At 43.8% G+C, this 144,179-nt stretch overlaps 1 protein-coding gene across 3 annotated transcripts; it reads left to right on the forward strand.

The window, feature by feature from the left end:
* Positions 1 to 31,662: 31,662 nt before the first annotated feature.
* CDC42EP3 (CDC42 effector protein 3) lies at positions 31,663 to 114,745 on the forward strand. Of its 3 annotated transcripts, XM_030198121.1 has the most exons (3): positions 31,663 to 32,281; positions 71,362 to 71,609; positions 112,886 to 114,745. In XM_030198121.1, exon 3 carries the CDS (start codon positions 113,145 to 113,147, stop codon positions 113,907 to 113,909), a length of 765 nt encoding a protein of 254 aa, XP_030053981.1. In that variant the 5' UTR covers positions 31,663 to 32,281; positions 71,362 to 71,609; positions 112,886 to 113,144; the 3' UTR covers positions 113,910 to 114,745. The 3 variants fall into 3 exon arrangements, with proteins under 3 accessions (XP_030053981.1, XP_030053980.1, XP_030053982.1); XM_030198120.1 differs by lacking the exon at positions 71,362 to 71,609; XM_030198122.1 differs by lacking the exons at positions 31,663 to 32,281; positions 71,362 to 71,609 and adding an exon at positions 112,547 to 112,634.
* Positions 114,746 to 144,179: the final 29,434 nt, after the last annotated feature.

Below are 144,179 nucleotides of genomic sequence, written 5' to 3' on the forward strand. Positions count from 1 at the left end.
TCCAGCCAAGCCTGTTCAGCAAAAACTGTGCACATACGGTCAATATTCAAATGCCTTCGTCAGATTTTTTTTTTTAATGCCAGCTGTAGCATGGAATTATTTTCTGAAAAATACATATACAATAGCGCACACTGCTACTGTATGGATAGCTGGCAATATCCTGTTCATATAAAGGGGGTAAAGGATTATGGATTTAATATACCGCCTTTCTGTGTGTACAACTAAAGTGGTTTACATAATTATACACTTTTTCTGTCCCTAGTGGGCTCACAATTTGAACCTGGGGCAATGGAGGGTTAAGAGGCCCTTTTACAAAGGCGCACTGAAAAGTGGCCTGCAGTAGTGTAGACGCATGTTTTGGGCAAGCGTAGAATCATTTTTCAGTGTACCTGTAAAAAAAAAATGCCTTTTTAAAATTTTTGCCAAAAATAGACATGAGGCAAAATGAAAATTGCTGAACATCCATTTTGGGTCTGAGACTGTACCACCAGCCATTGACCTAGTGGTAAGGTCTCATGCGGTAACCGGGCAGTAATGGTCTATGTGCATAAAATGCGATTACCACCTGATTACTGCCCGCGCACCAGAAAATAAAAATATTTTCCAGCATGTGTAGCGGACATGCGTCAAAAAGGAAATTACCACAAGGGCCATGCAGTTGTCATAAAAGTCAGGAATCGTGAGCCCTTGGGCCACTGCCAGCGACCGGCAGCAGCAGTCGAACCACCCAAACAAGGATCGCGGCTGAAAATGGACAGGACTGGTACAAGCAGGACTGGAATTGAAGCGGAAGACAGGCAGGACTGGAACAAGCCAGACTGGAGCTGAAGGCAGGCAGGGCTGGAACAGCAGGAATGGAACAAGCATGACTGGAGCTGAAGCTGAAGGCAGGCAGGGCTGGAACAGCAGGACTCGAACAAGCAGAACTGGAACTGAAGCTGAAGACAGACAGGGCTGAAACAAGCAGTGGTGGAACTGAAACTGAAGACAGACAGGGCTGGAACTGAAGCTGAAGACTTACAGACTGGAATAAGCAGGGTTGGGACTGAAGTTGAAGACTGGCTGGACAGGAACAAGCAGGGCTGGAACTGCAACAAACACACACAAACAAACGAAAACACCTCTGTTGCAAAGGCAAAGCAGGAAGGTTTCTAAGCACTTTATAAAGGCATTTACTGATGATGCCATGAGTGAGAATGAGGCTTGGCAGCAGGAACACCAGAGCAAGGCTTGGCTGCAGGAACACCAAAGCGAGGCTTGACTGCAGGAACACCAGGGCGAGGCTTGGCCGCAAGAATACCAAAGCGAGGCATGGCCACATGAACACCAAAGCAAGGCTGGAATGCTGGAAAATCAGAACAGGACTGGAATGAACTCTGGAACATGATTGGGAAACAGGGAGGAAGCAGGCCACAGCAGCCACAGGGTCTGGTCACTGGAAAGAGAGGTGAGTGTAGACCTGGGGCACGGCACGGCCACAACCATGACAGCAGTTAGTAGCTGGCCAGTAACTCAAAATTGACCCACATTGGGCATGGTAGGTGTCTACATGGTTTAGTAAAAGGGTCCCTAAGTGACTTGTCCAGGGTCACAAGAAGTTGCAGTGTGGGAATCAAATCCAGTTCACCAGATTATCAGTCCACTGCTCTAACCATATCCATATAGCTATATTGATAAATTTAGCACAGTCTTTTTGCTGACCTAATTCTATCTATTTAGCTATATGGGTAGAATTATGTGCAACACCCATGCTCCCCCCTCACTCCATCTCACACTATCTGGATAGTGCTGGGACTGTCTAATTTTCAGAGGTGCTATCCATGTGAAGGGCACTCATGGGTACATGCCCCTTTGCGTGTGTAAATGCAGAGAACAGTAGCACTTACCCTAAGCACTATTGTCTAAGAGGCACTTAAGTGCTATAGAGTGCAGCTGTAAGGGGGGCACACATGTGGGTGGAGCATGGGCGGGACTCCCAGTCACACCTTACAGAGGCCCCAATGTTCAAATCTACTGCAAGTGTAAGCATGCGGTTAACTCTGGGTATGCACGCATGCAGAAGCGTAGCTAGGTTTTGATGTCACTAGAAGCAGACCTTTTGTAAAATAGACGTCCGTGTGATGCAGCTAATCCATAAAGGAGCCATTTTATTCAAAATCTATTTGAGGGAGAAGCCGCTCCCCTTGCACCCCACCTAGCTACACCTCTGCACTCATGTTATTGTGTGCCAAATGTTCAGAGGGCTCGAGTGCAGGTATTAACATGCGCAGTACAGATAGCTGTAAACTGTATTGAAATGTATTTATAGAGTTTTTATTATGTGTTTTATGTAAGCTGCCTAGGTTTTAGGTGGACTATAAGGGCCTGATATTCAGCGCTATTTAACCAGCACAAGATAGCTGGTTATCTCTGCTGAATATTAGTGTTTAGTGCATACCCACAGATTCTATATAGAGTGGCTAGAGGTCTGTGCCAAAATCCAGGTGTATTCTATAACAATGTGCATTACTTAATTGGCTTAACAAGCTAATTGGCATTGATAACAGCTCTAAATAAACAATAATGAGCATGAATTGGTTCTAATTAGAATTTGCACACACAACTCGCTAAGCGTATTCTGTAATGCAGTACACCTAACTTCTAATGCACTCAGGCAAAAAGGGGCATGGTTATTGGTATTTTGTAGGCATTCTGAAATTTATGCATGTAGTTATAGAATATGGCCTATTGCACCTAAATCTATGTGCCGGGATTTATACCATGCTTTTGATGGTGTAAATGAATGTGCATAGTTTTAGGTGCTAGAATGCCAATTAAGCATATTCTATATACCACGTCTAATTCTAGGTACCACTTATAGAATATAGTTAGTTGGCACTGATTTCTGCGCCGATTTTTAGGCACTATATATAGAATTTCCCCCATAGTGGTTAACCAGCTGCATAACATGATATAGCTGGCTATCCACGAATATTCAAGCGCTGTCCAGCTAAGTTTAGCAGGCAAATCATCTTTGCCTGCTATTAACTTAACTGGTCAGTACTGAATATTCACATAGCTGGTTAAATTTAAAAACCGGGATATTCAATGCTGGTCACAGGAAATGGCCTAATATTGAATATCTGGGTTGAGCACCGGTGGCAGCAGCTAACTGCACTGCCTTCCACCGGCTGAATATCGGAGGGGTGTGTGTGTGTGAATATTAAAAATAAATAAATAAATGGATATTAATGAGGTTGTTAAGTATTCTTTTGCAATGCACAGACAGGAGAGCTGCAATGTGCAAATGATGGGCCATAACACCGAAACGTTTTCACCAGGTCAGTGGCAGCATAGAAGGTTTTGAGGAGAGAATTTCTTGTCAGTTTTTCATCTTGAATTGCCAGTTTTGTCTTCTTTTAAATGCGGAAGGAGACACCTGCATGTGTTAGAGACGGACGGGAAGGAACAAACGCGCGTGTGTCAGACCAAAACTGAAAGCAAAAGCACATCGTGCCTGTTCTGCACCTAAATATGAGCCTTGAAAACATTCCATGTATTAGTAATATTTGCGAGGTTCATATTTAAGTGCTAAAAAATAACTGCTGACATGTGCAGGCACTTCCATTTTTGTTTGGGCATGCGCACAAGAGCTATGCTTACCACAAACCTTTGTGCAAATGTCAGGCATATTCCTCTCCCCATTAGGGGGAAGGGGAAAATGGGACTTGATATACTGTCTTTCTGAGGTTTTTGCAACTACATTCAAAGCGGTTTACATGTATTCAGGTACTTATTTTGTACCAGGGGCAATGGAGGTTTAAGTGACTTGCCCAGAGTCACAAGGAGCTGCAGTGGGAATTGAACGCAGTTCCCCAGGATCAAAGTCCACTGCACTAACCACTAGGCTACTCCTCCACTTCACTCCATTACCTGCAAGTTTCCTGTTTTAATAGTGTAATTTAACCATATATAAAATTTAAACATGATTGCACTAATTTTAAACGTTGCTGATGCATTGTGGGCTCATCTGCACATAAGTTTTGCACATGGCTTTGAGCATTGGCTCCAGAATACTGTAAGTTACACGTACTCCTGCTGCATTCAGGTGCCTTCAATTACATCAGGTCTATCACTGGTGTAACCTTGGGCACCTAAATATTAGATGTATCCATACCAGGTCATATTTGTTTTCTATAATGGTATTTGGGTGCTCATAAGCCATTATAGAATAGGCTCTTAGTGTGTGGCATCAGAGCACCTAAAAGGAAGTGGCCACTTAACAAAGCTGCTACCATAGTTTTCCTTAACATTCACACAAATATATTCCATTGTGCAGAGCGTCACAGGCCTATTTAATAGAAATTTCCAAGCACACCTTCATGAGATATCCAAATATATTACATCCTACAAGCTCCAGAAGGCAGCTCTCTGTGGCAAAACGTACATATTTAGGCAAGCCCTAGTAGTAAATTTGAGAAATTGCGATCATACCCAACATACCCTGGTTAGTTTTGCACATACAGTCATGGTATGCACAAAATTTATCAATTTGGAGACACTGCTTCCATGAGAAACTGGGAGTGGCTAAGCAGAAGGATGTCTTAACAAAATATAAACACTATTACCTCAGAAATGAAATAAGAAACCTGATACGAACATCTTTGTGATTTGTTTTGTGTTACTTGCTGATTAAATTACCCTGCTTAAAGCTTGTTAAAGAAGTCAGGATAAGGCCCTTGGCACTAAATATTTATTTATTCTAATCTATATGTGCCACCCATAGAATAAGTTCACTTTGGGCAGTGTACAAAATTGAAACCACAAAACTATACAACAAATAGATGACATACAGGCCCCCAGTCAGACCATACACACACCTTTACTAGCAACATATGTGTACAAACAGTGCAGCCGCAGAGAGTGCAAATATGGAGGGGTGAAAAAATTGCCCCCAGCTCACCTCCTCCTTTTAATGGTGATGGCAAAATTGGCAGGTTGTGCCAGGACGGGGCCGGGAGTACCGGTGGTTGAGTCACACAGGGCACAACTATAGCTTGGTATGGTCCTGACCTGTACAATAATCAAATATCTATACATTCTTCAAACATCCATGCTAACATTCGCATTTCTAAACAACACCTCTCCTCAAAACTGAAAAAAAAAATAAATGGAAAAGACACGTCTTATTCCAAATACAACCCTTAGTTCCCCAACTTTCAACACAGTGAATCAAAATCTCTCTCTACCCAAAAGCAAGCATAAAAAAATCACATAAGAACATAAACATTGCCATCAAGCCCAGTATCCTGTTTTCAACAGTGGCCAATCCAGGTCACAAGTCCCTGACAAGATCCCAGAATAGTAAAACAGATTTTATTCTACTTATCCTAGAATATACAGTGGATTTTCCAAACCTTTTTAAATCCTGCTAAGCTAACTGCTTTTACCACAATCTCTGGCAATGAATTCCAGAGTTTAATTCATCATTGAGTGAAGAAATGTTTTCTCTGATTCATTTAAAATTTACTACTTAGTACCTTCTTTTTATGCCCCCTAGTCCTAATATTTTTGGAAAGAGTAAACAAGCGATTCACATCTATCTATCCACTCCACTCAGTATTTTATATATCTCTATCATATCTCCCTCAGCTGTCTCTTCTCCAAGATGAAGAGCCCCATCTACTTTAGCTTTTCCTCATTGGAAAGTTGTCCCATCCCCTTTATCATTTTCATTGCCCTTCTCTGTACCTTTTCTAATTCCACTATATATTTTTTGAGATGCGGTGACCAGAACTGCACACAGTATTCAAGGTGCAGTTGCACCATGGAGCAATACAAAGGCATTATTATGTTCTCAATTTTGTTTTCCATTCCTTTCCTAATAATATCTAACTTTCTATTTGCTTTCTTACCCGCCACTATACATTGAGCAGAGGGTTCAACGTATCATCAACAATGACACCTAGATCATTTTGCTAGGCAGGGACTCCTGATGTGGAACATTGCATCATGTAACTGTGGTTCCTCTTTCTCACATGCATCACTATGCAGTTGCTTACATTAAAAGTCATTTGCCATTTGGATGCCCAGTCTGCCAATCTCGTAAAGTCCTCTTGCAATTTTTCACAATCCTCTTCTAAGTTAATAACTTTGTGTCATCAACAAATTTAATTACCTCACTAATTATTCCCAACTCTGGATCATTTATAAATATGTTAAAAAGCAGTGGCCCCAGCACAGACCCCTGGGGAACCCCACTATCTATCCTTCTCCATTGAGAATACTGACCATTTAAACCTACTCTCTGTTTGCTATCATTTAATCAGTTTTTAATTCACATTGGTGCAGTTTTCTGAAAGTTCAGTATTCCTTTTCTTGTTTTCCAATATGCTAGATGCCATGCAAGAAAATGTCCCTTTCCTACTTCACATCTTACCTCAAATAACTAACTAAAAAAGTAACTAACTTGTTAGTCTTACTCACACACACGAGTGATTCGGGTTGCACATACTACAGCAGGGCATGTTTATCCACTCCTACCCTAGCTGAGATAATATTTGACCATCTCTATGACCTCATGTGCAACTTTCTTTAAATCAGTCAGCTTACTTTCTAACTCTTCTTACTCTCTTACCTATCTATATGTTACATCTTTGCTTTACCCTTCACTATCAATTAAAATGTTCTATTACTTATTGTTTTGACAATGTGAGTAGTATACTATGTCATACTTTGTATTATTTGAATATTTTTACTGCTGTAATTGTCTATTGCTCATGTTTGAACTATTCTTACTGTACACCGCCTTGAGTGAATTCCTTCAAAAAGGCGATAAATAAATCCTAATAAATAACTAAATAAATACCAACAGAATAATCAATAATTCATCCTGAGATGAGTAGAAGACCCTAACTGGCATACAAACACTGGACTACCATGAACAAAAGCTTAAATATATTAAACTCTAGATAATAATTACATAATCATAGATATTCAGCCAGTGGCCCTAACCATTTTGCTGACCACTGCTGGTGTTATGTCCAGAAATTCAATGCCAGGCCATGTCCGGACTTCAACATTGAATATTCGGATTTGCAGAGCTGGCTAAAGCATAGCCAGTTAAGGGCCCCTTTTACAAAGGTGCACTTGCATTTTTAGTGCTCACTAAAAATTAGTATGCGCTAAATGCTAAGATGCCCATTATATTCCTATGGGCATCTTAGTGTTTAGCGTACGTGAATTTTTAGTGCATGCTAAAAATGCTTGTGAATTAGTGCATGCTAACAACATTATGCAGCCTGACTGGTTAGGTTTCTAAGTTTAGTAAAATTTGATATACTGCTTAAAGTTCTAGGCAGTTTACAGCAATTAAATTTTTTTTTAAAAGCTAATAAAGAATGCCAATGATAACAGGAAAGAAAAGGAAAGAGAGTAAAACAAAACAGCAAACTGTTTTATATACATTTATACACAGCAAATCCTTGAGACTCCGGAGAGAAAGATCCCAAGAATAACAGTCAAAAGGAGAAAAAAAGACCAAAGTTAAGAGCCAAAAGCCACAGTAAACAAAAAAGCTTTCAACTGACCTTTAAAAGATGGAATAGACACCTCTTGCCAAGTATTCAAAGACAAGGTGTTCCAGAGTTTAGGTCCGGCAACCATAAACAACCTTCCCCTAAGTGCTGAATATCCTCACTTAACCTGCCAAGTGCTGACTTTGCCCCCAGAATACCCCCAAAATAGCTGGTTTGCAGTTCCATTTTCAGCAGCTCTAACCAGTTAAGTGTCACTCAAAATGACCAGTTAGCCCTGAACAAGTGATTTAACTGGCCAAGAGCCATTTCTGACCAGTTAAATCACATCGAGCCGGTTACGAGTAGCAAATGCAATTGTCTAGAATTGGGATAATATGACTGCCTTACTTCAACTCCAACAACATTCGGGTTGCTATATATACTTCAGCCTCACAACTTGCTTCTTTAGAATCCCTACCAACAGAGGATTTGCATAATCAACAGAGGATTTGCATAATGAAGTCTAACCACCACAGAGCCAATTCTATAAAGTGAGCGTGTTTGGCATAGGGGTTAGGGCTATACCCCTGAATGAAGGGGATGTGGGTTTGATTCCCACTGTGGGTGTTTGTGGTTACTGTTTCAGCCCAGGAACAAGGGAGCATAGGATGAAGGGAATAGACTCAGAAGTAATCTGAGGAAATACTTCTTCGTGGGAAGGTTAGTGAATTTGATGAACAGTGTCCTTGTGGTGGAGATGAAAACAGTATCCAAATTCAAGAGAGCTTTGGACAAGTACATAGGATCTCTAAGGGAGTGATAGGGAGAGTAGATTGCATGGATGGGCAAACTGGATAGGCCCATATGGTCTTTATCTGCTTACATGTTTCTATTTAACATTACCTGCTGAATATGCGTGTAAATGATTAGAATAATTGCATATATGCATGCCTGTGCTCATATACACATGTACTGCCAGAATTATGCATAAGCACTATTCTAGAATTTAGGCACCCAAATGCAAGAGTGCATAGTTGGATGGTGAAGTACACATGGGCAGTGTTTGGGTGAAGCATGGGCCGGGCACACATTTATGCACATAAATTATATAATACTATACTTTATGTGTATGTTTCAGCAATTTAACTGCGAGCACTTGCACCATGTAACACAGCAATTTAGTAAATGACAGCAGATAATGCCTGCACAGTCCATCCAGTCTGCCCAACATCTTGCACTGTGCACAGGTTCCACTACTTCATGGTTAAACACTGGCATTATAAACAGGGCAGTTGGCAACTTACTTTGCCAACCTCTTATGGGCAGTTATTTGATGCAGTCTTGGAAAGTAATACCACGATCCTATTGCTCTCAACTCTATGAATGTCTCCCCTTCCCCCACCATTGACTAGCATCATTTATTTGCTAATATCAACTTTATGATTCTACCCCTCCCTGCATAGAGATACAGTATGCAGCACCTGCAATCATACCTTATGCTTTGAATATGATATAATTTACACATATTTATTCTCTATGCCTCCCTGCCAATTTGGGGGCACAGACCATAGAGGTCTGCCCAGCATTGGTTCTACTTCTCAGCTATTGGAGTTGCCATCAAAGCCCACTCCAGCCTTGATCCTGATCTGACTTTACTATTTACGGTACCCAGACCGTAGAAGTCTGCCTGGCACTGGTTTTATTTGCCAATCTCTGGTCTTACTTGCCAACCTCTGTGTTATAGAATTGCCCCCTACAAGTGCATAAAAGGGGTTACACATATAAAGGTATGCATGGTGCCATGAATGCACATACTTTTATGTGACCGTGTGTAGGTATGTTCAGAAGTGGAGTGGAATCATGATTTACGCATATGCAGCCTGATATTCCAAAGACACTTAACTGGGTACCAGCACCCTTACCCATATAAAGGCTGTTAACTGAGGCTATCTCTTATCCTGCTTATCTTGCTTCTGTGGTGATCCTTTATACACCTTCCCATACTCTACGCTCTTTAAATGACAATAGATTGGTTCTCCCCCACCCATCTAAAGCAAGATGGGAAATTACTAGATCAAGTGCAGTTTATTTTTTGTCTACAGCACTTTGGAATTCCCTACCACAGCACTTTCATCTTGAAAGATCTTACACTTCTTTCGGTGCCCTTTTGAAAACTCACCTTTTTCAACAGGCTTTTTCTGTATGATTCAGTTAATTTTGTGATGGGAGACCAGAAATGATGGATAGGAATGTATGAATGTTGATTCCACTGATATTAATTTATGTATTTTTTATTTACATGTATTCTCTCTTATGTCTTGCATGACTGATCAGTAGTTAGTTCTTTCCCATCATATATTGGCATTCCTTTTTGTTTTTAATTGTATTTTGCTTTTAGTGTAAACCACTTTAATTTGTTTTAAGCGGTACAGTAAATTTAGGGCTCTTTTTACAAGCGGCGGTAAGCCCAACGCGGGCTTATTGCTTGCTAAAAAGGAAGTACTGCCAGGCTACCGCAGCAGCCTGGCAGTACACACTCCAGAATGTGTCATATCTGGCAATACAAAAATATTTGTATTTTTGTAGCACTGGTGTTTACCCAGAAGTAATCAGGCAGTGCTGTGTGCTACTCAGTTACCGCCAAATTGGTGTGGGAGCCCTTACCGCCACCTCAATGGGTGGTTGTAAAGACTCCCCCCCCAAAAAAATGGCTGCATGGCAAGTGCTTCACTTGGTGCACGGCCATTTCCTGAAAAAAGAAAAACCTGCCTTTTACCTGCTGCAGTAAAAGGGGGCCTCGGCACGCATCAAAAACATGCTGATTCCAGCACAGACCCCTTTTTGCCGCAGCTTTGTAAAAGGGGCCCTATATAAATGATAATGATCATTGCAGGTTGTGGATGGCAGTCGGTGGGCTTAGAGAGGGCTCTGTCTGATAAATGGAGAGTGGGTCCTTACTGGATAGCCATCCAGATAAAGTCAGGACAGCAAAAGGCTGTCCTCACTCTGTCTGGTTAGCTCTATGATTTAGTTGGCTGAATAGCACCACAATCCTGATAGTGCCAGTAGCCACCATTGAATATGACTGTTCACCACCTGCCACTATCCATCTACTGCTGCTGAATATCCAGATTTATTTTAGCTGTGGTGTCCGATGCTTAGAAAATAGAACGCTGACTGCTCTGGCTGAATATTGACCCAACTGTCTATAAAATATGTATGGATGTGTAATTTACATGCAAACATATGTGCTTGCTCCTGAGCAAGTGTGAATGTCCACAGCTTCAATCTAGGCATGATTTCCGCCACTTCAGCCCTCGTATTTTATATAGACACATAGGGATCTGTGGTGATTATTTTATAAGCTCTCATCTTGTTTTGGACATTTGAAAACTGGCATTTAGATGTCTACCACCACCACTGCCTCAGAGAATGAAACATCAGAGAAATAGATGGGTCACAGTAGGCTCTGGTAGACTAAGACATGTGACACAACACTCGCCCTTCCAAGCTTTGCCCCTGTCAAATTTGTTTGCAGTGTTGCGTCATTATGATAGCGAAAAAAGAAGTATTGTGGTAGAACCAGAGGCAATGAAAATAGCACAACCCCAGAAACATCCCCCAACTAATGACAGAATTGTGAAAAGCAGAAAATTCTTACTGCTCGGAGACTCCATTATCAGAGGCATTAACTTAGGAGCACAGTTCAGGGGTTCCAACGTAGTGAAATGTCTTCCAGGATCTTCAGCGATAAGATGTACAGAACAAATACTGAAAGTGATCCAAGAAGAGAGCGAGGCTTCTAACGCTGATGTTATAATTTATCTGGGGACAAATGACCTGGGCAACAATAGCAAGTTTACAGCACAGAGAGTGTTCCAGAAGTTTGGGAAGGGACTGAAATCTTTGGTTCGGACTGTGGCTTTTTCTGAAGTAATTCCTACGTTGGGGAGGGGAGAGGAAAGACTACGCAAAACAGAAGAATTCAATAAGTGGCTTGAGTCTTGGTGTAAAGAAGAAGGTTTTAGATACATAGGAGAATGGGGTAATACGTGGAAAAATAACAGGCTGTACTGTAATGATGGGCTACATCTTTCTGTGATGGGAAAAAGGTTCCTTGGGGAGAAATTCAGACAGTATGTTTCTAGACATTTAAACTAGAGGGTGGGGTGACAAAAGGAAACAGGGGATTTCGGAAAGTCACCCCCAGAATAAACATGATGGCAGAGGGAAAGGTCATGTAAATATAAAAAACCACCCAAACTCACTAAGCACATGGAATGCTATGTGCACAAATGCTCGTAGTCTAAGTAAAAAGGTTCAAGACTTGCAAGCCCTGATGTTTGAAGAAAACTTGGATATTGCTGCTATTATGGAGACGTGGTTCAACGATTCTCATAAATGGGATGTGACCGTACCAGGCTATAATCTTTTTAGGAAGGATAGAGAGGGCCGAAGAGGTGGAGGAGTGGCTCTGTATGTGAGAGAGAATATCAGAGCGGCTGAAATGCAGGGAACCTGGGGAAAAGAAGAAGCTTTATGGATCGTCCTGGAAAGAGAAGACGGAACCTGTATCCACACGGGAGTTATCTACAGAGCTCCTGCGCAAATGGAGAAGTTAGACAAGAATCTGATAGAAGATATTCAAAAGATTGGTATGAAAGGGGAGGTGCTACTGTTGGGAGATTTCAATTTGTCTGACATGGATTGGAACGTCCCATCTGCGGAATCGGAAAGAAGTAGGGAGATTATGGATGCCTGTCAAAGTGCCTTGTTCAGACAAATGGTGATGGAACCCACGAGGGAGGGGTCGATGCTGGATCTAGTGCTCACTAATAGAGGTAGTGTTTCCAATATCTGGGTGGGTGCCCACCTATGTAATAGTGATCATCACACCGATATAAGGGTGAAGGCGGAGTGCGGACACACAAAACTCAAAGTACTGGATTTCAGACGTACTGATTTTGATAAAATGGGGGAATACCTGAAGAAGGAGCTGTTGGCATGGGAAGGAATAGGAGAAATGGAAAATCAGTGGTCAAAGCTAAAGGCTGCTATAAATATGGCGACTGATCTTTTTGTGAGGAAAGTAAACAAAACAAGAGAAGCAGGAAGCCTATATGGTTCTCCAAACAAGTAGCTGAAAAAATAAGAGCAAAAGAGGCTTTGTTCAAGAAATACAAAAGAACGCAATGAGAGGATCACGGAAAAGTTTATTGGATTAAACTGAAAGAAGCAAAGAGGGAAATACGGCTAGCGAAAGCGCAAGTGGAAGAAAAAATGACTAAAGATGTAAAGAGAGGTGACAAGACTTTTTTCAGATATATTGGAGAAAGGAGAAGAGATAGGAATGGAATTGCGAGACTGAAAGATAATGAGAATTGCTATGTGGAGAGTGATGAAGATAAAGCGAACGTGCTAAACAATTATTTATCTTTGGTGTTCACGGAGGAAAATCCTGGAGAAAGACCACGGTTGGCTGCCGAGGGAACATCTGGGAATAGAGTGGATACTGTGCCATTTACGGAAGAAATAGTTTATAAACAACTGGAGAATCTGAAGGTGAACAAAGCTATGGGGCCGGATGGGATACATCCCAGGGTACTGAAGGAGCTCTGAGAGGTCCTGGCGGGATCTCTTAAAGATTTATTTAATAGATCTTTAGAGATGGGAGAGGTTCTGCGAAATTGCAGATGAGTGGATGTGGTCCCTCTTCACAAAAGTGGAGACAGGGAAGAATGGGAAACTACAGACCGGTAAGTCTCACGTCAGTGGTAGGAAAAATAATGGAGTCGCTGCTGGAAGAAAGGATAGTTAACTTTCTAGAAGCCCGATGGGTTACAGGACCCGAGGCAACATGGCTTTACCAAAGGAAAATTCTGCCAAACGAATCTTATTTGTCCGTATAAAATAGGCACCTACTTAGCCTTCATACATCGTCGACCTGTTATAAAATCATCATACAATAATATTCACATGTCTTATCAACAGGCACATTTTTTGTCTGAATTTCCAGCATCAAAAGTTTTGTTTATTGTACATATCTGAAACTAAAAGGAAACAATTATCTGTATTAATAACACTGCTGTTTTCTTTGGACTCTCTCTTTAGTCTGAAAGATTGATTTTCTTGTAGTAAGGAATTAAACTGACAGTTTTCACTGGCCCCCTGTATCTACAATTTCAGTGTTTTGAGAAGAATCATTTTTTCTGTGTTTTATTTGAACACGTGTTATCTGAGGATATCTTAGATTTCTTTAGCCCTACAGAGGACAAAGGCTAAATTTTCATTTTGTTTTGCAAGTAGTTGACTGTTGAAATTTGACCTCAAACATCAACAGTATTTTGTCAAAGTAAGAAACCTTATGTTTACCTAAAAGGGAAAGAAAATAAGGGTCTTCAAAGTCTAAGAAAATTCTGAATGAAGAGTTCAAAGACCAGATGTTTTTAACATTTTAGCAGAAACATAAAAGTAATGTCTCACTATCACTAGCCCTTAAAGTTCTGAATGATCTGTACACATGCAGGGTAATTCTATAACTGGGCACATGCAGTTACATGCAACTTGCGTGCGTAAGTGGTCTCTCAATTGGCACTTATATGCACAAGTTAACTAAACACTATTCTATAAAGGAGCACGAAAGTGCAATAGCACGTAACTGCTAGGGGTGGAACTGTGGACGGAGCATGGGTGGGACATGGTTGTGTCTCCTACTTAAGTTGCCCAGAACACAGGTGGGTGTATACTGTAGAGTGTGCATAGTGAAAGCCACAATAAACAGAGATCCCCTGATGAAGCTACTGGTGAAACGGGTGCCTTGTCATGGTCCTGGATGCAAGATAAGTGTTATCTTGTTGCTCCACTTTGCTGTTTTTACTGTGGTTTTGAATAGAGACTGTTTTCAATGACTTTAGCCAAGGTGGCACTATTGAGGTGTTAAACAGGGCATACTTGAATTATTATATATGGAGGTTTTTGATCAATGATTAAATTTGTCAATACACAGTGAACAGTTAATCCGCTGTTTTTGTTTTGTGACGAGTGGTCCGTGTGACATCTGAGGCCTTTTCCTCCATTTTTTTTGGTAGAAGAGGTGAATCAATCTGGTCCACTTTGCTGTTGGGTCTGCTATTTGTGTGTACATTATAGAACACTGTAAGTTGCAAGCACTGCATGGTATGCTTAGGCACACACCATTTTACGAGAGCCATAGATCTGGCATAAGTGGGTGCATCGATGCTGAGTTACTTTAGTATTCTATAATGGAATCTTGGTGCTAAGATGTCACTATAGAACTGATGCTCAGCATGTGGCACTTAACTTGAAGCGCCAAATTATAGGATTGGCCCTGAGGCTTTTTGACCACTGAATTTCACAGTAGTCTGAGGAAACATAAAGCTCGATATTCTCATTTTCTGGAGTGAGTGAAAACATTTGTAGAGGAGATCTCCAATTTTTGTTAGAGGTCTATGCTTCTTCACTGGGTAGCAGGGAAAATAGAGAGGATAGGCAGTGTAGGAGGGAATAAACCATTTGCCATGCTGCACACTCATTGGTGTAAACAGACGAATGGAAGAGTCTATGGGATTGGTCATAGTTCCATGGGGGGGGGGGAGTCTCAAGAGGAGCTTTAGAGAGGAGAGAAGGAGCAGGGGGTGTTTCCTGTATCTCTGTCTGGAGTTGGTGGTTCTAGAGGAGGCAGCAACCTACTGGTCTGCTCCCAGGAGTTTCAATTTTCCAGTTTAATAGCACTTGATAACTGCCCATCTGTTACTTTTCTGTGCGATTTACAATGATTAAGCAATAAGAAAAACATATCAACAGAAAGGAAAGCAATAGGTAGAGAGAATATAGCATTTTCTGAACTGTCCTCTAAAGGGCATGAAGGTAGGATATTACAGATAGTACGCATCCTTAAATAGAAAAGTTATAAGTCCAGATTTAAATTTTATGAAAGATTCTTCTAAGTGTAGGACATAAGGAAAAGTGTTCCAGAGAGTGAAATCTGTTACACTAAAAATTCTGGTATGAATAAACTCATAGCAGATGGTATGAAATGAGGGACTAGTGAGACTATTACCTTATGAGGAACAGTGTCCTAGAGGAGGAGTAGGGTATAAGAGAGATATGAGGGAATACCAGAATGATGTGTTTTATGTACTAAAGAAAGAATTTTGAAAGTAATTATTTGGGAAATTGGTAACGAGTGAGTCACTGGTAAGGTCACCAATGGAGTCCGAGAAGGAAGTGTCTTTTCTTTTGGAACACCACACCTGTGTCTGGAGGGTCTTGTTCAACTAAAAATAGTGCACATTGGGTTCTCAACTGGATAATTCCTTCCTCCTCTGGAGAACCTAGGCCAGGTTTTTCCTTCTGTACTGTGTGAGACCTGGAAATATGTGAGCATCTCCTTCATTTTGAGTACCCAGAAGAGGGTAGAATAAAAGATATTACTGTATACTATTGGTGAGTGAACAAGCAAAGAGATGTGGAGAAGTGTCTGGCCTATAACACAGTGGAATTTCTCGATGTAAGAGGGAAGATATAAAGAAAGTTATACAGCCTAAATTTATATAGAACATCTAAGTCAGAAAATGGACACGTAGGCTATACATATAAAACTCCAATACTATTTTATAAAAGGCTCACTAAATGAAGAGCTTTTTATAAAATTTGTGTGGAGCCACAAAACACACTTGCATGATGCATATCAGAAGCCATTTTGCAAAACAAAACATGCAAAAAAAAAAACATCAGGTGAAACTGTTTGTGTAAGTAGAGCCATTTACAGCTATTTTTTTCTGCCTACATTTGTAAGCCATAGATGTCCCAAAAGTGCAAATTCCGAGGAAGGGGGAGAGGGGATCCAATTAAGGATCCAAACTCTGAAACTCATAATTGTTTTGCATTTTGAGATGGATTTCAACCGAGAGAAGTAAGCCCCAAGCTCTGTCCAAACTCCAGGTCCAAACAACACATTTACTGGCAGTTATGTGGGACTCAAAAAAAGGCTTCTGTGTGTGTGTGTGGGGGGAGGGGGGGGGGAGGGGGTCCAGCCCCTTGTGTCGAGGGGGGGTGTCAGGGGTCAGTCCCTTGAGTCAAGGATGTCGGGGGGGGGGGGGTCTGCAGGTCCACTGGACCTCCAGTCCCTGTTCTAGCCCAGGCCAGACCTGTCAAACAACTTCTGTGGGAGGATTGTGCCTTGGGTGCATGCCCAGGCACAATCCTCCTGCAGAAGTACCCCGATGATCGAAGCTAATAGCATGCATAAATTTTGCATGCTATTAGCTTTGATCATAGGGACATTATTTCTCCATGCTATTCTGGCAGTAATTCGGAACAGCAGGGGGAAATTGGTCATCAGCCCCAAGTGAGCCTGGAGAAGATTTCTGACCATTGCTGCTAAGAAGATCCTGAAGGGGAAGTGGTGAAGAGTAGTATTATGATGAAGAGAAGAAAAAGAAATTTACAGGTTCTCCATCTATTTTGTCTTTTTGGTTTTTGTCTGTGAAGGTAACAGCTGATCTGTTTTTTTAAATCATCTGATAAAGACTTCTTTGGTGGGAATTTTCAGTGCCCACAGTCAGCAGGGACATATTTATAAAAATACACATATTTGGCGCTACTATGGATTGTCATTAGTGCCAAAAACACATATTTGCCACCAGCCATCAGCCATTATCTGGATAGATGTAATATTCAGCCACACTCCAGATATTGTTTGTCCCACCCACATTCAGCCCCAGCCCCAGCCCCATCTTATACAGATAGAATGAGGTTGTTCAATTACACACATATACTCATCATACAAATAATCATCAGCACTGAATACACATACTTTACACTACGAACCAACCTTTATCCATATAGCTGTGACATTCAGCTGCTAACCTATAACTTAAGGGATCAATATTCAAAGCGATTTAACCAGCCCGGTTAAATTGCCTGTTCAGGGCTATCTGTTGTCAGTGGCACAACTGGTTATTGCCACTGAACATTAGTGGTTAGCGCCTAAGTGAATACTTGTTATTTTGGGGACGTTCCAGGGGCAGAGTTGGCAGTTGGCTGGTTAAGTGCTGATATTCAGAACTTAATTGGCCAGGTTAATTGCATAACAAGACAGTATAAAATTCAGTTTTATCTACGTGGTAACTCATAGCTGATTAAGTGTTGAATATCAGACATAACCGGCTATGTGTTAGCCGACTCCGCAAAACTGAATATTCAATGGTGAAACCTGGACAGGGCCCGGCATTGAATTTCCGGGTTTCACACCTTTGATGGTCAGCAAAACGCTGATTGCTGCTAGCTGAATATCAATCCCTATCTCCCCGATATTGAAAACCATTTAACCAGCCAGGAACGACAACTGACCGCTTAAATAGCACTTAACTGGCTATCCAGCAATATTGAGCCCCCCTCTGAATATTTCCAGTTAGCGGCTAGGAGATAACTGGCTATATCACACGATATAGCCGGCTACCCTTGAATATTCACCGGCCGCTTAAATAACTGGAATATCTTTGGCAAGTTTAAACTTAACCGGCTATCTCCAAATATCAACTTAGCTGGTTAAGTTGAAAGTGGACAAAATTAAGCCCCAGTGTGTTTGCTTTAAGCCTGCTGTTCAGGCATGCACCAATTTAAAGGATGTACAATCTGGGTATGGTTTGGGCAGTCTTTGAAAGAATATGTATATTCAGCACTTTACAATGACAGTACATGTATGCTTGGGAAAATTCCCATGTCAGCATGTACTTCAATCACTCATAACTGTCAGTTAACTTTTTTTCTCTGGACATAGAGTGTGGAGAAAGTTTGAAAGGGATATTATGCTTACTTTCCTTGGATTGAAATCCACCTCAAAATGCAAAAAGAAAATTAGGCTGAAAGTTAATGCATAGGTTATCTGGATGATGACTGAAAATCCAGATTCTGTTTAGTCCCACCCTTGCTGTGCACCTTATAAGGCTAGTATGGGGCCTCCCAGTTACATATTCAGTCCCATACTGTCTGTACAAATTTAGAAAATCAATGGATAGAGTTCACTACTTATCCTGAAATGAGTGGAGAACCCTAAGTGCCATATAAGCACACATCTCCCTTGAATTCATCTGATTACTCATGAACAAAACCTTCAGTTTTGAGTGGGCAGCCACTCAGAACTCAGTCCTGGATTTCAAAAGTACTGTCTTTAATAAAATGGGGAAGTACCTGAAGAAAGAGCTGATGGGATGGGAGGACATATGAGAAGTGGCTGAAAGGTGCTATAAATATGGCTACTGACCTTTATGTAAGGAGAGCAAATAAAAGCAACAGAAAAGGGAAACCAGTATGTTTCTCCAAGCAAATGGCTGAGAAAATAAAGGCAAAACAGTTGGCGTTCATGAAATGAAGAAGACAAGAGAGATATACATCTTGTGAAAGTGCAAGCGGAAGAACAAATGGCTAGAAATGTAAGGAGGGGAGACAAGAATTTTTTCAGGTATATTAGTGAAAGGAGGAAGACTAAAAATGGAATTGTGAGACTGAAAGATGCTGCGAACCGCTATGTGGATAATGATGAGGAACAAGCAAACATGCTAAACAAAAACTTCTGTTCTGTGTTAATGGAAGAAAATCATGGAGAAAGACCACGATTGACCAGCAAAGGTAAATATGAGAATGGGGTGGATGTAGCACTTTTCACAGAAGAGTTTATGAACAACTTGAAAACTTGAAGATGGACAAAGCAATGGAACCGGAAGGGATCCACCCCAGGATATTGAGGGAGCTCAGAGAGGTTCTGGTGGGTCCTCTTAAAGATTTATTTAATAAGTCCTTGGAGACAGGGGAGGTTCTGTGGGATTGGTGAAGAGCAGATATAGTCCCTCTTCATAAAAGTGGTGACAGAGAAGAAGCTGGAAACTACAGGCTGGTAAGCCTCACTTTGGTTATTAGAAAAGTAATGGAAGCATTGCTGAAGGTAAGAATAGTGAATTCCCTGGGATCCAATAGGTTACAAGATCCAAGACAACATGGTTTTACCAAAGGTAAATCACGCCAAACAAATCTGATTGAATTCTTTGATTGGGTGACCAGAGAATTGGATCAAGGATGTGCGCTAGATGAAATCTACTTAGATTTCAGCAAAACCTCTGACACGGTTCTTCAACGGAGGCTCTTGAATAAACTTGACAGGCTGAAGTTGGGATCCAAAGTGGTGAACTAGATTAGGAACTGGTTGACAGACAGATGCCAGAGGGTGGTGGTTAATGGAATTGACTCAGAGGAAGGAAAGGTGAGTATTGGAGTGCCTCAAGGATCAGTGCTGAGGTCGATTCTGTTTAATATATTTGTGAGCAACATTGCCAAAGGGTTAGAAGGTAAGATTTGCATTTTTGCAGATGATAAGCAAGATTTTTAAGAGTGGACACCCCAAAGGGAGTGGAAAACATGGAAAAGGATCTGCAAAAGTTAGAAGAATGGTCTAAGGTTTGGCATTAAAATTCAATGCAAAGAACTGCAGAGTGATGCACTTCGGGAGTAGAAATCCAAGGGAGTCATATGTGCTAGGCAGTGAGAGGCTGATATGCACAGACAGGGAGAGGGACCTTGGGGTAATAGTATATGAGGATCTGAAGGTGACAAAACCATGTGACAGGGTAGTGGCTATAGCCAGAAGGATCCTAGGCTGTATAGAGAGTGGCATAACCAGCAGAAGGAGGTGTTGATGCCTCTGTACAAGTTATTGATCAGCCCCCACTTGGAATACTGTGTTCAGTTTTGGAGGCCATATCTTGCTAAGGATGTAAAAAAAAACTTGAAGCGGTCCAGAGGAAGGCGACAAAAATGGTATGGGGCTTGCACCAAAAGATGTAAGAGAAGAAAGTGGAAGACCTGAATATGTATGTCCTAGAGGAGAGGTTGGACAGTGGAGATAGGATACAGATATTTAAATACTTGAAAGGTATTAATATAGAAACATTTTCCAGAGAAGGGACATGGTATAGCTAGAGGACATGAATTGAGGTTTACAGAGTGGTAGACTTAGGAGTAAAGTCAGGAAATTCTTTTTCACAGAGAGGGTGGTTGATGCCTGGAATGCCCTCCCGAGGGAGGTGGTGGGGAAACAAAATGGTGATGGAATTTAAAAAGGTGTGGGATGAACATAGAGGATCTCTAATTAGAAAATTAATAGTATATATATTAAAAAAAACCTTAAATGGTTACACGTGTGTTTGCATGTCAAGTGGTGCTTGGATGACAACTCCAGCTGTGAAGAACTAAGGCCTGTGCTGGGCAAGCTTGTACGGTCTGTGTCCCGTATATTTTGATACTATCCAGTTTAGGATGGGCTGGAGAGGGCTTCAATGGAAATTCCATTAATTTTGAATGTGAGTACAGTGCTGGGCAAACTTTTACAGTTTGTGTCCTGCAAATGACAAGACAGATTTGGATAGGCTGGAGTGGCCTATGACAGCAACGTCTGTAGTTGGAACCTAAGGACAGGGCTGGGTGGACTTCTGCAGTCTATGTCCCAGAAATGCCAAAGAAAGACCATGATCAAGTATTTTATATCACATTCATTGTTGCTTTAATCATGACTTGATAATGTGTGTGACTGTTGGGCAGACTGAATGTACCATTCAGGTTTTTATCTGCCATCATTTACTACGTTACTATGTTGAAGGTGATCAGTAATATATTATACTCCAGGTTACACCTAATCAGTAGCCAATGTAGTTGGCCCCAGTGGCCTAGCTACGTGGGGCCTGAGGGGGCCTGGGCCCCCGTAGATTTCCTCCTGGACCCCCCTCCCAATGACCCTCTCTACCCCCCCATGAACCCTCCCCCGCCATCGCCTACCTTTGGTTTTGCTGGCGGGGGACCCCAATCCCCGCCAGCCGACGTCCTCTTCGTCCTGCAGTCAAAAAAGTCTTTGTTCTGTTGCATGCTGACGTCCTGCACGTTGTACGTGCAGGACGTCAGCATGCAACAGAATGAAGACTTTGACTGCAGGACGAAGAAGACGTCGGCTGGCAGGGATTGGGGTCCCCTGCCAGCAAAACTGAAGGTAGGCGACAGCGGGGGAGGGTTCGCGGGGGGGGGGGGTCGAGAGGGCGGGAGGTTGTGAAAAGTGGCGGCAGGTTGGCAATGGGGGAGTCGGCAATGGCAGGGGGGGGGTTGGCGGCGCCGGGGGGGTGGCTAAAATGTGCCCCCTCACCTCGGGCTCTGGACCCCCTCCCACCGAAGTCTGGTTATGCCCCTGGTTGGCCCACAGTTGGACTAAGATGATTGCTTAACATCAACTCCAATAATACCCATCTGCTGTATTCTTTATATACTTCAACCTCATAATTTACTTCTTTTGAACCCCTTCTAACAAAGCATTTACCTAATCAAGTCTACCCCTTATCCCCGGGATTATATGTATGGCGCCTTAATTTCCGCATGGAAATCAGCACATTCTATAACAGTGCATATAACCTAATTGGTTAACTAGCTAATCAGTGCTGTCAATTGGATGTTAACAAGCAATTACCAGCACTAATTGGCATTAAGATTTACACGCAGAACTTGCTAAGTGTATTCTGTAATGTGGTGCGCTTAAATTCTATATCGCATAGTTGAAAAGAGGGCGTGGCCAGGGGAGTGGTACAGGCATTTCTAAAATCTATGTGCTTTGTTACAGAATACACTCGCTCTTCACCTAATTTAGGTGTCGGGATTTAAGCTAAGTAAAACATGGCGTAAATGGCCATGACTAAATTTGGTTGTATGGAATGGCACTTGGCATATTCTGTATACCGCATGGAAATTTAAGTTTATTCTATAAAGTATAGGTGTGCTTTAGAGAATACACTTAGGCATACTTTTTTCTGCTCCATATATATTTTTTCAGGCGCCATATATAGAATCTAGCTCTATGTGCTTAAAAGGACTTTTATAAAAATGTACCTGGGTTATATGTCTAAAAATATGATCGGTGCTATGAATACATGCATTTTTATGTGACCTATGTGCAGACATGTTCAGAGGTACAGTTTGATGGCATGCAGGTGAAATTGTGATTTATGTATGATTGGTCTGATATTCCAAATCCATTTATCCAGATAGCAGCACAGTTACCCATACAAGGTCTGCTAACTAGGGCCATCCCTTGATTGAATAATGCTGCTGAAAATCACTGCAGAGTGCAGGGAGCACCAGGGCGGTGCATGGGCGGTGCATGGGCTGAGAGAGTGCGCTATCCACTAACCAGAGAGAGGCCATTCAGTCTCCAATCAGATAATCATTGAGATAAAGTTAGAAAAGCAAAAAGGCTTTTATCCAGACACAGGTGCTAAATATCCAGGAAGTCAAAATTCAGCCAGCGGCAATCAGCATTTTGCTGACCGCCAATGGCATTATCCCTGGAAATTCAATGCTGGGCCATGTCTGGGCTCTGGCATTGAATTTCTAGGTATATGAAGCTGGTGAAAGCATAGCTGGTTGAGGAGCCCTTTTACAATGCTGTGGTAGAACAACCGTGGCACTGGCACGTGCCAATCCAGCACTACCACCGGCACACTGTGGGAGTTGGCAGTAGTGCCACCCCCACTACGTGCCACTTCCAGCGTGACCGGAAATATTTTTTATTTTTACTGATGGAGCCTTACCCGGTGGTAATCAGGCAGCACCGTGCCCTGCCCGGTTACCGCAGAGCTCCCCCAGGAAATGGCCATGTGGCAAGTTTGTATTTACCACACAGTCCTTTCATTTATATATAAAAAAAAAACTACTGCAACAAATGGGTCCTTGACATGTAGCAAATCCACACACCAATGTCACTGCAGGGTCCCTTTTACCACAGCTTGGCAAAAGGGTGCCTAAGTGAGATATTCAGCACCTAACCAGCTATAGTTAACCGCATATAACACTGGCTTTTCTGCAATCCTATATATGCAGTTACCTTGGCTGGTGAAGTGCCAATATGCCAATGAACATGATTGGTTAGCCTAAAACAAGCCATTTAACCGGCCAGGAGCCATTTCTGCCAGTTAAATCATTTTGAATAATTGACCAGATTTATTTCAGTCTTGGTGTTCGAAATTTTAAAACAATGCTGATAGCACTGGTTGAATATTGACCTAGTTGTTTATACAAGGTGTGTTCAATCCAGTTCACGGGACACACCTAGTCAGATTTTCAGAATATCAACAATGAATATGCATGAGATAAATTTGCATGTACTACCTCTATCGCATGCAAATCTATTTCATGCATATTTATTTGGGGTATCCTGAAAAGGACTGGCTGGGTGTGTCCTGATGATTAGGTTAACATCTGGTTTCTACATGACATATCTATGCGCGTACTTTATATGCAAACGTTTATGCTGTTCCCCTATAGGCATAAATGTTCACAGCTTCAATCTAGCAATGATTTCTGCCTTTTCGGCTATAGTATTTTATACAGACACATAAGATGTCTATGGGTTTCATTTTCAAAGCACTTAGACTTACAAAGTTATAGACACGTGTCTTTAAAAAAAAAAAAGTTTGGAAATAGGCCTGGAGCTGGCCTTCACACATCGACAACCTGCTATAAAATTACCCACCACAGAAATCATAATAATAATCACAAATCACTAAGGGGCATGTTTACTAAGGTGCGCTAGTGCTTTTAACGTGCCTGCAAATTTAAGGCGCATTAAACACTAACAAACCTATATATTTCTATGGGCACGTTAGCATTTAACGTGCAAACACCATTTACACACATTAAAAACACTAACGTGCTCATCGTGCCACTTAGTAAATCTAGCCCTAAGAAAAGTGAAAAAAAAACTGTTATAAAATTACCCACCACAGAAATCACAATAATAACCATAAATCACTAAGAAAAATTTTAAAAAATTATTTAATTTCTAGTATCAAAAGTTTTTTTTAATTGTACATATCTGAAACTAAAAGGAAACAATTATCTGTATTAAAAACAAGACTGTTTACTTTGGACTCATTCTCTAGCCTGAAAGATTAGTTTTCTCATGGTAATGAATTAAGGTGACATCTTTCATTGGCACCTTGTAAAATGATTTCATTGTTTTCAGATACTGATTTTAAATAGCCACATTTATTTTAGCTATGGCAACCAGCATTAAAAAACAAAACAAAACGCACACATACACTGATAGGCCTGGCTGAATATTATTGACCTGGTTGTTTATAAAATGTACGTTTGCATATACCAGTGGCTGGTATCTATATAAACCCTTCTGAAATTGACTCTCTTGTGTTTATCATACAGCCAAGGCTTGAATTAGACCTAATATCATTTTGAGTGAGTGAGAAGAGAGAGAGAGAGAGAGACACTGCTTTTACACAAACCCCTGGATTCAGTATGGGTCACCCAAATTTGGCAAAGATCCCAAACCCAGAAGTAAACTAGCCAATTAGGAGCTAACAATCAATCAGTGGAGTTAACAAGCACATAATTGGCAGTAATTAGGAGTTACACGCTGATCTACTCTACTCTCTATTTTATAACGTGTGCACCTAAGTGCACACCTCAAAAGGTGCATGACCATGGGAGGGGCATGGGCAGGTCAAAGGACTTCTCAGAAATTAGGCACAAAGTTATAGAATACCTGCATTTACATTCCTATCTGCCATTAGTTGGGGCAAAGTCCCGTATGGTGGAAACTTTTGAAATATCTGAAGATCCCCGGATATTAAAATAATTTAAGTTTATTTGTCCATTGATGATGATAGATATTGAGAAGCTGGTTTGAATATATTATGTGTTTGGGAGATTGATCATTTCCACCCAAGAAAAGCACCTTGTTTACGTGAACAATAACTTCATGGTTAAGGTGCCCCTTCAACGTGGTGCCAGTGGAACTATATTGTGGCCCGTCAAGTCACATCATCTGAGACAAAGTTTGTTGTGCATCGACAACAAGGCCAGGAATGCACATCACTAACCAAGCTGCAGCCTGCAATTTCTGCACAAAGGAGGCTCATATTGGAGAGAAAGTGATTGTTGCTGTTTTGCTTCCAGCAGATCTGAAGCACTGTCCCTGCTTTCCCTGTTTGACTGACCTGCCTGAGGAACAATCTGACACCTGCTGGGCATCATGTGACATCTCTGCCCAGCTTGTATAGTTGCCTGTGTTGCTGCTCTGGGTTTAGGATAACTGACTGAACTAGAAGCCTTATTTAGTGTTTTGTGTGTTTGCTTCAGGCTGAATAAAGATAAAATCAGTGTTGTCATTATTCTTGCATCTCTTTCACTGTTTCTGCTGCTACGTAAATAAATTATTTTCTATTTTTATAATACTCCTTGAGTACGGATTCGGTTCTATTAGTACATTCTGGGCATTAGAATTCAGGTCTATAGATAAAGGGAATGTAAGTGCTTTCCAGACACTCCATTATCAAATACCAAAGTGTTCCTGTGTCATGTCTTTAAACAAATTATACTGAGAGTCATGTTCCCTAATTACACCCAAAAGAGGTGTAATCTGTGTATGCCCCACATAGTAACATAGTAGATGACGGCAGAAAAAGACCTGCACGGTCCATCCAGTCTGCCCAAGAAATGTGCCACTTTTTTGTGTATACCTTACCTTGATTTGTACCTGTCTTTTTCAGGGCACAGACTGTACAAGTCTGCCCAGCACTATCCCTGCCTCCCAACCACCAGCCCCGCCTCCCACTACCGGCTCTGTTATCCAATCTCGGCTAAGCTCCTGAGGATCCATTTCTTCTGAACAGGATTCCTTTACGTTTATCCCACGCATGTTTGAATTCCGTTACCGTTTTCATCTCCACCACCTCCCGCGGGAGGGCATTCCAAGCATCCACCCCTCTCTCCGTGAAAAAATACTTCCTGACATTTTTCTTGAGTCTGCCCCACTTCAATCTCATTTCATGTCCTCTCGTTCTACTGCCTTCGTATCTCCGGAAAAGGTTCATTTGCGGATTAATACCTTTCAAATATTTGAACGTCTGTATCATATCACCCCTGTTTCTCCTTTCCTCCAGGGTATACATGTTCAGGTCAGCAAGTCTCTCCTCATACGTCTTGTAATGCAAATCCCATACCATTCTCGTAGCTTTTCTTTGCACCGCTTCGATTCTTTTTACATCCTTAGCAAGATACGGCCTCCAAAACTGAACACAATACTCCAGATGGGGCCTCACCAACGACTTATACAGGGGCATCAACACTCCCTTTCTTCTGCTGGTCACACCTCTCTCTATACAACCCAACAACCTTCACATCTCCAGTACACGGTAGTATTCTGTAACAGACATGCACAATTGGTGCCTAACTTTAAGTGAATTTATAACATGAGGGGAAAGCATTCACTGAGTATAGCACCTTGGAAAAAGTCTTCCCCAACTCCTTAGGATGCAGAAAATAAGGAGAGGGATGTACCCTTCACGCACACATACAGCAACTTAGAGATACTCCATCATCGACAGTGCCCGAGGGGACCAGCTACACCAATTTCATAAAAGTTATCATCTTACTAGGGTGTAGTACATAAGTGAACCCCGATTCTGATGTAGATTCTCTGTGACAGTACTGAAAAGAGAATGATTTGATTCTATTCTATGCTATTCTCTAGGCTTTATAAACTGCTAAATCTCAACAGGCTCAAAGTGGTGTATAATCACAGCCCATACCTAAGCAAAAGTTATGCAAAAATTTCTACATAGTAACAAACAGTACACTAAGAACTGATCAACAGCCGTAAGAAGCTCTACTTACAAGCATAACATTTCTGAAATAAATATGTTTTATGCAATGAAGTTTATCATAATTTTCCTTCCTCCATTTACTCTTTGGTGCTGAGCCTCCTCAACTTCTATACTCGTCCAGCCTTAACAAGAGGCCCCTACCCATCCTTTCATCAGGTGACTTCTAACCTGTTTATCACCTCTTCTACAGCACTTGATTGACGAGTGATAAGGGGATGCAACAGGACCAAGGCATGATTAAACCTTTCCTCTTTAAATAATCAATTAATTAATTTAGGGCTTCTTTTACAAAGCCGCGCTAGTAATTCCCGCTTGGCAAATGGAAGGAAGCCCATAAGAAACTGAGGGCCTCATTGACAAAGCCGTGCTACCGATTCTCAGTGCTGCAAATGAGAGGAAGCCCATTCAATTCCTATGGGCTTCCTCTCATTTGCCACATGGGAATCACTAGCATGGCTTTGTAAAAGAAGCCCCGAATGGGCTTCCTCTCATTTGCCACACTGAGAATCAGTAGCTTGGCTTTGTAAAAGAGACCCTAAGTTACAGATGCTTGATATACCACCATTTCAACCAGAAGGCATGGCCCAGAGATTTACAAAATCAATAGTAATTAGAGGCCAAAAGCTAGACATAAGGGAAATGAAAGAGAAGGGGTAGAGAGCAAACAGATAGTGGTAGATACAGAATCAGTTGAAGGCACGTTTAACCATGTTTTGACCACTTTCTTGAAAGTGGACCAGGAAGAAATGGAGCAGAGGTGGAGTAGAAGGGAATTCCAAAGGTGACCCAGGTATGCAGCTCTGGAGTCCTTAGAGGTTTTTACCATACTGTCCCAAGTAGGCCTGTGGGGTCATCTGAAATTTAGGATTCTTTTGGGCTCATTTTCGAAAAAAAAGGAAGCCCATCTTTCGACATAAATCAGAAGATGGACGTCCTTCTCCCAGAGTCGTCCAAATCAGTATAATCGAAAGCCGATTTTGGAAGTCCCCAACTGCTGTCCGTCGCAGGGACGGCCAAAGTTCAAGGGGGCGTGTCGCAGACGTAGCGAAGGAGGGACTTGGGCATGCCTAACACTTGGACGTCCTTGACACATAATCGAAAGAAACAAGGATGTCCCTGACGAACACCTGGTTGTGTTTTTCTTACGACCAAGGCACAAAAAGGTGCCCGAAATGACCAGATGACCACCAGAGAGAATCGGGGATGACCTTCGCTTACTCCCCAGTGGTCACTAACCCCCTCCCACCCTCAAAAAATATCTTTCAAAATATTGATTGCCAGCCCTTTATGCCAGCCTCAGATGTCATACTCAGGTTCATGAGAGCAGTATGCAGGTCCCTGGAGCAGTTTTAATGGGTGCAATGCACTTCAGGCAGGCGGGCCCAGGCCCATACCCCCCCTACCTGTTACGTTTGTGGAGGAAACAGCGAACCCTCCAAAACCCACCACAAACCCACTGTACCCACATCTAGGTGCCCCCTTCACCCGTAAGGGCTATGGTAATGGTGTACAGTTGTGGGGAGTGGGTTTGGGTTTTTTTTGGGGGGGCGCTCAGCACACAAGGTAAGGGAGCTATGTACCCGGGAGCAATTTATGAAGTCCACTGCAGTGCCCCCTAGGGTGCCCGGTTGGTGTCCTGGCATGTCAGGGGGACTACAAATGCTGGCTCCTCCCACGACCAAATGACATTCATTTGGTCGTTTCTGAGATGGACATCCTTGGTTTCCATTATCGCCAAAAATCTGAAACGACCAAGTCTATGGACGACCAAATTTAAGGATTTGGACATCCCTGACAGTATTTTTGAAATGAAAGATGGACGTCCATCTTGTTTCGAAAATACGGGTTTCCCTGCCCCTGGATCAGGACATTTTGCAAGGACGTCCATATCAAAACATGGACGTCCCTTTCGAAAATGCCCCTCCACTTGTCTCTCATGTTTTAGCAGGTATTGCTAGGAAAGTGGCCCTTTCTTCTTAATACTACCCAGTCTTGCCTTTTTTTCTCACAAGTGCTGGTGCTTTATAGCAATCTGAGACTTGATCAGCCCATTTATTTATTTGGATTTTGCTCACACCCTTTTCAGTAGTAGCTCAAGGTGAGTTACATTCAGCTACACTAGTATTTTTCTGTCCCTGAAGGGCTCACAATCTAAATTTGTATCTGAGGCAATGGAGGATTAAGTGACTTGTCCAAGATCACAAGGAGCAGCAGTGGGATTTGAACCAGCCACCTCTGATGTCAAGACTGGTGCTCTAATCACTAGGCCACACCTCCATGCCATTAGTCAAGGTTCCATCCAAGTAGTCTTCTAGAAGGTAGCATGATGAACAACTTCCAGAACATCATAGTAACATAGTAAATGACGGCAGATAAAGACCTGAACGGTCCATCCAGTCCGCCCAACAAGATAAACTCATTTTACATGATATGTGATACTTTATATGTATACCAGAATTTGATTTGTCCTTGCCATTCTCAGGCCACAGACCGTAGAAGTCTGCCCAGCACTATTCTTATACTAAAAGTTCTGAAGCTAACATCAAAGCCCCTTAAAATTTACATTCCAGCTCATCCTTATCTATTCAGTTATGATCAGGGCGTAGACCATAGAAGTCTGCCCAGCACTGGTTTTCCTTCCCAATTACCGGCGTTGCCATCCAATGTCCACTAAGATTCCGTAGATCCATTCCTTCTAAACAGGATTCCTTTGTGTTTATCCCATACATGTTTGAATTCCATTACCGTTTTCATCTGCACCACCACCCGCAGGAGGGCATTCCACATATCTACCACTCTTTCAGTTAAAAAACACTTCCTGTTTCTCCTTTCCTCCTCCTCCTCCTCCTCCTACTTATCATTTCTATAGCGCTACTAGATGACCAGAGATGGAGCTTGACGTACCAGCTCCAAGGTATACATGTTCAGATCAGCAAGTCTCTCCTCGTACGGTTTGCAACGGGCTCTGAACCCAATTAATAAATAGTGGGTTGGCCAGTAGAAGCTACCTAGGGATACTGTAGTTCAAAATTCAAAACTTACCCGTTTCATACACACATCCATCCATTGCCTTCATAGAAAAGGGCATTTCTTAAATATTTATTTGGTAAGGGGGTATTTTATAAGGGACTTGCCTGTGCAGGATAGCATTTTAGGTGCTCAAGTGAGCTCTTCTAGGGGTATACAAATGTACAAAGTAATGAATGTAATAGCAAAAATATCCCTACTCTCAATGAAAGGTTAAGGGGGTCATTTTAGAAGCATCCGTGTGTGGAAATCATGACTACACATGTAAATTGTGATTTCAGAAAGTATTTTCACATGCAGATCCTCTGAACACAAGAGATTTCAAGGGAACATAGTTTGGGCAGTCTGAAAATAAATACATGCAATTCCATTTCATGAAGGGAGGAGATGTATATTTAAAAGAATTTCCCTGGTTGACTTTTGCAGTAGCTTGAACCCATGCATAGATGTCATCTCATTGTTTCAAACAAATGCTCCATGGGATAACTGGGGGATTTTATTGTTGCTTTTCTGTTTGTTTGTTTGTTTGTTTGTTTGTTTTTTCTTTGCTGTGGAAAATGTTAAAATTCATCCTTTGGTCCTTAATTGTGCTCCTTCAATATGTATCATTTTACACTGGGGTTCCTAGATGTATGGTTGTCAGCCTTTATACATGGAGGTGTTGAAAATCAAGATACCGAGTGATGCTGCCCTTTTTACTCTCATGCATTTTTATAAAGTTGCTGCACCTATTCTATGTGCTGGCAAAACACACATGAATTTACCGACATCCTTCTACTCCTAATTTGGTACAGCATATAAATATTATATTTAAAAAACCCCATGCAAATATTTGCAAAAAGCTTAGTCGTCTGAGTTTGAAGAATGGCAGCATTGTGATCTGCCTCCTAGTTTCCGAACCTTGCATGTTACTGCCAAATGAAACACAGACTTGAAAAAATGAACCCTTAGGAAAACAATCAGGCGTCTGGTGGCACATTCAGGTGTTTCAGTGTGCCAGCAGAATGGATAATTAGAACTTAAACGTGCTAGGGAGGGGGATCCGTGTCATAAATGTCTAAAAAGATCAATCACGATATGTCGCCGACTGAATTTCACATATTCAGCGAAGCTATTTGTGGATTTCCTTCCTCTCCTGTAACCAGACAAATACTCCGGTTTTTTTTTCCCCCTCCCAAGGGACAAGATTGATTTTGCATTCTTTGCAGAAAGAGATGTGTTATCTCCTTTTCAATTCATCGTAAAAACTGTTCTTGGATGTGGGAACTGGGAACACAAACATACGCACGGATGAACAGTCCTCTCACTGGGTTAACCGTGGTTTTTATTTTGGCAAGTATTGCAGCCAAGTGTGTCTGCCAGGTTTTCAGACCAGCCTCCTGCTCCACTTTCCTGCTCGGGGGCCCTGCCCAGAACCCACTCATTCTAGCTGTGACTGGAGCACAGAAGTTGCAGCCCTGCCTTAGTCAGTCCGAAATGAGCCACAGGCAGCCTTTCCAAACTGCTGCTCTCTGCCTCTGCTGGTCGGATGCCTGCGACCTGCTCTCTTCTTTCTGAATACTGTGATCCTCTCTGCTCCGTGCCCCACTGCCTTCAGGACCACTAGCAGTCGCAGTGGTTTTATTTGCATTCATATCCAAAAACAAGGGAACAAAGAACCAAAAAGAAAACAAATTTAAAGACAGCAAGAGTTTGCTGAGAGCAGTCTCAGGGAGCTGACAGTCGGAGTCAGGTGGTCGTGCTGCTTGGACTGTTAAATCTGAGAGAGGAAAAGAGGCAGCTTCTGAGACATCTGCTACCTTCCTGCTCTCAGTTGCAGAGAGAAACGCTTATTTAGGGGGGGAGAGGGGTTGATTTCACCGAACAAGCAGCTCAGATTCTTTTCTCCTGGATAAGACACTTGCGGAAGAGAGGATTGTAGAAGCCACTTCGCAATAAAGCACTGAATTTCATCTGCAAACAAGCACAGTACAGAGAAGAAATTTGCTGAGAGGGACACAGGCTGCATTCTCCAACGTCAGAAGGGTAAGTCCACCCAGACCTAGCTAGCTGCTTATCCTTGCCCTACCGCTAGAGCTCTTTTGCTGAGAAGTCTTCTTGAGTGTTTAAGCCCTTAGGGGCCATGTAAAAAGTGTGCTGACATCAACCATTAAATCTGCCTCTAGACGCTTTTTGTTGTGTGTATTGCCGATGTAAACGAGGTGCCGATGAGGTTGCAGATATTAATAGAAGTGTGCAGGTGGAAGAACATTGCACAAACTATTAACTACACCTCACGGTGGAGAACGTCACTTTCTTGCATTAATGCATCAGCAAAGTTGTTGCAAGCTAATTTAGATAGATTAGTCCGGCTCAAGATACTAACTGGCTCCTGATGTAACATAGTAGATGACGGCAGAAAAAGACCTGCATGGTCCATCCAGTCTGCCCAACAAGATAAACTAACATGTGCCATTTTTTGTGTATACCTTACCTTCATTTGTACCTGTCTTTTTCAGTGCACAGACCGTATAAGTCTGCTGCCCAGCACTATCCCCGCCCCCCACCACCGGCTCTGGCACAGACGTATAAGTCTGCCCAGCACTATCCACACCTCCCAACCACCAGCCCTGCCTCCCAGCACCGGCTAAACTTCTGGGGAATCCCTTCCTTCTGAGCAGGATTCCTTTATGTAAAGGAACCTATGCAAAAAACTTAAATTAGAACCATGCACACAGCTTGGGAGATAATTCTATAACTGGGTGCCTTGAATTACATACCACAATGAGGGGCACTGGGAGCCAATTCTATATATAGTAACATAGTAGATGACGGCAGAAAAAGACCTGCACGGTCCATCCAGTCTGCCCAAGAAGATAACTCATATGTGCTACTTTTTGTGTATACCTTACCATGATTTGTATCTGTCTTTTTCAGGGCACAGACCGTAGAAGTCTGCCCAGCACTAGCCCCGCCTCCCAACCACCAGCCCCGCCTCCCACCACCGGCTCTGCCATCCAATCGCGGCTAAGCTCCTTAGGATCCATTCCTTCTGAACAGGATGCCTTTATGTTTATCCCAGTTAGGGATGACAGTTAGGTGTGCCTAATAGAATATTAGCGCAAACCTGCTTTGAAGCACCAAGAGGTAGGCACGGTCATGTGTGCCAGGTAAGCTGCATGCTTCAGTTTGCCAGGCAACATGTGCAGCTTATAGTAATCTATAAGTTGTACGCATTACTGGGAGACTTGCCCATGACCCACCCGTGCTCTGCCCGCTTGCACTTATGTGCTATAGCACTTAGGTGCTAGCTTAGGGGTTCTTTTACTAAGCTGCGGTAAAAGGGGGTCTGCGCTACCATCAGTGCATGTTTTTGACATACGCGCAGTGGGTAGAAGGCTGTCCATTTTGGGGAAAAAGAAATGGCCATGTGGTAAGTGAGCCACTTACCGTACGGCCATTTCAGTGAGGAGCCCTTACCACCACTCATTGAGATTGTGGTAAGGACTCCTGTGCTAACCCAGCAGTAAGCGGGCAGCGCACAGTGCTGCCCAAATACTGCCGGTTAAGTTCCGGCACTGCAAAAATAGGACATATTTTTGTAGCGCCAGAAATGGCACACGCTAGGGGTGGGAACTACTGCCGGGCTCCTGTAGTAGCCTGGTGGGAATTCCGGATTGGCGCACAGTAAGCCTGCAGAGGGCTTACCGCTGCCTAGTAAAAGGGCCCCTTGGAGAAGAGACAGCTGAGGGGTGATATGTTAGAAGTCTATAAAATACTGAGTGGAGTGGAACGGGTAGACATGAATCGCTTGTTTATTCTTTCCAAAAACATTAGGAGACACATAATGAAGATACTAAGTAGTACAGTTCAGGGTCAGCAGAGCACCTTTTTGTTTGGTGGGCCAAGCTCCGCCCCCAACCCCACCCATGCTCCGTCCCCTGCTCCAGTATCTCCCCTTACCTACCATCCCATAGTCTTACCCCTCCCATGGCATCCAGCATCCTTCCCTACTTTTGAATCCCCCACCATGGTGCTCAGCTTTTCACTCCCGTCCTCCCTATAGTCTCCAGCACTTCTCTCCATCTCCCTGCCCCCCATGACATGTTTAGTGCCTTACTCTCATTGGCACAGCACCAAAAACATAGAGCTCTGTGCATTCTCTAGGCCTACCTGCTCCCTCCTCCAGGCCTGCCTGCTCCCTCCTCCTCTAAATTTCCTATTTCATGCTCGAGGCCCCGCGCCTGCCAGCCTCAGCGCTTTTGGTGCTGGGCTGGCTGGAGTATCACTGCCCTGGAGGAGTGAGGTAAGGTACTAAACTCACTGCATGGGCGAGGAAGATGGAGAGAAGTTGGAGCAATGCTCCCTCTCACTTAGCCATCTCTCTCCTCTTCAATCTGTTCAAAATTCTGCCGCACGACTAATATTCCGCCAGTGTTGTTATGGTCATATTAGCCCTCTCCTCAAGTCACTTCACTGGCTTCCTATCCATTTCCGCATACAGTTCAAACTCCTCTTATTGACCTATAAGTACATTCACTCTGCAGCTCCTCAGTACCTCTTCACTCTCATCTCTCCCTACATTCCTCCCCGGGAACTCCATTCACTGGGTAAATCGCTCTTATCTGCACCCTTCTCCTCCACTGCTGACTCCAGACTCCGTTCCTTTTATCTTGCTAAACCATATACCTGGAATAGACTTCCTGAGCCGGTATGTCAAGCTCCATCTCTGGCCATCTTCAAATCTAAGCTAAAAGCCTACCTTTTTGATGCTGCTTTTAACTCCTAACCCTTATTCACTTGTTCAGAACCCTTATTTTATCATCCTCACTTTAATATTCCCTTATCTCATGTTTGTCCTGTTTGTCTGTCCTAATTAGATTGTAAGCTCTGTCGAGCAGGGACTGTCTCTTCATGTTCAGGTGTACAGCGCTGCATACGTCTAGTAGCACTTTAGAAATGATAAATAGTAGTAGTAAAGACTGAGATGAGCAAAAATTTTCTGTTACATTACATTGTGAGCACTTCTTACAGGTAACACACATACATGTACGTAAACACTCACAGGGAGGTTGGGAACGAATTCCATGAGCCATGCGCTGCATGCTTTCCCTCCTTGTTTGCCTGTAGTTTAACTATGTTTATAGCTACTCTGAATTTTACTCAGTGGGTGTACAGTACAGCTTAGAGGGAACACTGCTTCCTTTTGTACAAACACCACTTCTAACAAAAAAATAAAATAATAATAATAATAAAAGGACAGTAAAGGCACTTTTGAACACAGCAGGGAAGGACCCCTTTACTGTCTACCAGATGCCTCCCCATTACTTCTGTTACTGATGGTATTATGCACACTGTAATACACTTCAAGGAATTATGTACCAAAAAATCAAAATAATGCATGGCAAACAATGCAGCATATTAAACAGAAAAGTATTTGCTGTAGTCTGGAAATATACACAGGTACGTTAATACTTGGCTCTCTGTCAGCCCTAACTCACAGGTCCAGCATCTTTCCGTTGGCCTTGTGAATAGTGATGCTCAGCAGCACTATAACAGAAATCCTGAGGTTACTGCCAAACAGAAAATAATTTACCTATCAATGTTTTTGAATAGTTTGCCAAATGGCCACCAGGCTTCAGTTCAGCTAACCTTTAGTAAGCGGTTGAGTTATCAAAGATTAGGTACAGATAATATTGATAATATGTGTTACATGTATTAGCTGAGACATGGGGAGGCCACTGCTACTCCTTGATATCTTGGTCAAGTCACTTAACCCTTCATTGAGTCAGGTACAAAACATTTCCCCCCAGTTTATTAAGCCACACGGCAATGCTGACAGCCCATTTAAAGTGAATGGGCTGTGTCAGCATTAGTGCATGGCAGCCACTAGCGCGGCTTTATAAACAGGGGGGTTAAATTGTAAGCCCTCCAGGGACAGGAAAATACCTACACTACCTGAATGTAACGTGCCTTGACCTATTATTGAGAAAGCTGTGATCTAAATTCAAATCCAAAATCCAATATCAGGCATACTGTGAAGTAATACAAAACACTACAGATGTCACTCAGGACCTAAAGAGCAAGTCTACCATACCATAGTAGCAGCATCATTTCCAGAAGTCACATAACAAGCACCTACTTAGGAAAACTCATCACCACAAACACTGTACAGTTAATGACAGCAGAAAGCCATGTTTGTTTCATATACACAGAACACAGACAGACTCTCACGCAGTATAACTAACCACAAATTAAAAATAAAACTATGTGGACAAATATTAAACTGACCCCCCCCCCCCCCCCCCCAAGAAGCCACAGTGCAACTCCAGAGAAAGAGAAAAAGTGAATCATGTGCCCTTGTACTGTGCAAATGTAAAGACAGCATATGCAAATTTCAAAAACTGACATACTTCAATCACTATACTATAGGTTAACAAATACAAATAAAACAAAACTTGGAAAATATGATGATACCATTTTATTGGACTAAATACATTTTCAATTAGCTTTCAGAGGCCAAAACCTCTTTCCTCAGGTCAGGACAGTATACTGCTGTTAAGGTATTCTGTTCTGACATGAGAAAGGAGGGTTTGTTTTCCAAGCATTAGTCAAAAATGTATTAAAATTAGTCCAATGAAGATATCATCTTATTTCCATTTTCTATATTTATTATCTTTATTAACACAATTACCACACTACTTTATCCTAAACTAAATATAAAATTCACTTTTTCTATCTTTGTTGTCTGGCAATTTAGTTTTTCTAATTGTGTTGGTCTCCATCTCTTGTTTGTGCTTTCCTCATTGTCTTCTAAACTCTCTTGGCAAGATTTCCTGTCTGTAATTTTTCTTTCCTTCTCCTTTTCCTTTCAGCTTTCTTCAGTTTATTTTTCTGCCTCTGGCCCAATTTAATTTAGTTCTTTCCTAGTATACAGTCTTCAGTTTCCTTTTTTTTTTTATAGCTTGCCATTTCTTTCCCTAACTCTGGCTATTTCACTTCCTCTTATATCCCAGTCTCTTACTAATTCTATCATCTTTCTCCCCCCCCCCCCCATTCAGCATTTCCCCCCTTTCTTTCTCACTTCCATCCAGTGTGTGCCCTCTCTCTCCCCCCTTTCCTTCCAGTGAATGCCCTCTATTCTCCCCCATCCAGCATCTGCCCTCTATCCCCTCTTCTGTTCAGCACTCCTTTTTTCGCTGCTCCCTTCTCCATACAGTATCTGCCCTCTTTCTCATTCTCAGCCCTTTATCTCTGTTCCTCTGTCCATTCAGCATCTTCCTTCTTTCTCTGCCCCCTTTCTCTTCCTAGTTTGATCCAGTATCTGCCCTTTTTTCTGCTTCCATCCATCTAGTGTCTGCCCTTTCTCTCCCCCTTCCATCCAGTGTCTTCCCCCTCTCTTTCTCTCCCCCCTTTTCCGTCCAGCATCCACCCCACCTCTCTCTCTCTCTCTCTCTCTCTCTCTCTCTTTCCCTTCCACCCAGCATCTGTCCTTTTCTGCCCCCCTCTCTCTCCTGATTTCCATCCAGCGTCTTCTCTCTTTCTCTCCCCCTTCATCTAGCATCTGACCCTTCTCTCTCCCCACTTCCATCCAGAGTCTGTCCCCCCACTCTCTCCCCTTTTCCATCCAGCATATGTCCCCTCTTTCCATCCAGTATCTGACCCCTCTCTGTGATTTCTAGCATCTGACCCCTCTGTTTCTCTCCCCATTTCCATCCAGCATCAGCCCCTTATCTCCCTCCTCCATCCAGTGTCTGTCCCTTTCTGTCCCATGCAGCATCTGACCCTTCTCTTTCCCCTCTTCCATCCAGTGTCTGTCTTCTCTCTCCCCCCATGCCATCCAACATCTGCTTCCTCGCCCCCCCCCCCTACATTTAGTGTCTGCCATCTCTCTTCCCCTTCCATCAGCATCTGTCACCTCTCTCCCCCCTTCCATTTGGCATCTGCTTCCTCTCTCCCTCCTCATCCAGCATCTGCCCATCTTCCCCCTCTCCCTCTACATCCAGCACCTGCCACTTCTCTCCCCTCTCTCCCCTTCATCCACCATCTGTCCCCTTTCTCCATCCCCCCATCAGCCAGCATCTACCCCCTCCCACCTGACACCGCCACTGCCACTGGTGCACCAGGCTTTCCTACTCCCACCGAAAATCCCACTGCCATGACCATCACTGCTGCTGCTGTTTCAGCAGTGGCAGCAAAAACAAAGAAAGAGATCACAGGGCCACACTGCTGCTGGGAAATGATGTCAGAGTGGGCAGGACCAGCACTTGTGAGCAGGTACTGTGTGGCTCCGCAGCCGCGGAGTTTTGGGTGGAAGTGGGGAAAGCCTTGTACTCCTCCTGCTCCTCCTGTTCCAACACCTATGGTAAATTTAAAACAAACCGGAGAAAATATTTCTTCACTCAACATGCAGAGTGGGTGGAGCCAAGGCAAAGTGGGGCGGGGTTGGGGCGTGTACTAAAATCTCCCTCTCAAAAATTGGGACCCGTTGGCTGCTCTGCTACATACCTGAGTTAGTGGGGGTCCCCAATTCCCACCAGTAGAAGTGCTCCACCATCTGCGGCTGCATGTTCCAAGGGCAGCAACTACTGCCATGCCATGTGGCACCGCACCAGGCCTCCCCACAACCAGTGCATGTTCAGTTTCCATGGAGGGAGGAGGGGGTGGTCTAGGGTTGCCAACTTCTTAAGAGAGAGAAACCTGACACCTGCTTCACCTATGCTCCTCCCTTGCTCCACCCAAGTCCCTTGCTACACCTACTGTTTCACACTTTCTCCACCCCACTCCGCTTCAACTAACTGTCCACCACACTAAGGTTACCATCTCAAAAGATGAAAACTGCCACATTCTCACACCCTTTCCAGTATTGTCCTTCCTTGTGTCCCTCTCGCATTCTCACACCCTTTTCCAGCATTGCCTGTTCCCTAGATTCCTCCTGCCTAGTATCTCTGCTCAGTGTCCCTGTCCGTCCCCTGAGTCCCTTTTCCCTTCCTCCCACACCCTCCCAGCCCCCAGCCTGTGGTCAAGCTAGCGTTTTCTCCCTTTCTCTCCTCTGACACGCCTGCCCCAGTCTCCCCTCCTTCCCTCTCTGTTCCCATTGGGTCCATCAGTTCTCCCCCCCCCCCCCCCCCCCCCACACACATTCAGTCTTTCTCTCTTTTCCCTTCATTGCACATGCAATCTTAATGTATCAATTAATTAATATTCATAATTCAATAGGAAAAGGAAGAGAGCACACAAAACACAGTTCATGCAGCTGCCAGGTCCCTTCCCCTTTCCTTCCCCCTCCCCCAGTTCTATACTATTGTGCACTGCCTCTAGAGCCCCCAGAACCCACTGCAGCCATGCTCCCTCCTGAAGCATTACACATTTATTTGGAAATAGCACTTAAAAAAAAACAAAAAACCTACTCCACAACTTCCCAGTCCCCTCACCCTCCATGCACAGTCCTACTTGCTTTCAGGGGCAGCAGCCAGGCAGGAGGGCAGGGCACAACTTGGGGCAGCCTGGAGTGAAGAGGTGTCAGCTCAATGATTTACTATCACATGCTGCCTCTGCTGCTGCGGCCCGCCTACGAGGAGGAAACAGGAAGTTACATCAAGAGGCGGGCAGGTCACAGCAGCCGCAGAGAGCGTAGAGGAGGAAGGGACTAGAGTGACTCTCAATAAGGAAAAAAAAACACACGCAGACGGCAGGGAGGGAGCAGAAGGAGAAGGAGGGAGGGACACAGCCAGCACAATTGTCTATTGGACGGACGTTGGAGTGGGCAGGGCAGGGCAGTGCACACTGGCTGGCAGCTGTCCTTTGCCAACTGCGGAAACTGAAGAAAAAAAATCAGTTTTTCAATTGGTGGTTTGAAGGGTCTGCCGGCAACCAGCCTGACTTTTCAAAAAATGGTTAGGCTGGCTTTATACTGGCCAGTTGGCAACCCTAGGCAGGCCTCTTCCACACATGCTCAGTTTCACAGAAGCCAAGCATGCGCTGTGGAGGCCACCCAGAGAACATGCAGGTCATGGGTGGAGTAGCACTTCTGCTGGCAGGGCTGGGGTAACCCACCAGCCAGGGGCCTGAACCTAAATTGGTGGGCCCTGGACCCCCCAAGGCTACATCCGTGGTTCTGTGCAAGGATTTGCGCATGATTAGCTCATGCGGAAGACTTGTTTTTGCATTGTGTGTCAAAGCTGAGTGTAGAGCCTAGTGCTCGTTACTTGCAATAGCAGCACATTTCAGTACATTGGTATTTAAGAGTTTGGACTGTAAATAAATAAATAAAAAGGCAACAGTGGAACACCAGAGAACTTGAAATATTCTTGCCTTGTTCTTTCCAGGGTACTAACCCAGACTTTTTAAAAGCAATATATCTAGATAATCCTCAGAGTCAATTTAAAGCACCACAGTGACAAGAAAAGAACAGCCACACAACCATGTGATTCTAGGGACAGGACAGGAACAGACATAGTATAAATATTGAGTTTCAGGCCAGCAGGAGGTCTGTTAAATAAACACCCAGGATTGCTTTTTTTTTTTTTAATTAAAAATCTTGTTAATAGACAAACGAAGCAGTATACAGATGATAGCTACAACAACAGACTCAAGACCAAGGAACAGTACATACTCTTTGAATTAGAAATGTTTGATATAGTGTGTGGCAGAGCTAGAGTTTAATAAAATGCACTTACATCTAACATGACAAATACCCATTAAGGCTATATTGACCAAAACCCCTGAAGTCAAGGTTATTCCCTGGCTAATCTTACAGACAAAACGAGAAAATATTTCTGCAAGAATTAAACTTCAGAATTTCCCTCAGGATGCTGTGTGAATACTTGTAGTTACTTGTAGAGGCTGACTGAAACTGCAGCTGAAGCTTATCACCTGCTTTTGGCCAAAGCCAAAACTGAAAACTAAAGTTAGGTTGTATGAATATGAATCAATGAAGCCCATTATCAGAGTTTGCCACTAGAGCTCATGGCAGCCATTTTGAGAGCACAGCCAGCAAGGGCAAGAATGACTGGGTATCACTCCTGCCCTCATTATATACCTAGACTACCAGAGATTGTAAGGTAGGTGAGGGAGGGAGGGAGGAGGCAATGCTTGTTGGGAGAGGGAGGGAGACAAACAGGACAAAGCAGAAATTTTTGGCTTTCACTAAAAACACACGTCAATTTCGGCCAAAACTGAAACCACTACTACTACTACTTAACATTTCTAGAGCGCTACTAGGGTTACGCAGCGCTGTACAATTTAACAAAGAGAGACAGTCCCTGCTCAAAGAGCTTACAATCTAATAGACAAGTGAACGGTCGGTCCGATAGGGGCAGAAACCAGGCAGAAAAAGGATTTTGACCCAGTTTGGCACCATAACCCCTACTTACTTGTATGTATAATGAGTACTATTAGTTATATGTATCTCTGCTGAGCTTAAGCACCTGCACTTATGCCAGGTCTATGGCTGGTGTAACTGCGGGCACCTGAACGTTAGGTATGCCGATGCCAGGTTACACTAGCAATCTATAATGGACTCTGGGCATCAAGGTTCTATTATAGAATAGGCTTTTACTGCGCATCCTTGGGGTATCTAAATGGAGGTGCTCAGTTGTAGTGGCGTCCAGATGCGATGCAGTGAGACCCTATAATATAACAACATCTGGGTGCACAGATTCTGTTACAGAATACTAGCATAGACTGATCTTGGCGCACCTAACATTTAGGCGCCTAGCCTTATACCATTCATACAGCTGATGTAACTGTGGGCGCATAAAGGTATACATATTCTGTAAATTGTGTATGTTAAATGGCCGCCCCCACCCACTCCATGTGAACACTCCCTTGCATTTATGAGCTATATCACTTACACATGCTCTTACAGAATAGCACTCAATGGCTTTCCTGAATAAGTGGTATGTAACCGTAACCACCCTGTTATAGAATTATGCAAACAGTGTCTTCTGAAGCCTTCCTTTTCCAGCTTATTATAGAAGTTAGTATTGTGCAGAGTTGAGATGGATAGCGATACTTTCTAAGCAATTTTCCATCTATTGGGACAGACACCTCTATAATCAATGCTGTTCTGGTGTTTTCCTCTTTTACCACTAATATCTGGTTTTCTGGCATCCAGCTTTTTATCAGTCAGAATGGGGATGATATCCTAGGTGATCATAGCCTCTTCGTTTTCCACAGTTCTTTTAGGGTCATGATGCTTTTCCAGTACACTGAGTTGTAATGCTTACAGAGTTTCTGCCATATTTAATCTGTCATGTTGCATCAGCTTTCCGGGATTCTTTGCAGCTTGGGATAGCTTTTACAGGGCTCACCTGAAAATAATCTACAGAAGCATAAATGAAAATTCGGTCTCAGAAGATTTACAATTCGTCTACCGTCAGTCACCTGCTGAGTGACAGTGTAAGAGTTCATATCTGGATGGCTGACTTCTAGAAGGAGGGGCAAAGCATTCATGTACCTCTGAAGTGAAGGAGTAACTTAGTGGTTAGTGCAGCAGACTTTGATCCTGGGGAACTGGATTCAGTTCCCACTGTAGCTCCTTGTGACTCTGGGCAAATCACTTAACCTTCAATTGCCCCAGGTAGAAATAAGTACCTGTATATACTGTGTAAACCTCTTTGAATGTAGTTGCAAAAACCACAGAAAGGCAGTAAATCAAGTTTCACTCCCTTTCCCTTTCTGTTCCTCATCAGTTGAAGAAAATGCCAAAAGCCCTTCAGAATTTGCTAACTGGGACAGAACGTAAAATATGACGTCAATTATTACACATAAGGAACTGCTTTAAATGCTGCATAATTTAAAACACTTAGGGCCAGATTCAGCAAATTGCACTCAGATTTAGGTGTTGGGAAAAATCCACGCTAACCCAGGGATTCTATATAGCGAGATCTAAGTTGTGCATTCAAATCCAGTTGTATTCTGGATTTGTGCACAAAGCTTAATTAGTTAGCAAGCCAATCAGTGCTGCTACTTGCCACTTAAGCAATTATTGACACTAATTGGCATTAATTAGAATTTACACGCAGAAATGTCTAAGTGTGTTCTATAATGTGGTGTGCGTAAATTCTAAGTCGCATAGTTGAAAAGGAGATGTGGTCATGGGTGTGGAATGGGCAGGGCACGGGCTTTTCTAAAACCTATGCACATTGTTATAGGATACACCTGGTCTATGCGTAATTTAGGCTTTGGCATTTACACCAAATTTACTTGGTGTAAGTGCCCACGATTAAATTTAGTCGCATACATGGGCGCTTGGCATATTCTATAAACTGCGTGGAAATTTAGACTTATTCTATAAGGTACGCCTAAATTTAGACATACTTTATAGAATACACCGAGGCGTATTTCGTTTTGGTGCTGATTTTTTAGGCGTGATATATAGAATCTAGTCCTAAGCACTATTCTATAAAGGATGCTCCAGTCTGAGTGACTTTTATAGAATAGTGCTTAGTGCAGATTCCCATTTCCAGAGAATTTTTGCCTGGCGTGCAAGTTGGGTGCACCACCCTGGTATTCTATAACACTGTGCCTATATTTTGGGAATACTCCTAATCTGTCCATGCCCCTCTCGTGACCATGCCCCCATTGGGGTTGCACGCGAGATAATTTAGGAGCACAGTGTTATAGAATAGCATGCATGCAGATGTGGGCACAAATCCAAATTAGTGCCAGTTAACATCAATAATTGATTGTTGACACCTTGTTAGCTAAATAATTTCTGCGCGCATCTGCCCTTTGTGCCCAAATTGGCACCCGACTTTAGCGACATATATAGAATCCAGGGCTTAAAGTCGTATTATTCAATAATCAAAATCATATTATTCTGTCCTCTACTGGTCCAATTTCTTATTTCTCTTTTCCTTCTCTGGGTTTATTCACTTTTACTGTCAGGTCATCATTCCCCTCCTCTCACCAAATGCAGGGGCGGCCCCGAGGGGGTGTTACACAGTTTAGTTATCTCTTTGCTATACTGTGATCTTTTTTCCTTCCATCAACAGCTCTTCACTTCTCTTTATCTCTCCCCATATCTATTTATTTATTTATTTATTACATTTGTATCCCACATTTTCCCGCATAGCAGTAGGCTCAATGTGGCTTACATAACCTGTCTTCTTTCATCTTTCATCCTACTCTTCCCTGCTGTATTTGTTGTTCCTTACTTTGCCCCATCTCAGTCTCCATTTCCTCCTTCTGCATCTTCCCCCCTCCCCCCCCCCCCCCCAAAAAAAAAATCAGGTTTTCCATCTCCTGTATCTCAGAAGAACTTTCTCTGGAGACAAAGGAAATGATTAAAATGTTTTTGAATTGTATTATGTAGCCTTTTTTGTGGCCTTTTACCTTCCTGATCCTGAACCCCAGCCTGAAGCAGGTCTAGGGCAGGAGACATCCAAGGAGCCTCTGCAGGAGCTGAAGACAGCTGTGATGAACATCAGCTGTTGCTGGCAGCTCCCTCTACACTGCAGCAAAGTGAGAGATCCAGGGTGTGAGCCAATGTCAACTGCAGGTTCAGCAGAACAGAAAGAAGGAGCTACTGGAAACTGTAGAAATAACACAGCAGCAAAAGCCCTTATCAGAAAGCAGTGCTCATCCCAGTGGCGTACCTAGGGTAGTTGACACCCGGGGCCGGTCATTTTTTAACACCCCCCCCCCCCCAAATCCAGTCCTAGGCATGCCGAGAATACAAAACACTCAGGACCTATAGAGCAATTCTACCATACCATAAGCAGTCATTTCTACGAGTCACACAAGGAAAAGGAAAGCATCTTAAACACTACAGTGAGCACTAGAACATCAATTCACCTATTGTAAAACGAAACCAGACAGAATAGTACAGATCGTAGATCTTGCACAGTCAATGCCAACTGAAAGCCATGTCTTTTTCACAAACACAGATACACCCTAATCCACTATAGAATAAGTAATCATAAACTTTCTATTTAGACAAAAATTAAACTGAACCCCCAATGCCAGACTCTGCATACAATGCAACACCACAGAAACAGAAACTGTCCCCTAGTACTGTGCAAAATATAAAGACAGCAGATGTAAATTTGAAAAAAACTAACACCACTTTACAAATTAACAAATAGAAATAAAACAAATATAGAAAGTAAAATAATACCATTTTATTGGACTAATACATTTAGCTTTCAGAGGCCAAAACCTCCGTCCTCGGGTCAGTACAGTATAGTGCTGTTACAGTATCCTATCCTGACCTGAGGAAGGGGGTTTTGTTCTCCGAAAGTTAGTCAAAATGTATTAAAATTAGTCCAATAAAAAGATTACCTTATTTACATGTTCTATTATAAACATTTAACACATCTACAATACTTTATCCTAAAGCAAAAAAAATAAAATAATATATTTTATTTACAGTTTGTTGTCTCTGGTTTCTGCTTTCCTCATCTTCTTTTCACCGTCTTCCTTCCATCCAGCATCTGTCTTCACTCTCTCTCTCTCTCTCTCTCTGCCATCCAGTGTCTGCCCTCTCTGCCGTCCCTTCCATCCACTGCCTGCCCTTTCTCTCTGCCCCTTCAATCCACCATTTGCCCTCCCTCTCTCATCCATCCAGGGTCTGCCCTCCCTCTCGCTCCCCCTTCCATCTAGGATCTGTCCCCTCTCTCTCTCTGCCCCTTTTTTCAGCCCCCAGTTCCAGACCCCTTCTCCCCTCTGAACACCCCCACCCCAGTCCCCTTCTCCCCTCCCCTTCTCCTGTCTGAGACCCCCACCACAGTCCCCTTCTCCCCTCCCCTGTCTGAGACCCCCACCCCAGTCCCTTCTCTCCTCTGAACAACCCCACCCCAGTCCCCTTCTCCCCTCCCCTGTCTGAGATCCCCACCCCAGTCCCCTTCTCCCCTCCCCTTTTCCCCTCTGAACACCCCCACCCCAGACCCCTTCTCCCCTCTGAGATCCCCACCCCAGTCCCCTTCTCCCCTCCCCCTCCCCTGTCTGAGATCCCCACCCCAGTCCCCTTCTCCCCTCTGAACACCCCCACCCCAGTCCCCTTCTCCCCTCCCCCGTCTGAGACCCCCACCCCAGTCCCCTTCTCCCCTCCCCTTTTCCCCTCTGAACACCCCCACCCCAGTCCCCTTCTCCCCTCCCCTTCTCCCCTCTGAGATCCCCACCCCAGTCCCCTTCTCCCCTCCCCTGTCTGAGACCCCCACCCCAGTCCCCTTCTCCCCTCTGAACACCCCCACCCGAGTCCCTTTCGCCCCTCTCCTTCCCCACCTCAGTCCCGTTAAAACCGGTGAAGCAGCGTCGCAGGCAGCGCCTCGTGCCCTGCTTGTAAAAAAAAAAATCAAATCTCCTTCCTTCTCCTCGTCTTGACGTCGACTCGGGCCTTCCAATCAAATTGATTGGAAGGCCCGAGTCGACGTCAAGACGAGGAGGAGAAGGAAGGAGATTTGATTTTTTTTTTTACAAGCAGGGCACGAGGCGCTGCCTGCGACTCTGCGTCGCCGTTTTTTTTAATGTGCTGCGCCGCGGGAACGGCCACGGGAGGTGGCGGGAGCGGAGCACCCCCCACCCACTGGCACCTGGGGCGGACCGCCCCCACCGCCCCCCCTTGGTACGCCACTGGCTCATCCTACCTTTAAATGTGAGGCTCCCTTGGGGTTTTTGTTGCACTCCGAGAGGAGCGGAGCACCTACAGGGACAGAAAGCTATTATAGATGTAGGAAATAATTACTGCAGTAGCTTCCCAAGGTTGTGCTACAGCAAAATGGCTCTACATGGTATGACTCTTCTAAGGCAGTCCTCAGGACACACGAAGGTAGTCGGGTTTTCAAAAGATCTGCAATGAATGTGCATGAGATAAATTTGCATGCACTGTTTGCACTGTATGCAAATCTATCTCAAGCTTATTTATTGTGGGTATCCTGAAAACCTGATTGGCTGAGTGTGTCCTGAGAACTGGGCTGAGAAATCCTGTTCTTAAAGAGTTGTGGAGGCATATTTTAAAAGTGCTTAGTTATAAAGTTCCATAGGTTACTGTGGAACTTTGTAAGTCCAAGTGTTTTGAAAATGAGCACCAATATTATAGTATTCTAGCAGGGATCGCAGTGCCTTACATAGGGGCTCTTTTACAAAGCAACGGTAGGCTCTATGTGTGGTCAATACATGCCAAAATGAGACTACCACCAGGCTAGCATGCCCTCCTGGGGGCAATTTCAGATTTGGCATGTCTATACTGCCAGGACAAATTATTTTTAATTTCCTACTACGCACGGCGTTTCGCCATTAATCGGCAGTTGGCACATGCTGACCAGTTACCACACTTGTAGAGCATGAGCCCTTACCACTTGATGAAAGGCATCTAGTGGTAAAGGGTGGCTTTAAGGGCTCAGGCCGTAAGTAGGCACTCGCTGGTTTCAGTTTTACCACAGGCCCTTTTTCCGGCCCATTGAAAAAAGCTCTTTTTCCCAGACACGGTAAAAACTGGCCTGGCGTTTGCCAAAAGCAGGCACTCACACTACTGCAGGCCACTTTTTGCCGCAGCTTCGTAAAAAGATCCCCTAACATTGACTTAAGGCACAATGTTGGGATAATTCTATAACAGGGTGTCTAAATATAAGTGCCAAAGAATTGGTGTCTGTTTGGAGCCTATTCGATAAAAGAATACTAGCGTAAAAGGTCAAAAATATGTGTATACTGTATTATAGGTTCAATCACTTGTGCTTATATTGCTTTAAAAAACATGTAAATGATAATATTGTATAATTTATGCATATAACTGTGCACCCCACCCATGCTCCTCCCAGACTCCACCCATTTGTATTTTCACCTTCAAAACATGCTATTGCATTTAAGTGCCAGTTTACAGAATAGCATGTAGCCAGATTTATACAGATTTTTGGCATCTAAATATTGGTGGAAGCAAACAAAAGAGCAGATCACTAGGTGGTATTAATAAGACTTTATTGGAGAAATAATCTCCAATAAAGTCTTATTAATACCACCTAGTGATCTGCTCTTTTGTTTGCTTCCACGTTGGATTTTGCGGATCATCTGCCTTCTTGTTTTCTTGGACCATCTAAATATTGTTGCCTTCTTTATGCTGTTACCCCCATTGGGCTAGATTCTGTATATGGTGCCTGAAAAATCCATGCGGTAAAAAAGTACACCTATGTGTATTCTTTATAGTTTGCCTACAATTTATAGAATAGGCTTAAATTTCCACGCAGTATATAGAATTATGCCAAGCACCTCACCACATGACCAAATTTGGTCACATCCATTTAGTCGCAGAATGAGTGTATCTACTATAATAAAACTCACCCTCAACATTCTGAAGACAACGTTCTGAAGTCACTCAGTCACTCACTGAAGGGTTCATGTATTCATGGTGGTGAAGCCACAACACTGACCATGTCTCTCTGTCCCACCCTCGCATGACGGACCAATCAGAAAAAACACACTCAACATTCTGAAACACAAAGGACCATCACAACACCGTTCCCAGGCAACACTAGGCAATGTAAGACGGACCAATCAGAGGAAACTACGTGACAATAAGGGAGGAGCATTCCCCAGCAGAATGGCTCATTATCTGGGCAGCACGGAGAGCACAGATCCACCGCTGGAACGAGAGAAGAATATTCCTGCTGTGGGTATGTGCAAAAATAGACCGGGGGGGGGGGGGGGGGGGGGAGAAATTTTTAAATGCCTAATGCCAGTACTGAAGAGTGCCAGAGGGCCTATAGCACAGACTATATTTGGGATCGCTTGACATGGAGTCAGAGGAACCAGAAAACAACGTGCCCGTCACCATCTGGGACGTGGGCGAACAGGACAAGCTGCGGCCCAGCTGGAAGGATTACCCGCGACCCAGCCAGCAGCAAACAGCGACCAAGGAAGGGGGAGGAGTACTCCTTCCCTGCCTAGGAATCGCTGGAGACTGGCTGCCAAACTAATGAAACAACCGCACACCGACGCACCACCTCCATCATTCGAAAGGCATCCACTCTTTCTTCAACAGAAATGCAAACTAATAATACAAAACAAACAAAGAATACATGGTTTCTCAGGCGGCTGCAGGTAACTCCCCACCCCCTTCCTCTTCCCCTTTTGCTGAAGCGGCCAAGGACGTGCCCAACCATCCCCAGCCTCAGGCAAGCTGTCTCCCACCTCGGGGATTCCCCGAGCATCCGGAAAAAGACGGCGCTGATTCCTGCAGCGCATAAATGTTCCAGCATTCCCCTGCAGCCGTCAACAACCTGCACACACACTCACACACACACACACACACACACACAAAATAACTCTGTGACACATACACACACAAAAAAAAAAAAAACCACATGCTAGCGCCCGTTTCATTGGTTTCGGAAATGGGCCTTTTTTACTAGTTCTATAATAATGCACATAGATTTAAGAAATGCCCACACCCTGCCCATGGCCATACCCCCTTTGAACTATGCGACCTAGAATTTACATGCATTGCTATAGAATACGCTTCAATTTCTGCATGGAAATTAAGGTGCCATATATAGAATTTGGGGGGATTATGTACAACGTTAGAAAATCAGTCATATTTTAGGGCAAATTAACAGAATGGCTTACTATGCAAGGATGCTGTAGAAGGATGGATGTCCATGCAAACACCGTTGACTCACATCAAAGTGACTTTTGGTTTTCTCCATTTATAACAATTGTAATACACAGACATTAAATATCAGATATATTGACTCCTGAGGCAGGCATTTTATTGAAGAAACATAATTCCGTGGAATGGGTAAACACGAATCAATTGCTTATGTAAAAAAAAATACAAAGACATACCATGAAGTTACTAAGAAGTACATTTAAAACAAATAGAATGAAATATTTTTCACCAAATACTTAGTTAAGTGTTGGAATTTGTTGTTGGAGAATGTGCTAATAGCAGTTTGCATAGTTGAGTTTTTAAAAAGGGTTGAACAGGTTTCTAGAGAAAAAATCAAAAGACAGCTATTAAGGCAGGACCTAGAGAAAGGCACAGATTATCATTGGCAGTTCGTAGCATTGAATGTAGCTACTTTCTGGGGTCCTGCCAGGTACTTGCGACATGGATTAGACACTGTTGGAAACAGGATACTGAGCTTGATGAACCTTTGGTCTGACCTAATGTGGTGATTTTTATGTTTTTATGTTCTTATGAACAAGTTAGGCAAGCATCTAGTACCCAAGGGAACTTAGTGGGAGCAGTTCTGTGGCATTACTACTTTGATGTGTATTTCTATAATGTTAAGTTTGCTATTTTAGAGAATAAATTTAGGCCTTACCCTGGCTTTTAATCTTACCTCAGCTCATTTTTGTATTTCCAAACATCATTTACATAAGCACAAATAGATTTTCTTACAGAGTAGAGGTAAGTAGTTTAACTGGCGTACAAAATCAATATTTTTTCAGTAAAGTCCTTGAACAAGGGAGGATATTGTACAGTCAGCATCTGGGCGTTTGGATCTTTAGATGCCTTTTGGAAAGTTAATCTTCCTTTAGACAAATTCTTGTTAAGCCAGGTCGTACCAGCAACTTTCTTCAGCATGTTTTATAAAACGTTTTCTGTTGCAGGATAAACAAAAGTATCTGTTTCACATAGCATGTAGCATCAGAGCAGTGCAAAATATATTCATTACACATCTTCTACACTTGTATTTATACCATTTTAACCAAGGGAACAAAATACAAGTTGGCTTATTTTTCTGAGCTCCCCACGGCATTCCGAGCACACTAGGTCTGGGTGAACAGGCAAAGATTAGACTAAGAAAGCCTCCACCTTTTTGCTTTCATTCTTAAAGATGTTTTCAATTCAGCCTACCAGGCATTAAATAACAGTGCATACGCACGCAGCCAATTATCACTGCTGGGAAATGTTAAATTCTCAGTGGAAGTGTTTCTTGGTCTCACTTTACCCATCTCGTTTTCTGTGATTGCTAGAATAAAATGGCATAAACGATGCCTCTTGTTTGGAAGGAGTGAAGGGTTTTTGAACAATGAGTGTGCCGTTCCGTAAGGTCTCAGAAGGTCATAAGCAGGTGACTCTAATTTCAGTTTTGGACCATGCCCTTAGTATTAAAACCTTCTATTAGACCTTATTTTGATTGAGAATGACTTATTACAGAGATTTTGCTGAAAATGACACAGTTCTTTAATTCAGATGAACAGAAAGATTAGGGTGCAGCTTGAGAGAATGGGAATGAAGGAGGTCTTGTTTAGCAGTCCCGCTAATCAACCAAACATGCGAAATGCCAGGATTCGTAGAAAAACAAGATTTACAAAAGCAGCCACTATTTATCTGTATGGCTTATTGCAAACAGACTTAGGCAATTTCATTTCATTTATTAGCATTTATATACCTCCCTTGTCCAGAGCAGTGTACAAATTAAACATGCATAGTAAAAACATTACATAACACCCAGTGGTAATCAGGCAGAGCCGCACACTGCCTGGTTACTGCCGGGTTAGCGCAGGAACCCCTACTGCCTCCCAAATAGGTTGCGGTAAGGGCTTGCCTGAAAATGGCCGTGCAGCAAATGTTTACTTATCACACATCCAATGGCTGTGCAGCAAATGTTTACTTATCACACATCCAATGGCCATGCAGCAAATGTTTGCTTATCACACATCCAATGGCTGTGCATCAAATGTTTACTTATCACACATCCAATGGCCATGCAGCAAATGTTTACTTACCACACATCCATTTCCTTTTTTTGGGCTTTTTACTCACTGCAGTAAAAGGAGCCTCAGCGCACAGCAAATCCAGGTGCCGATGCTACCGTAGGGCCCCTTTTACCGCAGGTTGGTAAAAGGGGCCCTAAATGAGGGGTCCATAGAAAATCAATTGTTTTTTTATGTTGTATTCGCTGTAAAGTATAGATTTGTTTAAAAAGCCATGTGAGGCAAACTGTTATCCTGTTCTTATATATGCAGCACTCATTTTGCTTTCTATGTAATCCGCCCTTGCGCCATATTCTACAAAAATGTAGAATATCAAATGAATATAAGTACTTGAGTGTAAAAGCAGTTCTTTTTTATTTGTAATTTATTAATTTTAATTACAAAACATAATAACATAAGAAATGAATATTGTCCATATCACTGGGGGATCATCCAAGATACGATAAGGAAAATAAAAAGAAATCAGGATATAACTATCCACAATCCATTCCACTTAAATAGGGCCTAATTCCCACCGGTACTTTTCTCCCAATCTAACAGAAGAGTTTCTCATTGAGAAGGATCAAAGAAAACAAAATTCTTTTCCTCATATGAAATCAAACATGTGCATGGAAATCTAAAAAAAGAATGTTGCTTCTAGAGCTAAAACATGTAATTTATCATCCAGAAACTATTTCTGCTTCATCTGATTAGCTCTAGTAACGTCAGGAAAAATATGGATACTTTGCCAACAAAATTTCTCTTCTTTCTTAGAAAAGTAAGTTTTAAGTATCTAGGGCATAGGAACTGTAGATTCCTGAAGGACAATGGCGTAGCAAGGGCGGAGCGGTGGGGGCAGTCCGCCCCAGGTGTCAACGGGTGGGGGGGGGGGTGCATCGGTCCACCTCCCCTCCGACACGGTCCCCACCTGTCTACAAGCTCCATCCATCTGCAGCGCTGCTGTAAAAATCGCTTCGGCGGCCCTTCCCTCACTCACTGTGTCCCGCCCTCTGATGTAACATCCTATTTCCTCAAGGGCGGGACACAGTGAGTGAGGGAAGGGCCGACGGAGTGATTTTTACAGCAGCGCTGCAGATGGATGGAGCTCGTAGACAGGTGGGGACCGTGTCGGGGTGGCGCTATGCCGGTGGGGGGGGGGGGGGGTCCACGCTGGTGGGGGGGGGTGTCGTGTTGGTCTGCACCCGGGGGGGGGGGTGCAGCGGCGATCCGCCCCCGCTACGCCACTGCTGAAGGATCACTGAGTCTAGAGATGATATTAACCCAGCGGTGGCCAAACTCTCTAGAAAAAGACCTCCAAACTGGGTGACCAAGGAAGTAGCAAGTGGAGCTGGGGTAGACCTATCCCCCAAACTCAAGGAGGGACCTGAAGCCAAAGAACAATCAAAACAATTGAGGAATTAAGTACTGTGACAAGTTTATCTATTTGAACTGCCACTTGTGGAATGCTAGCCATATTAGATGATGATCAGGACTTTGCCTTAGCTTTGTGCTTACTCATTATCCCACAAATAGTAATATACAAAAATGAATACATTGTTGATGGTAAGACAAATAGAATCCCTGGCTCTCTAACTCCCCCTGGGCTCTTAAGGGGCTCCCAAGGGGCCTAGTCTATATGCAGGGGAGGACGGCACACTAGAGTGATTCCAGACACCATCCTCAGATCTTCCCAGCACATCACGTCTCCTCCCAACAGGGTGGAACTCTCTCTCCCTGCTCCCCCTAAAAGCAGTTCTAATTAGTGTGATTCTAGAGCACTCTAGAGATGTGCATATGCAACAGTCAGCCACTGTGTTCCCCAGTTTTGATGGGTCATCAGTGATAGGTCATTTAAAGTTACATTTTCAGTAAGATGGGTAAAGGGCACTTTGCATGCCTCTTTTTAATCCTACATAAATCCAGCTGCTATTCAAGAATAAGTGACCTACATTCTGTCTGTATTGCAAGCTGAGTTTCTGCTAATAATAACAAATAGTGAAATGACACATTTTAGCCTGGCCATGTACAGTTTTGAAACTTGCACTATGAGGGTAATTCTATAAGGAGCCACCGGGTAGTCAGTCACAATTGCGGAGTTTGGATGGAGCATGGGTAGGATACACACACATGCAGATTATGCACTCATATCATCTACATGCTGCTTTTGCAATCTAGGTGTGAGCATTTATACCAGCTCTAGGGCTCCTGTAAATGTCTGGGCCTGCAAAGTAGGCACACATAAGGTGACTTATGCTAGTATCTATAAAGAAAAGTAGGTACCTAGTTTTCTTTATAGAATAGTTATCAAATAGGCACTTTCTTAGCTCCTAAATCTAGGTATCTCCATGCCAACAAAATGTCTCCCAACCCCCACAATGCCGAAGGATGCCCATTGGATTGGATTCAGCAAATGACACCCATAGTTAGGCACCATTAAGATCCACACTAAGCTAGTATTCCATAAAGAGCAGAATGCCCTCCACCTGATGGCAGTTGGGTATACAAATTCAAGTATTCTATAACATGGCGCCTAATTTCTGGGAATGCCCCTGACCCACCCATGTCCCTCCCACGGCCACACCCCCTTTTCAGTTGCACACTATGAAACTTAGGTGTACATTTTACAGAATAGGGCATAATGCAGATCCATGCATAACATAACAGTTTATTTGTATATTCCACAAATACTTTACAGTTCGATGCGGATCACAATATAAAATAACTAGCCACAAACAGGAACTACAAATAATTATAGTTTAATCATTACAAATAAAATATAAAACTACACCCTCTAACATAATCAGTTCACTACCCCTGATGCACAGATTTCTGGAAAAGGTAAGTCTTCATCCGATGCCTAAAATCTAAATATCCATTAGCAGTCAACAAAAAACCCCTATAATTTCTTTACCCTACCTAGCTGCCTGAAACATTAACAAATATTCCAAATACTTCAGGCGTTTCCTACCCCTCACTGAAGGGTAATCAAACCAAAGCAGATAGAGCAGCTTTTAAACTAGAAACGGGGGGGGGGGGGGGGGGGGGGGGGGGAAAGCTGACAGTCGCTCAAAAGTGCATGGTTCGGGATAAGGTATCTTTCAAAGATATCACCAAAACAGGGAAGATAGGGTATCCTGATAGTGAGGTTGCAAAAGAGACCATAGTAGATCAGGTGTCCTTAAATAAAAGTAAAAAACAGACAAAAGTTTGCAAATTAATACTGTCACGTACTGAGCATGATGTAAATAGGACCAACAAACATAGTTTGAAATGTCTATATATAAATACCAGGAGACTAAGAAATAAGATGGGAGAATTAGAATATATTGCACTAAATGAAGATTAGATACAATAGGCATCATTGAGACCTGGTGAAAGGAGGATAACCAGTGGGACACTGTCATACCGGGGTACAGATTATATCGTAGTGGTAGGGTGGATCGAAATGGTGGAGGGGTAGCACTGTATATTAATGAGAGCCTTGAAACAAATAGATTGAAAATTCTGCAGGAAACAAAACACTTCTTGGAATCACTATGGATTGAAGTTCCATGTGTAAAGGGGAAAAGGATAGTGATAGGAGTGTACTACCGGGGACACAAACTGGGCAACACAATAATAATGGGTGATTTCAATTACCCCGATATTGACATATAAATGTAACATTGGGGCACGCTAGGGAGGTAAAATTCCTGGATGAAATCAAGGACTGCTTTATGGAGCAGCTGGTACAGGAGCCGACGAGAGAAGGAAAAATTCTAGACTTAGTCCTTAGTCGAGCGCATGATCTGGTGCGGGAGGTAATGGGACCGCTTGATAACAGTGATCATAATATGATTGGATTTGATATTAACTTTGAAGTAAGTATGCATAGGAAATCAAATACGTTAGCATTTAACTTTAAAAAAGGAGACTATGATAAAATGAGAAGGAAGGTGAAAAAAAACATAGAGGAGCGGCTGTGAGGGTCAAAAATTTACATCAGGTGTGGATGCTGTTCAAAAGCACCATCCTGGAAGCCCAGGCCAAATATATTCCGCGTATTAAAAAAGGAGGACTGAAGACCAAACGACAGCCGGCATGGTTAAATAATGAGGTGAAGGAAGCTATTAGAGCTAAAAGAAAATCCTTCAGAAAATGGAAGAAGGAACCGACTGAAAATAATAAGAAACAGCATAAGGAATGTCAAGTCAAATGCAAAGCGCTGATAAGGAAGGCTAAGAGGGACTTCGAAAAAAAGATTGCGTTGCAGGCCAAAACACATAGTAAATCTTTTTTTAGGTATATTAAAAGCAGGAAGCCGGCAAAAGAATCGGTTGGACCGCTAGATGACCGAGGAGTAAAAGGGGCTATCAGGCAAGACAAAGCCGTAGCGGAGAGATTAAATGAATTCTTTGCTTCGGTCTTCACTGAAGAAGATTTGGGTGAGATACCGGTGCCAGAAATGGTATTCGAAGCTGATGAGTTGGAGAAACTTAATGAATTCTCTGTAAACCTGGAGGATGTAATGGGGCAATTCTACAAACTGAAAAGTAGCAAATCTGGACCAGATGGTATTCATCCCAGAGTAGTGATAGAACTGAAAAATGAACTTGCGGAGTTATAGTTAGTAATATATAATTGATCCTTAAAATCGAGCGTGGTACCGGAAGATTGGAGGATGGACAATGTAACGCTGATTTTTAAAAAAAGGTTCCAGAGGAGATCTAGGAAATTATAGACCGGTGAGATTGATGTTGGTGCCGAGTAAAATGGTAGAGACTATTATAAAGAACAAAATTGCAGAGCATATTCAAAAGCATGGATTAATGAGACAAAGTCAACATGGATTTAGTGAAGGGAAATCTTGCCTCACCAATCTACTACATTTCTTTGTGTATCTGGATTTTCAGAAGGCGTTTGACAAAGAGGGGCATAATCGAACGGGGACGACCATCTCTAAGGACATCCATCTGTGAGGACGTCCCCGCGAATGGGTGGAGCATCCCATATTATCAAAAGAAGATGGGCGTCCATCTTTCGTTTCGATTATATGGTCGGGGACGCCCAAATCTCAACATTAAGGTTGACCTTAGTGCGACCTCGGTTTTCGCCGATAATGGAAACCGAGGACGCCCATCTCAAAAATTACCAAATCCAAGACATTTGGTTGTGGGAGGAGCCAGCATTCATAGTGCACTGGTCCCCCTCACATGCCAGGATACCAACTGGGAACCCTAGGGGGCACTGCAGTGGACTTCACAAATTGCTCCCAGGTGCATAGCTCCCTTACCATCGGTGCTGAGCCCCCCAAATCCCACTCCCCACAACTGTACACCACTACCATAGCCCTTAGGGATGAAGGGGGGCACCTACATGTGAGTACAGTGGGTTTCGGGTCGGCTTTGGAGGGCTCACATTTGCCACCACAAGTGTAACTGCACCCACTAAAAACTACTCCAGGTACCTGCATACTGCTGTGATGGAGCTGGGTATGACATTTGAGGCTGGCATAGAGGCTGGCAAAAAATGTTTTCTAATTTTTTTTTTTTGGGTGGGAGGGGGTTGGTGACCACTGGGAGAGTAAGGGGAGGTCATCCCTGATTCCCTCCGGTGGTCATATGGTCAGTTCGGGCAACTTTTCGAGATTTGGTCGTGAAAAAAAAGGGAACAAGTAAAGTCAGCCAAATGCTCGTCAGGGACGCCCTTCTTTTTTCCATTATCGGTCGAGGATGCCCATCTCTTAACCATGCCCCCGTCCCTCCTTCGCTACACTGCCGACACGCCCCCGTGAACTTTGGTCATCCCTGCAACGGAAAGCAGTTGAGGATGCCCAAAATCGGCTTTCGATTATACCGATTTGGACAACCCTGAGAGAAGGACGCCCATCTCCTGATTTGTGTCAAAAGATGGGCGCCCTTCTCTTTCGATTATGCCCCTGAAAGTACCTCATGAAAGACTCCAGACGAAATTGGAGAGTCATGGGATAGGAGGTAGTGTCCTATTGTGGATTAAACACTGGTTAAAAGATAGAAAACAGAGAGTAGAGTTAAACGGTCAGTATTCTCAATAGAGAAGGGTAGTTAGTGGGGTTCCCCAGGGGTCTGTGCTGGGACCGTTGCTTTTTAAAATATTTATAAATGACCTAGAGATGGGAGTGACTAGTGAGGTAATTAAATTTGCTGTTGACACAAAGTTATTCAAAGTCATTAAATCGAGGGAGGATTGTGAAAAATTACAAGAGGACCTTACGAGACTGGGAGACTGGGCGTCTAAATGGCAGATGACATTTAATGTGAGCAAGTGCAAAGTGATGCATGTGGGAAAGAGGAACCTGAATTATAGCTACGTAATGCAAGGTTCCACGTTAGGAGTCACGGACCAAGAAAGGGATCTAGGTGTCGTCGTTGATGATACGTTGAAACCTTCTGCTCAGTGTGCTGCTGTGGCTAAGAAAGCAAATAGAATGTTAGGTATTATTAGGAAAGGAATGGAAAACAAAAATGAGGATGTTATAATACCTTTGTATCTCACCATGGTGCGACCGCACCTCGAATATTGTGTCCAATTCTGGTCGCTGTATCTCAAAATATAACCACCCCAGATTACACCCTCCCTATCTCAGACAGCCTGAAAATCCTCAGAGTTACAATCGACCGAAATATCACACTAGAGAGCCAAGTGAAAGCTACAACAAAGAAAATGTTCTACGCAATGTGGAAGCTCAAAGGAGTGAAACCTTTTTTCCCCGAGGGAAATATTTTGCAACTTGGTACAATCCATGGTACTAAGCCATCTAGACTACTGCAATGGAATCTATGCAGGATGCAAAGATCAAATCATAAAAAATCTCCAAACTGCTCAAAACACAGCAGCCAGGCTTATATTTGGCAAAACGAGATACGAAAGCGCCAGACCCCTACGAGAAAAACTGCTCTGGCTCCCAATTGCAGAACGTATCGAGTTCAAAATCTGCACGCTGGTGCATAAAATCATCTACGGCAATGCCCCAGGATACATGACAGACCTCATAGACCTACCAACTAGAAACACAACAAGATCAACACGAACATACCTGAATCTTCACCACCCAAGCTGCAAAGGACTCAAATATAAATCAACCTATGCATCCAGCTTCTCCTATATAAGCACACAACTATGGAACGCACTACCAAGCGCCGTGAAAACAACATATGACCATCTAACCTTCCGGAAACTCCTAAAAACTAACCTGTTCAAAAAGGCATACCCCAACGATCCAACTTAAATGCCTTAACCCTGCAACACAACAAAACCAAAGCTCGTACTGGACATAACTTAACTCTTCCTCCTTATGTCACACATGAACTTTACCATAACCTCACTCTGTATTTGTTCATACCGGTACTGGCAATCGCCTCTACGGTACTATGTAAGCCACATTGAGCCTGCAAATAGGTGGGAAAATGTGGGATACAAATGTAACAAACAATAATTAAAAAAAAGATATAGTGGAATTAGAAAAGGTGCAGAGAAGAGCGACGAAAATGATAAAGGGGATGGGATGACTTCCCTATGAGGAAAGGCTAAAGCGGCTAGGGCTCTTCAGCTTGGAGAAAAGGCAGCTGAGGGGACATTTGATAGAGGTCTATAAAATAATGAGTGGAGTTGAACGGGTAGATGTGAAGCGTCTGTTTACGCTTTCCAAAAATACTAGGACTAGGGGGCATGCGATGAAGCTACAATGTAGTAAATTTAAAACGAATTGGAGAAAATGTTTCTTCACTCAACGTGTAATTAAACTCTGGTATTCATTGTCAGAGAATGTGGTAAAGGCGGTTAGCTTAGTGGAGTTTAAAAAAGATTTGGACGGCTTCCTAAAGATAAAGTCCATAGACCGTTATTAAATGGACTTGGGGAGAATCCACTATTTCTGGGATTAGCAGTATAGAATGTTTTGTATTTTTGGGGGGATCTTGCCAGGTATTTTTGACCTGGATTGGCCACTGTTGGAAACAGGATGCTGGGCTTGATGGACCTTTGGTCTTTCCCAGTATGGCAAAACTTACATACTTATGTACTTAATTGTAATTTCTCAACGATCTAGAGCAGGATGCTAAAGACAAACATTCAATTAAGTAAGTAAAAGTTTGCCAATTCATGTAAAGACATACAACAAACAATAAAATGTAAAGAAAACTCTATCAGGTGTTGACAACCAATGTACTTTAGCATAAAAAAATTAAAATGCAATAAGATTTTTTCATTGAAAAAAAAATCAACCATAAGGCAGAATTCTGAATAGCTTTGATTTTTTTCGTCAAAAGCCGGGGACAGTTTAAATTGATTATATTGCAATAATACAACAAACTTAACAACATAGACTGAACAAGGAGATAAAACTGCTTCTCCCACAAAATATTTTCTAATACAATGCAATTTGCACAAGAGGACAAACGTCCTTTGAGCCAACAGTTTCATGTGAGGGGTCAAAGAAAACTAGAATCCAGAAAGATACCCTGAACTCGCATCTTAACATCGCATCGATTCCCTAATGTGGTTGTGCCACATGAATTATATCTTACCACAACATCACTTTGTATTTGTTTACACCGGAGTCTCCAAACGCCTCTCTGGTACTATGTAGGCCACACTGAGCCTGCAATTAGGTGGGAAAATGTGGGATACAAATGTAAAAAATAAATAAAATGATATTTCTGATGATTTATTATAGCACTAGACTCTTTTGGCCCAGAGTAGCAGTCTATCAAAAGAAATTACTGGCAATTAAGTGCTTGTTAACCTCCGTTATTGATTGTTAGCACTCAATTGAACAATTAGTTTATGCATGGATCTGGGATCCACTCCCAAGGTTGGGTGCCAACTATGAGTGACCTATACAGAATCCAGGGGACTGTGAATGAATATGTGTACTTTCAGCTGATTGAAAATTCACATTGCACAATAGGGCTGATTTAAGCAGGTTAACACTTCTAGAAAACATGTACACCTTTGACAAGTACAACAATTTGTAATGCATAATAAGAGGAGAACAGCTGTTGATTTAAAGTCTTAACCAAAGACCTCCAAAGCAATTTTAGCACATACAAAATGAAGTGTTTTGGCACACCTATTCAATATCAATGAGCCAAGTTAAACAGAAGTTTCGGGGGGGGGGGGGGGGGGGGGGGGGAGGGGTAGTTATCAAGGTGCAGTAAAAGGCAGGCTTTTACCACACCTTAATTTACCACAAGAGTCCCTACCTTTGGTGCCTGAGTACCACAGGTTGCTGACTCCTGTGGTAAAGGAATAATGCTGCTTACAAGCCACTTCACAAGCAGTGTTAGTCCAGCAGCCGGGGAGCATCAGGCTGACAAGCCATGGCTAAATGCTTCCAGGCTGTCTCTTAAAGGGGCCAGAAACATGTTAAATTGTAGACTCCAGAATATCCTCCTCCCCCACAGAAAGCCCTCCCCAGGTGTAACCCCCTCATCTGGAAGCTCCGTCTCCAATCCAGTATTGGCCCCCAATGTTCCCCATCCTCCCAGAGGCTGCCCCCCACCTCAGCCTTTAAAATTCTCTGGGGTCTATTGAGGAGGCAGTAGTGCTCCCCATTTGCTCCTTCCCTTCCCAGTGCCAGGATCCAAAATGGTGCCAGTGACGTCTAACAAAATCCTCATGGTACTACCAACAGGAGGCATCTTTCCATACAAAGGCATAGAAGCCTTATATGGAAAGATGAGTCCTAGCAATAGCACCTCCAAGGTGTGACCCCCCCCCCCCCCACACACACACCCAGAAGCCCCATCTCATGCCAATTCCATGCCACACACACCCTATGGCAAAACTACCTAAGTGTGTTGACAGACTTTAGAATAAAAAGGTTTGCAACCCCAGGCTGCTGGTATGCTGGTATGCAGGCTAGGGCTGGGATGGAGACAAAGAGTGACACCCAGACCTAAAGAACAGTACTTACTGGGATGCATGTGAGCACACACCCATTAACATGCATGAATCTGAAAAAAATAAAACCTCCTTTCAGAGTACTCATGTCTCCCTGACATGCCCTGAAAATATGATGTGGCTTGAACACCAAACATAAAAGTCTATTAAGAGGATAAACAGAAGTAGTGATCTTATAAGCTTTTGTTTCCTTTGGAAAGTAGATTTAAAAAAACATAAAATAATGGATTTGATATACAAATGCAATTATCTGGTTAGCACAGCTGAAAATCATGGCAGATTGCCCCAGGGTGGTGCCTGGATGGAGGCAAAATTATCTGTATATCCAGATAGCCAACATTTAAAAAATTGAGAAGGGATGGGCAAGACCTCATGGTGATGGTGTCTGTCTGAGCATCTCAAGGTGGCAAAACAGTGTAGTAAGACAGTGGCCATAGTCAGAAGGATGATAGGCTGCATAGAGAGAGGTATAACCAGTAGAAGAAAAAAAGGTGTTGATGCCCCTATACAAGTCACTGGTGAGGCCCTGCTTGGAATATTGTGTTCAGTTTTGGAGGCCATATCTTGCTAAGGACATGAGATGACTTGGAGCAGTTCAGAGGAAAGTAACAAAAATGGTATGGGTTTTGCACTAAGAGATGTATAAGAAGTGACTTAAAGACCTGAATATGTATACCCTGGAGGCAAGGAGGGATATGGAAGATATGATACAGCTGTTTAAATACTTGAAAGCATAGGCGCCCGGTATAAGAGGCTTGGAGAGGCTAAGCCTCCCCTGCTGTGCTCTGAGGGGTTTAAATTGTTGATTTACCTTCATCTTCGCAGCAGGAGCTGCAGTGAAAGCCCTCTAGCCTTGTAGTAGTTGTGTAACCAGTTGTAGAAATTGGTTTATGGTTTGTTTACCTTACTGCTGGGAGAGGAGGGGAGGGGGGGGGGGGGTTGGCTAGAGGTATCCTGGGTTGCCATGGAGATATTTAAGGAGGATGACTTCCTGACCTGCACCGAGGACAGATAGCAGCAGAATCGGATACTGGACCAGCATGATCAGAAAAAGTCACCAAACAGAGGTAGAAAAGATCATTTTATTTTCATTATAGTGTTTAGAATATGTCCACTTTGAGAATCAGGTGCTCAACATTAAAAGTTTATATTTATTTACTTATTTATGGCATCTTATCCCACATTAAGCATGAATTAGGGTATTTTGTGGCTCTACATGAGAATTGTGATGATATGATCCCTTGTTTCATATTGTTGATGGTCTGCATTTTCCGTATGGGTGGTATATTGGTGTATTAGGTTCTGCCCAGTGTAATATTTATGGTACAGTAAGGTTCTGAGTGTGTTTTTGCACAAAGTTGTACATAGTGTTTTGCAGTTGAGCGATTGTGCTTAGAATATGCTTTGAGCAACCACTTTATTCTTTGACATATGATACATATGTAATATCTAAATTTAATAAAAGGTATTGTGACTTTTATTTTTATTTATTTATTTTTTCTGTGTGTTATCAGACAATTATGGATTTAGGCTCCACCCCTGGCCCACCCCTTAACCACGCCCCCTTTAGCCTCCCCAAACAGTTGGGCCACCGACCGCCTATGCTTGAAAGGTATTAATGTATAAACAAATCTTTTCTAGAGATGGGAAAGCAGTAGAATTAAAGGACATGAAATGAGGTTAGAGGGAGGTAGACATAGGAATAACATCAGGGAATACTTTTTCACAGAGAGGATGGTGGATACCAGGAATACCCTCCTGCTGGAGTTGGTAGGGACATACACAGAGATGGAATTCAAAAAATTTGTGGGATAAACATAGGGGAACACTATAGAAAAGAGGATGGAATCAAAGCAAAATTTAAATGACCTTGTGAGGGGGGTTTATAGGACACTGCTACTTCCCCTTAAAGACACTCCCTCACACTGTCAGAGCTGGGCCCAGAGGGAAGCAGTGATTCCCACTACAGATGCCTTTACTCTGAAGCTGAGAAGTTGCAACCAGGTAGGCAGGTTCAACTTGAACCTTGAAGAGTTTTTGTTTTGACCTGGCCAGCTGCAGGCCAGCTTCATATATCCACTAAAGACTGCTGGAACTCTGGATCTAGGGACCAAACCAGAGACTAGGGTTACCATATTTTGTCCTCTGAAAAAAAGGACTGCCACACCCCCACCCGCCCCTGCCCGCCCACACCACACCCCTTTTGGATCCTCATCCCGCCCCGTCACATATTCCCCTCCCCTGCCCCCCGTCACCTCCCCTCCCCCTTGTCACATAGTCCCCTCCCCTTCCCTTACTTACTATCTGCCCTGGTGGTCTAGTGACCTCTTCGGGGTAGGAAAGAGCCCCTCTTTCCTACCCGGAGTGCTGCCTGCCCTTGCCCTGCATCCTTCTCGGTCTCGGCTGGGGATTCAAATGGCCGCCGAGAGTTGAAGCGGCCTCGCGAGACTTCAACTCTCGGGGGCCATTTTGAATCCCCAGCCAAGACCGAGAAGGATGAAGGGCAAGGCAGTGCCCCAGGCAGGAAAGGGGGGGTTCTTTCCTGCCCCGAAGAGGTCACTAGACCACCAGGGCAGATAGTAAGGAAGGGGAGGGGAGACCCATGGCGCCACATGCACGCCCGCACATTTGTCCAGAAATCCGGACAAACGTGCGTGTGGGCAAAACCCACCGGACACCCCGGACATGCCCTCAAAAAGAGGACATGTCCGGGAAAATCCGGATGATTGGCAACCCTACCAGAGACCAGCAGGAGTTGCTGCTGAGTGAAGAGGAATCCATGTACGCTGTGGACCTGTAGGAGCAGGCCACCCAAAGACATTGTTGTGCTTACAGAATTAGGTTTGAATATTGTTTTCTCCCCTCCTGTGAAGTGAACAAGGGCATTTCCCGGACACCTTTAATAAAATATTATTTCTCCGAGGACAAGCAGGCTGCTTGTTCTCACTGATGGGTGACGTCCACGGCAGCCCCTCCAATCGGAATCTTCACTAGCAAAGGCCTTTGCTAGCCCTCGCGCGCCGATGCGCACCGCGCATGCGCGGCCGTCTTCCCGCCCGAAACCGGCTTGTGCCGGCCAGTCTTCTTTTCTCCGCACTCGGTACGGTTGTGTTTTACCGTTCGTGCCCCGAAAAGTCGACCTCGCGCGTCGTTTTCGACTCGTTTCTGTGAGAAACTCCAAAAATTGTTTGGATTAACCTCTTTGGGTTTTTTCCTTCCTCTACTTCGAGTTTTTTTCGCCCCGTTAAGTTTTCTTTCGTCGTCGGGGTAGGCCTTACTTAGGCCCTGGTCGAAATTTCCTATTTTTCTGGTGCCAAATTTCGCCATTTCGTCTTTCGATTTCGCCGGCGTGATTTTTCCGCCCATGACATCGAAGCCTTCCAGCGGCTTCAAGAAGTGCACCCAGTGCGCCCGGGTAATCTCGCTCACTGACAGGCACGCGTCGTGTCTTCAGTGTTTGGGGGCTGGGCACCGCCCTCAGGCCTGTAGTCTGTGTTCCCTTTTGCAAAGGCGGACTCAGGTAGCGAGGTTAGCCCAGTGGAACATTTTGTTCTCGGGCTCTTCGTCGGCATTGGCACCGGGGGTATCGAGTGCATCGACGTCTTCAGCGTCCAGACCTTCATCCTCGGCGGCCAGTGCATCGAGTGCATCGAGGCATCGGCCCTCTGCATCGGTGCTGAGACATCGGACAGCTGCATCGACGTCGGTGGTACCGGGACCTCGTCTGCTGATGTCGTCGGACGGTGGTGCTTCGTCTGGAGTGCAGGTGAGGGCTGTCCATTCCCCTGCTGGTGGCGGTGAGCCTTCGGGTGGGTCTCCCCCTACCCTGAGGGCTCCTGTGGTACAGCCCCCCCGAGAACGACCTTCTTCGGTCTCGGCCCCGAGGAAGCGACGGCTGGATTCTACGTCCTCCTCGTCGGTTCCGGGAAGCTCCGGTGACATGCTTCGTCCCAAGAAGTCAAAGAAGCATCGTCACCGGTCCCCTTCCCATGTCGGTACCGAGAGCTCTGGGTCGCCGAAGGAGTCGGCACCCAGCAGGCATCGGCGCCGAGAGGACCGCTCACCCTCTGTTCAGGAGGTGTCGATGCGCTCCACTCTGGACAGCCCGGAACAGCCTCCACGCCCGGAACAGGTTCTGACGTCGACGCCTGCATCGACCTCCATGCCTTTCTCTGCAGCCGCTCTGAACGAGAGCCTCCGGGCCGTTCTCCCAGAGATTCTGGGAGAGCTGTTGCGCCCTACCCCTCCGGTACCGGCGGTGCTTGCGCCACCGGTACCGTCGAGCGTGGTGCCGGCTGGCCCATCGCCCGAGGTGAGGTTTCCAGCGTCGGTGCCACGTGCGGTACCGGCTGCCGTCGCCTCCCAGGAAGGCTCCCCGACTACATCGGCGGAGGGAGCTTCGCCGATGCGGGCGAGGGAGTCTACCTCTCGACGCCCCCATCGTGGACGTGGCTCCACGGAGTCGAGTCGGGCACGGTTGCAGACACAGGTCCGTGAACTTGTGTCTGACACCGAGGGTGAGGCCTCGTGGGAAGAGGAAGAAGACCCCAGATATTTCTCTGACGAGGAGTCTGAGGGTCTTCCTTCCGATCCCACTCCCTCTCCTGAAAGTCCGCTTTCTCCTCCTGAGAGTCTGTCTTTTGCTTCCTTTGTCCGGGAGATGTCTACGGCCATCCCCTTCCCGGTGGTTGTGGAGGACGAGCCCAGGGCTGAAATGTTTGAGCTCCTGGACTATCCTTCTCCACCTAAGGAAGCGTCCACTGTACCCATGCACCATGTCCTAAAAAAGACATTGCTGGCGAACTGGACCAAGCCTTTAACTAATCCCCACATCCCCAAGAAGATCGAGTCCCAGTACCGGATCCATGGGGACCCAGATCTGATGCGCATTCAGTTGCCTCATGATTCTGGAGTTGTGGATCTGGCCCTAAAGAAGGCTAAGAGTTCTAGGGAGCATGCTTCGGCGCCCCCGGGCAAGGACTCTAGAACCTTAGACTCCTTTGGGAGGAAGGCCTATCATTCCTCTATGCTCGTGGCCAAAATTCAGTCCTACCAGCTCTACACGAGCATACACATGTGGAACAATGTGCGGCAGTTGGCGGGCTTGGTTGATGCGCTCCCCCCTGAGCAAGCCAAGCCTTTTCAGGAGGTGGTCAGGCAGCTGAAGGCGTGCAGAAAATTCCTGGCCAGAGGGGTGTATGACACCTTTGATGTTGCGTCCAGGGCCGCTGCTCAAGGTGTGGTGATGCGCAGGCTCTCATGGCTGCGTGCCTCCGACCTGGAGAATAGAATCCAGCAGCGGATTGCGGACTCGCCTTGCCGTGCGGATAACATTTTTGGAGAGAAAGTCGAACAGGTGGTAGAGCAGCTCCACCAGCGGGACACCGCATTCGACAAGTTCTCCCGCCGGCAGCCTTCAGCCTCTACCTCTACAGGTAGAAGATTTTTCGGGGGAAGGAAGACTGTTCCCTACTCTTCTGGCAAGCGTAGGTACAATCCTCCTTCTCGACAGCCTGCGGCCCAGGCTAAGCCCCAGCGCGCTCGCTCTCGTCAGCAGCGCGCGCCTCAGCAAGGCCCCTCGGCTCCCCAGCAAAAGCAAGGGACGAGCTTTTTACTGGCTCCAGCAGAGCATAGCCGCCATCCAAGTGTCAGTGCCGGGCGACCTGCCAGTCGGAGGGAGGTTGAAAGCTTTTCACCAAAGGTGGCCTCTCATAACCTCCGATCAGTGGGTTCTCCAAATAGTCCGGCAAGGATACACCCTCAATTTGGCCTCAAAACCTCCAAATTGTCCACCGGGAGCTCAGTCTTACAGCTTCCAGCACAAGCAGGTACTTGCAGAGGAACTCTCCGCCCTTCTCAGCGCCAATGCGGTCGAGCCCATGCCATCCAGGCAAGAAGGGCTGGGATTCTATTCCAGGTACTTTCTTGTGGAAAAGAAAACAGGGGGGATGCGTCCCATCCTAGACCTAAGGGCCCTGAACAAATATCTGGTCAAAGAAAAGTTCAGGATGCTTTCCCTGGGCACCCTCCTTCCCATGATTCAGGAAAACGATTGGCTATGCTCTCTGGACTTGAAGGATGCCTACACACACATCCCGATACTGCCAGCTCACAGACAGTATCTGCGATTTCAGCTGGGCACACGTCACTTCCAGTACTGTGTGCTACCCTTTGGGCTCGCCTCTGCGCCCAGGGTGTTCACAAAGTGCTTGGCTGTAGTAGCAGCAGCACTTCGCAGGCTGGGGGTGCACGTGTTCCCATATCTCGACGATTGGCTGGTGAAGAACACATCCGAGGCAGGAGCCCTGCAGTCCATGCAGATGACTATTCGCCTCCTGGAGCTACTGGGGTTTGTGATAAATTATCCAAAGTCCCATCTTCTCCCAGTGCAGAGACTAGAATTCATAGGAGCTCTGCTGGATTCTCGGACGGCTCGCGCCTATCTCCCAGAGACGAGAGCCAGCAACTTGTTGTCCCTCGTCTCGCGGGTGCGAGCGTCCCAGCAGATCACAGCTCGGCAGATGTTGAGATTGCTAGGCCACATGGCCTCCACAGTCCATGTGACTCCCATGGCCCGCCTTCACATGAGATCTGCCCAATGGACCCTAGCTTCCCAGTGGTTTCAGGCTGCTGGGGATCTAGAAGACGTAATCCACCTGTCCACGAGTTTTCTCGAATCCCTGTATTGGTAGACGATTTGGTCCAATCTGACTCTGGGACGTCCTTTCCAAATTCCTCAGCCACAAAAAGTGCTGACCACGGATGCGTCTCTCCTGGGGTGGGGAGCTCATGTCGAGGGGCTTCACACCCAAGGAAGCTGGTCCCTCCAGGAACGAGATCTGCAGATCAATCTTCTGGAGTTACGAGCAATCTGGAACGCTCTGAAGGCTTTCAGAGATCGGCTGTCCCACCAAATTATCCAAATTCAGACAGACAACCAGGTTGCCATGTACTACGTCAACAAGCAGGGGGGCACCAGATCTCGCCCCCTGTGTCAGGAAGCCGTCAGCATGTGGCTCTGGGCTCGCCGTCACGGCATGGTGCTCCAAGCCACATATCTGGCAGGCGTAAACAACAGTCTGGCCGACAGGTTGAGCAGGATTATGCAACCTCACGAGTGGTCGCTCAATTCCCATGTAGTGCGACAGATCTTCCAGGTGTGGGGCACCCCCTTGGTAGATCTCTTCGCATCTCGAGCCAACCACAAAGTCCCTCAGTTCTGTTCCAGGCTGCAGGCCCACGGCAGACTGGCGTCGGATGCCTTCCTCCTGGACTGGGGGGAGGGTCTGCTGTATGCTTATCCTCCCATACCTCTGGTGGGGAAGACTTTGTTGAAACTCAAGCAAGACCGAGGCACCATGATTCTGATTGCTCCTTTTTGGCCGCGTCAGATCTGGTTCCCTCTTCTTCTGGAGTTGTCCTCCGAAGAACCGTGGAGATTGGAGTGTTTTCCGACTCTCATCACGCAGGACGAAGGGGCTCTTCTGCATCCCAACCTCCGGTCCCTGGCTCTCACGGCCTGGATGTTGAGAGCGTAGACTTTGCCTCTTTGGGTCTGTCAGAGGGTGTCTCCCGTATCTTGCTTGCTTCCAGGAAAGATTCCACTAAGAGGAGTTACTTCTTTCTATGGAGGAGGTTTGCCGTCTGGTGTGACAGCAAGGCCCTAGATCCTCGATCTTGTCCTACACAGACCCTGCTTGAATACCTTCTGCACTTGTCTGAGTCTGGTCTCAAGACCAACTCCGTAAGGGTTCACCTTAGTGCGATCAGTGCATACCATTACCGTGTGGAAGGTAAGCCGATCTCAGGACAGCCTTTAGTTGTTCGCTTCATGAGAGGTTTGCTTTTGTCAAAGCCCCCTGTCAAGCCTCCTACAGTGTCATGGGATCTCAATGTCGTTCTCACCCAGCTGATGAAACCTCCTTTTGAGCCACTGAACTCCTGCCATCTGAAGTACTTGACCTGGAAGGTCATTTTCTTGGTGGCAGTTACTTCAGCTCGTAGAGTCAGTGAGCTTGAGGCCCTGGTAGCCCAGGCCCCTTACACCAAATTTCATCATAACAGAGTAGTCCTCCGCACTCACCCTAAGTTCTTGCCGAAGGTTGTGTCGGAGTTCCATCTGAACCAGTCAATTGTCTTGCCAACATTCTTTCCCCGTCCTCATTCCTGCCCTGCTGAACTTCAGCTGCACACATTGGACTGCAAGAGAGCATTGGCCTTCTATCTGGAGCGGACACAGCCCAACAGACAGTCCGCCCAATTGTTTGTTTCTTTTGATCCCAATAGGAGGGGAGTGGCTGTGGGGAAACGCACCATATCCAATTGGCTAGCAGATTGCATTTCCTTCACTTACGCCCAGGCGGGGCTGGCTCTTGAGGGTTATGTCACGGCTCATAATGTTAGGGCCATGGCTGCGTCGGTAGCCCACTTGAAGTCAGCCTCTATTGAAGAAATTTGCAAAGCTGCGACGTGGTCATCTGTCCACACATTCACATCTCATTACTGCCTGCAGCAGGATACCCGACGCGACAGTCGGTTCGGGCAGTCTGTTCTTCAGAACCTGTTTGGGCTTTAGGATCCAACTCCACCCCCCGAGGGCCCTGTTTGTTCTGTTCCAGGCTCCACTCTCAGTTAGTTGGTAAATTTTTTTAGGTCAATCTCAGTTATGTCCTCGCCGTTGCGAGGCCCAATTGACCATGGTTGTTGTTTTGAGTGAGCCTGGGGGCTAGGGATACCCCATCAGTGAGAACAAGCAGCCTGCTTGTCCTCGGAGAAAGCGAATGCTACATACCTGTAGAAGGTATTCTCCGAGGACAGCAGGCTGATTGTTCTCACAAACCCGCCCGCCTCCCCTTTGGAGTTGTGTCTTCCCTTCTCTTTGTCTTGCTACATATGAGACTGGCCGGCACAAGCCGGTTTCGGGCGGGAAGACGGCCGCGCATGCGCGGTGCGCATCGGCGCGCGAGGGCTAGCAAAGGCCTTTGCTAGTGAAGATTCCGATTGGAGGGGCTGCCGTGGACGTCACCCATCAGTGAGAACAATCAGCCTGCTGTCCTCGGAGAATACCTTCTACAGGTATGTAGCATTCGCTTTATTTTCACTGTAACTTGTGGAGTGTGTGTGGCTGGTCTTTCCGGACTCTGTGGCCTGCCCTTACTCATGGTACCACAGACTTTCACATTTAAACAGGGCATAGAGAGGTGTAGCCTGCATCGAGTGGCAGGTACAGTTCTGGCTGCCTTGTTGGGCAGACTGGGTGGACCATACAGATCTTTACCTGCAATCATTTACTATTTTACTATGCTATTATTACAACTACGGAGTTTCAATGTTGTCCCAAATCTCTTTATAACTGGAGGCTGGAATAATTGATGCATTAGTATTTTCTTCAAAGCCAGTAGATGGCACCACCAGCTTTGCTCTCGTATTTACAAGGCTTGCTGGGTGCAGCCCTAGAATGCTGACAGACTACCACAGGTGGTGAAAGGGATGCTGCTGTGTCTGAGCTTAAGATAGGGAAGAGGCGTCTTCCAAGAAAACAGCTGTCTTCCTCCTTCCCCTAGCCAAAAAGGCATGCAAATCTCACTTCAGTGCGGCCGGGCCGGCTCCCGATCCCAAAACAAAACACCATTCTGAAGGAGGAAGGGAAATCGAGGTGCTTCTGCAGGAGGCTGAATAAAGCAGAATGATGAGTTCTGATGGCAAGGAGCAGAAGGAGTGTACTGAGGACAGGCTGCTGTTGGTAGTCTCAGGCCTAGAAATCGTGCAAAAACACTGCTGAGCCCCAGCAATGGACTAACTCTGAGGACGGGTAGGTCTGTTAATCACAGAAAAAGATGTCTTGCATCAGCTGGTACTCTGCTAGCTATCTTTGTCTTCTGTAAAATAAATCATGGGTTTTGCATGAGAACATTTAAAGGCTAGGAGCTTGCGTAAGACATGCAGCAAAAACCTTCAAAATGCTCACTAGTTTTTATATCCATGGGATTGAAAAAGAGTACAACCCAATTGTCTAGACAATGCCTAGAGTCAATTTAAGAGTTTTCAGTAAAGAAAGACAATATGTTGTGCTTTTACATTTTGCTTTGCAGGGGGAGAGGGGAGAGTCTTCTGACGTGCTGAGCCTAACCCTTTTGCTGTGGATTTTGCATATTAATCGTTAGTGATTTTTTTTTTAATTGAAGGCTGTATGCTAAAAGAGTGCCTGCTGCTAGGTTTCTTTTGGCAGCCTGTTTGTATGCTTGCAGGGAAGTGATGGTGGGTGGCAGGAATCGGTTTAAAAATAAACTTGCATTTGAAGGTTAGATTGTTAAGTTACTACGTAATCAACGACATCAGTGAGCAAATCGTTTGCCAGAGAGCAGGCTATTTTGGGCTGCTAAATTGAAAAAGACCAGTTGTAGCACTGGATTCTTAGACATACAATAAATATCTACTCAACTGTTATGTGATAAATTTAAAAACCAATTAAGCTGCTGTTAAGGCTTGCCACAAATATATTTTTAAAAAGGTTGGGGGAATGGAATTTTTCATAGAAGGGAGCCATAATAGGAAGCTGAAGGTTTAATGGAAGTAAGAGTGATTCCCGAACCTGGTCCTGGAGGCACCCAGAGAGTTTTCAGGATATCCGCAATGATGAGTATTTATGAGAGAGATTTGCATGCACTGCCTCCACTGCATGCAGATCTCTCTCATGAATATTCATTGTGTATATCCTGTAAACCTGACTAGCTAGGATGCCTCCAGGACCAGGTTTGGGAACCACTGAAGTAAGAGAAGATGCCTGGTTACTGAGAGGGTGATAAATTCCTGGAATAAACCACTGGCCAAAGTGGCGGTGATGGTGACAACTGTAGTCATAACTGAGCTCAAATATGCATTGTATGTACAGGTTACAGTGGTAGGGGCAGCTTGGGGGTGGGGGTAGGGAGGTGGAGAATTAATAGGAAATGGAGGAAGAGCCACAGTGTTTCTCAGCAATATGGAATGTTAGAGGGGCCAAAAGAAGGCAAATATAAGTTGATGGGCAGAAAGTGATAGTGCACTTGTATTGGTCTTTCAAAAAGAATGGTGGTAACTTGCATGGAACGATCATAGTTAAACCATAATATCAGTGGTCTGGCTGCATCAGATTTTTAAGATGGTTAGAGTGATCTACATGAAGTGACTGTGATTATCATCATGACACATGCAGTTAGGGTGGTAGGTTAAGAAGTCAGGTAGATGACAGATGGGGGAGGGGAATCAGGTATTGACACGTACATGCATTTCCTGTGGCAGTTCTGAAATGTCTGTTCTAACATGCTAGCATGTAGCAAAAAGATGGGAAGTGTTTCGCTAGGCCAGCAGGAGGCTACACTTTCCTCCTTAACCTGAGCAGGATATGATTAATTGCTCTTTTGCTGGGCCCGACAGGGTGACGTTTTCCCTTCACTGTCTCTTCTTGTTCTGGGCCCACTGGGACAATGACTCTCTTTCCATGCCTGTCCTGGAAGTGACACTGCTGATGCTCTCTGTACCTCATTGGGGACATGGACTGTTTTCTTCTGTGGGACCCAGTACCCAGAAGTGACACAGATAGCAGGAGAATGAGAGAGAGTGGTGCATGCTGTAAATGCCCAGAACCTGCTCCACCACCATGACATTGGTTGCCAGGCAGAATGAAGGAGCCATCGATATCTTCCCTGCTGATTTTTCTGCCATTCTAAAGGCTGGAAGACAGTCCTGCTGCTGCATTGCTCCCAGTAAGAAGGAGGGAAGAGAGACTGGTGGCTTTCTGCTGGCAGAGGATGGTTGCAGAGAAGAATTTGACTTGGAAAAATTAAGGGGGAGAAGTGATGGGGTGACTGCCATTTTTGGGAATGTTTATCTATCTTTATATTTTGCTTAATATAAGAGGCAGTTTATATGTGTTTCTAGTTCTCCAGTTCTGCTCTGCATACAGAGTAGGTTGTTGGCTTCCATTTCAGTTTTTGTCTCCACTTTTGTATGCTGTGGTCAGCTATTCTATATTGGGTGAAGGTCTGACTGTGTGTTATGTGTGGTGATATTTCACTGGTGCGTAGAAATGTGTAGCAGTGTTATTTGTTGTGTTTTTCCAGTAGAACATGCACTGATGCTGCAGTGCTGCTGGCTGTTTTGAGTGTTTGGATTTGATGCTGTTATGGTATGACAGGTTTACTACACATGTACTTATTGTTTGTTTGTTTTTGCTGGGTGGAGTAATTATTTCACAGTATGCCTGGCAGTGTTACTGAGATGACACCAGCAGTGGAAAAGTTTTGGGGGAAATGTCCTAGCTGTACTCTGCAGCCACTGTTGGGAGGAGGAGGAGGTTGATATGGATGCAGACTATATATTCACATTTAGCCCCATGATGGTCCTTTGCACAGTATAGCACGGCCACGTTGAGTTCGTTTTCCTGGGTCCATTCTCTTCCACTGTTTATATTGTCAGGTTTTTTTTTTAGTACAGTTCTTTCAATAAAGACCTCTGTCTTTATTAGTTCTTTTTTAGTTTTATTTCCCACTTTGCTTACTTTTCTGATATTGTTGTGGGACTTTTGTTCATCTTTTTATTCCTGTATGCAGCATATCGTGCACATGAGCATCATTCATCAGGTGTGCACTGATGGCAAAAGGGTTGAGAGCCCTCCCCGCCCCTTCTTACTATGCTAGTGGTCCCCAGCAGCAGCTCCCTTCCCTTAAGTTCCCTACAGCCTCACTGATGCCAAAGGATCATAGATGCAGCGGCGATGGTCATCATCACAAGGCAAGCAGGACCTCCCAGCTGCATGCTGATGACTCTGCAGCATCTCACCTTCCACAGAAACAGGAAGTCTGTGTCTCCGAGGTGGGGGTGGGGGGTGCTGGATGCTGCAAAGTCATCAGCTTGCATGCGGCTTGGAGGTCCCGCGTTGACTTTTGATGACTGCATGTCAACGAGAGGCTGGATGCATGCTGCAGCAGCAGTTGGGGTCAGAAGGAGCGCACCCTGCGTCCGCTGGGGGTCATCATTAAAACTGGCACTTATGATGAGGGCTGATTTTCTGGGGGACTCGGGGAGTGGTGCCAGAAGAAGCAGTGTGCCAGCCAAAGTCGGCATTGCTGGTGCCCCTGCTAAGATGGTATCTGGGGCGGACCGCCCCTCCCTTACTACACTACTGGGTAGAAAAGCAGAAGGGAAGACAACTGGGCAGACTGGAGTGGTCAATTGGTCCTTATCTGCCACTTTTTAATGTGTTATTAAACCAATATTATTCTCTTTCCCCTCACATAGTTCACTGAGGTACAACACAGACTAGCTAATTAGAAAAGAGGCTCTTGCAAGTTCCAAGGTTTTTTAGTGTTAGGCTAAATGTTGTTTAAAAAGGAGGCAGAAAGCTGCCCTCCTTTCACATAGAAAATAGACCCAATAGAACAGGAGCAACTAAATTAGGTATAGATTTGCATCACAGACTGGCATTACAGTTGTATAAACAGTTGTTTTAGGAAGAGAGACAAGTCACTTTTGAATAACATGCTTTAATTTTGAGGACATTCAGCATTTGTTTTAAATGAAAATGACTTCTCCATTCTGGAAGTGGAGGGGGAAGGATGGAAGGAGGTTTGATGTAATGCTGAACACATGGGTCACTGTCTATACTCCAGTGTGGATTCTAATAGTATTCCGAAATTCTTCAAACAATGGGATATAGAAAGGAAGAAAACACTAAAGTGGGCAACAGCTGAACACACTGAGGTGCATATTCAAAAGGTTTATGCTTCTAACTTTCCCCCCTGTTTACTAAGCCATGCTAGCGGCTGCCATTCGCTAATGCTGACATCGCATTCACTTTGAATGGACTGTGTCAGCATTGTATTGCGGCAGCCAATAGCATGGCTTAGTAAACGGGGGTATGAGAGGTAGGCTCATAAATTATCCACTTTGAAAATTTACGAGGGCTAAGGGCATAAATTTATGCTCAAAATTTTAACGAACTCATACATTTAGAGGTTTAAAAAAAATAGATGACAACAGGGGCAGATTGTTGAGGGAAGGGGGAGTTAGGCATTTAGTACTGATTTTCAGCTCTACACATTTAAATTAGGCTCATATATCTAGACAAATGAATGCCAGGCCTATCCATTTAGGAGCATCCTTTTAAGCTGTTAAGGGTGGAGGAGGAAAGTTATCAGCATAGGCTACCATTACAATGGGCTATTTTATCAAAACATATGCTGTTTTAGCATAGGACTCATTTTAAGCAATGAGACCTAGTTGCTAATAACCTAGTTTAACTATAAAATAATCCATCTTAATGGTAGCCTAGGTTGATAACTTTCCCCCCTAATTTGTCTGCTGAAAATTCACCTGTATTTAAGGAGGAAGCTATCATTGTGGGCTGCCATTAAGACGTGCTATTTTACTGTTAACCCAGGTTACTAGTAACTAGGGGGTATGTTTACTAAGGTGCGTTAGCATTTTTAATGTGCCTTTAAAGTTAAGGCACATTAAACGCTAGCGCACCAATACGTTCCTATGGGCGCATTAGTGTTTAACGTACGTCAACCATTAATATGTGTTAAAAATGCTAACGCGCCTATAGCTTGCCTTAGTAAACATACCCCTAGGTCTCATTGCATAAAATGGGACCTGTGCTAATATAGCACTAGTTGTAATAATACAAGCCATCTTGATAACCACTTTGATAACTTCACGCCTTAGGCTGCTATGCTTGATTAAAAATAGAGGGAAAACTTGGAAATGGAAATGGGACTTGATATACTGCCTTTCTGAGGTTTTTGCAACTACATTCAAAGCGGTTTACATATATTCAGGTACTTATTTTGTACCAGGGGCTATGGAGAGTTCAGTGACTTGCCCAGAGTCACAAGGAGCTGCAGTGAGAATTGAACTCAGTTCCCCAGGATCAAAGGCCACTGCACTAACCACTAGGCTACTCCTCCACTCCTAACTTTTGACCTTAAATTTAGAAACTCAGCTTTTATTGAGTATTGGCTGGTAATGTTATAACTTACTTTCTGGAGATATCCCAAAATGATGATGTTGTAGTTCAGCATATTCCAGGTGTTCTCCATAAGCTCCTTGGAAGAACAGTGACAAGGGAAGGTAAAATGAAGGTTTAAGAGCCACAGAGCAATTCTATAAACTCTTACCTAGATCTATGTGCCACTGATGCACATCAAAGGTGGCTTTCATTGGCATTTTCACACATAAGTGCAATTCTATAAAGTAGCACCATTGGCTTGGTGCCAAGTAACACACATAACTTATAGAATACCATCAGTTACACATGTCACATGACATACTTAGATGCAACCATTTATACCTTCTATTTATTTATTTTTCAGACTTGATAAAGCAAAAATAAATCATGAAAGACGACTAAGCAGTTAACAAAAGAACAGTGGCATACCCACCTTGCTTGCCACCCAGGTGGGTCACCGCTGTGCCCCCCTGAGTTGTGTCACCCCCAAGGTGCATCACACTTCTCTGAGGCACATCACCCAACCCCCCCCCCCCCCCCCCCCCCACCGAGGTGCATCCCCCCACCACCCTTCCTCCTAGCAAGGGGGTGCACAGAGCAGTCACACAGCTGTTGGCTCTGCTGGTCCACTGCCCCAGAACAGGAAGTAACTCGCATAGCTGTTGGTATAGCCAACAGCTACTGTATGCGAGTGCTCCGTGTACTCCCTTGCTGCCTGCACCCGGGACTAACTGCCCCCACCACCCTGCCCTTGGTACAATACTGGAAAAGAAAAGTATAACAGTGGTGAAGAAGAAAAGGAGCTAGAAGGAAAGGACATGAGTCTAGAAAAAAAAGGGGGGGGGGAATCAAAGCCAGAGTCAAAAAAGAAATATCAGGAGGGGCAAGAGAAAAGCCTAGGAAGGGAGCAGGGGAGGTCATAGACCAGAGAGAAAAGGTGGGTTTTGAGGAGAACTTTGAAGAAGGGAAGGGAAGGGGCAGACCTGAGGGAAGGGGGAAGAGAGTTCCAGAGCTTAGGGCCAAGCTAGCTGAAGGCACCTAAGTTTTGGCATGTCAATACTGGTTTGCACTAGTATTCTATAATGACTTAGGTGTTCTTAAGCGCCATTGCAGAATTGGCACTGTGTGCTTCATTACAGCACCTAAATTGAGAAGCTGTCAGGTTTTCAAAAGCAGGAACTAGGTTTGTGAGCCCTTGGGCCACTGCCGAGGAGGCGATGCAAAGGCAAAGCAGAGAGGTTCCAAATGGCTAATAAGCCCAGCAGCAGCTGAGATTCAGCTGCAGCAATCACCGGGCAGCTACGGGTGCTGTGCAGGCTCAAACAAGACAAGCAAGTCTGGCAGGCCGGAAGATCCGGACTGGACTGGGCTGAAGTCTGGAACGGGAAACAGCACACAGACAATCCAATGCAGCCACCAGGCCTGTACACCAGGGGGCGAGATGACTGACAGCCTGAAACCAGGGCACGACCATGACAGTACCTCCTCCTCAAGTTCCCCCCCCCCCCCCCCGACTTCTACGGGGAATTCAGGTCTCCATGGGTAGCAATGGTGAAACCTGCGGAGGAGCTTCAAAACATGACCAGAGGCAGCTGGGCTGGAGCTTGAACTCAGTTGGGACTGAGCAACTTGGCTGGAACTGAAACTTGACTTGGACTCCGCATCTTGGCTGGAACTGGAACTCGGCTTAGGTGCAGCATCTAGGCTGGAACTGTGACTCGGTCTGGACTCAGCATCTTGACTTGAACTGGAACTCGGCCTGGACTCAGCAGCTTGACTGGAGCTGGAACTTGTCTTAGGCTCAGCATCTTGACTGGAGCTGGAACTCAGCTGGGACTCTGCCTGGACTCAGTCTCCTGGCTGAAACTACAACTTGATCCAGACTCAGAGTGGGCTCAGCATCATCTTGGCTGGACTTCAAACTCAGAGTGGACTCAGCATCATCTTGGCTGGAACTCAAACTCAGAGTGGACTCAGCATCATCTAAGCTGGACTTCAAACTCGGAGTGGACTCAGCATCATCTTGGCTGGAACTCAAACTCGGAGCGGACCCAGCATCATCTTGGCTGGAACTCAAACTCTGAGCGGACTCAGCATCATCTTGGCTGGAACGCAAACTCGGAGTGGACTCAGCATCTTGGCCGAGACTCAGAACAGAAGCTAAACTGGGCCTCCAAAAAGGCGGCAGGCGAGCCAAAAACTCGGGACTTCTCAGACATCTTCTTTCAAAGGTAGCTTCTGGAGTATCTCGCAAGCCTGGATCGGAGATAAGTAGGTTAAGGTACTTGAAGAGCAAGGTCTTAGGATCAATGGCGGAAACTGGGTTTATCTGGAACCCAAGCCCCCCGAGGCGTTCCCTCTCAGCAGCCGCTTCAGGAGTATTTTTCAAGGCCGGATCAGAACATAGTCTATCACAGTAATCCTGGAGCGTTATCCCACAATAAAAGTCAGAAACTGAGGCGAGACCGGAATCCGAACTAGAACTAGGAGCTGCCCTTGGCCAGAACCCCGGAGTGCCAACAAACGAAAAAGTCATAGGCCGGAGACCCAGCAGGTAGGGTGATCTTGCCGAGCTCATGGCCTTTGCATTCTGTCACGTTTTCAAAAGCAGGAACTAGGTTAGTGAGCGGCAGTGGCAGGCAAAACCACCCCACACCAGGAACAAGACAGAACTCAGATAGGAGCAGCAAGACTTCATCTGCACTAGCCACCCTTCCCCAGGAGTTGAGCCCCTGGCTGCAGGCAGCCGACAGGACTTACAGGACAGGGCAGGAACTGGAAGCTGCAAGCAGCCACTAAAACAGGGAACAAACACTGGCAAACACGAGACAGAACTGAAAGCTGCCAAGCAGCCACTGAACAAGAAACACAGACAAACAGAAACTAAACACAAAAGACAGACAAGGAACAAGTCTAGGAAACAAACAATAACCCTAAGCTAAACTACACACAGACTAACTAGCATCAGACAAGGAACTAGAATAAAAACCAAGCTAGGCAGAAGTGCAACAAGCACCAACAAACCAGGGCCTTAGGTGATGCAAAGGCAAAGCAGAGAGGTTCCAAATGGCTAATAAGCCCAGCAGCAGCTGAGATTCACTGCAGCAATCACCAGGCAGCTAAGGGTGCTGTGCAGGCTCAAACAAGGCAAGCAAGTCTGGCAGGCCGCAGAAAAAGCACAATATCTCATACTCACCTCACAATATAACACAAACAACTTCACCACCATAACCATACCATATTATTCTCTTCCCGTCTCACAAAATCTGAAAATCCTTGGAGTTACCATTGATAGAAACCTCACACTCGATACCCACGTGAAGAATATGACGAAAAAAATGTTCTTCTCCATGTGGAAACTCAAAAGAGTAAAACTTTTCTTCCCGAGATACATCTTCCGTACCCTAGTACAATCTATGGTAATAAGTCACTTGTACTACTGCAACGCACTATATGCTGGATGCAAAGAACAGACTATCAAAAAACTCCAAACAGCCCAGAACACTGCCGCCAGACTCATATTTGGAAAACTAAATATGAAAGTGCAAGACCCCTATGAGAGAAACTTTACTGGCTCCCACTTAAGGAACGCATCACGTTCAAGATATGCACGATTGTACACAAAATCATCCATGCAGACGCCCCAACCTACATGCTAAATCTCGTGGACCTGCCTCCTAGAAACACTAAAAGAACAGCCCGCGGATTCCTCAATCTGCAGTTCCCCAGCTGCAAAGGACTAAAATACAAGCTGTTACATGCCACTACCTTCTCCTACATGAGCACGCAACTGTGGAATGCATTACCTAAGGATTTGAAAACAATTGACGAAATAACCAACTTTCATAAATCTCTGAAGACATATCTCTTCAACAAGGCCTACAAAGAAAACCCATAACCCACTTAACTATTTCGCCAACCCAACCAGTTAAGACAATCTACCTTCTATACTCACCCATCTAACTCTTTTCTATGCCCCCACTTAATCTTAATATATCACTAATTGTATCTGATATCCTGTTATGTTAATGCCATAACAAGACTCTGTAAACCACATTGAGCCTGCAAATAGGTGGGAAAATGTGGGATACAAATGTAATAAAATAAAAATAAAAATAAATACATAAATAAAAAATAAATAAGATCCGGACTGGACTCGGCTGAAGTCTGGAACGGGAAACAGCACACAGACAATCCAATGCAGCCAGCAGGCCTGGCCACCAGGGGGCGAGATGACTGAGAGCCTGAAACCAGGGCACGACCGTGACAGATGCCAATTTATTGAATTGCCTCAAATATGAACATAACAGTTGCCCTACTGGGTCAGACCAAAGGTCCATCTCCAGCCCAGATCAGATTCCTAAAAAGTAGCAAGATTCCTTTCTGCTTAACCCCAGGTCTAGTTTAATAATGGTTTAAGGAGATTGCCTTCAGGAATTTGTCCAAACCTTTTTTAAACCCAGTTGCATTAACTGCTTTTACTACTTGCTCCAGCATTGAGTTCCAGAGTTTAACTATATGTGCTATTATGTAACTTCATGGAACATCCCCTAGCCTTTTGTACTTTCTGACAGAGTAAAAATCAGTTCACAGGATACTGTGGCAGATGGACCATTGGTCTGACCCACTATGGCTATTCTTATGTTTTTATGTATCTGTTCCATGCCGTTCAGGATTTTATAGACCTTTATCATTTCTCCCCTCAGCCATCTCCAAGCTGAAGAGCCCTAACCTCTTTAGCCTTTCCTTATATGAGAGTCATTCCATCCCCTCAATTATTTCGCTTGCCCTTCTTTTGGCCTTTTCCAATTCCACTACATCTTTTTTTTTGAGAGGTACAGTGACCAGAATTGCATACAATCCCCTGGATTCTATATATCGCACCTAGCGTTCCACGCCAAAATCCATGTGTATTCTATAACAACGTGCATAATTTAATGAGCTTAACAAGCAAATCAATGTTGATAACAGCACTTAACAAGCAATAGTGAGCACTAATTGGCAATATATAAAATTTATGTGTACAACTCACTAAGCATATTCTGTGCCTAAATTCAAATGTGTGCATTTCAATTGGGGCATGGCTATAGGCAGGGAAATGGGCGTTTTGTGGGCATTCTGAAATTTATGCACATAGTTATAGAATATGGCCCGGTGTGCATAAGTTTATGCCATGTTGTCACTGGTGTAAATGGAGGCATGTAGGTTTAGGCGCTGGAATATCAACTAAGCGTATTTTATATACTGTGTCTAAATCTAGGTGCTGCTTATAGAATACACTTAGGCATAATTGTTTACTGTGCAGATTTTATAAGCAACTTGTATAGAATCTCGCCTTTAATGTGTAGTAAATTATTATTATTATTAGCATTTGTATAGCGCTACCAGACGCACGCAGCGCTGAACACCTGATACAAAGAGACAGTCCCTGCTCAAAAGAGCTTATAGTCTAAATAATACAGACAGGCAAGACATTAAGTGCTTGGGTGGATGTAGAGAACACCCTCAACAGTTAATGTTCAGAATTGTCATGTGATAACTGCAAATTTTTACCACATTTTAGTTTTAAAAAAATCCATAATTGCCAACATTACAGTGGGAAACAGGATTTATTATTTTATAACGGCAAACAAATTTAGCACTTATTGTGTATCATGTAAAAGACTGCAATTAACCTTATATTTCTTTTTGTATTTATATGTTTATATTATTGCTAACAATACATTGTTCAGGCAAATTGCAATAACAGATTCAAAATCACTAGACATTTCAACACAATATAATAAACACAATTCCGCCTACCAAACTTACTCCACAGTACACAAGTCTCATGAATCTGAATCCCCCAAAACCTCTGCAAAATGGAGTTGCTTTCAAGAATGGGCATGGTTGAATTCCATCTGCAACCCCTTCAGGCACGGTGTTATGGAAGAACATAGTTGACCTCCTTGTGACCGATCTTGTCATCTATCCTGAAACCACCAATAAGTTCCTTCTTCATGAATGCAAGGGCCTGGCAGGGACATACCAATGCCCTTAAATAGCCAAGACCCTGCTGCATAATGTCTGAAAAATAAGAGAACCAATCTTAATCCTTTGACATGACTGGCAGCCGATGCAGAATCTTTAAATCAGGCAAAATTCTAGGCAGCCTACAAGCCTCAGTCAGCAGACATGCATCAGAATTTGATATCATCTGATGAGGCTACACCACAGACACACTTAGATGCAACCATTTATGCATGCAACCAGAGTCAGGCAACGTCAGGTATAGTGCATTGCAATGGGCTAACCTTTTCATTACCAATCTAAAAGCTTGTCTCAAAAGCTTGCAGATGTCCTTACATTGGCTTCACATGATTTTTTCCAGAGAGCACAGAATCTAATTTTACTCCTAAATTCCACACTATGATAGTAACTGTTAAGCAAAAGTTGCCACGATCTACAGGCAGTACATCCCATCCTACTACCCCCAAAATTCAAGACAAGCCCATTCCGTGTCATCCAGTCACTTAAGCAAAGCACCTCGCTAACAGCATCCACAAAGCGCTTCTATATCCTAAAAAGAACTGAGTATTGTTTCTAACTCAGTGTTTCCACATGTTAATATTTCAATCATTTTGAAACCACTAGACTAAAGAAGGTCTTATTTGCTGAATTCCAGTGGTTGGTGATATTAACTCTCACTGCTACAAGAAGGTGACTATGGTGGTTCCCTGGTCTACCTTAAGTTTAATTAGTATGGCAGAGAAATATTTGTGATTCCATAAACCCAGGGGATGTGGAGGGGCATAATCGAACGCGAACACCCATCTCCATGGGCGTCTATGTCCGAGAACGGGTACGTGAAGGGGCGGGACAGACCGTATTTTCGGAAAAAATGGGCGTCCATCTTTTTTTCGATAATACGGTTTGTGCCAGGCAAATGCATCGGATTTGTGCGGATTTGAGCTGGGCGGTTTCGTTTTCCAGCAATAATGGAAACTGAAGGCGCCCAGCTCAAAAATGAACAAATCCAAGGCATTGGGTCGTGGGAGGGGCAAGGATTCGTAGTGCACTGGTCCCCCTCACATGCCAGGACATCTATCGGGCACCCAAGGGGGCACTTGTAAAAAGTAAAAAAAAAATTAAATACCTCCCAAGTCCATAGCTCCCTTTCTTTGGGTGCTGAACCCCTCAAATCCCCCCCCAAAACCCACTGCCCACAACTCTACACCATTACCATAGCCCTTATGGCTGAAGTGGGGGCACCTACATGTCGGTACAGTGGGTTTTGGGGGTGGTTGGGAGGGCTTCCATTTACTACCACAAGTGTAATAGGTGTGGGGGGGTGCCTGGGTCCGCCTGCCTGAAGTCCACTGCACCCACTAACAACTGCTCCAGGGACCTGCATACTGCTGTGATGGAGCTGGGTTTGGCATTTGAGGCTGGCATACAGGCTGGAAAACAAAGTTGTTAAAGTTGTTTTTTTTTTTGGTGGGAGGGGATTAGTGACCACTGGGGGAGTCAGGGGTGGTCATCCCTGATTCCGTCCGGTGGTCATCTGGTCATTTAGGGCACTTTTTTGGGACTTGTTCATGGAAAAAAAGGGTCCAAAAAAGTGACCTAAATTTGCACTAAAAATGCCTTTCTTTTTTCGATTATCGGCCGAAGGCGCCCATCTCTCCTCAGCCGATAAACACGCCCCAGTCCCACCTTCACCACGCCTCCAACACGCCCCCATCAACTTTGTTCGTTCCCGCGACGGAGTGCAGTTGAAGACGCCCAAAATCAGCTTTCGATTATACCGATTTGGGCGCCTTTGCAAGATGGGCACCTATCTCCCGATTTGGGTTGAAATCTGGGCGCCCATCACTTTAGGAAATAAGGCGGTTAGCGTGTGCTAAATGTTCAGAAGCCCATGTTATACCTATAGGCTTCTCAGCATTTGGCACACCTTAATAAAAGGACCCCAATGTCTTCTTCCCCCCCCCCCCCCATTCATATTTTCATATTTCTCATGCTCATTTAAAATGAAATTTTCCCACATTTTAACATTTTTTATACTTATTTGACCTATTTGGGGTTTTTTTTTAAGGTGCAGACTGAATGGGCACAACAAATTAAAAAGGCATGCAGTTGATTATAGGAGCATTAACTGGTAGTTATACATGAGCACATGTGATGTGCATTTGATTTAAATTTTTAGGCGTCCAATGCATGCCCATGAATGTACACCCCTTGCTCTGCCATTGTTTGTAACAAAATGATATATGCTAAAGATCAGACCTTTGTTGACAGGAAGCAAGTCTTTCAAAGGGATTATGTTTCCAACAAGAACTTATCTTACTGAGATGCCTAGACTGTACCTTGTTCAGTTACAAATATCTAAAGACAAGCAAGGTTACCATATCATGTGGTAACTGCAAATCTGTATTGCACTTTACAAAAAAATCCCCCAAATTGCACATAGCTGCAACGTTTCAATAGGAAACCAGGATCTATTCCCTCATAATAGCAAACTAACTTAATACTTAGGACCAGGGGTGTAGCCAGACTTCGGCGGGAGGGGGGGTCAAGAGCCCGAGGTGAGGGGGCACATTTTAGCCCCCCCACTGGTGCCGCCGAGCCCCCACCCCACCACCAACTTTGACCCTCCCCCCCCCCCCCCCCGCTGCCAACTCGCTGTCACCTACCTTTGCTGGCGGGGGACCCCAACCCCCGCCAGCCGAGGTCCTCTTCTTCCAGCACAAGGCTTCGTTCTGTTTCTGTGAGTCTGACGTCCTGCACGTACAACATGCAGGACGTCAGACCCAGAAACAGAACAAAGCCTTGCGCCGTTAGAAAAGGACCTCAGCTGGTGGGGGTTGGGGTCCCCCGCCAGCAAAGGTAGGCAACGGTGGGCTGGTGGATGGAGGGGGGTCGAGAGGGTCGTCAGCAGGGGGGGGGGGGTCCAGGGCCAAATCTACGGGACCCAGGCCACTGCTTAGGACTAAAAAAACTGAGTGCTAACCTCTCTTCTATAAACATTGCTCAAAGTTGTGTATTATTTATAGAACAGTGTTAAAACCGGTATCTGCCACAAATTTTAGGTGTGAGGATTTACACCAACTGACACCCGGTCTAAGTCCTTATGCCTATATTAAGCACAGATTTATCTTATTCTGTAACACTGCTTGCAAATTCTAGGATCGCCACTGACCTACCCATGCCCCTCCCATGGCCACGCCACTTTTTGAGATCCTCATGTAAAATTTATGTGCACCCCTTTATAGAATACTGACTACAACGATATGCATGGAAATTCAAATTGGTGCCAATTAACACCAATAATTGATTGTCAGTGCCTGATTATTGGTGATAATTGGCTCATTGTTCAGTTTAATTCTTCGCACACCCAAATTTGTAGGTGTTGGCAATATTCAGTGCCGGTATCTGTATAGCTGACCAGCTTATTTTTGAAAGTGATCGCCGGCCATTTTCCGACATAAATCGGGAGATGGCCGACGATCTCAGAAAAGCGGCCAAATCGGTATAATTGAAAGCCGCTTTTTTGGCAACCTCGCCGCTTTCCTGTCGCGTCGCTGGCCAAAGTTCAAAGGGGCATGTCGGCGGTGAAGCGAAGGCAGGACATGGGCGGGCATGGGCGTGGCTACCAGATGGCCAGCTTTCGGCAATAATGGAAAAAAAAACAGCGATAAGCAGTATATCACCGGGTTTACTTGGTCCTTTTATTTTCACGACCAAGCCTCAAAAAGGTGCACCAAATGACCAGATGACCACTGGAGGGAATGGGGGATGACCTCCCCATACCTCCCCCAGTGGTCACCAACCCCCTCCCATACTAAAAAAAATAAAACTAAAAACCTTTTTTGCCAGCCTGTATGCCAGCCTCAAATGCCGTACCCACCTCCATGACAGCAGAATGTGTTGTATCCTCCGACAGCCTTTCCCTGGTTGCGATGTGGCTCTCGGGTGAGTGTGACACCTTTGGTTGTTTAGCTGTGCAGATGCTGGCACTGAACATAGGCCACACCAACACAGCTTCTGGCTGGCAATCATCCCTCACCCCTGCTCCTTTCCCTCCTGAACCCTCCTCACCATGTTCTGATCCCCAACTTTGATGTTCCCAACATTACAGGCCCTACCCCCTGTTCTGATCCCTCACACAGACCCCCCAATCTAACAATCTCCCACTACCCCCACTTCCCAGTAGGTCCCTTGGGCCTACCTGATTATCCTTGGTGGGCCAGTGGGTCAGTTGCTCCTGCCCCTCACTACTACTGCTACTTATCATTTCTAAAGCGTTACTAGACGTACGCAGTGCTGTACATTTGAACATGAAGAGACAGTCCCTGCTCGACAGAGCTTACAATCTAATTAGGACAGACAAACAGGACAAACGAGAGATAAGGAAATATTAAAGTGAGGAGATGGAGCTTGACGTACTGGCTCAGGAAGTCTATTCCAGGCATATGGTGCAGCAAGATAAAAGGAACGGAGTCTGGAGTTAGCAGTGGAGGAGAAGGGTGCAGATAAGAGAGATTTACCCAGTGAACGGAGTTCCCGGGGAGGAATGTAGGGAGAGATGAGAGTGGAGAGGTACTGAGGAGCTGCAGAGTGAATGCACTTATAGGTCAATAAGAAGAGTTTGAACTGTATGCGGAAACGGATAGGAAGCCAGTGAAGTGACTTGAGGAGAGGGCTAATATGAGCATAACAACACTGGTGGAATATTAGTCATGCAGCAGAATTTTGAACAGATTGAAGAGGAGAGAGATGGCTAAGTGGGAGACCTGTGAGAAGCAAGTTGCAATAGTCTAAGCGAGAGGTGATAAGAGTATGGATGAGGGTTCTGGTAGTGTGTTCAGAAAGGAAAGGGTGAATTTTGGTGATATTATAGAGAAAGAAACGACAGGTTTTAGCAGTCTGCTGAATATGTGCAGAGAAGGAGAGGGAGGAGTCGAAGATGACCCCAAGGTTACGAGCTGATGAGACAGGAAGGATGAGAGTGTTATCCACAGAAATAGAGAATGGGGGAGGAGGAGAGGTTGGTTTAGGGGGAAAGATGAGAAGCTCAGTCTTGGTCATGTTTAGTTTCATATGGCGCCGAGACATCCAGGCAGCAATGTCAGACAGGCAGGCTGATACTTTGGCCTGGATTCCTTCTAAGATTTCTGGTGTGGAGAGGTAGATCTGGGAGTCATCAGCATAAAGATGATACTGAAAACCATGGGATGAGATCAGAGTAACAAGGGAAGAAGTATAGATGGAGAAAAGAAGAGGTCCCAGGACAGATCTCTGAGGTACACCAACTGACAGTAGGATAGAAGTAGAGGAGGATCCACTAAGTATACACTAAAGGTACGCTGGGAGAGATAAGAAGAAAACCAGGAAAGAACAGAGCCCTGAAATCCAAGTGAGGACAGCGTATCAAGGAGTAGGCTGTGATCAACAGTGTCAAAAGCAGCAGATAGATCGAGAAGGATGAGTGTAGAATAGAGACCTTTGGATCTGGCCAGGAACAGATCATTGGAGACTTTAGCAAGCGCTGTTTCAGTTGAATGAAAGGGCCGAAAGCCAGATTGAAGTGGATTAAGAATAGCTTGAGACTGAATATTGCTTCTAACTAGGTTTGACAGCATCTTGTAAAGACTACAGTACTTTAGTGGTTCTGGTATTCTACTATTTCCATCTTGCACCGACTCATATTCAATTTTTTCCTTTGAAGTGTGCGACCCTTGAGGCAGAGGGGTGTTTCCCATCGAAACATGGCCTCGTATCTGGTCGGATACATGAGTGGTACCCAATAAAGACTTATACATTACCCATCAGGCTGCAAGAGTCTTTTTGGTCCACCCCTACTCCTGTTCTGCACGTAGGAGTTCCCTTACCTTTTTAGTTTCTGTTGTGCTAACTCCTAGCTCCACCCAGACTCCACCCTCAGACCACCCCAGCACTATTTTGGAAGAGTGTGTGCTCTTTATGACATCGTTCCCATGACAACATAATGGGAAAAAATGAACATTCCTGGAAACTACACAAAATGAAATTATTTTGACTGCACACCCACCTAGAAATAACTAACACAGCCTATGTCAGTCTCACAACAATGTGGGCTACCGTTAAAACTGGCTATTTTACTGTTAACCTGGATTATTAGTAACTAGATCTCCTTGCATAAAATGGGACCTGTGCTAAAAGTGCATATTTTGGGGGTAAAAAACTTTCCACATTAGTTTGAAGAGTTTCAGTGTCTGGTAACCAGAGCTCACATTGTGATGTCATAGTGCCTCATTTCACCAATGCCTAAGAGCCAATCTCATCATTGATGTTACACTTGCCTGACATGTTACTTCTAGCTGTGATTTTGATGTCTAGAGATATTTTTTATCTTTAATTAAGGGGGAAAGTTATCAATATGGGCTATCGTTAACATGTTATTTTAATTGGACCTGTGCTAAAATTGCATGATTAAGGGGTAAAATAACTTTCCCCTTTAGTGTGAAGAGTTTCAGTCTCTGGTAACCAGAGCTCATATTGTGATGTCATAGTGCCTCATTTCACCAGTGCCTAAGATCCAATCTTATCAGTGATGTCACAATGGCCTGACTTTTATTACTTCTAGCAGTGATTTTGATTTCTATAGATATTTCTTTTATCTTTAATTAAGGGGGGAAGTTATCAATGTGGGCTATAGTTAAGACATGTTATTTTACTGTTAACCTAGGTTATTAATAATTAGGTCTCATGCATAAAATGGGACCTGTGCTAAAATATCACGTTAGTGGTAAAATAACACTTCTTAATGGTAGCCCACATTGATAATTTCCCACTAAGTGTGTGTGGGTGTAAGCCTTCTCTACTGCCACATACTGAGCTATATACTGCAGAGTAAGGGTAGGCAACCATATAACTGAGTCTGTCTGGCAACTTGAAAGGCTGGGAGGTCAAGTATGTACACAATAGTATTGTTGGTTGTTTACAATAGACTCTTAAGGAGCTTTGTAGTTAGGAATATGAAAAGTGGGGTGCTGGAGGGAACTAAATAATGTTCTTACACAAGATGGTAAAGTACAAAGAAGGAAAACGAAAAGCGACTGTCTCAGAAAAGGAGAGAGATATCTGCAGGTGTTCACACTATGGAGATAATTTGTAAAGAGCCACCTGAAGGCGGCAAGTACACATTTAAACACCTGCCAGATGATATTCAAAATGAATTAACCATCCAAAAATGTCTGCCAACCGGTTAAATTGCTTGTTCACTTCTATCCAGTCATTTTCAGTAGCAGTTAACTGGTTATCTTGCTGAAAATGACCAGTCAGTGCCGAATTCAAAAGCAGCTAACTTGTAGGCATTCCAGGGACAAAGTCGGGTTAAGTGCCGATATTCAGTACCTCACCGCACAAGTAAACCACTTAAATCAGGCCGCACAAATAGCAGTCCTATCTTTTTTTTTTTGTTTTTTTAATTTTTTTATTTATCATTTTACTTAATTACATTCACATTTATCACATAAATGTAAGGAAAAACAGAAATTAATATAAGGAAAAAGAAAAAACATTTTCTCACAACAATACATATAATTGTCCACAATTGGGGGATCCAAGATCAGGAAAACAATCTCAAAGAAAATAAGAAAAACACCAAATGGTTAATCTTACAAATTCATATTTTGTGAGGGAGGAAGGTTAATCGGTAATTGCAGCCGGTGCAGTGGTAACTAAAGGAAGTTGCTGCAGAGGGTTCTTCATCTGTTCTTTTAACTCCACAAACTCTTGTAATTTCTTGGGTTCAACAAATAAGTAAGAAGGAAATAAAACACTTACAAAGGAATCGCTCTAGGAAGGTCCCACCTAGGGCAATGATTCTTGACTTAAAAGCCAAGAGTTCACACCTCCTAGTCTGCGATTCCCTTGATATATCAGGAAATATTTATCTTTGAACCCAAAAAACTATCAGCCATGTATCGGAAATACAATTTCAAAACATTGTTCCTATCTAAATCAAAGGCAAAAGTCACTAGTAATATAACTCTCTATATAGGGTATTTTAGGAAGATTTATTTATTTTATTTATTTATTTTTTATTTATCGCATTTGTATCCCACATTTTCCCACCTTTTTGCGGGTTCAGTGTGGCTTACAATATGAATTGAATCTTGGAAATACAATTTGTTACAGACAGTTATGGATTACATTGTGCAGAGTTATGCGAAACAATTGAGGTGTCGTTAGGGAATGTAATAATGGAACATAGACATTGCAACTTTGGAAGGAAACAATGGGAGCTTAGAGGGCGATAAAAAGGCATGAAGGCGTATGGTATATATCTTTCTGTGAGTAAAGGTATGAGTGATGTGATAATACGGGAATGAGAGTTCAGAGGTGAATGTATGATGCATTAGTGAACAGTAAGTGTGGACTTTATGTGTTTTGTTTCTTTCCGTAAATTTTTTCGAAAAGATGGGTCTTCAATAATCTGCAGAAGGAAGCTTGCTCGTTGGTTGTTCTTAGGTTGCGCGGCAGTGTATTCCAAAACTGCGTGCTCATGTGAGAAAAGGTTGACGCGTGTAGCGCTTTGTATTTCACGCCTTTGCAATTGGGGAAGTGGAGGTTAAGGAAGGTTCGGGATGATCTTTTGGCGTTTCTGGGTGGTAAGTCTATCAACTCAGACATGTAGGCTGGGGCTTCGCCGTGAATGATTTTGTGGACTAATGTGCATACTTTAAAAGTGACGTGTTCCTTGAGTGGAAGCCAGTGCAGTTTCTCTCTTAATGGTTTTGCACTTTCATATTTTGGCTTTCCAAAGATGAGTCTGGCTGCCGTATTCTGGGCTGTTTGAAGTTTCCTCAATGTTTGTTCTTTGCGACCTGCATATAGTGAGTTGCAATAATCCAAATGGCTGAGCACAAGGGATTGCACTAGGCTGCGAAAGACGGATCTTGGGAAGTATGGTCTTATCCTTTTTAGTTTCCACATGCTGTAAAACATCTTTTTTGTTGTGTTGTTAGTGTGAGTTTCAAGCGTTAGGTGGCGGTCGATAGTGATTCCAAGGATTTTTAGCGTTTCTGAGATTTGAAGGTTCAGGTTTGGTGTGTTTATGGCTGTGAATTCTTTTGTGTTGTATTGGGAGGTGAGAATCAGGCATTGAGTTTTTTCTGCATTTAATTTCAGACGAAATGCATCCGCCCATGTGTTCATGATGTGTAGGCTTTGATCGATTTCGTTGAAGATTTCGTTAATGTCTTGTTTGAAGGGGATGTATATTGTCACATCATCAGAGTAGATATATGGGTTAAGGTTATGGTTTGATAGGAGTTTTGCCAAAGGGAACATCATTAAGTTGAAAATGGTTGGTTCTCCAGAAGTTCCACTTTTTTACAAGAAACATGACTGTCCTTCATTACCAGATTAACTGATTTTCGTAGAGAAACCATTTCCGTAATCAAAGTCTCTATTTTTATATCTTGGACTTCCACTTTGTTAGATAAGTATTGATATAATCACATATTTATTCCTGAAAAATTTTTGACATCTGAAGAAGAGAATTATTCACACTCTACAGCACTTTCCATAGTGCGTCCATTATGACATTTTTTGGCTTCACCAGGTCCAATTTCTCCACAGAAACTGCTCCAGATATCTTCGGGGGGAAGAGCTCACTTTCCAATCCCCCAGTTGGTTTATTATCCGGAGTCAATGCTGCGCCAGGAACTCCTCGGATCGCGTGAGAATCCTAACCCACCGGGTGTTTCCACTGTCGACCTCAATAGCGAAGCATTACAGTTTCCGGGTCTTGGAGAGGTCATGCCAACAGGGGGACTCAAAGTCACTCCCTCTCCACTGAGATTCAGCAATAAAGCCTTGCTGTTCCCCGAAGCAGGAACCGATATCCCCGACGTTATGACCCCGAATCTCTCCAAAGTAGACTGAGAAGTGGTGGGAACCCCAGCCTTGTTTGAGGAGGACAACACCACGGCTTTGCCTTTTTTCGTCCCCATTCTCTGGGGAGCGCGCCTACTTCTTCAGGTATTCTGGTGTAAAACAGGAACTCAACTAACGTACGTCATCCCTCGACGCCATCTTGGATCCTCCATAGCAGTCCTATCTTTAAGTGGTTTGGCTTATCGGTGAGGACCTGAATATTGACGTAACAGGCTACGTTTTAGCCAACTCAAAAAAAACCCAAACAAAACAGATATTCAATGCTGAAGCCCAGACAGGGTCCAACACTGAATTTCTGGAAAGAACATAAGAACATAAGCCTTGCCATACAGGGACAGACTAAAGGTCCATCAAGCCCAGTATCCTGTTTCCAAAAGTGGCTAATCAAGGACACAAGAACCTAGCAAGATCCCAGAACAGCAAAACAGATTTTATGTTGCTTATCCTAGAATATGCAGTGGATTTTCCCAAGTCCATCTTAATAATGGCTTATTGACTTTCTTTTAGGAAATTATCCAAACCTTTTTTTAAACCCTGCTAAGCTAACAGCTTTTACCACATTCTCTGGCAATGAGTGAAGAAATATTTTCTATGATTTGTTTTAAATTTACTACTTAATACCTTCTTTGCATGCCTCCTAGTCCTAATATTTTTGCAAAGAGTGAACAAGTGATTCACATCTACCTATTCACTCCATTCAGTATTTTATATAGCTCTATCAGCCGTCTCTTCTCCGAGCTGAAGAGCCCTAGCTCCTTTAGCCTTTCCTCATAGGGAAATCGTCCCAACCCCTTTATCATTTTTGCTGCCCATTCCTTTACCTTTTCTAATTCCACTATATCTTTTTTGAGATGCAGCAACACCAGTGGTGGTCAGCAAACACTCAAGGCCACTGGCTGAAATTTTAGACATGTATGTGCATACATGCACACACACATATGTGTGTAAATGACAAGCATATATCAGCTAAGTGCTGTTTGTGTGAGTGTGTTATAGCTTGTAGTTTGAAGGTGGGTGTACACATGGGTGGGGTCTGGGTGGAGCATGGCACACACAAGAATACATTATAGAATGCTATAACTTATGTGTGTTTCTTGGCAATCCAAGTGCTCATATTTGCCCTGCTCCACTAATATTATGTGAAGTGAATGGGACTTGATATACTTCCTTTCTGTGTTTTTTAGCAACTACATTCAAAGCAGTTTACATAGCATATACAGGCACTTATTTGTACCTGGGGCAATGGAGGGTCAGGTGACTTTTGCCCAGAATCACAAGGAGCTGTAGTGGGAATCAAACCCCCAGTTCCCCAGGATCAAAGTCCACTGCACAAACCACTAGACTACTCCTCCACTCACAGCTAATTTCCTTTATCGAATAGGCTCCAGATAGGCGCCTCTTTATAATATTACCCTCCGCGTGGTTGACAGCTGAGATGTACCTTAGTTATATGAACAGATGACCAGGACAGACTGAATGGATATTGGCCACTTTCTGCTATTCTCCTCTACATTATGGACATGGAAATCAGTAAATGCAGTATATTATGACCAACAAGAATATGAATGTTAGGACACGTGCAGAATATTTAAGTATTTTAAATGCAGTAGTTATGCATATTTACAGTAGAAGATTATAATAATAATCACAGTAATATAAAGCCTTTGTCTTCTGGGCAGGAACACTGTATGGTGTTTTAGTATTTCAGAAACATGATTGCAGCTATCTCAGGGATAGATGACCTCACAGTATATTTGTGGAACTTGGACTGCATGCAGCTTTGAAAAGCAGAGTATAATGTTAACAGTATGAGGTTCACATGTGTAATATGCTCACTAATCTTATCTTCCAGTGACTGCAGGGCCCTCTAGTTAGTATACAGATGTTTCAGTGGAGCTCTGAGAACAGCAACAGTCTCAGACCTTCTGGGAACTTTGAATTTGCAGATAAAGACTACATTTCTTACAAGGTCTGCCTCTTAGTTTTATGTTTATAAATCATGTGCAGGGCTGTTCTCAGGAGGATTTGTCTGGGAACAACACAAGCATTTAAAAAAAGCCCTTGTTAAAAAAAAAAATCAACAAAACAAACAAGCAAGCAACAAACAACCAACCAAGTGGGGAAAGCATGGGGAGCATGACTCATAGAATTCTTTCCAATCCCCTTGCATGTAAATGCATATGTGTGTGTGTGTGTGTGTGTGTGTGTGTGTGTGTGTGTGTGTGTTTGTAGGGAGGGAGGGAGGTTTTTATGGCTATGAATGTGCTTGTATGTTTGGGTGTCTGTGGGAGGAGGTGTATATGTTTGTGTGAGTACATATGTGGTTGCATATTGGGGGGGGGGGAGGGTGTTTCTGTGTGTCTATGATCAAGAGAGAAAATGAGAGAAGGCAGTTTGAAAGGTGCAATTCCTTAATCACAATGTTAGCGTGACTCAGAAATGCATTGTGGCATTTTTTGGAAGGGGTTCATTTTCTTCTGCCTCCAACCAGATATAGAAACCTCACTTCTACAGTACAGAAACTTCCTCCAGATCACCTCCTCCTTTCCTGTGATTAGAGCTGCCTTCCAGTCCTCCACCCCCACTGTCTTTCCAATGGCTGGATTCTACCTCAGTCTCTGCTGTTGTTACAGTAGAAGTAGGCAGGGCAGGCTCCCCTCAAAAGAGGAGGGGGGAATAAAGAACTGCAGATAAAAGTTTTGGAAAAATGTCCAGATATATTGTCCATTCTTATTTCCTCTGGGTGTTAATATAAAATTTGGCTGACTTCTGAAAAAAGGTAGATCAGAGGGAAACAGCAACACAGAGAAACATGAAACTGTAACAGTGTATAGAGCCATAGATGGAATAACAAGGCAGAGTCCAAATTCAAAGGAAGCAATTTATTCTAAGACCTGACATGGCCTGTGTTTCAGTAAATACCTACATCAGAGGTCAAAGTTGAGTTACAGCACAATCCCCCTAATTCTGTAAAGGTTGCCATAAATTGTGTTAGCAAATTTAGGCACACTTCCGATTTGCGTGCACAATTTACTAATTGCTTTAGCAATTATTGGTATTAGATTTAATTTAGAATTAAGCATGTAAAGTTAGCCTAAAATTTACGTGTGGCCTAATAAAGGGGGCACAGATATGGGAGGGTCATTGGCATTTTGGGGCAAATTGGGAGTGTGGTTTTGCATTACATGCATAATTATAGAATAATGGTGCTCCATGTGTACATTTAGGCGTGGGGATTTGCACCACATTTTCATTGGTGCAAATGGCAGTGCCTAAATTTACATGGAACTTAGGCTCAGCTTATAGAATACCATTTAAGCTGTTTTATTTAGGCACCATATATAGAATCTAGCCCAATGTATCTTCCTTGAACAACATGCACAACAGTAGAATACAGTGGTACCAAAGCAACGCTTCCCATGGATTTGCTGTTTGCTTTCTTTGAATTTAGACTCCACTTTGTTGTTCCATCTGTGGCTTTATGTTACTTCTCCTGACATCTGAAAAAAGCCAGATAGTTGGCAATCCTATACTGTTACCAGAGACTCAGCTTTTCGAGGATTGTTCTCAATTTCAGACCCCTGACCCCAATTCTTCCTTGATTGGCAACCATCTGTCCCGATTTTAGTAATGGGGATAGAGATGCCGTAGTATTGTTTTGCATTACCCCTCTTGCCTCCTTTCACCTGAGCCAGCATCTCTTGCCACCACCCAGAGCCGTAGCGAGGGGAGCTGACAACCGGGGTGGGTTGCCACTGCGCACCCCCCCCCCCCCCCGGGTGCAGCACGGCGCACCCTCCTCCCGCTGGAGCACACCCCCCCCCCCCAGAGCGCATACCCCCTGGAGCGCATACCTCCCCCCGGAGCGCATACCTGTGGCGAGGGACGGGCAGAAGGGCCGATCCGCCCCGACTGCACGTTGCTGGGGTGTGTCGGCTCCGCGCTGGTTCACTGCTCTCTCTATCCCGGAACAGGAAGTAACCTGTTCCGGGGCTGAGAGGGCAGTGCACCAGCGCGGAGCCGACACCCCCCAGCGGCGTGCACCCGGGGCGGACCGCCCCCCCCACCCCCTTCCTATGCCACTGCCACCACCCACCACCAGCATGAGCCCCTTCCCTCAAAATTCCCCTTGTGCTCCTGACTCCTTCCCTCTGATTGCATAGGAAGTATAGTTCTGTGATGCTGCAATTCTCCTCAACCTCGCTGTGCATCTCTACTTGGTTTTGCCCCTTCTGACATGCACTTCCTGTTATTATGGGGGTGAGACATGGCAGAGATGCACAGTGTGGTTGAGGAGAGTCACAGCATCACAGCGCTGTACTTCCTAATCCTGTGACCAAAGGGAATGAACAAGGAGTACAATGGGAGGTTTAAATGGAAGGGTTGGCGCTGGCGACGGATGGTGGCAGGAGGGGGAGATGCTGGATCACGTGAAAGGACTTCCTAATGCTGCAACTGAAGGTAGGGAGCCAGGAGCTGTAAAGGGAGATTTGAGGGGCCATACAAGGATGGGGGGGGGGTTAGGTAGAAGAAAGAGAGAGAGATTTAGATTCTGGACTAGATGGAGGGAAAGAGAGGTAGAGATGGTTGGTCTGGAGTGGTGGAGTAGTAGTGGGGGTAGTTTTTGATCATGGTACTGTTTACAGGGTAGTGGAGCAGTTGGGAGTAGTCTTTTGGAGTAGGGCAGTTTGCAGGAGGTAGTTTTAGGGGGTGGAGCAATATACCAGATGGCGGGGCAGTTTCAGGGGGTAGTTTTGGGGTGTGAGACTGTTGCAGGGGCCATTTTGCAGAGTGATAAGGCAGTTTGTGTGTGTGTGGGGGGGGGGGTAGTTTTTGGATAGGGAGTAATTAGCGGGATGGTGTGGCAGATGTGGGTGATGTTTTTTTGGGGGTGGAGTAGTTTTAAGGGGGTGGGGGTCTCTGAGACCCCTGGCCTGAACTCAGTGTGTCTTTTTCTCACATGCCAAATTTCATCCCATTCTTTAATTATTCTCTACTACAGAAGCTGGAATTCCTTCGCCTATAGGAAAGCATTGGGCTAGTTTTTTTTCTTTTGCGGTGTGGGTGGCTTATATCTCTGGAACCCCAACTCTTATCTTACAACAGCAAATTTTACACTGATTTTTTAAACTTCCCTTTCTTATATTTTGTAGTTGGTGTGGAAAACTGCCTTTCCTGCATGCAGTGCCCACCACAGGGTTACACTAATTGGCAGATCCATTCCACATACAACACCTTACCAGGAATTATTAATTCAACAGGGGAAATTCAGCGAATCAGATTCTTCAAGTGGCTAGCACCCTCTCTATCCCTTCTCTGTAAAGCACTTCTCCATACAGTGGAGTGACCCTTGGACTGTTCCATTTTACATAATGGGGGGATGTTTCTCTGCAGCAAGTTAAGAAAACAAAAATGGATGAATTACAAAACACATGCAAATTTCATTGCTAATGTTACTAAAATAACAGGGACTGCAGACCGGCATTAAATATCCGGGTTTATTTTAGCTGCTAAAAAAGTTAACCAGCTATGCTGATATTAAACGCTAGCTGGTTAACTTTTTTAGCAGTCACAGATAGACTTGTTATTTAAGCAGCCTATTGTGACTGCTTGACATAGCCAGTTAGGCGCTGAATATCAGCTCCTAAATCACTATGTCGTGCAATATAGCCTGCTAACCGGGATATTCAGCAGGAGATAACCAGTTATTTCCTGCTGAATTTCAGCAGTTAGGTGCTTAAACACTATTTAACCAGCCAGGATGAAATAGTTTTGAATATTAGGGGGAGAGAGTCTCCTGCTGAATGGCTCCAATGACCAACCAGGTTTTTTTTTTCCTCAGGAGGCACTGGTAGGTTCAGAAACAAGCACACACCAGCAGCGAAGGGTTCACCTGATCTACTGGTGCATGTGTGTTGTGGCCACCCTGGGTCATGTGCAGCAACCTCCTCATGTGGCATGCCTTTGCACACGTGCACTGTAGCCAGAAGACAAGGTGGAAGTGTGTGCAGCTCACCACCACTCTGGCTCCTATTTTAGCTGCCTGCACTCACTACCAGCTGGTCCTTAGCCTGCAGCCCACCACACAGCTGAGCTCTCAGAGCTGAGTTGCATTCTGGTGTCCACTTCTCTGTTTTCGACCAGCACTAGCAGACTCCTGTCATCATACCCGCTCTGGCTGTGGGGAAGATAGGAAGCCCTGGCACTTGAAAGCCTGGATCCCATCCTGCTGCACACACTGAGCTGTGCTGCGCCCCCCCCCCCCCTTTCCCGCCACACACAACTGTTGGTGATGTCTCTATTCGTCTGGTAGGTTTTGGTTGCTGGAACTGTTCCCCTCACTGTGCTCATTACTCAAACATAAAATGTCCCAGCCAGCAATAGCTGGGGGAAGCCATTTTTGAAACATGGGGCAAACATTAAGGATTTCTGAGGGAGAAGAAGAGGTTAAAGAGACTGGGTTATTGGTTTGAAGGGCAGGCTAGGTAGGCTGAATGGCCTTTTCTGATATCATTTTCTCTGTGTCTATGTTTAAAAAGAGGAGCTGGGCAAAACTATAATTCAGAAAACTGAGACCTCTTTGAGCTCAGTACTCACATTAATCAGTGTTTTTCAGGCCTATCTTGGAGTGGCCCTTCACCAGTCTGGTTTTCAGGATACTCTCAATGAGTATTTGTGAGAAAGATTTCTGCAGCAGCAGTAGTATACCTGTTGAAAAAAAAACAAAACATGCTACCAACAGCATATATTAACTTATAAAACAACTGACAGGTGTGCCAGATAATTAAGCAATCTAGCTCACTCTGCTAATGCTTTAGGACAGAGCTTGGATTTGCTTTATCAGCAGTGGTGATTTGATTTATGGACCTGTCATACCGTTCTAAATAAGATCACAGAGATATTGTCTCTGTTAGATCATGATTCACTGCACATTTGGGCTTCCCAAACCTGTCCTGTTGACCTCCCCAATTCAGTTGCAGGACAATACTTTGGAATAGTCTTCTGATAGAGCTGAGACAGGTTAAGTCATTGCTATTGTTCAGGAAGCTGTTGAACATGTATGTATTTGTTTAAGCAGGCCTTTCCTGAGAGCTAAGATGGATGGGACTTGGAAGCTTTTTTGTGCTTGAAACGTTTATGATTGTGTTATAGTATTGTTTTTATTAGGCTTAATTTTCATGTTTTATGTTTGATCGGAATCTGCTTAGATTTTATAGATGATGTGGGATACAAATTTGTTAAACAAATAACTAAAATATATAAACTAATTGAGTTTTCACAGTAAATATGCCAAGGATAACTTTCCATGCACTGGAGACCCAGTGTATTCAAATCTATCTCATGAATATTCACTGAGGCATATATTCTAGGGTAGTTTTATAACTGTGCACATAGGTAAAAAATAATTGCATACTTTTCTCTGTATGGACTTTGCCAAATAACACATATACTTCCAATTTGAGCATTACCTCAAGAAAATTATCCCCCCTATATTCAGCCGGCGGTGGTGAGCATTATTCAATTACAAATTTGCTCCAGACTGTTGAAATACAAAACTCTTTATTGAACACATGCGCTTCAAAACCTGCTCATGTGCATTTTAAAATCTGTAAATACACACACAACTCTCTTCTGTCTTTCATACCCATTCACTCCTGTAGCGTGTCTGCTTAGTGACTCTATAAGCGTTTAAAGTTTTATACAACTTGCTGTTTTGAATATTATTGCACTGCACATTATATTTCACATTTTACATTCCTCAAATAAATATCACAGTGTTACACAAAATTAAAGGCAAACATTCTTTGTAATTCTGCTGTCTTTGATCTTCCAGTTTCCCTTTCTTACAATGTCTATTTTGAGGGTTTGCAAAAAGTCTCCAGTGCTTTCCTCAATAAGTAAATGAGTCTCATTTACTTATTGAGGAAAGCACTGGAGACTTTTTGCAAACCCTCAAAATAGACATTGTAAGAAAGGGAAACTGGAAGATCAAAGACAGCAGAATTACAAAGAATGTTTGCCTTTAATTTTGTGTAACACTGTGATATTTATTTGAGGAATGTAAAATGTGAAATATAATGTGCAGTGCAATAATATTCAAAACAGCAAGTTGTATAAAACTTTAAACGCTTATAGAGTCACTAAGCAGACACGCTACAGGAGTGAATGGGTATGAAAGACAGAAGAGAGTTGTGTGTGTATTTACAGATTTTAAAATGCACATGAGCAGGTTTTGAAGCGCATGTGTTCAATAAAGAGTTTTGTATTTCAACAGTCTGGAACAAATTTGTAATTTATAACACGAAGGCTCCGGTAGTATATTTGAGTCCCTGATTGTACAATATAATAGAGCATTATTCAATGCCAGGTCTTGTCTTGGCTTCGGAATTGAATATCTGTTTTTTTTTTTTTTTTGGGGGGGGGGGGGGGGTTGAGCCGGCTAACACATAGCTGCATGGGCGTAGACTGGGGGGGGCAAGGGGGGGCAATGCCCCCCCAAACGCAGGGCCGGCACCAGGCAGCTCTTCCTTTGCCCCACCCTCTCCCCGTTCCTTCTCCTCCCTCCCTCCGGATCCGTCCCTCACCGACCTGATCTTCGAATCCTTTGTCTGCCTGGCACGCTAGCGCTCTCTCCCCTGCTGGTTCGCGCTTTAAAAATGGCCGCCGAGACTTCCAGAGGCGGCCTCGCGAGACTTAGTCTCGGCGGCCATTTTGAAGCGCGAACCGGCAGGGGAGAGTCAGCGCTAGCGGGCAGGCGAAGAATTCGAAGATCAAGTTGGTGAGGGATGGATCCGGAGGGAGGGAGGAGAACTGGCTCGCTGCGGGGGGGGGGGGGGGGAGAAGGAACAGCGAGAGGGTGGGATGCAGGGGAGAGGAGGGTCACTGCTGGACTGGGTGGATAGAGGGAAGGGGAAAGGAGGGCCACTGGGTATGGAGAGAGGAGGGTCACTGCTGGACTGAGTGGATGGAGGGCAGGGGAAAGGAGGGGCATGGGGACAGGGGAGAGGAGGGTCACTGCTGGACTGAGTGGATAGAGGGAAGGGGAAAGGAGGGCCACTGGGTATGGGGACAGGGGAGAGGAGGGTCACTGCTGGACTGAGTGGATGGAGGGAAGGGGAAAGGAGGGCCACTGGGTATGGGGACAGGGGAGAGGAGGGTCACTGCTGGACTGAGTGAATGGAGGGAAGGGGAAAGGAGGGCCACTGGGCATGGGGGCAGGGGAGAGGAGGGTCACTGCTGGACTGATTGGATGGAGGGAAGGGGAAAGGAGGGCCACTGGGCGTGGGGGCAGGGGAGAGGAGGGTCACTGCTGGACTGAGTGGATGGAGGGCAGGGGAAAGGAAGGGCATGGGGACAGGGGAGAGGAGGGTCACTGCTGGACTGAGTGGATAGAGGGAAGGGGAAAGGAGGGCCACTGGGTATGGGGACAGGGGAGAGGAGGGTCACTGCTGGACTGAGTGGATGGAGGGAAGGGGAAAGGAGGGCCACTGGGCATGGGGACAGGGGAGAGGAGGGTCACTACTGGACTGAGTGGATGGAGGGCAGGGGAAAGGAGGGCCACTGGGCATGGGGGAAGGGGAAAGGAGGGTCGCTGGGTATGGGTGCTTGCAGGGCAAAGGGAGAGAAGGGTCGCTGGACATGGGTGGATGGAGGGCAGGGGAGAGAAAAGAAATGCTGGACATGGATGGAGGGGAGGAAAGAGTGAGGAAGGAGATGAGATGAGGGAAAAGGAAGAGAGGAGAAAAACTGCACATGGATGAAGAAAATAGGCAGAAGCTGAGGACCAGAAATGAAGAAGAAAGGAGGAAAGGAAAGAAATAAATGGAAAGGAAGCACTGGAAACTGAGTTAAGAGGACAGATAGCAGCAGAATCAGATACTGGACCAGCATGATCAGAAAAACAGTCACCAGACAACAAAGGTAGAAAAAAATTATTTTATTTTCATTATAGTGTTTGGAATATGTTCACTCTGAGAATCAGGTGCTCAACATTAAAAGTTTATATTTACTTATTTATACCCCCCCCCCAGGCTCTCTCCCCGGCTAAAGCCAGCTCTGCAATTTTGGGGGGGCGCAGAGGGGGACCGGGGGGAGAGTCTGTTGTTAAACATTTACTAGCACACCACTGCCTGCCGCCAAACCCGATGCCTCTCCGATTCAGTGGCTATCCATCGTCAAACAAACACTGTTTATTCCCAAAAAAGCCAGCTCTTGCTCCCTTCCTTCCTCCATATTAGCATAATTTGCATATACATATATGCAAATGAATATGCTAATATGCCCCGCCCCCTTCCTTTGCCCCCCCCCCCCCTCCCCAAATGAAACAGTCAAACTACGCCTATGCATAGCTGGCTAAGTCAATATTCAGCCCTTGATCACATAAGCCAAATTGCTTAAAGATAGGACTTCTATATATGTGGTCAGATTTAAGCAGTTTACTTATGCAGTGAATGGCTGAATATCAACACTTAACCTGACTCCACCCCTGGAACACTCATGAGTTAGCCACTTTTTGAATTCGGCATTAGATGGTCATTTTCAGCGAAGATAGCTGGTTAAGTGCTGCTGAAAATGTATTTATTTATTTATTAGAATTTATTTACCACCTTTTTGAAGGAATTCACTTAAGGTGGTATACAGTAAGAATAAATCAGACATGAGCAATAGACAATTACGGCAGTAAAAATATTCAAATAATACAAAATATGGCATAGTATACTACTTACAATGTTAACACAATATGTAATAGAACATTTTATTTATTTATTTAGATTTTGCTCACACCTTTTTCAGTAGTAGCTCAAGGTGAGTTACATTCAGGTACACTGGATATTTCTCTGTCCCAGGAGGGCTCACAATCTAAGTTTGTAGCTGAGGCAATGAAGGGTTAAGTGACTTGCCCAAGATCACAAGGAGCAGCAGTGGGACTTGAACTGGCCACCTCTGGACTGCAAGACCAGTGCTCCAACCACTAGGCCACTCCCCCACTCCCCAATTTTAATTGACAGTGTAGGATATAAGCAAAGATGGAACATATAGATAGGTCAGAGAGTAAGAGGAGTTAAAAAATCAGGTGACTAATTTAAAGAAAGGTGCAAATGAGGTCAGAGAGATGGTTAAATATTATCCCAGCTAGAACAGGAATGGATAAACACTAGGCCAGCCTTCCAAATAAATTGATGCCCACCCCTGCCCCTTTTAGACGTCAGATTGGTCTAAAAGAAAGCTCAATGGGATACTGGTATAGTAGAGTGAAGAACGCTTTCCAAATAAGAGATTACAGCCCCCCAAAATGCTTATAACCATGGGCAAGGCCAGAAAGCTTGATAAAAGGACTGTACGTCAGTATAGCATTTCTGAGATAGTGGGGTATCCTATGTATGCTTTTAACCAGGTTAACAGTGAGCAATCTTTAACCTCCCCCTTTTTGGGGGGGGGGGGGTTAAACTGCTTTTTGGAAATTGTTCCTATCATTAACTAGCCAGGAATCTCTCCTTAATATTTTTAATACAAGGTGACGACACAGATGAGACCAAACCACAAAGGAGAAGCTTTGTTTTAACTGGATATTCCTAGAATCAGTCAAACAGTGTCTGACTGTGTTTTCTCTTTAATAATAGGCCTCAAGACAGAGACATCCAATGGCAGAGTACACACTAACTTCAATCCAGGGACTCAGCATGGACCCCATGGGTTTTTTTTTAGGGAGTATGGATAGACTCACACCTCAATATGTCCTCACAAATAAACAATCTGATACATAAAAGCTTCTTCAAATTAAAACTTTTCCAGCACATGAAACATCTACTTGACCAAACCCATTTCTACATTTTAGTAAAGGCTTATGGTTCTTACAGGACTTGACTATTGCAATATAGTCAATTTAGGACTACCAGACAATCACTGAAATGTCTGCAAATAGTCGAAAATGCAGCAGCTAAATTGGTAGAAGGAGGTCGCTGGTCTGATCATGCTACACCACTCATCAAACTACACTGGCTACACATTAATGCAAGAATAGAATTCAAACTACTAACGATGATCTTTAAAAGTCTCTATGGTCTCACACCATCCTACATTCGGCACCTCACTCTAGTACATCAACCCAAAAGAACCCTAAGATCCTTAAAGGAAATCAAACTAGTTATACCAACTTCACAAGAATGCCAAAGAAAGAAAACTCACAACATGACAGTTGCAGGCAAAGGAGTAGAACTTACTGCTGCGAGACATAAGATTAATAACAGACTATCTGTATTTCAGATGCTCAGTTAAAACTTGGTTATTCCAGAAACACTTTGGCTCAACCTCAGGAAAACTAGCCCGACATCTACACAAGAGACAGAAGATGAAATACGAAACCACCTGCTAGACGTAGCAGAACACTCACATGGAACCTAAACTTGTCCTGATAAAAATGGTGAAGGGTCTGTGCTATAGACTAGGAGTTCATATTAAAGATGATCTTACATAAACAATTATGCTCAACCATGGCTAGCTAGTTAATAAGATGAAATATTGGTTACTGTATATTGAACAGTTCCACTGTAAGTTATTACTAATTAATGTTAGTTAATCTTTTGATAACATACTGTTAAATGTAAACCGCTTAGAACTTGTCAGTAAAGCGGGTTATAAATGCCAAATAAACTTAATTAAATTTCAGCTAAACAGCTTGTGTCAGTGGTCTATTACTACTATCGGAGTTTTCTATACCACTATTATTCCCAAAGGATTCAAAGTGGTTTACATTTTTAAAACAACTCCTGTAATAGAGGAGAAAATAAAAAAAAGCATAAACAACATAAAATATAAAACAAGAAACAAATTTAAAACATACAAAACTAAAAATAAAAACAGTTATTATTCACCGCACCTTGAGTATTGTGTTCAATTCTGGTCGCTGCATCTCAAGAAAGATATAGTAGAATTGGAAAAGGTGCAGCGAAGGGCGACTAAAATGATAGCGGGGATGGGACGACTTCCCTATGAAGAAAGACTAAGGAGGTTAGGGCTTTTCAGCTTGGAGAAGAGACGGCTGAGGGGAGACATGATAGAGGTATATAAAATAATGAGTGGTGTGGAACAGGTGGATATGAAGTGTCTGTTCACGCTTTCCAAAAATACTAGGACTAGGGGGCATGCTATGAAACTACAGTGTAATAAATTTAAAACAAATTGGAGAAATGTTTTCTTCACCCAACGCATAATTAAACTCTGGAATTCGTTGCTGGAGAACGTGGTGAAGGCGGTTAGCTTAGCAGAGTTTAAAAAAGGGTTAGACAGTTTCCTTAAGGACAAGTCCATAAACCACTACTAAATGGACTTGGGAAAAATCCACAATTCCAGGAATAACATGTATAGAATGTTTGTTCGTTTGGGAAGCTTGGTCTGGATTGGCCGCTGTTGTGGACAGGATGCTGGGCTCGATGGACCCTTGGTCTTTTCCCAGTGTGGCATTACTTATGTACTTATGTCTTGCTGCGGTATATGCAGCCCATGTCACTCCTTGTGTGTGTGAGTGAGACTAACAAGTTAGTTACTTCTTCCATTAAAGGCCTGGTTGAAGAGACAAGCTTTCATCTGTTTCCTGAAGTAGAGATTGTCTTGTGTTAAGTGGAACCTTTCAAGCAGTACATTCCAGAGTGTGGGGGCTACTCCAGAGAAGGCTCGCTTGTGGGTATCAAATCGTGTAATGTCTTTTGGAGAGTGTGGTTAGCAATAGTCCTTGAGAGGTGTGTAGACAATCCTGAGAGGACCTTAGTGTCCTTGGAGGTGTGTAGAGGACCATCCAGTCTTGATTTTATCATGGCATGCACAACTGGGATAAGATTTACCTTCTAGATGTAAGGAGAGAGGCAGCGTTGCTGTTGCAAATAGTAGAAGCAGCTCTTGAAGGTTGCTTGGTTTTGGGGAGTCAGAGTAAGTGTTGAATCTAACTGTATTCAACTGGATAGCTGCGAACAAGCAATTTTAGTGGTTGGTGCCCATTTTTGGTCAGTTAAATCATTTTGAATATTGGCTGGTATGTGCTTTGAGGTGCACAGTTTTGGGGGGGCGGGGGGTTAATTTACGCACGTACATTTGAATTTTTCAAATGTGTGCATGTAAGTGAAAATTCTACCCCCACACAGGATCACTTCTACTGAGATAGATTTACATACTCTGTCTCCGTTCTATGCAGATCTCTTTCATGCATATTCATTGTGGATATCTTGAAAACTAGACTGGCTAGAGCATCAGTCTAATCTCAGATGAATCTCTAGGACTTGATGTAACACACACACAGAACATGTATGGCGTTTTATCACTCTGACACCACTCGGAGTGTTTATCGGAGAGGAACTCTCGACAGAATTGGTTTTACTCTTCAGTGACGATTTGTTTGTCCATAGCAGTTTTTACAACAGATATTTGTGATTCCTGATGCAGGCGACAACGCTGAAACATGGCACCATGTTGAGTCCATATTGTAAATAATTGCCTATTTGGGACCTTTCATTGGCTCTTGTAGGCTACCTCTCCTTCTTTTGATAATAAGTTTTGGTTGTGATATACAGCTTGTTTTTTACTTTTTTTTTGCCTTTTGATCCACCCCTACTTTTTGTGTTTATTATTTGATTCATAAGGGAACCTTTCTCCTTTTTGTGTGATTTTCTAAATTACCCCTGAAGCAGCCTGAGGGCGAAACGTGGCCACGTCGGGTATTGTTCCAATAAATCTCTTAACCCTCTCTGCTTTTTTGTTTGTTGTTACCCTGTATTTAATTACATTAATCAAGAGGCACCAGCACGCTTCATGGATCATTTGGCATAATGGTTTTAGAATTATTTCCTTTCTTCAGCCAAACCTAACAAATAAATAAATAGAGAAAAACCAAATAAAGAACCGGGGGGGGGGGGGGAGGGAGGATGCTATATGTTTCTTTGCTGGGTAGAATACATTATCCACCAGATTCTATATATCACATTGAGATTTCCGCATGGAAATCAAAGCATATTCCATAACAATGTGCATAACCTAATTGGTTAACAAGCTAATCAGCGCTGATAAATGCCACTTAACAAGCAATTATTGACACTAATTAGCATTAATTAGAATTTACTTGCCAAACTGTGTAAATGTATTATATAATGTGCTTGTGTAAATTCTAAGTCGCATATTTGAAAAGGGGTGTGGCCATAGGCTTGAAATGTGCGGGTCGAGGGTGCTTCTAAAATCTATTTGCATTGTTTTAGAATAAAGCATATGGGGACAGACTTAAAGATCTCAATATGTATACTTTAGAAGAAAATTCGGGAGAGGGGAGATATAATAAAGACATTTAAATACCTACATGGCATAAATACACAGGAGGGGAGTCTCTTTCAATTGAAAGGAAGCTCTGGAACAAGGGGGCATAAGATAAAGGTGAAAGGAGATAGACTCAGAAGTAACCAGAGGAAATACTTATTCACAGAAAGGGTGGTGAATTTGTGAAATAGCCGGTGGTGGAAGTGGTGGAGACAAAAACAGTATCTGAATTCAACAGAGCTTGGGACAAGTATATAGGATCTCTAAGGGAGTGAGACGGGAGAGTAGATGGCAGGATGGGCAGACTGGATAGGCCATATTTGACCTTTATCTGCCTACATTTTTCTATGTTTATGTTTTGTAAGACTTGGTTACTTAATATTGTTAACGGCTGTCTGTTGTCTTTAATACATATTATTGCTTAGTTTTGTGGAAGAATGAGAAATGTTACAATAGATTTTGATATTGGAGCATGCAGGCTGATTTATATTATTACTAGCCGTTAAGCCCGTCAAAACGGGCGAGATTTCCAGCTACCCTGCTCGCCGCTGCTCCCTCCCCCCTCTGTGCTGGGCCCCCTGCACTGACCTGACAGCGCCTCTCACCTCTGTGTGAAAGCACTGCAGGCAGCAGCAGATCGTACAGAGTCCAAGCGTGCGGGCCTCACGGCCAAAAAGGAACCAAGTAATACACTGGGAAGGGAGAAAGAATACCGAGGGGTCCCTAAAGAGACTGGAGCACAAGCAACACACACAGCATTAGCTAGAGACCCAAGGGAAAGAGCGACAGACAGAAGCTTCTATAGGAATACACAAGGCTGTGCCACAGGGCAGCCAAGGAAAAAGGAAGCCACTCAAGGGAACACTCTAGGCTGTACCATACAGCACACAAAGGTAAGGGGGAGCCACCTATTAGAATACACAAGGCTGTGCCACACAGCACACTAGGAAAAAGGGAATACACACACAAGAATGCACAAGACTGGCCTCACAACATACAAGGACAGTGGTGTGCTGGAGCCGGCTCGCATGAGCCGGTTGTTAAATTTTACTGATTTTTGCGAGCCGGTTGTTGGAGTCAGGCAGCGAGCACACAAGCATCTGTTCTTTTTCTCCTCCTCTCTCCCTCCTCCCCAAGCCCCCACCCGCCCATAGGCTCCCAGCATACCTCGTCATGTCGTCCCTTAGGATCATCATCCCCCCTCACCGCTGCCTGACCAACCCAGAGCCTTTTCTCTGGTAGATCCCACCCACAGGAAGTTGCATCAACGAGGCTGTACACTACTCGGCAGAGACAAGGCTCCGGGTGGACCAGGCAGTGTCCGTGTTACCACTTCAGCTGCTGGAGAGGGAATGGAAGCTGAGAGAGGTAGGACTCACAGAGGAGCAGGAGGGAGATGATGCTGGGTTTGGATGAAGACAGAGACAGCATGAAGTTAAAAAGAAAAAGTTGAAGCTATTTAGGTTAGTCTGTTTCCCCTTCCTGCGCAGCTGTCTTCGCCATTAAACTCAAAACAAAATCAAGCAAACTTATGAGCTGCTGCATCTACGTTGTCATTCTTTACTGTTGGTAGCATTTTAATTCAATCTCTCTTATATTTTCAAACATGCCAGCTTTGGCAGCATACAGATGTACACAGAGGTCAGAGAAGTATAGTAATGGAATAACTTTTCATAGAGTAGTAATTTGTTATAAATCATGATCAGTGTGTCATTTAGAGGGGCTGGTTATAGGGACACCCTAGCATGTATTATACTTGTGCAGAGATCTTTTTTCTCCTGGTAAAGAGCCATTAAAACAGATGTCATAATATAAGGATCAGGTGCTCAACATTCAGAGTTTCTATCTATCTATTTATTTATTTAGTTACTTATTTATGACATTTAACCCTGTTATTGGTGCAGAGATTTTTTTTCTCCTGGTAATGGGCTTCTAAAACAGACATCATGTTATGGGAATCAGGTTCTCAATGTTCAGAGTTTCTATCTATTTATTTACTTATTTATGGCATTTTATCCCACGTTAACCTTGAATTAGATTGGAACCTGGAAGCATTTAAAAATAAAAAAAAATTCCCGGAGAGGGTAATGCATGACCCCTCCCCCTGGCTCTCTCCCTGGGTATAGCCAGCTCTGCAATTTGGGGGAGGGGGGCATAGAGGTGGACGGGGGGGGGGGGGGGGGGGGGAGCGCAGAGTTGGACCGGGGAGAGAGCCTGTTGTTAAAAATTTACCAGCACACCACTGCACAAGGATAAAGGGAACTGCTTATAGGGATACACAAGGCTGTGCCACACAGCACTCAAGGGTAAAGGGAAGAGTAAGCAAACAGAGAAAGTTGCCTTAACATACACAGATCAGATAAGGAGCACTGCTAACCGGAATCAGGAGACAGACTCAGCAAACAAAAGGGGGAAAACAGACTAAGGGAAAAGGCTGCTCCTGAAATACTGATCTGCAGAAAGCAGGGCTTACACAGCAGACAAAGGTGAGGCAAGCAAAGGGAAACTGACACAAACAAACAAGAGCAAATACAAGGACAGGGAGGCTGTCAATAGAGGCAGAACCACAGGGAGCAGAGCCTAAGCTTAACACAAAAAGGGAACACAGAGAGAAAGGAAACTTAATCAAACAAACAAGATCGATACAAGGACCAAGCTTACCACAGACAGCACAGTACCAGACAAGCAGGGAACAGATGCAGGTGCAGTATAGTGAAGCAATCAAGCTCATGCTGGGAATACCTAGCACACACACACACACAGAATCAACAAGCTATGAGGAGAGTAAGCAAAAACTCCAATGTAAACAGAAAGTGCCCTAGCACAAACAGAGAGAGAGAAAGTAATCAGGCTTCATCTGACAGCAATCAAATGCTAAAGCAAAGGTTGTAGGGAGAGGTAAGGTTAAGTAGATCTTGGTTTCTGACATCTGCAGCTACAGACGTCAGCTCAATCCCTGACAGGCCAATGAGAAGCGAGTTCCAGTCATTCCCCTGCCTGTTAGCAGAGTGGGTTCCAGCCATTCCCCTGCCTGTTTTACAGACTCATAACACTCTCTCTTCCTTGCGGTCCTGTAAAGTTTATATCTGTCGCAGGCATCAGCAGCAGCATGGCAGGCTGCCTTTGGCCAGCCCCTGGGTCTTCCCTCTGCTGTGTTCCACCCACAGGAAATTGCATCAGAGGAGGCAGAACACGGCAGAGGGAGAACCCAGGGGCTGACTGAAGGCAGCCTGTCATGCTGTTGCTGCTGCCACCAGTGACCGATGCAAACTTTACAGACTGCATGGAAGTGAGAGATGTGAGGGAGCTGGGCCAGACCTGCAGGGAGGGGGAAAGAAAGACTGAACTGGGGGGGGGGGGGAGAAGATGCTAGCCTAAGGGCGGGAAAGATGCTGAATTTGCGAGGGAGGGGGCAGTGGAACAATGCAGTGGGGTATGGGTGCCGCCAGTGTATGGTGGCTCAGGGCACCACTATCCTTTGAGCCAGCCCTGCCTAACTTTATCAAGATAGCTGTTTGAATATTCATGGTCTACCCGGATATTCAGTGCTGCTCAGTTTCTGAATAGTGGCGCTGAATATCTGTGCTTTATTTAGCTTCCATGGCTGGAGTTTAAAAACGACACTGAATATGGGAGCTGAATATTGCCCCATATATTGCAGGTGATAACTGTGTTTCTAATGTGCGTTAAGGCAAAAGAATTAGCATTCTTCAATACATTGGCCATCAAGCCCTGTCAGATGACTGCCAACCATTGCTTGTCTTATTAGACTGAAAAGATCTGTACATTCATAAAGGAGATTCAGTTACAGATGTTAGAAATGAACGGAGATTTTTTTACACCTCTGTGGGAACACCCTAGAAATGTTTAATTTGGCTATCTACTGTAGCTAAAGATTTTAATATCCTTTTATACGTTCTAGAGAAATCAAGCTGGCATTTAGGTGTTAATTAGCAGCACAAAACTAACTTTTTAGTGTTTTGTTGGAGTATGACTATTGAATGCCAAAATAATAATTACCAAAAAAAATAAATAACGGGGTAGATATTCAGCTTGTAGCGCTTAGCATTTTGCTGACTGCTGCCGGTGTTATGCCTGGAAATTCAATACCAGGCCACGTCCGTGCACCTGCACTGAATTTTCAGGTTTGCGGAGCTGGCTAACGCATAGCCAATAAAGTGCGATATTCAGCACTCAACCAGCTGTTGTGAACCAAATAAAGATAGGACTGACTTTTATGCAGTGACCTTGACTGGTTAACTGCTGAATATCAGCACTTCACTAGCCAAATGCTGGCCCCCACCCCGGAACGCTCTCAAAATAGCCAGTTTTTAGTTCGGTGTTAATCGATTATTTTCAGTGGTGAAGTGCCACTGAAAATGACTGTTTAGCCCCGAACAAGCGATTGAACTGGCCAGGAGCTATTTCTGGAAAATTTAAATGATTGAATATCGACCCAAAAAATAATAAACCTCAACAACCATTACTGTCTTTTTGATTTATGTGTTTTTACAATAGTCATGGAGTTTTTTCACTGGTTATTGCTAGCTTAGCAAACTGGAAACTGAAATGCAACTGACAGATCAAACATTGGCAAAAAGAGACCACAATACAAAGCTCAAGATGGTGAGTTTATTAACTGGACTGTTCAGCAACTGTGATTAAAGTGTTCTGGCTTCAAACAGCTAGGAAGTCTGACAGCAGCTGGCTAGCCCTTCCAAGCTAAATCCTTTCATGCTGCTTAATGAAGGGAAGCAAAATCGCAAAGCTAATCTGCAGCTTGGAAGTCTTAGTGCCGTTACTAATTGTTCTTGTTAAAACAAGCCTGTAGAACCATGACCAGTAGTTAATGATAACCTGCTTTGTTTCCCACTCAGGTTCCCCTTGGCTTTGGAAGCGACCAAGTGTGTTTCCCATCATTTCACCTGGCAGAGTGACACACACTTAACCTTGAACTGGTCTGTGTTGGACTCCCTCAAGTTTATTCCAGTAGCTGCAAAGGACAGCTGAATGTCTGAGGCATCAATAATGTGACCAGTTTGCATCAGAACGTCTTATTCAGGAAACATTCTTTTTTTACTTAGGAAAAGGATTTTGTTTTTCTCTGTAACAGATTTTCTTGAATTTGGCCTTGACATGCCAGCCAAAACTCCAATTTACCTGAAAGCAGGTAATAACAAAAAAGGAAAGAAATTCAAACTGAGGGACATTTTGTCCCCTGATATGATCAGCCCACCCCTTGGAGACTTTCGCCACACCATACACATTGGAAAAGAGGGACAGCATGATGTTTTTGGGGACATATCATTTCTGCAAGGAAATTTTGAGCTGCTGCCTGGGAATCAAGGAAAAGCAAGGGTGGGTCTTTATGGTGGACATAATGAATTTCTGAGGGCAAACAGCACTTCTGACTCCATGTTTTCAGAAACTCCCTCCCCGGTGCTCAAAAATGCCATCTCGCTTCCTGCTATTGGGGGTTCTCAAGCCCTCGTGTTGCCCTTGTTATCACAAGTGACATTTAATTCAAAACAGGACGCATTCGGGCCTTCAAAGGTTCCCAGACTTAGCTGTGAGCCTGTAATGGAAGAACAAGTACAGGAGAAATGTAAACAGTTTGAGAATGGGAATCAATACAATGAAGATGCCATATGGAAACCAAATGGTTCCACATCATGTTGCTCTAATGGAACAGCCAGCCATTCATCCAGCCTTTCTGAACAATACAGTGATTGGCAAACAGTTGATTTGTTTGAAGACAATCACCTTCCATGTGAGCTAACAGAGTCTAAATCTGAAGAATCTATTTCAGATGTTACAGGTTCTCTTCTCTCCTTGCAACTCGACCTCGGGCCTTCACTTTTGGATGAGGTTCTCAATGTAATGGAAAAAAAGACTTTGTAGGATGAATGGGTGTCTCTACTCTTTTATGGTACAGAACTGATGTGTGAAAACCCACCACCAGATGTAATAGGCCTTACTAAGTTTCAGACCACAGTACTCCAAATATCTTTCACTAAGTATGTTTACCATGCTTTTTTTGTGTGACTCTACCACAGAAAAATAAGATTGATTAGACACAATAGCACAGCTTTCAGTGGAAATATGGTATGAAATCACTTCATTTTGCTATCTTGTTAAACACTAAAGTTGTCTGGTACAATATGCAGGTGACTATAGGATTAATTCACTTTTAGGAGCTTTAGATAGGTACAGATAGGAAAATTACAGAATAACACAGGTATGAGTTATGACAACCTATGGAAACATGTAGACCATTTTCTAGATTCTTGGATCATTTTAGTAGTAGTATTTCTGTTTACCCTTTAGTGTCCAATGTTCCCGTAATAAGCCATATGGGAACAGATTGATGGGAACATTGGGCACTAAAGGGTTAAGCTGCTCTGTAATTAATCCTTCAGTGTTACTCTATTGTATTGTTTTCCGTTTTTATACCCTTCCAGTTGAATGTGTATGCCATATACCTATTTGGTATATGTATGCACACTGGGAGCGCAATCACCTATTATAGAGAGAAAACATGAGTAAAATATGAACTCAAGTAAATTATTTTTAAAGCAGAAGCATATTTGATGTGCCTTTTCCTGTTTTATTGTCAAGTTTGCATTCTGTAGATATTACAACACCAATATTTGTTTGCTGCTTGCTTGTTTGCATTTTGCAGACCTATACTTCTGTGAGTGTACAGTATGTATTATTAAAAATGGCTTCTTGTCCTTTTCACAGTGTTCTTATGTGCATTTCAATATGGATTTTAGATGCTAACAGTGAAAATCAAAGCATGTGTTTCTCATGTGGCTTCTACAGTATGTATTACTAAAACAATGCTTTTTTTCCTTCTCATGTGGCTTACACAAACACCATGTGCAACATTGAAACGCTACGATGGAAAATGTGGAGTCTTGCTCACATCACAAGCAGAGACTTCATGCAACACAATAAAAAGAAAGTGCTAAAGTGAATTTGTTCTGTGGTTGATTATAGAGTGGAAGGAGTGTCTTGGCTATCTTTCTGTGCTGCAACAGGCAGACTCATTCCTAATTTTATGGAAAAGTGCTATATTATTATTTGTTGCATTTGTATCCCACATTTTCCCACCTCTTTGCAGGCTCAAAGTGGCCTTGATGGGAACAGTTTCAAAGGCATTGCCTTGAACATAACAGGGCTGCCCAACATATACATGCTGTTCAAGCTTTATAGAATAACGCTTTGAGTGGATTCAGATTCCCTCACCCAACTTTGGGCATAAGGACTTATGCCTGCTAAAATCTGGTGTAAATCCTCATGCCCAACTGTTGGCAGTTGGAAGCAGAAATTCAAATATTCTATAACATTGCACATCATGTCTGAGAATGCCCCGGACCCACCCACACCCCTCCCATGGCCACAAGTTGCACCCTGTGAAAGTTAGGTGCCCATGTTATAGAACTGGTGGTGAGGCAGATTTATTTATTATTTTTATTTTATACAGAACTTATAGCCTGCAAATACCAATACAGTTCAATGTGGTTACAAAATAAAAGAATGAACACAACGTTCAGATAATGCAATTCAATACAAACAATACCACACTCCAAATAAAACAAAATAGCTTATACAGATAACTCAATTAAAAGAACCTACTACATATTTCTTAAATAAAAAAAGTCTTAAGCAACCTCCAAAAAACATTAAAATTGCTACTTGCCCTGAGTTCCAACAGCAATGAGTTCCAGAAGATAGGAAAGAGAAGATGACAAAAGTTTAGTAAATCTGACCATCCTCACCAAAGAAAATGACAGTAGAAGCTGACTACACAACCGATCCAATTTACCCCCTAAAAATACATCATCGCTGCAGTCAAATAAAACAGAGCCTCACCCTGCAGCATCCTAAAAACTGTAATCACCAACTTAAAGTAAATCCGAGCCTCAACTGGGAGCCAATGTAATTCCAAAATGCATACATTAATTCATAATTATTGCCAATTAAGTGCCAATTACCTCCAGTAATTGATTATTGACACCTAATTGACTAATTAGTTTTCATGCCAAACTTTGGGCAACCTTTATAGAATCCGGGGGATAGTGAATATGTGTAGAATCATGTTAAGGATGTATTATTGGCATTGGGTTTGGGGCAAAAAGTGCACTTGCATGCATATTCTTGGATTTATACACATGTGGAAATGTAATATCGAAAAGGTACCTGCACCAATAGTAGGTGCAGATTTCAGTGTGTGCCCTTTTCCTAAATTAGTTTTCAAAGCAATTGTTGTCCGTTTAAAAACTAATGTTGAGCTTGCTGGTAAAATGTACCCGCAAATTTACACATACATACTTAGTTTGAAAGTTGCCCCCCCCCCCCCCCCCCCGTCTACTTTAAATGTGGTCCGGTCCAGTCACTGAGCTTCTATATATTACAGTATCCCCTGGATTCTATATATGGTGCCCAAATTGCAAATTAATTGAGTAACAAACTCTTAGCTATTGAGTGCTAACAACCAATTATTGACAGTCATTAAAATTTGCAGGTGCATCTGGCTGCGCATTATTTTATAAGACATGGCACCTAACTGTTCTAGTGCATAACTAAAAGGGGCTGTGGCCATGGGCATGTCAGGGACATTCCAAAAAGTTGTGTGCATAGTTATAGAATATGGCCTCAGTGCATCTAACAGGCACCAGCATTTACATCAGATTTCAGCAGGTGTAAGTCTGGCACCTAAAGTTAGGTGCAAGAATCATCACTAACCCCTGGATTCTATATAACGTGCCTAGAGTTATGTGTGGTTCCGCATATAAATCTAGGTGTATTTTACAACTATGTGCATAGTTTAATTGTTTTAACAAGCTAAGTGTTATCAGCTCTTAACAAGCAATAACGAACACTAATTGGCAAAAATTAGAATTTACGCATGTACATTGCTAAGCATAATCTGTAATGTACTGTGCGTAACTTCTAATGTGCACAGGCAAAAGGGGCATGCTTATTGGGTGTGGAAATAGGCAATTTGTGGGCGTTCCAAAATCTACACATGTTGTTATAAAATATGGGCCAGTGCGTGTAAATCTACGCAGAGGGATTTATACTAGCTTTTCATTGGCATAAATGGAAGCGCATAGATTCAGTCGCACATGATATTTAGAATATGCTTAGGCGTGATTGCCTAGCGTGCATTAATTTTAGGCACGGTATATAGAATTGAGCCCTAAGTGTGATTTTATAAAGGGTGTACGGCTTTTATAGAATCGCGCTTAGTGCCAATTTTTTCTGACACCGAATCTTGGCTGCCATTTACTGAATGCCCTCCTATATGTGTTACTTTCAGTAGGGCTGGCTCATTCTGGAGATTTGGGTATGTACTTGACAAGCAATGGCCAAATCCTTTTTTATGTTATGTTATTTTTTTTTAACTGAATATTTTCTGTCTTAAGAGGAAATATCTGGCTGTGAAAGAAATGGTTTTGTAGGAAGGCAAGTCTGCTTATGCGCATCATTAGAGAGCAGCTCTGCTCTGCCTATTGTATTATCCACAAATAGTAAATGACTCCGCCCCCCACCCCAGGTTTAGTTGCTTCCTTGAGGCCTCTACCCTGAATAATTGCACTCCTATTCAGGGATGGAGCAAATTCAGGCAGCCTCCCCTTTCTCTCATATGGGAGGGTAAACTATTGTTTTTCATTTACTGTCTTCTAGGCCAAAAGAACCCCCCCTCCCCCCCCAAAAAAAAAAATAAGCTTAAGAAAAACTTTGTAAAAATTTCCATAATGGGAGGCAAAGAGTACATGTTATTTAGACAAGCTAGTGGATAAAAATATTTACTATTTATAGCCACCAAAGAGGATGAGTAGGAGGTTATATAGGAGCATCAAGGGCAAAAATAGACTTATAATAAAACAGTCAGGGTGTGCCCTGAGCCGAGTCATGGAATCATGGAATGCATTAGCTGCCTCATTTCCTTACAAATAAACTTCATTATCCCTTTTTTGGGCTTGTAAAATTGCACTGTTGGCACTGGGTCCCTACAGAAACAGGGTTCTGAAATCACAGTAAATCTACTGGGAATGTGATTTCTGAGGGCAGGAAGCTGAGCAGGTCTACCCACACCTCAGCCTCAACACTGCCTCATTTGCAAACTCTGAAACACTTATTTATCCAGCTCCATAGGATTTCACGGGGAAAACCACAGAACTCACGTATGGAAAAAATATGCTTATTCCAGTCAGAAAACCAACTGCCAATTTAATACAGTTTAAAGCTGTCTTTTTGCATTTGATAATCCCCCTAAAGCAAAGTACAGTCAAAAAATATAACTATAATTACATCAATCATGAATTAACATAAAATATAGCTTATACAATCACTTCCAGAAACCTTGTGACTTAAACGAAGACTTAATAAGCTGTAGGGCATATGGGAGTGCTAGCATGCAATGACAGCATATTTCTAAATGCATCATGTAGCAGCCAGTGAATGCATAACATCCCTACCATGGATTTTCAGTCCTTATACAGATAGTATCAGTCTGAAAATCCGAATGTTTGATACTATCTATATAGGAAAAGGGCAGAGGAAGGGAGGAGCGAGGGTGGATGCAAAATTATTCAGATAATGGTGATATTCATCTACTCTCTGGATACATTTATTTACGTATTTCAGTAATTGATTCTCAATCGTCACCAAAGTAGCCTGAGATGCTTAAACTAAGGACTTAATATTGAAAGAATTTATGTTCCTAACTTTGGGAGTTATCAGGATAACATACAGCCAGTGGCAGTGAGCATTTTTTAAAAAATGCTTACCACCTCTGATTAAGTTAGACCTGTATTTTCAATGACAGGCCATGTGTGGGCACTGATATTAAATATCCGAGCCTGACTGCATTGAATATCAGCCAGGACCCCCATAAGGGTTTCTGGTCATGTTCCCCCGCCCCTTTCCAAATTTGGTTCCCTAAAAGCAAAGGTGCAACCTCTGAATCTGATGCACCTCCCTCCATCTCTCCTTCCTCCCTCCCCAAGGACAAAGGTCCAGGCCCCCCCAAATCTGATTCCTTTTCCATCTCCCCTCCCACATCCCCAAAGCCGTGTAGCTCCCAACATGTTCCCATACCCTGTAGGCCTCCATAGGCTTACCCTTCAAATTCATGGTGGTTTTTAGGGGCCATCGAGGCTGGAGCAATCACCACTTGCTCCTGCTTATCATAGCTCCTGATTCAAAATGACTGCCATTACCTCTAGCAGCAGAAGTCTCGTGTTAAACCTTTTAAAGAGAGGTTTTAAAATGAAACCAGATTTGTTCTGCTAAAGGCAGGCTGACAGTTGGACTAGTTGTTGACAGGCAGAGAAAATGTTATGTTACATTCCAATACTCTATGTAGAACTGGGGGAATGGCCACAGCCATATGTAAATTATTGAGCATACAGTGGTAAAAGGGATCACTAACTGTGATTCATTTGTACATGTAAAATTATTATAACTGCTAAAGGTAAATGATCAGAGTATATTTAAATAAAGGCATACATTGAACAGGGTTAATGGAATCTTTTTGGTGGCAAGACAAACGCCTCACCCTGACAAAGAGGGTAGTTGAGGTGGTCTTAGGAGATCTGAGGGCTTTTGGGTTGTTGGAGGAAGGGAAAAGAGGCAGCAAGAGAAGGGGTTGAATTGAATTATCACTACAGCAGATTTTGGGTTGAAAAGAAAAGAGGAGAAATAGAAGCAGCATTTAGCCAGAAAGGGTACAATTAAGGTGTTGGCCTACAAAGGACTGAAATTGAAAAAGAGCTAAGATAGAGGGAAATTCTCTCTGTCTCTCTCTCTGTCTCCCTCTCTCTCTCTCTGCGAGAAGAGGGGGTTTCCTCAGTTGCAGATCTTGGCCAAACGAGGGTAGAGGTTCTAAAGGAGTTAATATACAGTAATTTTTCTATTCTGGGAAATCTGTCAGTTGCAAGTAAGATGATTGAGGACTGAAATCCTAAGAGAGCTAACTCACAGTGATATTGGTTTGGATTGTCCTGGGGAGAAGGGAGAGAAATTTCACCCTCAAACATCTTTCTGCCCCAAGTCTCCACACACTTACAGGACTGACAGAGCACGCCCAAGGGGAACTCCTGCCAGGTCAGGCCCTGAACCCAGGGATGCTCACAAGGGGGTGTTTCATGAAATACTACCTAGCAGCTCTTATATGGATGGCTGATACCTAGTGATGGTACTACAAGACTACTGCTAGGGGGCAAGTATCGCCATTTTGTCATCTGGAGCCAAGAGGGCAGGAGCGGAAAGGGGGCTGCTCCAGACACTAGGGATATCTTCCCAGTAAATTCTGGTAATAAGGGGTGGTCTGGGAGGGGGTGCAGGGAAAGGTGGGTTTTAGATTGCGGGTAGGATCCAGGGATGTAAGATTCGATGGGGGGGGGTGGGGAATTCAGGGATCAAATGGGGCACTTGCTAAAGTGGATGGATGGGGGAATTGAGGGAGAGATCGGAAAGGGGGGGGGGGGAACAACCAGAAGCTGGAGGGGGGCCATGAAAAAGAAGAAGATTGACAGATTGTATACACTGGACTGACACCTCCCCTCCATCCTGCATAATTAATGGTGGCCAGGTAGAGTCTGGTCAGAACCGGATATTCAGGTGCCTGGACATAGCTTGATATTGAATATTTGGGTCTAATTTACTTGGCAGTGGTCAACACATAAAAAACTGCTGATCGCTACTAGTTGAATATTGCCCAGCCTTTGAATATTCAGCCTATAACTTCTAAGATCCTTTACAAAAATGAATTTTCAGCTGAAAACTTAGGTACCTAAATTTGGCTGAAAATAGGGTATAAAATTAGGAGCATAATTTAGGAATATAAATTTGGAATCTTGGCTTTCTTTGAATATTGGGCGGTAAACATTTTGTAACACCTGTACCAGTGGTATGGCTACCATTGAGCAAGCCTGGCAAAATGCCCAGGGCCGCCCAATGGTACGGGCTGCCTCAATAGTGAACCCTAATGTCCCTCACCCACTCCGTCCCCTCACCAAGTCCATCGCCCCTGCTTTCTCTGCCAACCCCGAACCCCTTCATGGAGTCCAGCATCTCTCTAACCGGACCCCCCCTCCATGGTCCTCAAAACCAGGGCTGTCGCAACCCAGTAAGCACGGTAAACATGACAGGGGGTGCCAACCTCTGGATGGTGCCATAAGCCATGCTTACCGCCCCCGGGAGGCTCACAGTGCCAGCCCCAGCTGTCCGTCCTCATCTTCCCGACAGTCCTCCTTTCCTTCCTGCCATCCTGCGTTTAAAACTTTTATTTTACCTCAAGTCACAGTGGCGGCCGCAGCAGTGAAAGCAGCAGGCTCACCAAGCCTTCCCTTCCCTCTCAGTGTCCTGCCCTCATAGAAACAGGAAATTACATCAGACGAGGGCAGGACACTGAAAGGGAAAGGCAGCAGGAAGGAAAGGAGGGCTGTCAGAAAGCTGAGGGCAGGCAGCTGGGGTTGGAACTGGAACTCGGGGGCTGAAGAGGGGGGCAGGTGGGGGCTGTGGCGAGTCACTGGACATGGAGGGGAGGGCAGAGGAGAATTGCTGGACATGGGTGGGAGGGGAGACAGGAGAAATCGCTGGACATGGATGGGAGAGGAGAGCAGAGGAGAATCGCTGGACATGGATGGGAGGGGAGAGCAGGGGAGAGAGGAGAAATCGCTAGACATGGATGGGAGGGAAGGGCAGAGGAGAATCACTGGAAATAGATGGGAGGGTAGGGTAGGGGAGAGAGGGAAATTGCTGTACATAGAGGGGAGGGAAGGGGAGAGAGGAGAAATCATTGGACATGGATGGGAGGGGAGGGCAGAGGAGAATCACTGGACATGGAGTTTTGGGGAGAGCAGAAGAGAATTTCTGGACATGGAGGGAAGGGCAGGGGAGAAAGGAGAATTGCTGGACATGGATGGATGGAGGGGGCAGGAGAGAGAGGAGAATTGCTGGATATAGACAGAGGAGAGGGCAGGGGAGAGAGGAGAGTTGCTGGACACGGATGGAGTGGAGGGCAGGGAAGAGAGGAAAAATGTTGAACAGGGATGGAGGGAAGGAAAGACAGAAGAAGGAGATGCACACGGATGGAGGAGAAGGGTGAGGGAAGAAATACTGGACATGGATGGAGGGGAGAAAAGACAGTGGAAGTAGATGCACATGGATGGAGGGGAGAGGAGAAATGCTGGACATGGATGGAGGGGAATGGAGGAGATGCACATGGAAGGAGGGGAGAGTGGAGAAGTGCTGGACATGGATGGAAGGGAGGGAAGAGAGAGGAAGTGAGATGAACATGGAGGGGAGGAGAGAGGAGAAATGCTGGACATGGATGGAGGGGGGAGAGGAGAAATGCTGGACATGGATTAAGAAGAGGGAAGAGAGAAGAAGGAGATACATATGGGTGGAGGGGAGGGAAGAAAGAGGAAGGACATGCATACTGATGGAGATGAGGGAAAGGGAAAAGAGGAGAAAAATTACACGTGGAGGAGTGGCCTAGTGGTTAGGGTGGTGGACTTTGGTCCTGAGGAACTGAGTTCAATTCCCACTTCAGGCACAGGCAGCTCCTTGTGACTCTGGGCAAGTCACTTAACCCTCCATTGCCCCATGTAAGCCGCATTGAGCCTGCCATGAGTGGGAAAGCGCAGGGTACAAATGAAACAAACAAACAAAAAAAAATAGGCAAAAGCTGGGTCCACACTATACGTCCTCCAGTCAAGTCCATGGAGAACCCAGCTTTTTCCTATGGATGTAGAGCAAAGAAATGAAGATAAAAGGAGGAAAGTAAAGAAATGAATGGAAAGGAAGCCCTGGAAATGGAGTTAAAGGACGAGATAGAGAGCAGCAAAATCAGAGACTGGGACCAACATGATCAGAGAAACAAAGTTGCCAGACAACAAAGGTAGAAAAAAATCATTTTATTTTCATTTTAGTGTTTGGAATATGTCCAATTTGAGAATTTACATCTGCCGTCTTATTTTGCAATGTATAGCAATGTGTTTTTGTTTTTCTGGTATTGTGCTGCATGCAGAGTCTAGCCTCTTAGGATTTCAGGTTAATTTTCAAAGAATTTGAAGAGGGTTTATCTCTGTTCTTGCATGTGTGTCTGCGAGGCCAAGTGTCTGAATAGGGATCTGTTTGTTAGTTTCTCAGATTTTGATAACATATTGTTTCAGGTTTGGCAAGACCGTTCTCCTAATTCCTGGTCTGTATGCTAATTTGGTTTGTGTCATTTTGGGTATATTGGAGCTGTAACAGCTTACAGAAATTATTTATAATGAAAAAAAACAAGTTATTTTTCTTCTCCTATACTGGTGTAATATTTTCAGTGATGCCTGTTTATATGCGCCATGGCCAGTAAAAGGGGTGTGGCTACAGTGGGGGCGGGTGGGGGGCACCGACTAATAGGCTACAGAAGAGCACCAGAAACCCTAGCACCGGCCCTGCTCAAAACAGCGCCGGATCGCCGGCAGAGACAGCTACTGAAACAAGCAGGGCCATTTTATGCTACATCCTGCTCCTCTGATGCTGGAACAGAGGGGGCAATCAGAAGGAAGAGAGAGAGAAAGAGAGAGAGAGCAAGAGATCTGGAGAAAAGGGGTGGGGGAAGGGTGAGAAATGCTGGAATGAGGGCAGGAGGGGAAAGAGGGACTGGACGGAGGAAGAAAGGAAGAATAAGAGAGAGGGGCTGGACTAGGAGTAAGAATTCAGGAGGAAAAGAAGAGAGAAGATAAGCTGGACATGGGGAGGGACAGGGACACAAAGAGGATATGCTGTACAACAGGGGAGAGATAGTAACCCAGAGGCAGGGGAGGACTGAGGGTGGTCTGGTTCAGTGGGAACTGAGGGCAGTCTGGGTCTCCCGCCTGGCCACTGCCCAACACCCCCCCCCCCCCCCCCCCCCCCGCTGCCCCTGCTGTTGCAGCCAATGCCCCTGCTGCCCCGTCTCAGCTGCCATTTTAAAAATACAGTAGTGCCGGGTGGGGGGCACGTAGGCAATAGTGGCAGCCCAGCGGGCCGTGCAGGAAAGAACATGTTCCCCTCTGCTGAGGCCACTAGATCACCAGTGGTGTGCCAAGCATCCGGGCAGAGCCTCTAGGCCCCCTAGAGCCTCTGGGCCCTCGGGCACTGCCCAGCTGCCCGAATGGTCAGTCCGCCCCTGCACAGAGGGGGGATTCTGAACAGAGTAAAATAGGGACACAGAGTAGAGATGATGAATATGGGGGGAAGGTGAGAACACTGAGAGGCCGGATGCTGAACATGTGGGGAGAATAAGGACATGGGTAGACACTGAACAGTATGCAAAGGGATACGGGAAAAATGGATAGTAAACATAGAGAAGAAATGTCAAAAGGTCAGGAGACCCTGAAAAGAGATTTAAGAAAAAACAGAGAAAAATGGAAAAGAGACACTGGGACAAAAACAATGATTAGCCAACAAAGGTAGAAAAAAAAGTATTTTTTCCTGAATATATTAATTATAATATGTCAGCTTTGAGAAATGTGCATCTCTGATATCTTGTATTTTAGTTTCTATTTCTGTTACTGTGACAGGGTTTCTATATAGGTCTAGCAGGAGTTCTTTACTGGAGATCTTAAGGGGTGTTCCCCTCCTCCCCCCACCCATCCCCACAACCTTGAAAGAAATGGCGTTATAGGTGGGACCATCTTAATGTTTCTGCCTGGGGCCCATTCAGTCCTAGCTAATCCAGTGACCTGTATACATTGACCAAACTGTGCATATATTCAGTGAGAGATTATGAGGCCAGACCTAGGCAAATTAGCATGTGGGGGCCCTCACTGTAATATAAATATATTTAAAAATGCCCACAAATGGGATCGTACATTGTATAGCCTCAGATTACAAAGGAAATTCAGCAGAGGAAGAAGCAGCAGGCAAAAACACTTACTGATTTCTCTTGACTGGAGGACAATGAGCTGGAGGTAGAGAGAATAGATAGACTTCTGCAAGCAGCAGTAACTCTGGTTCCCCTTCCACTCCCAACTCTTTTTTTCTGTCAAAGATTGACTTAACAGGGCAAAACCTTGTCTTGGGAGCCATTAGATTAGCACATCTGAGAAGGCCCCATCCTAAACATTTTGGCTCTAGGCAAATGTTTAGTTTGCCTATGCTGTAATCTTACCCTATATGACAGCATTGCAGGGGTTAAGAAATTCATGTTGAGTGTAAAGGAATGTGTGTGTCTAGTGTCTGGTGCATGCTATCTTTTCATAAATAAAAAACTGGGGGCCTGATACTCAGCCAGCATTTAACTTACTCCACTCACTGTGCCTGCTGAACATCAGATTCATAGTTTATATTTATGAAAGGATAGCATGCAGCAGCCACACTTTCCCTTTCTCAACACCAGCAATGCTGCCATGGTCTCTTAATCTCAGAACTTCTTTCCCCACAGGCCCCCTAAGCTAGGATCACTTCCCATAGGGTCATTATTTATCACACACAAGGACTCTATCACTTATCCGGAAACCTCAGCAGTCATGCCATATAATTACACTGCTGCAGGTATCCTGCCACCTTTGAAAGCACTGCCATCATACAAAATGACTTTTTGGCTTGGATGCTCTGTGCATAGATGTGGCCTTGCCGTATAGCAATAAATGGTTATATTGCCACTCTTTCTTCTAGCTCCTTCTCAAACACCTGCTGATAGAGCTACAGAATACCTGTCAGCTGTGTCTAGGCAGCCAAAACTGATGTGGACTTTTTAAATGCTGGCAATAAGCAGCTCCCATCACTTTTAAAACAGAGTATAGTATAGTTTTTGGAATCCAATGAATTTCAGGACCCAAGGCAACATGGTTTCACTAGAGGCAGGTCTTATCAGACAAATCTGATTAGTTTCTTTGACGGGATGACCAGAGAGTTGGCCCTCAGTATGGGCCTAAAGTGACTGATTAGGTTAGGAGCTGGTTGAGTTGAAGGCAACAGAGGGTAGTGGCAAATGGAGATCATTTTGAGGAAAAGGATGTTACCAGTGGTGTGCCACAAGGTTTGGTTCTTGAGCCTGTTCTTTTTAACATTTTTGTAAGTGAAGGGCTGGCTAGTACAGTTTGTCTCGTTGTGGGTGACCAAATCTGCAACAGGGTAGAAACCCTTGATTGTGTGGATAACATGAGGAAAGACTTAGCGAAGCTAGAGGAATGGTCTGGAATTTGGCAGCTAAGATTTAATGCTAAAAAATGCAGGGTCATGCATTTGGGCTGCAAAAACCTGAGAGAATGGTACTGTTTAGAGGGTGAAGAACTTTTGTGTATGAAAGAGGAGCGGGATTTGGGTGTGATCATACGTGATGATCTTAAAGTGGCCAAGCAGGTAGAAAAGGCGACGGTGAAAACTAGAAGGATGCTTAGGTGCATAGGAAGATAACTGGCTAGTAGGAAAAAGTAGGTGATGATGTCTCTGTATTAGACTCTGGTGAGACCTCATTTAGAATATTGTGTACAATTCTGTAGACTACACCTTCAAAAATATATAAACAGGATAGAGTTGGTCCAGAAGGCGGCTACTGAAATGGTCAGTGGTCTTCATCATAAAGCGTATGGGGACAGACTTAAAGATCTCAATATCTGTACTTTGGAAGAAAGGCGGGAGAGGAGAGATATGATAGAGACATTTACCTACATACCATAAATGCAGGAGATGAGTCTTTCAATTGAAGGGAAGTTCTGGAATGAGGGGGCATAGGATGAAGGTGAAAGAGGATAGACTCTAAAGTATCCTGAGAAAATATTTCTTCATGGAAAGGGTAGTGAGTTCATAGAATGGCCTTCTGGTGGAAGTGGTGGATATGAAAACAGTATCTAAATTCAAGAGAGCTTGGGACAAATACGTAGGAGCTCTAAGGGAGTGAGAAGGAGAGTAGATGGCATGGATGGGCAGACTGGATAGACCATATGGTCTTTATCTGCCTACATGTTTCTATGTTTCTATAGTGGTGGACACAGCATAGATATGCAGGCACCATGCTCTCATACACATTGCATGATTGAGAGAGGAGGTAGCCTGCTCTTGTAGCTACTTGGGTTTAATACTAGATGAGGAGAACTTCCACTATTGAATCTTCATCCTCCAAACTTGGTATATCTTGCCTCCTGTTTTTCTGTGTGATAAGCACAGGGTCCACCCACATTGTTGATGGTTCCAATGTGTGCTGCAGGAATGAGAGTTATTATTATTATTTTAGATTCAGCTTAGTAAGGTATTCTTGTATGGAAGTTCTTCAATTCAATGAGAGCTACATGCTCTGGAGGTCAAAGTAGGGTACCAGAATCTTGGCTAACAGGCAGAAACAGAGAAAGCAATGATGCTCTTTCAGTTGATAGAAGACTCTCAGAGGGACCAAAGGACTAACTGTGGCAGGTGGAGGTCTGATGGAGTCTTGTCTCTGAGGGCAACTGTCTTCATTTGATGTCTCTTTTTGGTATACTACAGTGGTACCTTATATTCTATTATGTCTGTATTTGATATGGTTCCTTAATCCAGGTCATACTCCCTCTTTTTGCCCCTCTCTTTTGGGATGAAGGTGAACGGGGATAGACTCAGGAGTAACCTGAGGAAATATTTCTTCACAGAAAGGATGGTAAATGTGTCAAATGGTCTCCTGGAAGAGGTAATGGAGACAAAGGCTGTATCTGAAGTCAAGAAAACTGGGGACAAGTGCATAGGATCTCTAAGAGACACAAAGGGATAGTAGATAGCATGGATAGGCAGACTGAATAGGTTATATGGTCTTTGCCTTCATTTTTCTGTTTCTATGTGTGTTTACACTTGTGTGTGTGTCATTGCACTGGTTCCTTTATGTGCTGTGGGTGCAATCTTTAGTTACACGCAATGGATGTGTGTGCTGTCCCTGCTGTTCCCAAGTTGTATCTGTTGCAATGCTTATCCATGTCTCTGTTAAATAGATAAGGCAATTTTCAAGTAGATCTAACCATGTTAAAATAGATCAATGTGGCTAGGTGGGGCCACATGACTGTTGCCCTTTCAACATGAATAACTGTAAGCACACTGTTCTACTTTTGCTTGCCTGGAAAGGGATGGGCTCAGTGGTGAAGTCAGAGCCGGAAAGGGAAAGCATGCATAAGGATTTCCTTTTAAAATCCCAGTGCATGCTTTACCCGGTTTCTGTTAGTCAACATTTTCAAGAGGAAACAGTGGAGAATTTCTCTTTCAAGTTTTGCCTGCAGATCTGTGAGGATAAAGTAATTTACTTATAAATCATATGGCAGATTGATCCCTAGTGATAGCCACAAGTTTGAACACACAGCAGATATGGGGTAGGAGTGGAGGGGGACCACCCCTGCACTACCTACTAGACTGCAGGGGTATCAGGGGGATTGGAAGTGTTTTTGGAATTGCTGATGGGGGGGGTGTGATGGGAGGGTTGACTATAGGGGGTCTTGTGTAGGGAGGTGGTAAATATAGGGGCACCTGGTAAGGGCAGTTCTAATTGGGGGTGGCTGTGGGGTAGATTATTGCATGAGGAGGATCAGAGTGGGGTTTTTTTTCTAGGCCATAGCCACACTACTTTATGCCAATTTTGTAGCTGTACTTAATGTCTCGAGGTGGCTTTAAATGCAGCCACACAATTGGCAGTCCTGATAGCCAGCATACAGTAGCACCCCACATGTTAGCTGTCACGGCAGACCATGACAGCTAAGTACATACGTGTTGCCATACTGGGACAGACCGAAGGTCCATCAAGCCCAGTATCCTGTTTCCAACAGTGGCCAATCCAGGTCACAAGTATCTGGCAAGATCCCAAAACAGTACAATACATTTTATGCTGTTTATCCTAGAAATAAATAGTGAATTTTCCCAAGTCCATTTTAATAATAGCTTATGAACTTTTCTTTAAGAAGCTTTTTAAACCCCGCTAAGTTAACTGCTTTTACCACATTCTCTGGCAACGAATTCCAGTTTAATTACACATTGAGTGAAAAAATATTTTATAAGTATATATATAAGTGCACATAAGTACATCTCTATCCATGTCCTGCCTGGATCTCGCCTCTATCCGTGCTAAGCAGCTAGCGCAGTTTTTCTTTTTACTATGCTGGCTGGTTTTGGTGTGTGGTAGATGTAAGCACAGGTCTGTGATAATGACTTCAACACACTAACACCCATGCTGCTTAGTGTAGTAAACAGGCCCCTTAGTGCCTTTGTGGCTTTTCTCCAACCTTAGTGGTATGTGTACATGAATTATTAGTCTGAATGCAGAAATGTGCATAATGACCCATTGTTTTAAAAAAAATCATAATCAGTTCTAAAAGGGACTTTTCCCCAGTTCAGTTTAGTTGGAGTTCAATATAGGAATGATCATAGCATGTTAAGACTCCTACCTGTTAGGAGAAAATAAAATTAAAAATACATTAATAATACATTTTTTCTACCACAGGAAATAAGTGGAGATATGTAAGTCAAGGGAAGGCCAGATTGACTTGTTTTTGCTTTGAGAGGGAGAAATATATGTAATGAGGGTAATTTCCATATGTCATTTAGCCAGCTAAGTGAATTATTTGAAAACTGCCCACTCTTGAATACTGGTGGTTCCTTGAGTTTTCTGACTTCATGATCCCTTCTTTTGCATTTACAGAGGCTGCTCTTTGTCATCTCCCAGAAGCGACTGCCTAGCCTTTGTGATGGCTAAGCCAACACTCCAATATTATTTGCAGAGACACGAATGAAGAAACTTGTCATGAGCGACAGGCAGATCTTGCCTTTACTCTTCATGACATGCTCCCAAAACCTACTCACATTCCTATTTCATTCATTGTCCTTAGACCTCTACTCCAAACAGATTATATAGAACAGAGTTTAATATTTTAAAATATGATCGCCAATTATTCATTTTACAGGATCATTCTGAGAGTGGCAGAGTTGGGGTGATCATGATTTCAGTTATTAAAATGTTGAGATAATGAGGGGGTGCATTTAGGATCCTAAAGTTAATGCACGGAAATGCAAGGCTATAGATTTGCTTAGGGCTGTGGCGTAGCCGTGAGTGGGCCCAGGTGGGCCCAGGTCCTGCCAGTTACCACAGACCTATGGCTAGTGGGTATCTCCAAGCTCTGCCAGCTGAAAACTCCTGGCATCCCTCCCACCATGTACCTTTTAAATGCCACTTCTTTGCCGGCAACGAGCAGTGACCAATGCATGCTGCTCAGCGCCAGCTCAAGCAATGATTGATGCACACTGCTCAATGACTCTCACAGCCCTCCCTCTGACATAGGCTTGTGGAAACAGGACGTTGTGTCAGATGGAAGGCTGTGAGCCGTCATTGAAGAGTGTGCATCAATCGCTGCTTGCTGCTGGTGAAGAAGTGGTTTTTAAAAAGTACATGGGGGGAGGGGGATGAGTTGAGAGCCCGGATCACCTGCGGAGGAGGGGGAGAGATGCCAGGCAGAGCGGGTGGGGGGGGGGGGGGTTTCCTGTGCCCACCAACCTTGGGCCCAGGCCCACCCAAAATTGAGTGTTTGCCTACGCCACTGGCTTAGAGTACCAAATACACTTTTATCAGCCTGACATTGGAAAATACACAACTTTGTTGGCAATAACTCTTTGCTTTTACTAAATCTTAGCACATGCTAACGGACATTAGAGTGTGCTAATTACCATATGGCCTATAAGTATAAAATAGGATGTGCAGCATTTAGTAAGAACCTAAGAGTACCTATGGGTACCTAAGAGACTGATGTGCTAACCATGGGTTAGTCTCAATTTCTTGTAAAATTTTGCTACATATGCAAATAAGCATGGAAACAAAATTTGACAGAAACTTTTGCACATTACTGGCTGTGGCAACACAGAATGTCAGCCTGATTTACTAAAAAGCCAATATTCAGCTGAGGTGTTGTTTTTGAATCGCTGGCTGCCATGGCTGAAATAAATATGGATATTTAGTGCCAGTATCTGGATAGTTAATTAGATAAAGATAGGATAGCCTATCTGAAAAATGAGGATATTGGTCCACTCATTTTTCAGGCGTGCCCCAATTTCATTGACTATATGAAACAACTTACTTGTTATAAAAACATGGTTTTAGAAAATATGAGATAAGCATGAGAAAAATTCAAAAAATAATAAAGAAAATATATAATGAGTTTTTTTTTAGGCTGGTGAAGAAGCCTGCTCAGCTGAAAGTCCATTACACTGATAGTACAGGTCACTGAGCTTCTGAAGTATTTTTCCTCCTTTAAAAAAAAACCCCCCACATTGGTTGAAATACAAGGATTTGGTAAAAATAAATATAACTTGCATTAATGACTATTGGATTATTTCTTTAAACAAGTTAATGAGTATTTTACTAAGCCCTGGTAGTGTTTTTAGGTCACAGTAGGAATCAGCTGGAGGTAAATGCTGAGATGCCCATTATATTCCTATGGGTGTCTCGGCATTTGCTGCCAGCTGATTTCTACCACAAGCTAAAAACGCTATCTTGGCTTAGTAAAAGACCTGCTTATTGCCTACAAGTACTATTTACTCTGAGGGTACTCTATAATGGCAATTATGCGGGCATTTGCTGATATAGAATTCACACTTAGCACACAGAATCACAGCACCTAACTTTAGGTGACCTCTACTGAACTACCTCCATAGTTTGCACATTTTCTCTATAGTATGTGCATGCACTATAGTTCATGGATGATATTAGTTAATGCATGTACACAATATTTGGAAAGATTGCGCACTATGTGCAAATACTCCTGTATTCTATATAGAGCGCCTAGAGACTCACACTGAAATCTGAGCGTATTCTGTAACAACGTGCATAACTTAATTGGCTTAACAAGCCAATCAGCATTATTAACAGCACTTAACAAGCAACAATGAGCACTAATTGACAGTAATTAGAATTTACAGGCATAACTCACTGGGGCCCTTTTACTAAGGTGCGCTCAAAAATGGCCCGCGCTGATGTAGGCATGTGTTTTGGATGCGCGCTGGTCCATTTCCTGAACGCGCCTGGAAAAAAGGGGATTTTTTAATGTGCTAGAAAATAGATGTGCGGCAAAATGAAAACCAGCGCACGTCCATTTTCAGCCTGAGACCTTAACGTTACCTATTGACTTAGCAATAAGGTCTTAAGTGCAAACCGAGTGGTAAGCATGCAGCACAAGCCAACTGCTGATTACTGCCGAATAAGGGCCCTGCGGTAGAAAATATTTTCTACCACATATTCTGGGCGCATGCCAAAAATGGAATTATCGCCTGGGGCATGTGGTAGCCGGGCAGTAGTGCTAATTTGATGAGCATTGGATGCATGTAGGTGCCTACATGCCTTAGTAAAATGTCTCCCCACTGCACCTAAATTCTAATGTGCACATCCAAAAAGGGGCATGGATATGGGCGGGGAAATGGGCATTTCGTGGGAATTCCCAAATCTATGCACATTGTTATAGAATATGGCCCAGTCTGTGTAAATCTATGTGTAGGGATTTACGCTATGTTTTTGTTGGTGTAAATGGAGGCACATAGTTTTAGGCGCTGGAATATTAACTAAGCATACTCTATGCACCATGCCTAAATCTTATAGAATATGCTCAAGCAAAAATGATTTTTCCATATATAGAACCCCCCCCCCCCCAATAGTGTGCACTCTTTAAGAAAGTGCATACTATGGGCTGGATTCAGCAAATGGCGCTGGGAAAAATCAGCCCTTTATAGAACAGTGCCTAGTGGGGATCCCCAAGCCCAACTTTGGACATGAGGACTTATGCCAGGTGAAACCTGGTGTAAATCCTGGCATGCAAGTTGGGTGCAGATCCCTGGAATTCTATAACACTGCACACATTTTTTGAAAGTGGTCTTGACCCCCATGCTCCTCCCATGGCCACACCCCTATTGGGTTACATGCTATGGGATTTGGGTGTCAAGGTTTATAGAATAATGCGCAGCCAGATGTACACATAGGGCTAGATTCTACATATCATGCCTAAAAAATCAGTGCCGAAAAAAGGCATTCTTTATAAAATATATCTAAATTTTGGCATGGTTTATAGAATATGCCAAGTGCCCATCCATGCGACTAAACTTAGTCACAGGCAGTTATGCCAAGCAAAACGTGGTGTAAATGCTGACACCCAAATTAGGCACAGACTGGGTGTACTCTATAACAACGCGTATAGATTTTAGAAATGCCTATGACCCGCTCATTCCACACCCCCTTTTTCAGCTATGCACCTTAGAATTTACGTGCATCACTTTACAGAATATGTTTAGACATTTGTGCATGTAAATTCTAATTATTGCCAATTAGAGTCAATAATTGCTAGTTAATTGGCAATTATTGGCACTGATTGGCTTGTTAACTAATTAAGTTGCATGCACAAATCTAGAATATGACCGGATTTGCATATGCAACTTATACCACACTATATAGAATCCAGGGATAACCCCTAATTGGTGCCAATCAACAACAACAATTGATAGCATCCAATTATTGATGTTCATTGGCTCTTTAATCAATTAGGCATCTTTGGATCGGGCCCAAATTTGGATACAGATATTTGGGTGCCCTTTGTAAAATCTGAAGGCATGTGCACCCTAATGACATTCATTGCCAACCAAAAAGTAAACAAATTCTGCCTGCCCATTGGATTGGTTTGGATTTATTCAATTTAATATACTGCTTTATACTATAGTGCCAAAGTGGTTCACAATGTTTAAAAATGACAAAATATACCAACTGCATACATAAATAGCAATTACATCAGTATTTTAAAAAAATGTAACATTCACAGCAGATAAGGTTTGTTATTGTTCAGACCTAATATTGTATGAGAACAAATTGAAACCATATTGGTTTTATATGTGCACTATTTAAGGATTTGCATATAAGTTTTGGAATAGAAATTGTTTACCTAGATGGTCCCATTTCTTTCAAGTTTTGTATCTCCATGTGCTTTTATATTTTTTGTACTGGGTGTGCAATGAAGTTAGCCTCTTTTTTTCCTTAGTGATTGGATAGTGCCACTGAAAATAGATGTCTGGCCGTGGTCTGTAGTAGTTATTTGGGTGGCAGGGGCTGCTGCTACAAGGATAATGGATTTGAAATCAGGCTGTAAGCCTTTCCCTCTCACAGACACAGAGGACTAGATTCTATATATCACGCCTAAAAATTCAGTGCTGAAATGAAATTCGCCTAAGTGCATTCTATACAGCATACCTTAATTTAGGAGTACTTTATAGAATACGCCCAGTGACTTTAACAGTGCCTAACTCTAGGCGCAACCATTTAATATTTTCAAAGCACTTAGCCTTCCAAACTTCAATAGGTTTCTATGGAACTTTGGAAGGCTAAGTGCTTTGAAAATATGCCTAGGAAACTTGGCCTAAATACCGGCATCTAAGTTAGGCACAGAGCAGATGTATTCCAGAATGCCCATGACCCATCCATTCCACGCCCATAACCATGCCCCCTTTTCGGCAGCACACATTAGAATTTATGCACACCACTTTGCAGAATATGCTTAGCTGGTAGTGAGTGTAAATTCTAATTAATGCCAATTAGTGTTGATAATTGCTTGTTAACTAATTTAGGGCCACTTTTACGAAGCTGCAGCAAAAGGGGGCCTGCACTGGCATTGGTGCGTGTTTTTCACACACGCCAAGGCCCTCTTTTAACTCAGTGGGTAAAAGGGAAGTCTCTCTTTCCTGCAGGAAATGGCCATGTGGCAAGTAAAGCACTTCCCGCGTGGCTATTTCAGGGAGAGAGCCCTTACCGTTACCCACTGAGGTGATGGTAAGGGCCCCCACGCTAACCCGGGGGTAACCAGGCAGCGTGCAGCACTGCCCAATTACTGCCGGGTACACTCCAGTGCTACTTGTAGTGCTGGCTATGATGGCGTGATAGGGATGGGAAGTACTGCCAGGCTGCTGCGGTAGCCTGGAGGTATTTCCTGTTTAGCGAGCAGTAAGCCCACATTGGGTTTACTGCCGCTTAGTAAAAGGGTCTCTAAGTTATGTGCATTGTTATGGAATATGCTTCATTTTCTGCATGGAAATCTCAGCACAATATATAGAATCCGGGGGAGAATGGAGAAATAGCCTTAGTAGATAGGACGATAAGGAAGATGGACTTGAAAATATTCAAAATTCAACAACTGAGTTCCCTGACAGGGAACATTTTAAATGCAGTGGAACCTTGTTTTAGAAAACTTCTAGTTTTTCAATAAAAATGTTTAAAGATACTTTTTTGAAAGAAATACAGATCATATGCACTGTGCTGCCCTGTAGAAAGCCAGGACATCATGAAATAATGTTGAAGTGCAAAAGGTCAGTCCAGGGCCCCCATCGCTAATATTCCTTTCAATCCATAAATCTAAGTTCTGCTCAAATCTGGATGATGCATGAAGACATGCTCTCTGCAAAGCTATTAAGGGTGGGTAATACTATGATACTCCCTGTGCCATGTAATACAAAGAAAAGAGTCATAGATAGGTCACTGCCAGGCTGAGTCAATTAAGTGAAATAGGTGTAGAGACCACCAGGAAATGATTTTTTGAGGGAACTATTTAGACTGGCTCAAGGCATTCTCCCATCTATTTATGAAATTCTAAATACTGTTCTAACAATGGCAAACATAAAACTTGCAGGGGGGGGGGGGCAGGGGTTGAACTGTTGGAAACCATAAAGTCTCTTGATATGACTGTTTTTGCATACACTGACAATTTTCAAATGTTGACAATTTTAGATCTCCAGTATATGCAAGAGGTAAACTTTTTTTAGTAATAAATTTGACAAAGTTGCAGATTGTCTATCCCAGAATAGAATGAAATTAAATCCCCAGAAGACTAAAGGAATGATATTTAATAGGCAGAAATAAAGTACTTCAGCATCACCTATACATGCATCTGAGTCCTCAACCATATGGGTGTCATCTTTGGATATTCTGGGAGGAGTACTGGATAATGAACTTTCTTTCAGACAACATATATTTATTTAATTTATTTATTTGGATTTTGCTCACACCTTTTTCAGTAGTAGCTCAAGGTGCCAGTTTTTACTGCGTCTGCAAAAAAGGGCTTTTTTAATGGAACAGGAATAGGACATGCGGTAAAACTGAAGCTGGCACACAGCCAAAACCGGCCTGAGCCCTTAACACCACCCATTGATCTAGCAGTAAGTGCTCATGTGCTACACGTGTGGTGACCGGTTGGCACGCGCCAACTGCTGATTACTGCCGGAAATAACGCGCATGGGAGGAAATAAATAAATAAAGCATCCAGGCATTATGGGTGAATGCCAAATCTAATATTACCGCCGGGGGGGAATGGTAGCCTGGCAGTAGTCTCATTTAGGCATGTGCTGCACACATGTAGCACCTAACACACCTTTGTAAAAGAACCCCTAAATTACACATGACCTGTAGGCGTGTTAGGCACTATACATGTGCAGCGTGTGCCTAAACGAGAGTACCACCAGGCTACCACTCCCCCCTGGTGGTAATTTTAGATTTGGTATGCGCCCATAATGCCTGGATGATTTATTTATTTCCTCCCACATGCGTCATTTCCAGTGGTAATCGGCAGTTAGCGCTCGCCGACCGGTCACTGTGTGTGTAGCGTGTGAGCCCTTACCGCTAGATCAATGGGTGACGTTAAGGGCTCAGACCAGTTTTGGACGCGCACCAGTTTCAGTTTTACTGCATGCCCTTTTTCCATCCCATAAAAAAGCCCTTTTTTGCAGATGCGGTAAAAACTGGCCCAGTGTGCACCCAATACACGTGCCTACACTACCACAGGCCACTTTTTACCGTGGCTTAGTGAAAGGACTCCTCAGATTGTTGATTCTTTTCTTTCAATAGTGATTAGTAACATTAATTACTGCAATTCGTTGCTTAAAGGGATCCACTTGATTGACCTCATGTTCTTCAAAATACAGTAATAAAAATGATTTCAGAAGCAAAAGAATGGGATCATGTGATACTATTGTTAAAAGATGAGCATTGGCTCCCAGCCTCTCATAGGATGACATTTAACATTTTAGTTCATGTATGCAAAATTACCCTTTCACTATTCTGTTTTCTTATAAAGGGGCTATGTGTGCTGCAGAATTTGTTGGCAGTACGTTTTTTTTTGTCATATAGGTTTGGACTCTGGATTCTCTCCATAGTTCTATTTTTGTATAGTAGGTCCTCCATTTGGAATAACTTGCCACAAAATCTGAGGATTTTATCAGAAGAGCCCCACCATCCTAACACTGCTCCAGCCCAAAGATACACCTCGCAACTGCCTCAACACCTCCAAAGTGCCCACACGTTTCTAAAATACTGCCCCAACTCCCAAACTGAGCCCTACTCTAAATGCAACCTTCCAAATGTGCCACCACCTGTAATTGCTCCCAATCCCAAACCAGCCCCTCCAACTCCAAAATGCCCCACATTCAAAACTAACACCTGCAACCCCTAAACTACCCTCACCTGCAAAACAACCTCCATAACAGCACCTACTTTTCATTATAGAAATATAAAAACATAGGGGTCCTTTTACTAATGTATGCCGAAAAATGGCCTGCGCTGTTGTAGATGTGTGTATTGGACGTGCGCAGGTCTATTCTTCAGCGTGTTTGCAAAAAAGGCCTTTTTAATTTTTTGCTGAAAATGGACATGCAGCAAAATAAAAATTGGCGCATGTCCATTTTAGGCCTGAGACCTTACCATCATCCATCGACTTAGCGGTAAGGTCTCATGCGTTAACCGGGCAGTAATCGTCAGCACGCGTACACTGTCGATTACCACCCAGTTAGCGCCACGCGATAGAAAATAAAAAATATTTTCAGACACACGTATCAGATGTGCATAAAAAATGGAATTACTGCCTGGGGCTCGTGGTAGCCGAGCGGTAATTCCAAATTGACGTGTGTTGGATGCGCTTAGGCGCCTATGGACCTTAGTAAAAGGGCCCCATAGAAACATGAAGGCAGATAAGAGCCAAATGGCCCATCCAGTCTGCCCATCCACAGCAACCACTATCTCCTCCTTTCCCTGAGAAATTCCACATGCCTGTCCTTAGATTACTCCTGAGCCTATAACCTCTTAACTTCATCCTATGCCCTCTCATTCCAGAGTTTTCCTTCATTTGAAAGAGCCTCACCTCCTGTGCATTATAGAATACTAGCATGACTGGGTAAATATGTGCATAGAGCTGGTGTAAATGCTTGTGCCTAGATTGGGGCACACATGCATAAGTTATACAACCCTATAATTTACATATGTGTGTCCCACCAAAACTCCATCCATGTGAATGCTCACCTGCAAAATAGATGTCATAGAATACTGGTATTTATGCATGTACTTGCTGCCTAAATTTCCATGGCTTCTTATAGAATGACCACCTATGTATGTACTCATGTGTTGTATAAAACACTTGCACTCTTTCAAAAAGTACAAATACCAGGGGATGCTCAATGAAATTACATGGTAATACTTTTAAAACAAACAGGAGGAAATATTTTTTCACTCAAAGAATATTTAAGCTCTGGAGCTCTTTGCCAGAGGAAATGGTAACAGCAGCTAGTTTAGCATATCTGGGTTTTAAAAAAGGTTTGGACAAGTTCCTGGAGGAAAAGACTATAGTCTGCTATTGAGATAGACATGGGGGAAGCTACTGCTTGCCCTGGGAATGTTGCTACTATTTTGGTTTCTGCCAGATACTTATGCCCTTAATTGGCCACTGTTGGAAATATGATACTGGGCTAGATGGACAATTTGTCTGACCCAGTACGGCTATTCTTACAGTGGGGGAAATAAGTATTTGATCCCTTGCTGATTTTGTAAGTTTGCCCACTGACAAAGACATGAGCAGCCCATAATTGAAGGGTAGGTTATTGGTAACAGTGAGAGATAGCACATCACAAATTAAATCCGGAAAATCACATTGTGGAAAGTATATGAATTTATTTGCATTCTGCAGAGGGAAATAAGTATTTGATCCCCCACCAACCAGTAAGAGATCTGGCCCCTACAGACCAGGTAGATGCTCCAAATCAACTCGTTACCTGCATGACAGACAGCTGTCGGCAATGGTCACCTGTATGAAAGACACCTGTCCACAGACTCAGTGAATCAGTCAGACTCTAACCTCTACAAAATGGCCAAGAGCAAGGAGCTGTCTAAGGATGTCAGGGACAAGATCATACACCTGCACAAGGCTGGAATGGGCTACAAAACCATCAGTAAGACGCTGGGCGAGAAGGAGACAACTGTTGGTGCCATAGTAAGAAAATGGAAGAAGTACAAAATGACTGTCAATCGACAAAGATCTGGGGCTCCACGCAAAATCTCACCTCGTGGGGTATCCTTGATCATGAGGAAGGTTAGAAATCAGCCTACAACTACAAGGGGGGAACTTGTCAATGATCTCAAGGCAGCTGGGACCACTGTCACCACGAAAACCATTGGTAACACATTACGACATAACGGATTGCAATCCTGCAGTGCCCGCAAGGTCCCCCTGCTCCGGAAGGCACATGTGACGGCCCGTCTGAAGTTTGCCAGTGAACACCTGGATGATGCCGAGAGTGATTGGGAGAAGGTGCTGTGGTCAGATGAGACAAAAATTGAGCTCTTTGGCATGAACTCAACTCGCCGTGTTTGGAGGAAGAGAAATGCTGCCTATGACCCAAAGAACACCGTCCCCACTGTCAAGCATGGAGGTGGAAATGTTATGTTTTGGGGGTGTTTCTCTGCTAAGGGCACAGGACTACTTCACCGCATCAATGGGAGAATGGATGGGGCCATGTACCGTACAATTCTGAGTGACAACCTCCTTCCCTCCGCCAGGGCCTTAAAAATGGGTCGTGGCTGGGTCTTCCAGCACGACAATGACCCAAAACATACAGCCAAGGCAACAAAGGAGTGGCTCAGGAAGAAGCACATTAGGGTCATGGAGTGGCCTAGCCAGTCACCAGACCTTAATCCCATTGAAAACTTATGGAGGGAGCTGAAGCTGCGAGTTGCCAAGCGACAGCCCAGAACTCTTAATGATTTAGAGATGATCTGCAAAGAGGAGTGGACCAAAATTCCTCCTGACATGTGTGCAAACCTCATCATCAACTACAGAAGACGTCTGACCGCTGTGCTTGCCAACAAGGGTTTTGCCACCAAGTATTAGGTCTTGTTTGCCAGAGGGATTAAATACTTATTTCCCTCTGCAGAATGCAAATAAATTCATATACTTTCCACAATGTGATTTTCCGGATTTAATTTGTGATGTGCTATCTCTCACTGTTACCAATAACCTACCCTTCAATTATGGGCTGCTCATGTCTTTGTCAGTGGGCAAACTTACAAAATCAGCAAGGGATCAAATACTTATTTCCCCCACTGTATGTTCATATTACATGTTGTCCTCTGCTCGGCCAATATTACACCCCGGAATGCCTAAAATTAGATCACATACAATAGGTGCTCATATTTTTTATATGCAAAATGGGCTTGTATAACTGTTTAAAAGGAAGCCTTTTTCGGAATGTAAAACAGTATTAACATACAGGAAATCTTGTATATAATTATCCCCAAGCGGGCAATGTATATATGTTCCCCTAATCAGCACCACGGTGCTCTACAATGTGGATGTCATTCTCCATTCAACAATACATATTACCCACAGGAACAGATTGCATGCTGGCACATCAGATGGCTCTATAAATATGCTTTTGAAGCCAGCTGTTGAGTTCAATAGAGAAAAATTCCTAGTACCTAGGGTGCCATTAATATTAATAATACTTAATACACATACTACACTGTCAATGCTTCTAGACTTGAACAAAAGAATTATATTTCAGAAAGGTCTCTGTCCCAGAACAGCTAGAATGTAAGTTACAGGATACAGAGAAAGTGACTTGTTCATGTGTGGGAGTAATAGGTGAATGTGAACAGAAGTCTCCAGACTGTATCGCTCTATGCTCTACTCACTGCTCCTCATTGCCAACACAGAAGACCTGTGTTATGGAGATGGGCCACATTTGTGGTCAATTGTCTTAAAGCAGTAACATAGTAAATAACGGCAGATAAAGACCTGAACGGTCCATCCAGTCTGCCCAACAATCACACTCATTATCAATTCATGATTAAATCAACAATGAATGTGATATTATATACTTTAACATGAGTCTTTCATTGGCGTTTCTGGGATCATAGAAGTCTGCCCAGTTCTGTCCTTATGTTCCAACTACTGGAGTTGCCCTCAAAGCTCACTCCAGCCCATCCAAATCCGTCTTGGGAAGAATTATACAAAAGGCGCTGAGAATGTCTGAATGTCATCTCTTATCAATACAGCAAAATTTGCTGGATTTCGGACAGAAAAAGAAATCCACTTCCTGACTGATCCCCATCCAATATCCTCTATAATATACATTCTGCCTAAGATTCACAAATCTCTTCCTCTGATTATTTTAGCCACAGGATCACTCCTGGAACCTTTATCCATATTTGTGGATAAGTTCTTCAGACTCTTTGTTTTTAAAATTCGTTCATACACTAGATACTCCACTGATATTATCAATATGTTCACTAATATAACATGTACAGGCAATACTTATTTTTTTGTTAGGAACTTTTGATGTTGAATCATTATAATGCCCTACTCTCAACCTGATATATTTCACTCTATAGAAATTTCTGCGCTAGACAATTTGGAACTCTTTTCCCCATATAAACGCATTGCACCATTTCTCTGGAACCCTCAGTGCGATTAGCCTATTTTCAAACTTGTGGTGTCTTTTTCCCTCATGCCAGGTTTCATCCCATTCCATTAAATTTTTGGAGCATTATTTTGCCAGACAGACAGATATTCCCAGAAAACAACGAGGCAGAGGTGTGTATATTGGGGGTGGAGGTGGAAGGTGGAATCTCCTCTGTGATCAGAAACAGCTCCTTTAGAAACTGATTTCTAAGACTCTTTTCCCATTCTCTGACTGAAAGTTTAGAAAATCAGTCCCTTAAAGACACGTGTTGTCAGTAGTGTGATGTTACCCACCCGATAGGTGAAGCAGAGGTGTAATGGCCTCTGTTTCACATATTATGACATGGATCCTCATTTCTCTCTCATAAAAGTCACCCCCTCCAGCCTCCGCCCAGTCTCTCTCTCGTAAGTCGACCCGCTCTACCCTTTACCCAGTCTCTCTCTCATAAGTCAGCCTCCTCCAGCCTCTCTCCCTCATAAGTCACTCCCCTCCAGCCTTCACCCAGTCTCTCTCTCATGTCACCCCCTTCAGCCTTCACTTAGTCTCTCTCTCTTATGTCAGTATTGCACTGAGAAGAACCAGGACATGTTGAAGGTCATTTTAATTAATTAATTAATTATATTTAACAATTTATAACCCACTATATCTAAGCAATTCTAGGCAGCTTACAAAATAATATACAAATCAGGTGGAGGACAACAGACAATAAAATGAAATGAATATGAGCATAAGAAATAAGCCAAAATGTGAACAACTCTGGGAAAAGGTGACTAAAGTGTCCAAAAACAAAAAATGAGGTTTAAATGAATTCTGTTAAAGCAACAATTTGTAATACAACGGTCCAAACCACATCCTTTTATGTGAAATTAAAAAAGAAAAGGTTACAGAAGTTCAAACATGCTACTTTTTAAGACTACTTATGGACCCATGACATGAAAAATTGGCCATTCTCTTGGATATAGTTTATTAAAACTTGTTATACCGCCTAGGCTAACTAGCAGAGAGAGAGAGAGAGAGAGAGGAGAGAGGAGAGAGAGGAGAGAGAGGAGAGAGAGAGAGAGGATGGGGAGGCAGAAACAGGGGCTGTGGGGAGGGGCCTGGGAGGGCAGGTGGTTTTAGTAGTGGAGAGGGTGCTAGGGAGAGAGAGGGAAAAGGGAGCAGATTGGGTGGGAATAAGGCAGTAGAGGTGTTAGTGAGGACAGAAAAATTGATAATTTTGGGATGAGTGAGAACTGACCACACACTGAGAGATGCCAAAGAAAAGCAAAACACACTAACCAACATTCCAGGTCAAAAGAGATATCTTCTTTCCATTCTAGTTTTTATATATATCATATGTATATATCTGCATGCACTTTTGGTGATGTATGCATGCCAAACACTTATGGAATACATCATCCCCCAGATTCCATATATGGCATTCAAAATTGGGCACCAATCCAAGATGTGAGCCCAACTAACTGGGCTAATGAGCCAATTAGTGTCAATAATTGGGTGCTAATTGGCACCAACTGGATTTGTGCATACATTTTGCTACGTGTGCTCAAATCCCATAGTGTGCAACCTAAAAGGGGATGTGGCCATTGGACGTGCCTGGGCATGTCAGGGGCATTCCTACAATCTGCATGCAGTGTTATAGAATACTGGGGATGTGCGCCCAAATTGGGTGCTGGGAATTACACCTGGTTTCAGCAGGCGCAAGTTCTGGTGCTTAGATTATGCAACTGAAATAGGCACGCAATGCTATTATAGGATAGTACTGCGCGCCAAATTTTTTCAGCACCAATTTTGGAGTGCCATTTTCTGAATCTAGCCCCATATACCTGTACTTTCCTGTTCTGCCCAGTGCGTGCCTATTCTTCAACCCAAACACGCTCCTTTTGATGGTGTGTACTTATGTGTGCCATGATGTATATGCACACACATTTTCATTAATTTATTTATTAATTAGGATTTGTTTACCACCTTTTTGAAGGAATTCACTCAAGGCAGTGTACAGCAAGAATGTCAAACATAAGCAATAGACAATTGCAGCAATAAAAATATTCAAACAACAATACAAAGTTTGGCATGAAGGGGCATAATCGAACAGAAACGTCTATCTCCATGGGCGTTTATCTCCGAGAATGGGTCCGTGAAGGGGCGGACCAAAGCGTATTTTCGAAAAACATGGACGTTTATCTTTTTTTGAGCTGGGCGTTTTTGTTTTTCAGCGATAATGGAAACCGAAAGCGCCCAGCTCAAAAACGAATAACTCCAAGACATTTATTCATGGGAGGGGCCAGGATTCGTAGTGCACTAGTCCCCCTCACATGCCAGGACACCAACCGGGCACCCTAGGGGGCACTTTTACAAGAAAACAAAACAAGGTAAAACAGCTCCCAGGTGCATAGCACTCTTCCCTTGGGAGTTGAGCCCCCCAAATCCCCCTCAAAACCCACT

Source organism: Microcaecilia unicolor, chromosome 3, assembly GCF_901765095.1.
Source record: "Microcaecilia unicolor chromosome 3, aMicUni1.1, whole genome shotgun sequence".
Lineage (NCBI taxonomy): Eukaryota > Metazoa > Chordata > Amphibia > Gymnophiona > Siphonopidae > Microcaecilia > Microcaecilia unicolor.

What these genes read in the sequence shown, in the direction of transcription:
- CDC42EP3 (XM_030198121.1), top strand. Translation starts at nt 113,145, where the DNA reads ATGCCAGCCAAAACTCCAATTTACCTGAAAGCAGGTAATAACAAAAAA.